A 144,179-nucleotide genomic window follows, 5' to 3' on the forward strand; every position below is an offset into this window, starting at 1 on the left:
CAGAAGTTTTGCAAGTCTATGTACTCAATAGCATGGCAAGCTATTTACAGTGAACAGTCTTGATCATTTTAGACCACTTTGGTCAACCTACTTTCAGAATAAGACATCGTTTTTAAGAAACAGTGTTGTCAAAATTGTTGATGTGTCAGCAAGATCAGATTGCACATGGAGAGCTTGTCACATTAACCCAGCTTCATCTCAATATGTTATCACCCCAAAATTGCATATTTCCATTTTAGCTTACAAATCTCATCAAGAGAACAATTCATGCAAATGCTAGTATAGCTCATTGGAACAACATGCTTGATTAGTATCAAAGGGGAATCAAAATACAAAAACCACAACCGAGACGTCAAGTACAGAGACTTACAAGAACAATAGGCCAGGCCAGGCCAGCCAGTCACAGCAGGCTTGCAGCTACTGATCTCCGAGCAGAAGTGTTTTCACAATAGAATCGCCCATACCAACAGCAAATGCGAACATGTGGCCAGAATCTGGAAGCTCATGGTAGCGAACCCAAGGAAGCTTTTGGCTGATGCAACGTGCCAGTGTAACTGGCACGATCATATCCTTGGCACCCTGCCACAAGTGGACCGAACCCTCATTTGGAAATGGGTTCTCGAGGTCTAAAGGATCAAATTCCCAGTTCCCAAAACCAATTATCATGTCACGATGGACTGACTCAAATTCTCCTTGTTGTCTTACTTGTGCCTGATACCGCCAAGCAATTAACAAATCAATCATCAGAAATTTCGGCTGCTGCTTAACGTTTGTTGCATTGTCAATTACCATAATGCAAGAAGTAAACTTTCATAAGTAGGTAATTCATAAAACAAGCATTTCAAACAAGAGCAACTATAGTTCACGAGGGGAAATAAAAGAAACCATGTGACTAGGTACTAATTATGGTACAAATAGAACCTATCTTCATGGATCGCTTTATAGTGTTCAAAATGCAACGCATGATATGTAATCACTTGGTTAGACATTTGTTGGCCCTGTCCAGAAGTTCTTTTCAAACAAATACGATTTCAGACTGTGAAGCAGATGATAAAACTGCAACCAACATGACTTATTATTCAACCAAAGAGCTAATATCTTTCTGTCCATCTTTTTTGTTGCAATATTTGAATGGAACCTCATTATGAGGCAAGGAGTCGATATTCCCATACATTCAAGCACACGTGTGTGTGCAAAACACACCAATAAAATAGAGATGAGATAGTGGGATGACATGTGCAAATACACACATATACATGAATAAAATAGATGGATAGGCCCTAGAGAGTAGAGGATATCCAGCCTTCTCATTTTTTAAGCATTGGATTTGAATCATGACAGCTCATACATCTAAAATTTCTCTCAGCACTGATGAGTATAAAGTGGCAGCAGAAATCTGAACCATCTAGATTTAGATCTAGCAGCTAGCAAAGTGAGGTGAATGGATACCCTCCCCTTCTCAGAAACACATATACATGCGTACACAAGTGTGCCGCACTTACATGATCAATCTGAAATGAGGGCAATTAGGCATCCCCAGTCTTTAAGTTCCCAATGAATCCACTGAGATGGCATAATAGTACTCTCGTGAAATAATTAACTGCTAGGGACCTTAAGAAATAAAATTTTAAGAAGAGGATGCCCAAATCATTTGGCTGGTAAGGTTAACAAGCCATGATTCTGTCCAATATGCAAAGAAGCAATGCAAACAAGAAACTTTTCCTTCAAGAACTGCCAGAATTTAAGTTATAAATCAACCTCCCTACATGTGTCTTGTCTTTATATTTTACATCTCTTTTTTGTGCGTAAGCAAACTTTGGGCTTTTTGCAGATAAATATCATACCTTCCATATAAGTAAATTTTCTCATTTGGTCATATTTAATATTTTGATTATGCATCCCAAACATGAGCACAGATCCTCTCTAGTGCATAGGATGTACATGCCTGTAACACACATGCAGGGGGGCACAGTGCATCAACCAGGGCCTATTCACTGCATCACCATGGTCCCACTGAAGCACTGATTGCAGTAGGCCAATGCACAGGTGAATGACGTGTTTGTAATAGGTGTGGTAACATGGCCTGTGCAACAGAGGATTCATGTTCCCTAAATACGCATCCTAAATTGGCAACCTCTTTGTTTCTATAAGATGCAAATAATATGTTCCTATTACAAAAACAAGATTGGTGATACTCTTTTTGTCAAGTCATTATGAGTCTCACTTTCTTGTTGTGCTTCCAGACATTATCTCCAGCCCACAGACAAAAAATGGATACATTAATTTTGGGTTAAATTTCATACATCTAAACTAATTTCTAGTTAGAAATTTTATGAAATGTTTTCTCCAGAAATGAGGAATATCAGCTAGGAGCTACAGCACTACAGCACTAGAATAGAAACTAGTAATAGCATCATATTAGTATATACCTTAATCCCTTCATTAACCATATTCATTACATGCTAATTTATTGTTTTACTATTATGTACTAATTTGTACCTGGTAAAAAAATTAATATGCAAATCCATGGGAAAAGATTATATACCAGATAGCGATCTCTAGATTCTAATTTGGGTAAGAGCTCCTTGTCTTGTGTAGAGACAACATCAGATCGTTGACCTACAACACTTGAAGCAGGAAACCATTTTTGGGTGTTCCACCAGTATACTAACCAAGGGGCATAATGAGCAACTCGGACTGCCCACTTGTCTTGTAAAAGTTGTTGATCATAAGCCTCTTTTGATGTGTTGACAGGAAGACCAGGCCACCAGTAGTTAGAAAATGGAGCGACTATAGCTGCTCCCATAAGCCTGCCATTATTCCAGATCCAATATGAGATGAAGAAAGAAAAGAAAAGAAAAATATAGAAATGAAACTTAACCTAGATAGTACATAAAAGACTCCTATATGAAATTTGTATCTTTTCTTTAGAATAAAGATTACTCTTATGCAGAAATATTCTGACACTTTAGACATTTGTTATTGATTTTACAACTCATATACCTGCAAAGAGAACTGTTATCTGACAATGAATATAATTCTTTCATGCTGCACACGTCCTCTGATTGAATAGCACTTTTAAGCAAAGTTATACTAAAAACAAATCAACAAGAAGCTCCTTTCTTTCTCATTCAAATTACAACTTAAGAAACTTAATAATGGCTCTGGGTTGATTAATCGAAGAAGACTCTTTTTTGATTGCTAAGGTTTAGAGTTTAAAACAATATGAGCTGGTAGTTAAGAAAATCCATTAACAATGAAGAAAGTTAAATGAAATGAAATGATAATGAATGATCCTCTAAAATTACCCTTTTTGGCAAGAGAAGGACCAATGGAATCTAAGGGAGCATCTATGAATAAATCTTCACCTTATCGAGATGCAAAATTTGTATTCCATTGATGGTTGAGTTTTCCAAGAAACATACTCTAATCTATAGTTAAAACATTCAGTCACCTTCCACCATGAAACAACATTCTTGCAGTTCTAGTTATCAGCAACATAAGGCTATTTACTCCAAGAGGACCAGAAAGGACACAGAAGAGGATAACTTTTTCAATTATGGAAATCCCAGGGATTTTAGCTTCCACTACGAGAATGATAGAGGTTACTAAAATGTTAGAATTAGAGCAAGGCTACCTTAAATTGTGCAAAAGTTTTTATCCATTTCTTCGATGTTGATAAGGAGAAACAATATATAAGAAAAAAATATATGTTCAACGCTGAAATATTTCAAACCCTTAGCCTATATGAATAGACAATCCACCAGTTCATACATTAATCTTCTTGGATGAAGAAACTGAAATTTATATCCTCTTATCTGTTGATTAAACCACTAATTTCATGAGAAATACCACAGGACTTGGGATCAGGATAATCTCTGGCTCAAGATGCCTTTAAATTCTACAGTGGCTAACAGCCAACTGATTCCAAGATGTTTTCTGAAGCAATTTCTCCTTTAAATATCATGTTTTGTACATAAGTATCTGCTTTGGAATCTTGTACAATTTACCCAATCCCAAAAGAAACCTTGGTTATCTCATAAGTTCCTGCTGATATTTTTTATTTGGTTCCCATCTCTGCAATCTGCATATAGTTCAAATATATCCTGATCAGAGACATAATGATAATATATAATTCGAGGTTGCTGGTTAAGGATATGTCAGTTTGTGTGAGTCTGTTCGCTTGACCATGTCCAGGGCTCCTAGAGATATCTATGTTTAATCATGTAAGCGGGGAAAAAGCCATGATCTACATATATTATAAACTCAAACAGTAAGTCAATTTTTAAAGGAAACAAGTGAAGTAAGAAAGGGTCAAGTTTCATGAGAAGGGAATCTTCTAGACCTTGACTTTAAGAGAGCAGGAGCAAATGTCATTATATACAGATATCTTGATACTACCAACTTTGAAGGAGAGGTCAAGTCAGAGAGGACCATGGTGATCTCTATGTAAGAGGTTAAACATGTTTCTCTCATACTTCTATAAAAAGAATGATTAAGTTCTGGACGTGTATGGGTTACCGTGATGCAAAAGAGCAGCAAGTTGTCACTACCTGTGAGGTATGTATTTCAGACATGCCCAGATAATCTCTCCTCCAATCGAATATCCAATCACATAGAACTTGGATCCTACCGCCAACTGGTCAGCAAGTTCTTCAATATCCAGAGCTGTGCTTTTCTCTGACTGCTTTGGATTTGGATCACTCTCCCCATAGCCAGCTCTATCAAATGATAGCACATAGACTCCTAATTCTTGAATCACTTCCTGTAAAACCCAGTGTAAGCTAATTTTACTACTGAGACTGGAAGGAAGATGCCCAGAATAAAAGGACTAAGAGAACGGATATATGTAAAATAATTAATACCTGAGATAATGGGAACATATCATATTTGCATGAATCAAAACCATGAATAAATATTATCTTATGTTTGGCCCTCTCCTTTAGGATCCCGCTTTCTGCATAGGCCAGATGCCTTCCGTCCTTAAGCTTAATTCTGGACGATGTAACCGGAGGACCATTTGGAGACCCACAAATCTCAGATGGTGGAGGTTTAATTGCCTGGCACGCCAATGCTATTACAGCCACCAACAGAACTGCTGAAATCTTTTTAAAAATCCCTGAAATTGTTGCAACACATCAATCATCACATCTTTTTAATGGAGGCAAAAGATTTGTGTTTCGATATGATGAAATGCAGATATGTCTGAAGAACTTTTTTTATTGTATTTTTGGAGTAAATTAGTAGACAAGAAAAAAGAAAAAGAATCTTGTAGGCCTTTTAAGCAGTATATGTATGAGTAAAAATATATATTTCTGACATGGAAATAATGGAAATAATTATTATTATTTGACATTCACCTCAAAACTTGTCATCACATGTACAAGAGAATAGAAGCATCTGCAGCAAGAAACATATGACAGCAGTGAAGTATGAAAGTTGAGAATTTAACTTCAAGGCAGTAATAGAGAAAAACAAGAACTTAATTCATTAATAAGATCAGATTTTTTTTGAGAAAAATGTGGGCAAGATTGTCAATTCATTTCATATGGTGAATGAAATGAATACAAAGTCAAGTATCAAAACATAAGGCTTTAAAACAACAGATGACCTTCACTATTTTTCTACCACAAGCACTATTACCCTTTTGCTTCGCTGCAAATATCCTCAAATAAGTGGCTTTAAAATTCTTCAAGTTTCTTGCCTTTCAAATACACCACCAAATAAGCATTGTCAAAAGATCCCATTCAGCTTGAATATATTCTCAAACTCTCTTTGATCTCCAAGAGTCCAAGCATGAGATCAGAGACTCCGGCGAGCCACAAATGTTTAATTTTGATTTGGAAAAATTCCAGAAGACCTGGCAAAGGAGCATCTCATCAAAAGGTGGTAGGCAGACTCAAGCATACAAGACAAAAGGAACACGAAAAGGGACAAGGCCACATTCTCTTTGAAATATTATCAGTAGTTAAAAGCGTTCCTTCAGTTGATGACCAGGTGAAATCTTCATCTTTCAGGGGCTTGAGATTTCCAAATAACTGACAGCATAGCTTGAGAATTCTGTAATAGGACTTCACTGAAAATACACCTCAAGCAATCCATCTCCATTAAGAGTATCCATCCAGATTTGATGGTGGAGGAGATTCAAAAATCTCCATTAAACTGAAAAAAATCACTTGCAAACTCATCAACTCTTCTTAATGAGGCATTCCCTCGAAATCATTACCATCAATAGAGCATGGGTCCGAAGGAAAAAAGAACTACTTGAAAAATGGTTTAGAGATGTGAAAATGAAATTCAAGCACAACTAGCCTAGAAATTTAAGATTTGTATTTTTGCTTCTAAAACATTTTCATAACCTATGCTATAATTTGTTCCCATAAATTTTAATAGAAGGGATTAGAAACATGAATACAAGCCGAGCCACATAAGCAATATGAGCCATATATATCATTTTTGGCATGCCTCAGTATACTGTATGTGATGGCCTGATTCAGGCCTGGTCCACTTGACCGGCCCGACCCGAACATGGCCCAGCCCAAGCTCTCGGGAAGGAAAAAGAAAAAAAACAAGGGAAGAAGCATTCGACTCCCGGTGGGAATTGATTTCCACGAACTGCTGGAGGCTCGCCTCCTCTATAAATAAGATGCCCTTTCTTCCCACAACACTCCACCATCGAGCAACACCTTTCACACTCTTTCTTTCTTCCTCTTTTCTCTCATTGAGTCCATGGCTTTCTGTCACTATGCATGCCAGAAATCGGGGTTGCCGACACCTCTGGAGCCAAGATAACACTCTGGCTCCCCCCCCCCCTCTTTCCCCTTTTCTTCTTCCCACGACTTGGAATCACCACCTCCGGCCGAGAAATCAGCCAAAAATCAACCAGCAAAGGAAACCCCTGTTTTTCCTTATTTTTGGCCGAAGTTCTTTTTTCCGGCCATTGGCGCCACCATTTCTTGACACAAAGGCCTTGGTTGAGTTACCCAGCCTCCCTACTTTCCTCCACGCAGAGCCATTGCCGCTGGTGAGCCACCAACAGCTAAAAATCAAGGGAAGGCTCTAGTTTCCCTATTTTCCAAGCCTTTTCCTCGGATTTTAGCTGGTCGGCCGCCGCCGCCGGCGGCAGCTCTCCGCTTCCCGCCATTGCCGCTGCCCGCTCTCTGCCGCCCGCCATCGCCGCTGGCTACCACGTCGCCGAACCACCACAACAATAGCCACCGACCCACCCTCTTTCTTCCCCATTTTACCAAGAAAAAAGAAGAAAGAAAGAAAAGAAGAAGAAGAGAGAGAGAGAACCCATCCATCTCTTTCTCTCTTGTTTTCTCTCTCTTCTCCTTGTTTTTCTCTCTAAATAGACCTATGGATCCTAGTATGGTATCCCATCTATATTTTCTTTGGATCCGAGATAACACCCACAATGAGGCCTTGAACCGCCCCAGTGTCGCGCAGCTTGCCGGACCAATCACCCCGACCTTGTAGAGTAATCCTGAAACCCACTGATAATGAATCCTATAGAACGATTTTGGCCCTTATCAAGTCTGTTGCCCAGATAGACAACCCAAGAGGGGAGGGTGAATTGGGTTTTAAAATAATTTAGATAATTAAAACGATGTGGTTGATTAATTAAAAACTATTGCAAGTTATTTAATTAATGCTAAGTGCTGTGAGTGATGTGAGGGGAAGAAGAAGAGAGACAATCCAATGCAAACACAGAGTTTTATAGTGGTTCGGAGCTACCCCTTGCTCCTACGTCCACTCCCCAAGTCTCTCTTGGGAATTCACTATAACCCCCTTGGATTACAGCCGGTTGTTTTGCAAGCTCACAACCAAACTTGTTGTTTTACGAGCTCACAACGAACTCGGTCGGTTTTTCCAGGCTCACCGACTAGAACCAACCCCGATTGTTTTCCCGGGCTCACAATCAAACCCTTACACACGTTGGTTTTTAACTTGGCTCACCAACCAACCTTAGTTCCCTTGATTCAATCCCCCGATTGAACCAAGTAAATACAAGTTATAGAAAGAAAGGAAAATAAGCTTCTCAAAAGCAGATGTAAAACAATATAATCAAAAGAGGAGTTTAGAAGCCCTCAAACGCTTTTAAGCTGAAGTAGAGGAATGGCTTCTTGAACTCCGGTCTCCTCTCGAATGTGTAGTCGACTTGAATGCTGGAGGAGAAGGCTTTAATTGCTGGGAAGATGTAGGTGGAGCTGTAAATGCAGATCTTCCCTTTTTCGTTGAAGAGCACGTTGCAGAGCTTGAATCCTTGATTAGTTGGAGTAGAATGACTGTTCTCTGCCTTGCTACAGTCTTCTGTGGCTATTTAAGCCAACCCCCACGGAAACTAGCCGTTACACTGCTTTTTCTGCCCGTTCTGCACACTCTGCGCAGCCTGACAATATGACCGTTGGTGGGTTGGAGTCGACTCGCGCGATCAGGAGTCGACTCGGCTGTAGCGGGAGTCGACTCAAGCTTTTCCGGAGTCGACTCGGCAACTGTTCCAAATTTGAATTAAAGTTGCCGTCACGACTGGGAGTCGACTCGTCTTGACCCGGAGTCGACTCGCCAACTTCTGGAGCTGACCTGGCAATTTTGGAGTCGGCTCATCCACTGAAGTCCGTGGATCCAATTTTGAATTTTGTCCACTCGAGTCGACTCGACTGTCCTTGGAGTCGACTCGAATCTCAGAGCCCGAACTCCCGATTCTCTGTCTTTTGGCTCATCCAGTCTTGGAGTCGACTCGAACTTCCTTGGAGTCGACTCGGCTCTCAGTTTCCGAAAGTTGGTCTTCTGCCTTTTGACGTGAAGCTTGTCTTGGAGTCGACTCGAGCTGTCTGGGAGTCGACTCGAATCTCAGACTCGAAAACTGCTCTCTGACTTTTCTTTGTGTACCTCTTGGAGTCGACTCTTACTACCCTGGAGTCGACTCGTTGAACATTGGAGTCGACTCGCGCACTTCAGGAGTCGACTCGTTGACAGGTTCTGAGATGAGGCTTTCTGTTCTTTCTGTTCTCAGTCGGAGTCGACTCGTACTAGTCTGGAGTCGACTCGAGCTCGTGCCAGTGAACTTGATACGCTTGGAGTCGACTCGTGATACTCGGGAGTCGACTCGAGTCTCAGACTTTGGTTCAGCAGACTTCTTAACTTATCCAAAATACTATGAACCAAATCTAGAGACACTTGGACAGGATTTTCACTGAAACACTCAATTGAATTCATTAGTAATCACAAGATATACTCAAATGCTTTGAGCTCATCAAAATCAAAATGGGGTTTTAATCAATCACTCCACAATCTCCCCCTTTTTGATGATGACAAAACTTTGAGTATATGTAAAATGACTTGCTCAATAAATAATGAAATAAAATCCATAAATGAATTCAAATGTCTGATAATTTAATTTATCCAAGTTTGAAAGGAGGGAAACAGCAAATTTCGGAGTTAAAGCTCCCCCTTTCATTTGGAATTATATAAGCCTTCATATTATGCAATCAATTGTTTGGCTTATATGTCATTAATGATTTAGCTTGATTAAAATTCAGATTCTCCCCCTCAACATATGCATTCAACTATGTTTTGATTCTCTGAATTTCCTTTTAATGCTATGAAGTTTTTGAACTGAATTTTTTGTTTTTAGAGGGAAAATCTGTCAATTTGTTCTTGAGTAGGATTCAGCTAATCTTCGAATATCCCTTGAATAGATTCTGGAGATTACTCCATTAGGAGCCCCAAAAGAGAGATAATGAGCCTCGAGGTACCGAATCCACTTAGAACAAATTTGTGTGTCTTTTTATTGATTTCCATTGATTTCTTTTACATATTTCATCCATATTTCTCCCCTTATACATATTGTATACATATTTCTCCCCCTTTTTGTCATCATACCAAAAAGGAGGTAATCACACACAATCAATGGCACAACCAATCATCAAATGGCACAGAAATGAAGATAAGATGTCTACTCATTGTATTGATATGAATGTGAATACATTTGAGCATACAATACGTAAAGCAAAGCAATACAAAACAAAGCAAAAAGAACATCTATGGTCTCCTCGAGGATGAAGATCCCCCCTCGAGGATGTATCTCCCCCTCTCGATGATGCATCTCCTCCTCTGGAGGATGTGGCTCCTCCTCTCGAGGATGTGGCTCCTCCTCTCGAGGATGGTGCTCCTCCTCTCAATCGGCTCTGCTCCATGAGGAGGGTGACTGCATCTGTGACATGGCCAAGCTGTGTGATGATAGACGTGGTGGCTCTGCTATGTGTAGTGGAGAGCTCTGTCACCGACGCCTGAAGCCCAGTCACCGATGTCTGAAGTGCGTCCAGCTTGTCGATGAGTACATTCGCCAAGCGCTCGGCCCCCTCGGTGGTGGTGTGCATGTCACGACCTATCTCCTCTCGCATCTATCGAGTGGAGCTCGTGACCTCACTCATGCTGTGGAACTGGGCCTGGACCAAACTCCGGACATTGTAGATCTCTTCCCGTACATGAGCCGTCATGTCAGTCACGGCTGTCAAGGAAGGGACCAACTGAGAAGAGACGGGTGCAGGAGTGGGAGCAGGCACCGCACCTCGGAGCTCCCGAAGCAGCTCATCCCTCACCTCTCTGACTATCTCCTGTCGCAGCTCCCGGAGCTGCTCAGGATCAATCCGGACCGCCATAGAGGGTGGTGCCGAGGAGGAAGGTCCGGCGGAGGTGGTAGGAGCAGGAGGAGTGGATGGAAGGTCTGGATGGTCTGGAAGGTCTGGGTAGTCTGAATCGGGCTCAGGACTGGGTGAAGGTCTGGTGGTCTGAGCGGTGAGGGTAGACTTCCTAACCCATACCCCCTCTCTCTTCCGAAACCTCATCCTGTGCATGGTCCCCGTACACAAGCGATCTGTCCATCGCAATGCACGAGAGGGTTCCCTCTCAGGAATGGGAATCTCGTACTCCCTAAAGAGAAGAGTAAAAATCATGCCGTATGGGAGGGTGAGCCTAGGTCTATCTAGGGGCTCACACATATACCTATATATGAGTTTGGGAAAGTTGACCGGGGTGTCCTGAAGAATGTAAGACATAATAGCTAGGTCCCTCTCATTTACAAAATCAAATCTTCCTGTCTTAGGGAAGACAGACCTGGACAGAATACTCAAAAGGATTCTCACTTCAACAGGAAGTGAGCTAGCAGATACCCCGTCTAGGGGGGACTGAGGTGGATGCCCTAAGACGACCGTAAGGGCCTCAACCCTATCCTCAGGGTGTGCGGGAGCCACCCCTACTAGTGGAAGGTGGAGGATGTGGCCAATAAGATCCTCCGTGACAAACACAGGGACACCGGCTACTGTGCCCTCGATACCCCCATCTCCCCGATGGACGGTACCGTAAAACTCTCTAACGAGCCCTGTATATGTGGGGATGTCCAATGTAAGGAAGAACTCTAAGCCCTGGGCTCTAAGCCTATCACCTATGGTGAACCCTTCCCGGGAGAGGAAGTCGAAATCGACATACCTCCCGGTGGAGACGACCTTCCCGGCCAATGGCCTCGCGGGAACCGCCCTAGGCGGAGAACGAGCCGGAGGTGGTTGCCTCGCGGGACCGTGCCGTGCCTTGGAGCGCCGCTCGGGACCGGCCTCGGGACGGGACCTCTTTCTAACCACGGTCTTACGAGGCATCTTGACCTAAACGGGAAGAAACACCTAAAGGACGGAGAAAGGTCGACGGAGGAGACTCGGGACGGACCGGAGACGACCTAGGAACGGACGAAAACCCTAAGAACCGGTGAAAAATCGACCGAACAGAGGTTGGAGACGATCGGGGAAGACCTAGGAGTCGGCTCTAGGGCTTTTTGAACAGTGGCGGCTTGAAAGAGAAGTGTTTGCGAAACGACAAACCTAGGGTTAAAAAGTCGGATCCCGACTGCGAGTCGACTCCCCTGAGTCGCGAGTCGACTCGACCTCGAGTCGACTCCAGAATATGCGCGAGTCGACTCTTCTTCAGCTGCCATCTTTGCGAGTCGACTCCCGCAAATGCGCGAGTCGACTCCCCCTTAGGAGCCGGCTCTGAAACTTACTCGAGTCGTCTCTAACCTTGGCACGCACCTAAAAGTCATGCTATAACCGTGCCAAATGAGGGAAAATCACCTAATTGGGATCTGATTTGATGATCATTGAATGTAAACTCTATTTTAACCGTATTCTAATCATCAAAATCAATTAATCTAGTGGAAACTCCCACTAGGATGGATCAATCACTCCTAATCCCCTCCTAAGCACGCTAAACCTCTCTTCACTTAGGGGTTTTGTAAAAATATCTGCTAATTGATTATCAGTACAAACAAATTGGAGTGACACATCACCATTCAATACATGATCTCTTATGAAGTGATGTCTTATCTCAATGTGTTTAGTTCTTGAATGTTGAATTGGATTTTTAGTTAGATTTATGGCACTTGTATTATCACAATTAATGGGGATTTTATCTTGTTTAATGCCATAATCTTCTAATTGTTGTTTAATCCACAAGATTTGAGCACAACAACTCCCGGCTGCCACATATTCAGCTTCTGCAGTGGATAATGCAACCGAGTTTTGTTTTTTGCTAAACCATGATATTAGGTTTTCTCCTAGAAACTGACACGACCCGCTAGTACTTTTTCTATCAAGCTTACATCCAGCGAAGTCTGAATCTGTGTACCCTATTAAGTTTAGGCTAGATTCTTTAGAGTACCATAGCCCTATGTTCTTAGTTCCTATTAAGTATTTAAAAATTCTCTTAACTGCAGCTAGGTGTGATTCTTTAGGATTAGCCTGATATCTAGCACACATGCAAACACTAAACATAATATCAGGTCTACTTGCAGTAAGATATAGTAAAGATTCTATCATACCTCTATAAAGTTTTTGATCTACAGATTTACCTGATTCATCTTGATCTAATTTGCATGATGAGCTCATGGAGGTGCTGATTGATTTGTTTCCTTCCATATCAAACTTCTTGAGCATCTCCTTGACATATTTTGCTTGATTGATGAAGATGCCTCCTTCAGATTGTTTGATTTGAAGCCCGAGGAAGTAGTTCAGCTCTCCCATCATGCTCATCTCAAACTCACTCTGCATCAAATCAGCAAACTCTTCGCAGAGGCGATTGTTAGTAGCACCGAAAATGATATCATCAACATAAATCTGTACTAATAGCATCTCCTTATTTTGCTTTTTCAGAAATAATGTTGTGTCTACATTTCCCCTAGAGAATTCATGTTCTAATAGGAATTTACTAAGTCTCTCATACCATGCTCTAGGTGCTTGTTTTAATCCATAAAGTGCTTTGTTCAGTTTATACACATGATTAGGGTATTGATGATTTTCAAAACCAGGAGGTTGTTCTACATACACTTCCTCATTAATATACCCATTTAAAAATGCACTTTTTACATCCATTTGAAATAGTTTGAAATCCTTAGAGCATGCATATGCTAATAATAGTCTAATAGCCTCAAGTCTAGCTACGGGAGCAAAGGTTTCATCAAAATCTATGCCTTCTTCTTGATTATAACCCTTTGCCACTAGTCTAGCCTTATTCCTTATAACAATTCCATTTTCATCTAGCTTATTTTTATATATCCATTTTGTACCTATAATTGGATATTTAGAAGGTCTCTCTACTAGATCCCACACTTTGTTTCTAGTAAATTGGTTTAGTTCTTCTTGCATTGCATTTATCCAATTTACATCATTTTCGACTTCTTCTATATGTTTGGGCTCAAAGTGTGAAACAAAAGCTAGATGGTTATTTAGATTTCTAAGTGAAGCTCTAGTCCTAACCGGTTGAGATGGATCATCTAGAATGAGTTCCTTAGGATGCCCGTGAGCATACCTCCAAGCTTTTGTTAGCCCATGATCCACAATAGCCTCTTGGCTTGATGAGTCTCCTTCAATCAACTTTTGATTATCATCTTGTAATCCCATCTCATCTATCTTTTCCTCAAGTATTTCAACATCATCATCAAAATTAACTTTCTTACTAGAGGAGATGTCACTAGAGTCATCAAATACTACATGTATAGATTCTTCTATGACTAAGGTTCTTTTATTAAATACTCTATAGGCTTTACTAGTTGTAGAATAACCTAAGAATATTCCTTCATCAGATTTAGGGTCAAATTTCCCTAGATTATCTTTCCCATTATTATGCACAAAACACCTACATCCAAAAACATGAAAATAATTAACCTTTGGTTTTCTGTTTTTCCACAGTTCATAAGGTGTTTTCTTTATAATGGGTCTCAATAGAACTCTATTTAATATGTGACAAGAGGTATTAATGGCTTCTCCCCAAAAGTACTTAGGGAGGTTACTTTCACATAACATAGTTCTAGCCATTTCCTCTAGTGTTCTATTCTTCCTTTCCACAACTCCATTTTGTTGTGGTGTCCTAGGTGCTGAGAAATTATGGGTTATCCCCTTTTTACTACAAAATTCATCAAATGATTGATTTTCGAATTCGGTACCATGGTCACTTCTAATGGCTATGACTGAAGACTCTCTAGCATTTGTTACTTCCTTATGGAACTTCTTAAAAACAGAAAATGCTTGATCCTTATGTGCTAGAAATATGACCCATGTGTACCTAGAGTAATCATCTACTATAACTAGACCATATTTATTTCCACCTAGGCTTGTTGTTCTAGTTGGACCAAATAGGTCCATGTGTAGTAATTCTAGAGGCCTAGAAGTAGAGACACATTTTATGGATTTAAAAGAGTTCCTAGATTGTTTGCCAAATTGACATGCTTCACATATTTTGTTCTTTTCAAATTTTAATTTTGGCAAACCTATCACGGAGTCTCTTTTAACTAGTTTAGTTATTGTGTCCATGCTTGCATGACCTAACTTACGGTGCCATAACCAACTAGCATCATTATCTTTAGTTTCATTTACAACTAGACATTGGTTATGTTTTGCAAGATCTTCTAGGTCTACAACATATACATTTCCACGTCTAATTCCTTTAAAAACTAAACTATTATCATTAGGATTTGTTATAATGCATAGTGATGGTTTAAACATAACATCATATCCTATATCACATAATTGACTAATGCTTAACAAGTTATGCTTAAGACCATCAACATATCTAACATTATCTATAAAAGTAGAAGGGGTGATTTGAACTTTACCAATACCAATGATATGACCTTGGTTGTTGTCTCCAAAAGTCACAGCACCTCCCTTCTTAGCTTCAAGGGTGAAAAATTGATCTTTATCACCCGTCATGTGCCTTGAGCAGCCACTATCCAAATACCAGCGGTTTTTGTTGACCTTGGCTGCAAGACACTCCTACACAAGCAAATCATGTCATCTTAGGTACCCAAGTTTTCTTGGGTCCTTCATGGTTAGTCAAGTTGGTTCCTTTTGGAACCCATACCCTTTTAATTTTCCTTTTTGTTTTACTTTTCCTATAGTCACATGCATTTGCCTTATGTCCTATAGTTCCACAACAAAAGCAGGTTATTTTCTTAGTTTTAGTTTCTCCAGCTTTAACAAAGAAGTTACTAAGAAGTTTTTGTTTATTTCTTGGTTTATACCCTAAACCCGCTTTATTAAATACTGCTCGTTGACTATTTAGTATCATGTTTAATTTTTCAGAACTATATGTAAATTTTTCAACTAAGGGTTTGTATTTGTTAAGTTCTTTAGTTAGTGTTTGATTTTCTGCTTTTAGATCATTAACTTCTTTTGTAAGATCCTTATCTAAGATTTGTTTATATTTTTTAAGTTCTGAAAATTCCTTAATTAGTTTTTCATTATCTTTAGTTAAGGTGTTAGTCTTTTGAGTTAAAAGTTGGTTGTTTGTTTTAAGTTCAATATTTTCTTTGGTGATTAAGTCCTTATCCTTAACTAATTTATCGTATTTATGTAGGTATGATTGATTAGCTATTTTCAGTTCTTTATTCTTAATATTTATAGTCTTATATTCTACCATTAACTCATTAAATGCATCATAAAGTTCATCAAAAGAAAAATCAAGATGCGTATCGGAAGTTACCTCGTTTTCGTTGGCCATGAAGCAGAAATTGGCCTTCTCTTCTTGTTCATCATCTGATGAGGAGGATGATGAGTCGGAGTCGGATAGTGTAGTGACAAGAGCCTTCTTCTTCTTGTACTTACTCCCCTTCTTCAGTAAGGGGCACTCTGCTCTTATGTGACCCGGCTTCTTGCACTCGTAACACCCAATCCCCTCGTTTTCCCTTTCCTTACCTTTGTCCTTGCGGTAGAAATTTGAGGGGCCTCTCCTTTGATGATAGGACTTCTTGTGGTTGATGAATCTCTTGAACTTGCGCACAAGAAGAGCCTCACCATCATCTTCCTCATGTTCTTCTTCTTCACTGCTGCTACTGCAGGACAAGTCCTTGTTAGATGAAGTAGATTTAAGTGCTATTACCTTTTTCTTATGGGAGGACTCTTCTTCGCTGTGTTGCTTCATGGTTAGCTCGTGAGTCATTAGGGATCCAAGGAGCTCTTCGAGTGGAAGCTTGTTCAAGTCTTTAGCTTCTTGGATTGCCGTCACCTTGGCTTCCCATGAACTTGGTAGACAGCGAAGTATTTTCCTGACAAGATCACTGTTAGTATAGCTCTTGCCAAGGCTTTTTAGGCCATTGACAATGTCAGTAAACCTAGTGAACATGCTAGTGATTGTCTCATTAGAATCCATTTTAAATAGTTCATACTTATGAACCAATATATTAATTTTGGATTCTTTAACTTGATTCGTGCCCTCATGGGTCACTTCAAGTCTATCCCAGATCTCTTTTGCAGAGTTGCAAGTAGAGACCCTATTGAATTCATTTCTATCTAAGGCACAATAAAACACATTCATAGCTTTAGAGTTTAATTGTGCCTTCCTCATGTCATGTTCATCCCAATCCTTTTCTAATTTGGGTACCTTAACACCCTCTACATATGTGGATGGGATGTATGGGCCATTCACTACAATGGTCCACATCTCATAGTCTTGGACTTGGACGAATATTCTCATCCTAGCCTTCCAGTATGAGTAGTCGGATCCATTGAAGAAAGGGAGTCTTTGGGTGGACTGACCCTCAATGTGAGAAGATCCAAATGGGGTTGTCATTTTGATCTTTTAACTCTTGAGTGGAAGAGTTTTTGGCTCTGATACCACTTGTTGCCCAGATAGACAACCCAAGAGGGGGGGTGAATTGGGTTTTAAAATAATTTAGATAATTAAAACGATGTGGTTGATCAATTAAAAACTATTGCAAGTTATTTAATTAATGCTAAGTGCTGTGAGTGATGTGAGGGGAAGAAGAAGAGAGACAATCCAATGCAAACACAGAGTTTTATAGTGGTTCGGAGCTACCCCTTGCTCCTACGTCCACTCCCCAAGTCTCTTTTGAGAATTCACTATAACCCCCTTGGATTACAGCCGGTTGTTTTGCAAGCTCACAACCAAACTTGTTGTTTTACGAGCTCACAACGAACTCGGTCGGTTTTTCCAGGCTCACCGACTAGAACCAACCCCGATTGTTTTCCCGGGCTCACAATCAAACCCTTACACACGTTGGTTTTTAACTTGGCTCACCAACCAACCTTAGTTCCCTTGATTCAATCCCCCGATTGAACCAAGTAAATACAAGTTATAGAAAGAAAGGAAAATAAGCTTCTCAAAAGCAGATGTAAAACAATATAATCAAAAGAGGAGTTTAGAAGCCCTCAAACGCTTTTAAGCTGAAGTAGAGGAATGGCTTCTTGAACTCCGGTCTCCTCTCGAATGTGTAGTCGACTTGAATGCTGGAGGAGAAGGCTTTAATTGCTGGGAAGATGTAGGTGGAGCTGTAAATGCAGATCTTCCCTTTTTCGTTGAAGAGCACGTTGCAGAGCTTGAATCCTCGATTAGTTGGAGTGGAATGACTGTTCTCTGCCTTGCTACAGTCTTCTGTGGCTATTTAAGCCAACCCCCACGGAAACTAGCCGTTACACTGCTTTTTCTGCCCGTTCTGCACACTCTGCGCAGCCTGACAATATGACCGTTGGTGGGTTGGAGTCGACTCGCGCGATCAGGAGTCGACTCGGCTGTAGCGGGAGTCGACTCAAGCTTTTCCGGAGTCGACTCGGCAACTGTTCCAAATTTGAATTAAAGTTGCCGTCACGACTGGGAGTCGACTCGTCTTGACCCGGAGTCGACTCGCCAACTTCTGGAGCTGACCTGGCAATTTTGGAGTCGGCTCATCCACTGAAGTCCGTGGATCCAATTTTGAATTTTGTCCACTCGAGTCGACTCGACTGTCCTTGGAGTCGACTCGAATCTCAGAGCCCGAACTCCCGATTCTCTGTCTTTTGGCTCATCCAGTCTTGGAGTCGACTCGAACTTCCTTGGAGTCGACTCGGCTCTCAGTTTCCGAAAATTGGTCTTCTGCCTTTTGACGTGAAGCTTGTCTTGGAGTCGACTCGAGCTGTCTGGGAGTCGACTCGAATCTCAGACTCGAAAACTGCTCTCTGACTTTTCTTTGTGTACCTCTTGGAGTCGACTCTTACTACCCTGGAGTCGACTCGTTGAACATTGGAGTCGACTCGCGCACTTCAGGAGTCGACTCGTTGACAGGTTCTGAGATGAGGCTTTCTGTTCTTCTTTCTGTTCTCAGTCGGAGTCGACTCGTACTAGTCTGGAGTCGACTCGAGCTCGTGCCAGTGAACTTGATACGCTTGGAGTCGACTCGTGATACTCGGGAGTCGACTCGAGTCTCAGACTTTGGTTCAGCAGACTTCTTAACTTATCCAAAATACTATGAACCAAATCTAGAGACACTTGGACAGGATTTTCACTGAAACACTCAATTGAATTCATTAGTAATCACAAGATATACTCAAATGCTTTGAGCTCATCAAAATCAAAATGGGGTTTTAATCAATCACTCCACAAAGTCCATGCTCTATGATTTGTTGAGTGAATCCCTTAGACCTGACCCACCTAGAACCACTGCACATTCGGTCAAACATCCTTTTTCTGATTATTTAAATACTACTAAAGTTATTGAATAGGAATTAATTTTGCTTTCAATATTTTTAAATAGATTTAGTAGATTTGCCTACCTAGTTTGACGGTTTAAGACGAAAGAGATATGTAAATCTTATACTCCTTACTAGGTTTCCAACTTGTAAATAAATCTTATACTTCTTACTAGTATTTGAATTTGTAAGCCTTATTTTTCTTACTAATTTTCGAGCTTGTAAGTATATCTTATACTCTTTACTAGTTTTCGAACTTGTAAGTAGATTTTTTATTACTTATTAGTTTTCAAATTGTCATGTTTTCCATGCATATGATATTACCAATAAAGATGTCACATTTTTCTTAAAATTATAGATCAGCACATGTATTATGAAAAGCATGCTTTATTATAAAAAATAGTTCCATAATATTTTTAATGAAAATAGCTTTGTTATGAAATATTAGTCTGATCATGCCATTTAGTATTTTTCATCTATTTATATGTATATTTTTAAAAGAAATATGAATATTTCAAAGGCTTCTAGATAGCTATGAATGACCTCTATAATTGAAAAACATTGACACCCGGAGCTAGCATCCATACGAACACAGACCCTGGTAGTAGGTATAAAGTTGGCATACGAAATACGAATCTATGTCGATTACGAACACGAGCCCTATCACGAGTATTATGTGACCGTAACAGAAATATATGTGAGCAATTGCAATATGAGCTTGAAACCATATTTATGAAAAATGGACTATTTGTTCATGCATAATTGGCTTTATGACTTGTTTTAATATATTGTACTATGAAATACTTTATTTTTGCAATAATTGTTATTTTTTTTAAATGATGCATTGACATGAAAAAACTTATGCTTAATCCAGTAAGGTAATGTAAGTTTTACTTATTGAGTTGCATAGCTCATATCTCTTTTTTATTTTTTTTTCTTTTCAGATGAGTAAAGTCAGTAAGGACAAAGGATGGTCTAGGTTTAGAGTTCATGCTAGCAAGCTAGGCGACTTTGTAGCTGAATTTTAGTTCCTTAGTTGGTTATGAATTTGTAGCTTGGTAATTTTCTAAATATTGCAGATTATAAGTTTGATATTTATGTTTGAATTTAGATGCTCTGGACTGGTGTTTATTTGGTTATTTAATGGATCATGATATTGGACTTTTATTTGTTATATTTTGTATTGAGATGGATTTGAAAGCTAAATGTAATTGGTTGGCTTCATGTTATCATAGGTTATACCCCTCGGTAGCATGGCCGTGTTATGTCCCGAATTTGGAGTGTGATATTGTAACTATATATCTTAGGAAAGAAAAAATAAATTAAGTTATGTTTAGAGTTATGAGACACAATAGCTAATATTACTAGAGCAATGAAACAATTTAAAGCACCAGAAAAAAGACTAGTGTTTTAGACTATTTCTATCACACTAATAGGATTAGCAAGGTTCTAAAACTTAGTTTGGCTTTGGTTTTCACTCCCCCAATGGAGTTTTAGTTTTAACAAATTCAACATTTTCAGCAGTTTTGCTCCAAATTTCAAGGTCTAGTCAAAAAAAGTTAGAATAAGGCTCAAAAAAAAAAAAGTAAAAGCAAGGTTCGCCATACCGGTAGCGGTAGGCGTACCGGTCGCCTACCGGACCGGTTTAAACCGGTACCAAACCGGCCAGCTCTTCTCCTCCGGAGCCGGGGAAGAAGAAAACAAGGAGAGAGCGAGAGGGTGAGGAAGGGAGGTAGGAGAGGAGAGGCCGCTCGTGGAGGGCCAGGGGGGGAGGGGGGCGGAGGAGCTCGCGGGGGCGCGGCGGAGGCCGAGGTATAAAAATTTGGAAATTTATACCTCGGCCTCCGCCGCCCCCCCGTGGCCCTCCGCAGGCGGCAGATGCCTCTCCTCCCTCTCTCTCTCTTCCCCGCTCTCTCTCTTCTTTTCTTCTTCTTCCCCGGCTTCGGATGGGTTCAGCCCTATACCGATTTTCCTGGCTCTGGCTGGGTTCGGCCCTGTACCAATTTCCACAGCTGCGCCGTGCCGGTTACAGGCCGGACTAGTCCGATACGGCCCGAACCGGCCGGTACGGGCCAGTTCGACAAACCTTGAGTGACAATAAAGAAAATTAAGGCAAGTTATGTCACATCATTTTATTGTACCTTGAGTTATCTAGGATCATAATTTGTATAGTTTAGTGAAGAAAGAAGAGCCAGCGTTCTATCCATTATATGTATTCAGTGGTTCCATATTCAAACACACATGCCTAAAAATATTAAGTTATAAATAGGGCCGAAGAAACATTTGTAGGACTTTCTCTGTTTTTCGAATACTTCAAAAAGGAGATAATGAAAAGAATAGCCAAAGGCTACCTGGACAAGAATGTGGAGTTTCTCTCATTCTTGAGCATAGCATTGATGGAATCATGCCACTTGAAGCGTGATTGATGAGTAACAAGAATCAAAGTGATTAAGGTATCTCCTTGAGGTATAAATTATGGAACAAATTCTTTTACGAATAGACTCCATTACAATGTTAAATTATGACCATGTTTCTACTGGGTACTACAAGCACATAATCATAAAAGCCATATCTACCTTTTATTCAGATATAAGTACTAGATTGACACGACACATTAGAAGTTGTCACACACTTAATATATGGAGACATTTTTTGAACATATATTGTTTAAAGTCTATTGATAATCAAATTAGCAGGATGTTTAGAGATTAGAGAGGCTTTACAACAGCAATCCTACTACCGAGAGAGAGAGAGAGAGAGAGAGAGAGAGAGAGAGAGAGAGAGAGAGGGCGGAGAGAACAGCTACAGTCGGTTCTGGCCAAAACCACCAAAACCAGCCAAACTAACTAAACATGGCCAAAACATGCCGAAACTGCCAATACTGACCGAAACCGGTCAGCTTCGGATCAATCTTGGCCAAAACAGATCAGTTTTAGGCTTTTAGCCAAAACTCGAAACCACAAGGCATGCATTTAAAATATTAACTTCCAGTTTTTCTTGTTTAATGAAAATATAAGGAACATATAAATAATACAAATATTAGAAGTTAAGTTTATTCAACATAGAAAGAATTTTACCAGGCCTTCCATAGCTATTGAGCTGTCAGACTATCAGAAGGCTAATAATTTGACAAATGTGCAGTTTGACAAATGTGCATTCTTCCTCTACCAATTATTACATAATTTCTCAAAAATAAAGTGGTTCACCTACCTTTAGTACTTGGATAAATAAGAACTATATTCAGTGGCCTATCTGTTGCACTAAGAGAGAATAGTTTTCTGAGACTTGTTCGTGCATAAGAACTAAAAGTAATTGCAATCCCTAAGAGAAACCAAAGAACTCAATGGTACACACACTCCAAGACTTATAGTGAACAAGAGATGGAGGAAGCATAAAGCAAACGTATCAAGAGAACATATGCTGGTCTATAGCAGTCTTTATCATCGATGGAATACTTTTTACCATAAGGAAGCATCTCAAGAATATAGTCATCATTAGAAAAAATTCCCACAACCCTTCTGTAATTAAATGTCTAGAGGAGACTTTGGAATATATCCAAAAAAGAGGAGATATAACACTTGACAGTTGCATGATTCAGAAATAATGACTTTCTTATTACAGAGTTTCTGGAAGTGCTGACACTTTTGTACACTGGGACATTGTGGGACATAACATGACATAGCTCGACATTCCACTTCAAAGTGTCCTATTGGAATTAGCAAAAAGTGTGGACATTTTGGTCCCTTTTCTGAGTGTCAAGCAAAGGACTCCTATTTCCAAGTGCAAGAGCAAAAAGTAATTATGTTTTTACTATAAAAATAAATCATAGTTGTTCTTAACTTAAGTATCTTAACACATCTAAGATAACCTTAAATATACCTCAAGAGTAACTTAAACAACTTGCAAGCTCATGGCTAATCCATTATTTTGTTTGTTAGCATATATTTTTCTCTCTTTCCATCTTTGCATTTTCTCTTCTATAAACAAGCATCACGAACACATACGTCATGTCTCCATATCTTGATTTTTGAAGGCTGTCATGATCAAGGCTTAAGAACACTTAAATTGTAGTGCCAAGTATCCAAGTAACACCAGTGATCTTCAATGACCAGTTCAGAAAATCTTGGGCATATGAAGCGAACCAAAGTTATGGAAGAAATAACAAGGTTGGGCAATTAAAGATCCATTCAGTTACTTTGATTATGGTAGCAGTTAGGTCAGATACAGGTTGGACTGGGGCAGGTTATGTTAAATATCACAAAACTTGAACTTGACCTGCTTATTAAACGAGACAAAAATCCAAATCTAACCCAACATTTTTATTTAACAAGTAACTTGACCCGACGTGGATAATCGGTTTAATAAGGTTAAATGGGTTAAATATTTTTTGAGTAGAATAAATAGGTTAAATAGATTGGGTGACAATGCAACCCAACCAACCCAACTATTAAACGAGTTAAAACTAGTTTAAAAAGTCAGGATTCTAAACCTAAACTTGACCTGTTTAATAAACGAGTTAGGTCAAGTTGACCTTTTACATCCCGACCGGTTTATGCAAAACCTGAACCACCTTAAAGTGGGTTAGTTATGGGTCGGGTCATAAGTTTCCACCCCTAGCTTTGACATATCACTAAAGTGATAATGAAAAGGAAAAACAAAATAGAATATTTGATGAAGATATGCGAGAGACGAGATTAGAAGTTTATAAGATGAACAATTCATGCAGATTATCTCTCTTCATTTATGTGGCCATGAAAAATAGGGGAATGAAGAGGCATTAGCAACATGGTGAGAAACAAGAGGGCCTAAGGTAACATTACACCTTAATATCAAAGGAGGAAAAGCAGATAAGAAGACCCACCCACATGATGAAGAGCATATGTGCATGAAAATTTAGGGAAACACACTTCATTTCTTTGAAAAAGAAAACTTATTTTTGAGTAACTAACTCCATTAAAATCTCTTGGATGAGCCGAATGACATTGGATACCAATGGATACATCTTTGTCATTGAGAAATACTAATTTCCATTATCACTTCTTTGAACATGGTCGAGGTACCATGTGCATCCCATCAAAATTAACTATGTTAAGATCTTATTTTGAAAACCTTAGCTTGAACACTTAAAATAAGATAATTATAGAATAAAACTCTAATCCATGTCAGTAAATTCCTTTCGAAAACATTACTAAATCAATTAGAATATTTTCAACAGAACTCATTCATATATCATATCCTGGTGGGATTCCAAAAAATGAAATGTAATGGTCTGAGTAAAAAATGTTGGCTATGTGGTCAAGATGGATATGAAGGAAATGGATACATATATGACCTAGAGAATTAAAAATTAATTAAAGGCATGATTATAATTAACTACAAGATTAGTTGGAGGCTAGTTTTATAAGACAGCAATGGATTGACATCTATCCAAACGCAAACACCTCAAGTCGATGTGTACACTAGTATAGGTGTCTTTTAGCTTGTGGCCAGTTAAAAGTAGCATGTCTACACAAGGCAGTTGAGTGTGAGAATATGTCCATGGGTAAATACCCCAAGTCTAGTGGTGCAGCTTTGCTCTTGCATAATAAATATGTAACAGCATTAGTTGAGTACAAGAGCTTGAGCTTGCTTTCGTAAAAACTTGAGTCAAGCAAATTAAGATGTGGCCACTGTAATAGACTTAAATTTTGATGTCTATAGCTTGAAGGACAACGAGTCACCGGCAGCTGATGCATTCAGAACCAAAGAACCACCCTCAGAACTGAAGTGTGCTGTTGGAAAACTAAACATTAAGCTAGTTTGGCAGAGTTATTTGAGTGGATCACACATCTAACATTAAGCTCAAAGTCATCTCTCTACAGTAATGTTGGCAGGGTGCTTCATTCGACTTTACATCGAACCAAATTTTCTTTCCCTTCTATTAATAGCATAAAAATCACTCAAAAAGAAGAATGATAAAAACATAAGAGATGCATCCATTAAAGAAGAAGAATAGTCAAAATTTAGATAAGAATTAATTCCAGCATAAAGTTAGAAGTAAAAAAAGCCTCTCTATTACTGATTCCCTGTAAACCATTCACGAACACACAAAGAGAGGAGGGGACACGAGAGCAGAGTCCCACCTGGCGGAAGGGGGAACGATGTGGAATGCTTCCGTTTTCGGGTGTGAGCCCTAGCGGATGCAGCTGAGATCTTTCTGGTCGGAGCCGCCATGTCTGCACACGGATCCTCCGATTAGATTTGCAGGGAAAGATTTGCTTCCGAATTTAGTAAAAATATCAGCTCAAGTTGGGAAAATTTTGGGTCTGGGTTGCAGAGAAAAAGAGGGGTGTTTGCTTCCGAGGAGCTGAGGCCGATGCTGTTCGAATTGTCGGAATAAATTAGGGAGTATTAGGAAAGGGTCACGACAACGTTACTCAGTAGAGCGACCAACTCGGAACGAGCTGGATTCTATTCCGTGCCGGACAACATCGCGCCCTGCAAAGACACGTTGAGGGTGGCTACGTTGGGGTATTGCTTTGGCACCTTTAGAATTATTAAATTTGGATGATGGAGGAAAAAGAAGAGGCGTGCTTGATCTTATGCCAGGGGTGGCAATATGTGATCCAACACGCCAATTCGATTCATGTTCGATCTGTCATAAATAGGTTTGGATTTGGCCTAAACAGGTTCGAATCATAAACAGGTTGATCCGTTTAACCTGTTTATGATTTGGGTTGGATACATATTTTAGATGTCTGATCCGTTTAACCCATTTAACCTATAAATATTTTTATATCCCTTACGAGTCACGACCACAGTTTTCTCTTTTCCTCTGTTCATTATCACCTGCAAACCCTTGAAGGCTCTCCCCCGCCCAAGAATCCTAGCCCCCCGATCCTTCCAAAGAGGCAATCGAATCGTTTTTTTATAATCGAATCTTCGATCGGAACCCATCGCGGCGCCCGATCGGCGCTCTCGTCGTCGTCGCTCGAGTCTCTCCAGATTTCTTCTCTTCCTCGTCGGCGAGATAGGGTTTCGAGAATCCAGGAGATATAAGGTTTTTCCGGCATGAGGTTGAATGGATGAAGGATGTCGGAGCTTCGTAGAGGAGTGCGGAAGGGGCGAGCGCAGGCTAACCCGATAGTCCAAGCCGAGAGACCAACCGCCGCCAGGAGGAGGAGGGCGCCGAGGAACAAGGTGCCTTCGATGAATGAGAACCCGGTGAACACGTCCGCCAAGTCGAGAGAGGAGATTAGGTTTCTGGAGGGCGAGGGCGAGGTCAAAGGGTTGGTTGGGGACGAGATCAAGGAAGAAGTCGGTGAAAGAAAGATGAATGACAGCGATAGCGGGGCGAGGAGTACCGATAAGCTCCCCGGTGGGGAGGACGAGGGAAGAACGGTGCCCCTTCGGGAAAAGGTCGGTCTCTTCTATTTTTTTCTGGTTATTTACAGTAATATTTGGTCTTTGTGTTAGGAGTAGCAGATATGGTCCGCGAGGAAGAAATCGTGGAATTTTTGTGAAGTTCTGTGTGTTTGTTCTTAGTTTGTTCTCTGAATACAGGTTAAATAGGTCGGGTTAGGATGGATTGGGCTAAACAGGTTAAATAGGTCAGGTCGGATTGGGCAAACAGGTTACCTGTTTATTAAATAGGTTAAATGGGTCAGGTCGGGTTACCTGTTTATTAAACATGACAGGTTCAGGTTGGAATTCCTGACCTGTTTAATAAATAGGTCGGGTTCAAATTTATGATTTTCTGACCTGACCTGCATTTGACCTAACCCATTTATGTCCGATCTGATCCGATTGCCACCCCTACTTGTGTGGCGTGGTGGGTAAATAACAAGAGAATCAAATGCTGGTTTTTTTTTTCTCATGAAATATAGAATCTTATTCAAAGTTATTTTTCATTTTTTTTAAAAAAACTCCAAACAAATATGAGGCATTTCTCTATTTTTCTATTGACTATATTTTTCTCTCTCCTCTTCTCGCAAACCAAACAAGCAGGATTTTGATGGTAAAAGGTAAAAAAATTGCAATACACCAACTATTGCGACTGTAAACTATTGCGACTCACACCAATGGCATTCAGTTATTGACATATCAAGACATCCTTTCGACTTTTATGCTCTTTAAGATTTTCGGCAAATCAAATAAGTGTGCACAAGCCTCTAACACCTATCCAAAAAGTCCAAAACCCTAGACTAGGTTAACCATGCATCAAATCTAGGTTAAGAACCTCACTCTAAATCATTCTAAACACCATCATTATATATCGCTTGGTATCATTTTCATTTTTATATTTTTGAAAAAAATAAAAATAAAAATTATGTTATGCTTTTCCTTATTTTTTGAAATATAAATATATTTAGCATAGCCAATTATTTTTAAAAATAAAATATGATGATTTTGATAGTGGTGGATGTGTTGATGATGATGGTGATAGTGTGATAGAAGCTACGACGACCGGTGGTGATGGAGGGTGCGAGCTATATGGTGAAGGTAGCAATGATAGCAGCAAAGGTGTGGTAGCCATAAATATGGTGGTAAGGATGTGTTTGCACCATATCTTGATTGAAGATTGAAACCTGGACATGTGTTGTAGAAGTAACACACGACAAAACATAAACTGTTCTCAAAATCGTTGTTGCTTGACATCATTCAAAGTAGCTTGACTACTTCCAACAAGAAAAAAAAGGGTCAAATACTAGAATACCCTGGTCAAGAATAAGCTATCCACAAGATGGGCCAAAAAACCTCAGTGAAGGTGTAACGCCCATCAAGGGATGTCAACTAGGAGTATAGGCCGATTAGAAAAGATTTAAAAGCTAAGCATAAGCTATAAGAAACTGACCGAGCAAGTTAAGAATGCATAGAAAACTAAGCATGCATTTAATCCGCATACCATTGTACTATGGGATGAATATGAATACCAAGCAGTGTTAACAAAAAATTGGTTCCAAGATAGTTGCTGGATAATATAATGTGAGAATTATTGGGAGAATTTAAAATTTGACGTCAAAGCTAGTAATTGATAAAGAAGAAAATGAGAGTGGCGGTGAACCCCAGGACATGTGGAGAAAGGGAGAAAAGACATGCAAATGGTTAGCAGAGAAATGCGACGACTGCAAATGTACAAATATGAAATTGTAGAATGAAAAAAAGGTCTCTTGGCAAAATAAATCCATGAAATTATCAATTTGGTTTAATCTTTCATCTTTGATTTTTCCTTTAGTTAGCTTTTAATTTTCAGTAGCTTAGGTAGAATTCCATTAGTTAAAATCCTTGAAGTTTAAGGCAACCAAACTCATTTATTTCTCTCCTTCATTCTTATGATGTTAGTGGTACACTTGCACACTTATCTAACCAGATCATTTTGGCCTATTTCCTTTCATCTCACCACGAGAATAAAGAAAAGGAGAAACAGGCTTCACTGATAAGATGGAGGAGGTGATGACGACAACGATGGTGTGGTGAAGGCGGTGACAGTGTAGGAGATAGTAGTGATGATGGTAGAGGCTATGGAGGCGATAATTGCAAGGATGGCGAAGGCAATAATGTGGCAGTAGAGGTGGAGTTGGTAGCCGCAATAAAATGCATGACTTTCTTATTTTTGATAATATCGAAAGTAAGAATTTCTTACCTTTAATATTTTTTAGAAATAATAAAAGTAATTTTTGAAAATAGAAAATAAAAATAATAGCACCAACATTTGTTTGTCTCTTTTGTGATTTTATTTTTAAAATAAAAAATAAGAAACAGAATGGTACCAAATAGGCTCTTAACTTTTGTCATCTCTTATAAACCAAATCTAACTAATTTGGTATCAATTGTACAAGTCCAAGTGTCAAACTCAATAATTGAAATCAAATCCAGCCTTATTGACTAACGAGTTTGACTCATTTGACTTGTTGTGGTTCAAATTCGGCCCAAAGGTGACCATGCCGGAGGAGTCGGGGGAGCCGCTGGTAGTTGGAAGAAGAAGACGTTAGTCACCTCCTGCACGACAGCGGCAGCAGACCTGCACAAAGCATCACCGGTGTTTCCGGCGAGAGCCCTCCGACAATCAAGTTAGAGTGGAGTAAATTTGGTCCAACCAAAAAGTCCCTTAGAAGTTACCTGACCGGGCTATTTATAGTTTTGGTGGAAAGGCCCAGGTGGCAGAGGCACTATCCGCCCTCATCATGAGAGGGTGTGGCTCTGAACCGAATGACGCGTAGTTAAGGCTGGTTAGTGGCGTGTGGTGTTGTCCGTTCTCGAGAACGGTAAGGTGTTGACAGTTACAGCAGGGTATGGCTAGAGTAGTCATGGTGCCATCCTTTGACTGTCAAGGGCCAGCTATCGAAGCGTGGCATGGTGGTGCTATAATGTATGACCACGTAGGAGGGCATAGGCGCGCACATGGATGCGGTTGTTGGCGAGGCCGAGCTCGTTGAGAGGTCGCATCATGCATTTGGCGAGGTCAGCCAGACAAGTGCCGAAGGCAGCTCTGCTCCTCGTGTTCCGAAGTGTGCCTGGTGGAGCGCCCCGAGCTCGAGAGTTGGGGCGTACTACTGTAGTGGGCGCCCCGAGCTTGATCGGAACGGGTCGGCGAATATCGGAGGCACCCCGAACTTGGTCGGGGGAGTCGGCGAATATCTGAGGTCGATGGAGCTTTTGGCGGAGTCCGAAACCGAGCTGGTTCTGTGCCGGACTGAGGATTCAACCAGATGGTGTTGGCGTTTATTGGGCCAAAACTGGGCGGCCTTTTACCCGTAGGCTAGACGATCCATTTCGCCCCCCATCATGACTTATAATCAAACAATTGCAAATCTAGCCCAAATTTTGACCACATGCTCTCCTATTTACCAAATTTTAGCTTGTAAAAATAAGCTTAATCCAAGAAATAGTAACCCTACTACTCGTAGATCTAAAGTAGGGTAGTTGGCAAGGTCCCAGTACTTCTGCACCTATTTTTGGAACAACCAAAAATGATCCACTTAACCCCTAAGCCACATTACCTTTTAGCTAAGATTAGTGCTTGAATTGATCTAAGTTATCTAGGAGCTAATCTTAGCCATTATGAACTCTTAATCTTAGCACTCTTGACTTGATTGTCATGTAATTATTGATATATGTTCTTAGATCTCAAACTCTTTAGATTGGGAGCATGTTTTGCTTTTCGTTGCTTCTTGATTGCATGATTAGCATAACCCTTTGATTGCACATATGCTTAGATATAGCTTTCTTCCTATGGACCTGGGAAGAGGAGTTACCTAGGGCATTCTGTAATATTTTGTTTTCTAATTTTATTGGGTGTGTCTGCACTCGTATAATCTGACTCGCCCAGTGTAGCAAAAACAAAAAAAAAAAAAACATATAGCTTTCTTTCCCTCCTTTTAATTTAATCTTTACTGTAGCATTCTTGTTTATATTTTTGTATCATTTATTTGTACTTCTCATTTTCATTTGCTCATTTATTTGTAAGCCACAAAATAAAATTCAGAAGATAAAAGGCAATCCACCCGCACTAATAGAAGTTCCGACCCAAGGATACTTGCATTTGTCTATCTATATTCATGTTACCAGCCTATTGGCTGTGATTAGGAGTGTTTTTTATACCTCTGGCTAGAGCAAAAGCTCCTAAATCTTCCTACCTTAAAATCTTCCCCCACAACCTCATATAACATTACCTCACATCAATAGGAAGCATTATCTGAGTATTAACTGCACTAAAAACTTAATTCTTTCACCATTTGGACCATTTGCTTTTGCACTTCATGATAGTACACTCTTAGTAGAAAGTTTCAAGAGTTCATTGAGTTTTAGAGCCCGAAAGGCTCGAGGTTTCAAGAACAGTCGTTGAACACCTATTCAATTGGCATTCACTGTGCATTAGTGGACGACAATTTACTAAGCCTCATTAGAAGCATTCCCCCTCCCTCTCTAGTATTTTTAAGTCCACTACCATTTTTCATGGTGCATATGATGGATCTTTTGGTTTAGTTTTAGATTAGTTTCAACATGGGCCTTGCACTTGATCCCACTACATTACATGTTGATTCCCTAGCTATCCCATGTGTCACATCGATTTTAGGGGTGCTTAATTTCTATAACACTCGAGTGCTTCTTTTTAGGGCATTTTAGCAACTTTTATCTCCTTAGGTCGTAAGGGTTTAGTGGGATATTCATGAACACTATATAGAAGATTAGAATGCAAAAACTATATAAAAATAATCAAAAAAAGATTGAAGTATATGGGTTCTGTGGCAGACAGTTATATATAGAAGTGGAGTGGAGAAATAACCCAAATAATATAATATCAATAGTTCGCCCATTATAGAGCCCATAAACCAACCCAAGGCTACACCAACACTTACTACACCACATAACTAAAATAATAGGGCCGAAATTAACAATATGATCATAAATTAATTTTGGGCTCCTTAAATATTTATTTGGATAACAACTTTGCTCATATAATGCAATAAAATAATAAAACCAATCTTTGATCAATGGAAGTCCACCTTTATGAGAAACTTCAACATTCTTCCACTTGGGTGACTTTGATTGAGACTTTGGTTTTAAAAAAATAAATATTTATTACATATGTATATATATAGTTTGAAAATGACTCTCGGGCTAAGTTTACCTCATGCGGCTATATATGTAAATATATTGAATGAATAACATCTTAAGTCGGAATCCAGTCTAACAAAATCACTAACATCGAATCATAACAGTCTTTACATCTTCTATTGATATAAGACCATTATATGGTTATAAATGTTAGTAATCTCATTGATATGGATCTTAGTAATGTAGTGCTTATAGATTAAAGTTTGTATCTTTATGTGATCAACAAAAAAAACCATGCAAAGTTTATCATCAGTCTATCTCTTATGATATCAAATAAAACCTCTTTATGCTTTCAAATAAAAGTTGCTACACTTACAACAGTTTTAAACTTATATCACAACTTAAACTTTATATCTCAAGACTAACTATGATGTCAATTATAATATAAACAATACTTTTATACTTAAGTTTTTCATTTAAACAATATTTACATGCAACCATATGTGCACAAATATGATATTCTAATAAGAAAATAATGAAAAAAATACTTTATTGCATCCAAAACATATTTTACAAAACAATGCTCCACTAACTAAGCACATCAAAAGACCCATGTTTTCAGCATGCTTAACAAATACATTGGATCTAAGCCCTTTATGTTGGAATCTCTCATAAAGATAGACTTCCATCAAGTATAGAATAGTTTTATTATTTTATTACATTATACTAGCTAAATTATTGTCTCAATGAATATTTAAGGAACCTAAAATTAATTTGCGATCATATTGTTAATTTGGGCCATATTGTCTAAGTTATATGATGTAATGAGCATTGGTATAGGCTTGGATTGGTTAATGGGATCTATAATGGGTGGAGCATTAAATTATTTAGGCTAGATCCCCACTACACTCCTACATAAATCCATCGATATGAAACCCTAAGATATATATCTTGGATCTTATGTTCCTAGGAGGCACCTATCCCATTGAGAAGACAAACATCAAGGACGAGAAAGAGAAAAAGATCTACATATTCTTGCATTTTTTTCTTTCCAAAAGAATCCCTTTGAGGGCTGCTAGCGACTCACCACTCGTTGCTACGGCAGCATGAGATCTTCTGGCGACTGAAATCTCGTGTACAGTGGGTACGTAAGGGTGATCGCAACACTAGGTTCTTTCACTGGACGACGGTTATTCGGAGACAGCGGAGTATGATCCATTCTCTGCGAGATGGGTCAGGTGAGCCTGCCGTCCGACAGGTCTTACTGGACTTTTTCCGTGCCAGATGGACAGAGGAGAAGGATGCTGGTGAGGGAGACCACCCTTTGAGGGTGGATAGAGTTATTGATGTTGATGAGAATGCATTTTTGATCCGGCCGGTGTCGGCACAGGAGGTGCAGGAGGCAGTCTGAGCTTTAGCAGCGGACAAGGCACCGGGACTTGATGGTTTCCCCCCTTTTTTTCTTTCGGCAGTATTGGGGCATCATTCGGTGAGCTGTAGTGGAGGCTATTCAGTGTTTCTTCATCCAAGCAGCGATGCTTGAGAACTAGAAGGCCACCTTCATCACGCTCATACCGAAGCATCAGGATGCAACTGAGCCTTGTCACTTCAGGCTCATTAGTTTGTGCACAACCTTATTTAAGGTTGTGGCAAAAATAATGGTGGACAGGATGAAGCTCCTATTGCCTGGCATTATTAGCCGTGAGCAGGGGGCCTTTGTAGCCGGAAGGAACATTTCCCACAATGTCATGCTAGCCCAGGAGATGATGTGGGATCTTCAGCGAGCATCACAGTGGAAAAGCTTGATGGCAGTCAAGCTGGATATGGAGAGGGCTTATGACAGGATCAGGTAGAGTTCTCTTTAGCAGGTATTGGAGGCGTATGGCTTCCACAGGCGGTGGATTGGATGGGTTATGGGGTGTGTTCGGGGCCAAGGTTTTCTATCTTGGTCAACGACTCTCCATCATCTTTCTTCGAGTCCACCATGGGTTTGTGTGGAGTGATCGATTAAAATCCCGTTTGATTTTGATGAGCTCAAAGCATTTGAGTATATCTTGTGATTACTAATGAATTCAATTGAGTGTTTCAGTGAAAATCCTGTCCAAGTGTCTCTAGACTTGGTTCATAGCATTTTGGATAAGTTAAGAAGTCTGCATGAACCAATGTCTGAGATACGAGTCGACTCCCGAGTTTCACGAGTCGACTCCAAGCGTATCAAGGTCACTGGCACGAGCTCGAGTCAACTCCTGATCAGTACGAGTCGACTCCGACTGAAAACAGACAGAAGGACAGAAGAGCAGTTTTTCAGGTCTGAGATTCGAGTCGACTCCAGTGGAATGCGAGTCGACTCCCAGCGGTACACACAGAAAAAGTCAGAGAGCATTTTATGGACTCTGAGATTCGAGTCGACTCCAGTGGAACGCGAGTCGACTCCCAGCGGTACACAAAGAAAAAGTCAGAGAGCGTTTTATGGACTCTGAGATTCGAGTCGACTCCCGCAGTACGCGAGTCGACTCCGAGACTGTGCGACCATCGACAGACAGAAGACCATGTTACTGCCTCTGAGATTCGAGTCGACTCCCAGACAGCTCGAGTCGACTCCAAGACAAGCTTCACGTCAAAAGGCAGAAGACCAACTTTCGGAAACTGAGAGCCGAGTCGACTCCAAGGAAGTTCGAGTCGACTCCAAGACTGGATGAGCCAAAAGACAGAGAATCGGGAGTTCGGGCTCTGAGATTCGAGTCGACTTCCAGGACAGTCGAGTCGACTCGAGTGGACAAAATTCAAATTTGGATCCACGGACTACAGAGGATGAGCCGACTCCAAAATTGCCAGGTCAGCGCCAGAAGTTGGCGAGTCGACTCCGGGTCAAGACGAGTCGACTCCCAGTCAAGACGGCAACTTTAATTCAAACTGGGAACAGTTGCCGAGTCGACTCCGGAAAAGCTCGAGTCGACTCCTGCTACAGCCGAGTCGACTCCTGATCGCGCGAGTCGACTCCAACCCACCAACGGTCACATTGTCAGGCTGCGCAGAGTGTGCAGAACGGCCAGAAAAAGCAGAGTAACGGCTAGTTTCCATGGGGGTTGGCTTAAATAGCCACAGAAGACTGTAGCAAGGTAGAGAACACACATTCCACTCCTAGCATTCAAGTCTTCAAGCTCTCTAAGTGCTCTTCAACGAGAAAAAGGGAAGATCTGCATTTACTGCTCCACCAACATCTTCCCAGCATTCAAAGCTTCCTCCTCCTGCTTTCAAGTCGATCACTCTTTCAAGAGGAGACCGGAGTTCCAGAAGCCACACCTCTTCACCATCTTAAAAGCGTTTGAGGGCTTCTAACTCCTTTACGATTATATTGTTTTAAATCTGCTTTTTGAGAAGCTATTTTCTGTTTTCTTCTATCTCGTGTATTTACTTGATTCAATCGGGGGATTGAATCAAGGGGATTAAGGTTGGTTGGTGAGCCGGTTTAAAACCAACGAGTGTAAGGGTTTGATTGTGAGCCCGGGAAAACAATCGGGGTTGGTTCTAGTCGGTGAGCCTGGAAAAACCGACCGAGTTCGTTGTGAGCTCGTAAAACAACAAGTTCGGTTGTGAGCTTGCAAAACAACCGGCTGTAATCCAAGGGGGTTATAGTGAAATTCCCAAGTGAGACTTGGGGAGTGGACGTAGGAGCAAGGGTTAGCTCCGAACCACTATAAAACTTTGTGTTTGTAGTGCATTGTCTCTCATCTTCTTCCCCACACATTACTCACAGCACTTAGCTTTAATTAAATAACTGGCTATAGTATTTAGTTAATCATCCACAAAGTTTTAATTAGCTAAGTTAATTTAAAAACCCAATTCACCCCCCCCCCTCTTGGGTTGTCTATCTGGGCAACAAGTGGTATCAGAGCCAAAAACTCTTCCACTCAAGAGTTAAAAGATCAAAATGACAACCCCATTTGGATCTTCTCACATTGAGGATCAGTCCACCCAAAGACCTCCTTTCTTCAATGGATCCGACTACTCATACTGGAAGGCTAGGATGAGAATATTCATCCAAGCCCAAGACTATGAGATGTGGACCATTGTAGTGAATGGCCCATACATCCCATCCACATATGTAGAGGGTGTTAAGGTACCCAAACTAGAAACGGATTGGGATGAACATGACATGAGGAAGGCACAACTAAACTCTAAAGCAATGAATGTGTTTTATTGTGCCTTAGACCGTAATGAATTCAATAGAGTTTCAACTTGTAATTCTGCAAAAGAAATTTGGGACAGACTTGAAGTGACCCATGAGGGCACGAATCAAGTCAAGGAATCCAAAATAAACATCTTGGTTCATAAATATGAACTATTTAAAATGGATTCAAATGAAACAATCACAAGCATGTTCACTAGGTTTACTGATATTGTCAATGGCCTAAAAAGCCTTGGCAAGAACTATACTAACAGTGAACTTGTCAGAAAAATCCTTCGGTGTCTACCAAGGTCGTGGGAAGCCAAGGTGACGGCGATCCAAGAAGCTAAAGACTTGAACAAGCTTCAACTTGAAGAGCTCCTTGGATCCCTGATGACGCATGAGCTTACCATGAAACAACACAACGAGGAAGAGTCCTCCCATAAGAAAAAGGTAATAGCTTTAAAATCTACTTCTTCTAACAAGGACCTGTCTTGCAGCAGCAGCAGTGAAGAGGAAGAAGATGAGGAAGATGGTGGTGAGGCACTTCTTGTGCGCAAGTTCAAGAAATTTATCAACCACAAGAAGACGTATCATCAAAGGAGAGGTCCCTCAAATTCCTACCGCAGAGACAAAGGTAAGGAAAGGGAAAATGAGGGGATTGGGTGTTACGAGTGCAAGAAGCCGGGACACATAAGAGCAGAGTGCCCCTTACTGAAGAAGGGGAGTAAGTACAAGAAGAAGAAGGCACTTGTCACCACCCTATCGGACTCCGACGCATTATCTTCATCATCGGATGAAGAACAAGAAGAGAAGGCCAATTTCTGTTTCATGGCCAACGAAAATGAGGTAATTTCCGATACGCATTTTGATTTTACATTTGATGAACTTTATGATGCGTTCAATGAATTAATGATTGAGTATAAGAATATAAATGTTAAAAACAGAGAACTAAAAGTAACTAACCAAAGTTATATTCATAAGCATGATTCATTAATTAAGGATAAAGATAATCTCACCAAAGAAAATCTAGAACTTAAGACAAGCAACCAACTCCTAATTAAGAAGACTAACACCTTAACGAAAGATATTGAGAAACTAACAAAGGAATTTTCAGATCTCAAAAACCATAAACAAGTCTTAAACAAGGATCTAACTAAAGAGCTAAATGATCTAAAAACCGAAAATCAGACATTAACTAAAGAACTAAACAAATACAAACCCTTAGTTGAAAAATTCACATATAGTTCTGAAAAGTTAAACATGATACTTAATAATCAACGAGCCGTATTTAATAAAGCGGGTTTAGGGTATAAACCAAGGAATAAGCAAAAACTTCTTAGTAACTTCTTTGTTAAAGCTGGGAAAACTAAAATTAAGAAAATAACTTGCTTTTGTTGTGGAATAGTAGGACATAAAGCAAATGCATGTAATTTTAGGAAAAGTAAAACTAAAAGAAAAAATAAAAGGGTATGGGTTCCAAAAGGAACCAACTTGACTAACCATGAAGGACCCAAGAAAACTTGGGTACCTAAGATGACATGATTTGCTTGTGTAGGAGTGTCTTGCAGCCAAGGTCAACAAAAACTGCTGGTATTTGGATAGTGGCTGTTCAAGGCACATGACGGGTGATAAAGATCAATTTTTCACCCTTGAAGCTAAGAAGGGAGGTGCTGTGACTTTTGGAGACAACAACCAAGGTCACATCATTGGTATTGGTAAAGTTCAAATCACCCCTTCTACCTTTATAGATAATGTTAGATATGTTGATGGTCTTAAGCATAACTTGTTAAGCATTAGTCAATTATGTGATAAAGGATATGATGTTATGTTTAAACCATCACTATGTATTATAACAAATCCTAATGATAATAGTTTAGTTTTTAAAGGGATGAGACGTGGAAATGTATATGTGGTAGATCTAGAAGACCTTACAAAACATAACCAATGTTTAGTTGTTAATGAAACTAAAGAAAATGATGCTAGTTGGTTATGGCACCGTAAGTTAGGTCATGCAAGCATGGACACAATAACTAAACTAGTTAAAAGAGACTCCGTGATAGGTTTGCCAAAATTAAAATTTGAAAAGAACAAAATATGTGAAGCATGTCAATTTGGCAAACAATCTAGAAACTCTTTTAAATCCATAAAATGTGTCTCTACTTCTAGGCCTCTAGAATTACTACACATGGACCTATTTGGTCCAACTAGAACAACAAGCCTAGGTGGAAATAAATATTGTTATGGGGGAATTGAGCCGCCATGCCCCACGTGATCGGCACGCGTATCCAGGAAAGCTGCAGCTGCCCTATGATCCAGCACTCCGACCCCGAGTCGGACCTCCTCGGCTCCGCAGCCCGACCCCGGGTCGGCTGCCCTATGATCCAGCACTCCGACCCCGAGTCGGACCTCCTCGGCTTCGCAGCCCGACCCCGGGTCGGCTGCCCTATGATCCAGCATTCCGACCCCGAGTCGGAGATCTTTTGATAACGACAGGCTATTCTCCAGAGGCACGCCGCGGCCTCCTGCTCCACTACTCCCTGCAACGGCTGTACCCGATGCTGCCCACGATCTCCTGTATCAACCGTACAAAGCGGAGCTCCACTACGCCCTGCCATGACCGTACCCAGCGCTGCTCCACGACGCCCCGTAACGGCCATGTCAGTGGCCATTCTATCGTGCCCCACGACGACAAACCCCCCTGAGAGACCTCCCAGCCAGGTATATATGCGGCTGGGGGGAGAAGGGGGGGGTAAGCAATACCTCCCAGAGCACTCTCTCCCACTTGTGATTATCATCTCTCCTCCTCCAATCTCCTCTGACTTGACCGTCGGAGGGCCATCACCACCCTGGTGGTGGTGCAAGGCTTGTTTGCAGGTTCCTTGGCGGAAGGTGGAGCGCAACCAGCACTAACCAAGACAACTCAGGCGGAACCCCGTTCACACCGTCGTGTCAATCGTTCTCGGTTTGGACCACCAGCAACAGTTGGCGCTAGAAGGAGGGCCGAATCTCAGAATGATCGTAATGGCACGGCGAGGTGGTCGCGGAGCTTCCAATGCTTCCGGTCGCGGAGCCTCTCGCACCTCTGGCCGGGAGGCTGCTGCGTCCCCAACACACTCTCAGCAGCATTCCACCGCTTCTCCTCCCATTCAGACGGTCGAACCTGCTCAGTTCGACCAACTAGCCCAGCAGGTTCGCACCCTCGCGGAGGCAGCGCAGAATCTGCAGGGTGTGATCTCTCGGGTGCCGCAGCGGGCTCAGGAGCCGCTGCTCCCCGAGCACTCGCCTCTTCCTCACAACCCGCGCTCCTTCCTCTCCCATGGAGAGGAGCGCCGGCGCGGGGAGGATTCTCGAGTGCGGTCCATTCTGCCAGGACCTTCTCATCGGAGCTGCGCGGGGTACGAGAGGCGGACCCGGGCGCGTTCTCAGACACCCCAGTCCTCGAGGGGCCCGCACTCCAGTTGGTCCCCCTCGCGCCGCTCCTTGTCTCCCACCCACCGGTCGCGCTCCCTGGACCGGCGGGTGGACGATCTCCACAGACAGCTCCAGGTCCTGAAGGGCCACTCCAAAGATCCCTTCGCCGACTTGGAAATCTCCTCCCAGCCGGCGCTTGCCTCAAGGATCCTGCGAACCCTAAACCCGCCGGGGTTCAAAATGCCGGCGATCGAACCCTACGACGGGGCGGCGGACCCACGGGACCACGTGGAGAGTTTCAGGACTCTTATGCTCCTCCATGGAGCATCGGATCCTCTCCTCTGCAAGGCCTTCCCGGCGACCCTCCGCGGCCCGGCAAGGGCGTGGTTCGCCGGCCTGGAGGCTAATTCCATCCAGTCCTTCCACCAGTTCACCCGTCTCTTCATCAGCCATTTCGCCGTCAGTAGCCGGCGAAGACTGGTCTCCGACTCCCTCTTCGATGTCCGGCAGAACGAGGGAGAGAGCCTGCGGGATTATCTCACCCGCTTCAACAAGGCAACACTGGAGGTCCGGAATTTGAGCCAGGAGGTGGCTCTCTCAGCCCTGAAGCGAGGCTTCCGGAAGGGCAGACTCACCTTCTCCCTGGACAAACGTCTGCCGCGGAGCTTCCCGGAGCTGTTGTCTCGGGCAAACCAGTATGCAGACGCCGAGGAGGCAGCCTCCCACCGGAACAAGGAGGCCGCCGAAGCCCCTCTAAAGCCCGGGAAGAAAAGGCGAAAAGAGGCACCCCAGAGGAGGAGCCCGACGCCTCAACGCCGGCGCAGAAGCCCGTCACCAGCAAGGAACCACGGCGCCACACGCCCTCGTTCTCCGCACCGACGCTTCAACCGGTACACCCCACTCCTGGCCCCCCGGGCCCAGATCCTCATGGAGGTCAAGGGGCGGGAGGACCTCCCGGTCCCGAGGCAGATGAAGAAGATCCCTGGGAGGAAGCCTTCTCGGGCGTACTGTGAGTACCACCGAGACCACGGCCACGATACCGAAGACTGCTTCCAGCTTCGGGACGAGATCGAGGCTCTCATTCGCCGAGGGCGTCTCGGTCGATATGTAAACGACCGACGTCCCCCCGCAGACCCGCGTCCAGCCGACCCGGCCCCTCAGGAGCCTCGGGAGCAGAATCGACCCGTTGCGGGAGTGATCCACACCATCACTGGGGGCTGCTCTCGGCCCGTGAGGAACGCAGGGGGCTCGGCGGAAGTATCAGGAGTGGCCGTCGCGAAGAGGCAGCGGGTCGGAAATGTAATCACTTTTTGTGATGAAGATGTAAAGGGGGTTCAGACTCCCCACGATGACGCCATGGTGATCTCTCTCACTATGGCGGACTATGATGTAAGGCGTGTTCTTGTGGATAGTGGAAGCTCAGCTGATATTTTGTATTACGAGGCCTTCCAAAAGATGGGCTTTTCCCGACAATTGTTGCACAAAACATCCACCCCCCTCATAGGATTCACTGGAGACGCTATCTCGGCCGAAGGTGTCATCGAGCTGCCTGTGACTGCGGGCATTGCACCCGCAGAAGCCACGGTGCGGCTCGGGTTCTTGGTCGTCCGTGTCCCCTCGGCCTACAACGCTATCCTCGGACGACCCGGACTGAACGCCCTTCGCGCGGTGGTTTCTACCTACCATTTGCTCATGCGGTTCCCCACAGCGGCCGGGATTGGAGAGGTCCGAGGTGACCAGCCGACCGCACGGCAGTGTTTCCTAGCAACTCTCAAAGGGAAGAAGCCCATGGAGGCCCTAAGCGTCGAGTCACTTGACGCCAGAGACGAAGTGGCCTTGCGGCACGGGGAGCCGGCCGAGGGCGTAATCGAAGTTCCCCTCGAAGAAGGCCGCCCGGACCGCACGGTCCGGGTCGGTGCCAACCTCGACTTGGAAGCTCGGCTCCGGTTAGTGGAATTCCTCCGAGCCAATGCAGATGTGTTTGCCTGGTCGGCGGCCGATGTACCTGGGATCGACCCGGAGGTCGTTTCTCACGCCCTCAACGTCGACCCGACCCACCGACCAGTAAAGCAAAAGAAGAGACACTGTGCCCCGGATCGGATCCGGGTGGTCGACCAGGAGGTAGACAAACTCTTGGAGGCAGGTGTCATAAGAGAGGTGAGCTACCCCGAGTGGCTGGCAAACGTCGTACTTGTCCGGAAGGCGAGCGGGAAGTGGAGGATGTGCGTCGACTACACCGACCTGAACAAGGCGTGCCCCAAGGATAGCTTTCCGCTTCCACGGATAGACCAACTGGTCGACGCGACTTCCGGATATCAGCTACTGTCTTTTATGGACGCCTTCTCCGGCTACAACCAAATAATGATGGCTCCACAGGACGAGGAGAAAACTGCCTTCATAACAGACCGGGGGCTGTACTGTTACAAGGTAATGCCCTTCGGTCTGAAGAACGCTGGCGCCACTTACCAGCGCCTCGTCAATAAAATCTTCAAGGAGCAGATCGGCCGGAATATGGAGGTATACGTGGACGATATGCTGGTAAAAAGCCGCCATGCAGACCAGCACATTGCAGATCTGGAGGAGACTTTCACCACCTTGCGAAAGTTTCGCATGAAGCTAAACCCAGCGAAGTGCGCTTTTGGTGCTTCGGCCGGGAGGTTCCTCGGTTTCATTGTCAACCAGCGCGGGATCGAGGCCAACCCGGACAAGATCAAAGCCATCCAAGATATGTCCCCTCCGACCAAAGTGAAGGAGGTTCAGGAGCTCGCTGGAAGGGTCGCCGCGCTCGGACGATTTGTGGCAAAGTCGGCCGAACGCTGCCAACCATTCTTCAAGGTGTTGAAGCGCCCAAAAGACTTCCTCTGGACGGCCGAATGCCATGCGGCGTTCGACCAGCTCAAGGAGTACATGGCGTCTCCTCCCCTGCTGTCCAAGCCGCAAGAGGGGGAGATGCTCTACCTTTACCTGGCGGTCTCCCCAACCGCAGTCAGCGCAGTACTGGTTCGGGAAGAGGCAAGACTTCAGAAGCCTGTATACTACATCAGCCGAGTCCTCCGGGATGCCGAGACGCGGTACACGAAGGCTGAGAAGATCGCCTTCGCGCTGCTGACTGCGACCAGGAGGCTTCGCCCCTATTTCCAGGCTCATTCTGTCACCCTTTTGACCGATCAACCACTGCGGCAGATTCTCAGCAATCCAGAGAATGCGGGGCGGCTGGTGAAGTGGGCAGTAGAACTTGGTGAGTTCGACATCCGCTACCAGCCCCGACCAGCCATCAAGGCCCAGGTACTCGCGGACTTTCTCGCTGAGTGCACTGTGCAGGAGGCGGAACCTAAGCCGCCGGAGACACCCAGCCTCGATCTCCCGATCTGGACGCTCCACATTGACGGGTCGTCGAACCCTGAAGGTGGAGGGGCTGGGCTGGTCCTCACCAATCCCGATGGAGTGATAGCCGAGTATGCCTTGAGGTTCGGATTTCCAGTGACCAACAATGAGGCGGAGTACGAGGCCCTAGTCGCGGGACTCAAACTCGCCAAGGAGCTCGGCATCCGGCGTCTGAAAGTCTTCACCGACTCCCAGCTGGTGGTCGGGCAGGTTCGAGGGGAGTTCGAGGCGCGGAGCCCGACCATGCAGAGCTACGTCCGGAAGGTGCAAACACTCATTCCCGACCTCGGCAGTGTTGACATTCAGCAGGTCCCGAGGAGCGAAAATGCCAGGGCCGACAGGTTGTCCCGCCTAGTGGACGCAGACGCGCACAACTTGTCGAGGGCAATCTACCTGGAGACCCTGGATGCCCCGAGCATTGACGGGGCTGGAGCGGTGATGGCAATTGATCCGGAGCCGTCTTGGATGGACCCGCTCGTCGCCTACCTCGCCGAAGGAATCCTCCCTGAAGACGAAGATCAGGCCCGGCGGCTTGTAAAGAAGTCCGCCCACTACGTACTTTATGAAGGGAGGCTGTATCGGACCTCGTTTACCGCCCCCCTCTTAAGGTGCCTCCGCCCCGCGGAAGCGGCCTACGCCCTCGGCGAAGTCCACGAAGGCATCTGCGGATCGCACTTGGGGGCTAGGTCCTTGGCGCATAAGATCATGAGGCAAGGCTACTATTGGCCGACCTTGATGGAGGACTCGAAGGACCACGTGCGGAAATGCGACGCCTGCCAGCGCCACGCCAACGTCCAGAGAGTCCCCTCTGTCCCCTTGGCGCCAATCACCGCGCCCTGGCCCTTCGCACAATGGGGAATGGATATCCTCGGACCATTCTCCGTCGCTTCGGCCCAGCGGAAATTTTTGATTGTCGCCATCGACTACTTCACCAAGTGGGTGGAGGCAGAGCCACTGGCCACCATCACGGAGGCACAAGTCCGGAAGTTCGTGAAGAAGAACATCATTGTCCGATTTGGAGTACCTCGGGTCCTCATCTCGGATAACGGTCGACAGTTTGATAACAAGCACTTCCGGGACTTCTGCGAGGAATTCGGGATCGAGCATCGGTTCACATCCGTGTCGCATCCCCAAACCAACGGCGAGGCCGAGGTCACAAATCGGACAATCCTCCAAGGTATCAAAGCGCGGATCGGCCGGACGGGGCAAGCTTGGGTCGAGGAACTCGAGAATGTCCTTTGGGCGTATCGGACCACACAACGGACTCCTACTGGAGAGACGCCTTTCAGCCTAACCTATGGCACGGAAGCCGTTGCCCCCATGGAGCTCGGACTCCCCTCGCCTCGGGTGGCCGCGCACCGACCCGAGGCCAATTCAGAGCAACTCCGAGGGAACTTGGATCTCTTGGAAGAGGCAAGGGAAATGGCTCAGGTACGGATGGCAATGTATCAGCAGAGGGTGGCCCGATATTACAACTCCAAAGTCCGACCGAAGCTTTTCAGAATTGGAGATCTGGTGCTGAGGCGAGCTAAGGCATCTCAACCTACGGAAGGTGGGAAGCTAGCGCCAAATTGGGAAGGCCCGTATAAAGTTCGTTGGGTAAACCGACCTGGCTCCTACCAGTTGGAAGCCCTAGATGGCCGAGAAATTCCAAGGGGCTGGAATTCCGCTAACCTGCGGATGTATTACCAGTAGAACAACAAGGCCAGAAAGACAATTTAAAAAGGTGCAATACTTTTCATTTCAATAATTTCTGGTTACAGTGGCGTGCTCGTGTGATTACAAGGAATTCCCAGAGGGGAATTAGGGAGTAAAGAAAGTAAAGAAGAGGTGGGGACCCAAACCCTCAACCCAGGGCGGCTGCAGTCCCACCAGAAGTGGGTGCTTCTAACCGGAGGCGCCATCCAGCACCTCACCAAAAAGAGGAGGAGCCGCCGCAGAAGAAGCTCCCGCTGCCCCCAGGGGAACGCCGCCTCCAAAGGATATTCCCATCTTCCCCAGTGGTAGGGAAGAGAAGGGATTCGAGGGGGAAGAGTATATGGAGGCGCGGTCCCGGATTGAGCGTCCGGCGCAGAGCTCAACCGGGAGGCTGAACTTCAAGGAGGGGAGATGTGATCCCGGATGAAACGCCTAGAGCGGAGTTCCGCCGGGGAGACCCTCCTTGTTGATCCCAGATGAAACGGCTAGTTGGCTGAAGTTGTAAGGGGAGCGCCTCCCCTTTCCTTCGACAGGAGTCTCTCAGTCATATGCCAAGGAGGAGGTCCGCGATCCATGGCAACCTGCAGCTCCGGCTTGGCAAATTCCATCGTACCTGCACCTGTATTTATAGCCAAGCTGCGGCCCCCTGGTAGTTCCGATACGGGTGGCTCCAATAAATGCAGGCGCACTGAATCCGGAGCCGTTCCGGCTCCCGAGGCGTATCTCCCCGCGATTTCCTAAGCGTCATTCTCCTTAAATCGCATTCTTTGTGCAGGACGATCCGGGTGACGTATACCCCTAGGTCCACGTGTCTCCGCTCGCGCCCAGGCCGCATCCTCCTCGAAGAACCCGCGTATCGCGGCCGCTCAACTAACACTCCTCACCAGCAGCAACTGGCGATCCGATTTCCCAGGTAACGCATTAATTAGCGTTTAATACCCTTCTCGTGTTCCCCCCAGGCAACGCTTGGAGGAGAGGAGAAACACGGTCGCGGCTGGGCACAGAGAAACCCCGATGGGCGGCGAGCGACAAGTGGCCGACCAACGAGTGGAATGTCCCGAGGCTCGGCCCTCGGATGCCTGGCTAACCCGATGATCATCCCGGGAGCAGACTAGCCGGAAGCCCCGACCGGTCGCCTCGGCTTGCGCCAGCCTAGGCCGACCAACGAGTGGAATCTCCCGAGGCTCGGCCCTCGGATGCCTGGCTAACCCGATGATCATTCCGGGAGCAGACTAGCCGGAAGCCCCGACCGGTCGCCTCGGCTTGCGCCAGCCTTGGCCGACCAACGAGCGGAATTTCCCTGAGGCTTGACAACCCTCAGATGCCTGGCTAACCCGATGATCATCCCGGGAGCAGACTAGCCGGAAGCCCCGACCGGTCGCCTCGGCTTGCGCCAGCCTAGGCCGACCAACGAGTGGAATCTCCCGAGGCTCGGCCCTCGGATGCCTGGCTAACCCGATGATCATCCCGGGAGCAGACTAGCCGGAAGCCCCGACCGGTCGCCTCGGCTTGCGCCAGCCTTGGCCGACCAACGAGCGGAATTTCCCTGAGGCTTGACAACCCTCAGATGCCTGGCTAACCCGATGATCATCCCGGGAGCAGACTAGCCGGAAGCCCCGACCGGTCGCCTCGGCTTGCGCCAGCCTTGGCCGACCAACGAGCGGAATTTCCCTGAGGCTTGACAACCCTCAGATGCCTGGCTAACCCGATGATCATCCCGGGAGCAGACTAGCCGGAAGCCCCGACCGGTCGCCTCGGCTTGCGCCAGCCTAGGCCGACCAACGAGTGGAATCTCCCGAGGCTCGGCCCTCGGATGCCTGGCTAACCCGATGATCATCCCGGGAGCAGACTAGCCGGAAGCCCCGACCGGTCGCCTCGGCTTGCGCCAGCCTTGGCCGACCAACGAGCGGAATTTCCCTGAGGCTTGACAACCCTCAGATGCCTGGCTAACCCGATGATCATCCCGGGAGCAGACTAGCCGGAAGCCCCGACCGGTCGCCTCGGCTTGCGCCAGCCTTGGCCGACCAACGAGCGGAATTTCCCTGAGGCTTGACAACCCTCAGATGCCTGGCTAACCCGATGATCATCCCGGGAGCAGACTAGCCGGAAGCCCCGGCCGGTCGCCTCGGCTTGCGCCAGCCTTGGCCGACCAACGAGCGGAATTTCCCTGAGGCTTGACAACCCTCAGATGCCTGGCTAACCCGATGATCATCCCGGGAGCAGACTAGCCGGAAGCCCCGACCGGTCGCCTCGGCTTGCGCCAGCCTAGGCCGACCAACGAGTGGAATCTCCCGAGGCTCGGCCCTCAGATGCCTGGCTAACCCGATGATCATCCCGGGAGCAGACTAGCCGGAAGCCCCGACCGGTCGCCTCGGCTTGCGCCAGCCTTGGCCGACCAACGAGCGAAATTTCCCTGAGGCTTGACAACCCTCAGATGCCTGGCTAACCCGATGATCATCCCGGGAACAGACTAGCCGGAAGCCCCGACCGGTCGCCTCGGCTTGCGCCAGCCTAGGCCGACCAACGAGTGGAATCTCCCGAGGCTCGGCCCTCAGATGCCTGGCTAACCCGATGATCATCCCGGGAGCAGACTAGCCGGAAGCCCCGACCGGTCGCTTCGGCTTGCGCCAGCCTTGGCCGACCAGCGAGCGGAAGAATTTCCTGAGGCCTAACCCTCGGATGCCTGGCTTAGCGCTGGAAGAGTTGCCTGAGGCCTAACCCTCGGATGCCTGGCTCAGCGCCGGAAGAGTTTCCTGAGGCCTAACCCTCGGATGCCTGGCTTAGCGCCGGAAGAATTTCCTGAGGCCTAACCCTCGGATGCCTGGCTTAGCGCCGGAAGAATTTCCTGAGGCCTAACCCTCGGATGCCTGGCCTAGCGCCGGAAGAGTTTCCTGAGGCCTAACCCTCGGATGCCTGGCTCAGCGCCGGAAGAGTTTCCTGAGGCCTAACCCTCGGATGCCTGGCTTAGCGCCGGAAGAATTTCCTGAGGCCTAACCCTCGGATGCCTGGCTTAGCGCCGGAAGAATTTCCTGAGGCCTAACCCTCGGATGCCTGGCTTAGCGCCGGAAGAATTTCCTGAGGCCTAACCCTCGGATGCCTGGCTTAGCGCCGGAAGGGTTTCCTGAGGTTTAACCCTCGGATGCCTGGCCTAGCGCCGGAAGAACTTCGGGAATCAAAAGTCAGCAAGAAGCAACCAAGAGCTAAAAAAAAAAAAAAAAAAGAGGACGAGGGCGAGATGAAGAAATATTCAACGTGCATTAATTTTCAGGGCCGAGGCCCATACAATTGGGCAAAACGCCGACATACAAAAATAAAAAAGACAATGAAAGGTACAAGAGGTCAGCTTGGAGGAACTCCCGGGTCGGGAACGCCGGGCTCGTCCGCGGGAGGTAGGGAAGCAGCAGGAGAACCAGCAGGCGATGGCGCCGGAGAGGAGTCCAGGAGGGAGATCTCGCTCAGGTCAACTTCGGGATACTTAGCCGACACCCTTGCCAGGCCCTCCTCGAAGCCCAAGGTGAAGGCTTCGGCCCCCGCGTCCGACGCGTCATGGACAAACTCGTCAGACTGGCGATAGGTCCGCACTGCCTCCGACATATCATGGGCGAACTCGGCGGACTGGCGATAAGCCTCTACCGCCTGACGCCCGATTTCCGCCCTCTTCTCGGCCAGCTCCGCCTCAGCTCGCTCCATAATCTGAGCCTTGGCCTCCAAGACCTTCGCCACAATCCGGCCTTCGGCCTCAGAGGAGACCCTCAGCAGATCAGCCTGAGCCTCTTTATGCTTCGCCTCGGTAGCAACCCGAGCGGCCTCGGCTTCCTTCAGGCGCGAACGGAGCTCTTGGACGTCCGTGCATGACTTCTCCAGGGCCGACTCCAGTTCGCCTAGTTTGGCTTCAAAAGAGCGGATTCGGTCGCAGGCGTTGTCGGCAGACCGCTGGGCCTTCTCCCACCGCTCTCGATAGTCCGCGATCTTCCGGGACTGCTTTTCAGCCCGTTCCTCCGCCTTCTTGACCCTGCTTTCGAGGCCCGAGGCGGCTTTGAGTTGCTCCCGAGCCTCTGACAGTTGCTCCTCCAGGGCGGCGAAGCCGAGTGCCCGCTCTTCGGCCTCCCGGAGCCTCGCCTCGAGGTCCCCGGTCGTCCTGCCTGCCGCAGCCCGGCCTCCCTCTTCCATTGCTTTCAGCCGGTCCTCGGCCTTCGCCAAAAGCCCCGCCTGTTCCTTGTAGCACTCCTCCAGACGGATCATGTACTGGGCGAGCTAAGAAATAGGAAAAATAAGGGAGTCAGGCGGAGAACAACAGAGCCAATAAATGGTGAAAGACGGCCAGAAGAACACTCACCGACATGAGACAGACGCAGCTGGCGGCCCCAACGTCAGAGACATCCAACTCCCGGACCCGCCGACGGTCCTTCTCCAGCAACACTGTTTCGATGAGATTTCGGGCGCCATCGGTAGTGAAGGCAGACCCCGATTTCTCCCCGGAGCCGGATGGTGGTTCTGCAGCCTTACCCTTATCCATCGCCTGGGGAAGAGTCCGGCTGATCGCGCTCGGGGCGGGGGTCGCCCCAGGAATTGATAGGGTCCCGCTCGGCCGGGGCCTCGGCGCGTCCCTCCTCGAGTCATCAGGAGCCGACCGAGTCGAAGGCCGGGTCGGGGACCGATCACGTCCGACCCGTCCGTCTTGAGCAGGCTCAGGTGGCACCTCCGGAGTAGCGGCAACCTTACCACCGGAGGGCTGATACAGCGTCAGCTGCCGGTCGGTGCCCACGACATCTCCCTGACCGGTGGGCCCGGACTCGTCGGTCGGCATCGGAGGTATCTCCTTACGGGACTTCTTCGCCGGTGGGGCCCCGCTCGGAAGAGCTCGTTTCCTCCTCCGGACTGCTTCCAGCAGGGACGCCCTACCAACAGCCTTCGACTTCACCGACCGCATGACGTCGTCGACCTCTGCAAGAAGGACGGGATGGTCAGGGACTGAGAAACCGAAAGGAAGAAGGAACGAAAGAGAAGAAAAGAGCTAAAGAAACGATGGCGGACTCACGGTCGGTGGGGACCGAGCTCAAACCGACGTTCACCAAGGTATCCTCAGAAATAAGGCGGCCCACCGGGGGAAGCTGGCCCTCGGCGACCAACCCCTTCAAGGCGGCGACGCCCTCGGATTCCTCCCTCGACAACTTCGACAGGCCAATTGGGGACTTCACCGGCGTCCCCCAGATTGCCCTGATTTCCCAGGAGGGGTCTGCATCAACGAAAAAGAAGCGCTCCTTCCAGTGGTGAATGGAGGTAGGACCCTCCTTGACAAGGCCGCACCCTCGCCGCGCTGCGAAGCACCACCACCCTTTGTCCTGGGGTGGCCGCTCAGGCCGTAGAGCTCCCAGAAAACGTTCAAGGTGGCGGGAATCGCATGCAAGCGACAGAGAACCTGGAAGACCGTCAGAGCACGCCACGAGTTCGGCACCAGTTGCGTCGGTGCCATTCCTAAACCCCGGAGCACCTGTAAGACTAGGTCTGAAGGGGGAAAGCGGAACCCGGCCTGGAGGATGCCCTCATTGATGGCGATCTTCCCTCGAGGAGGATGAGACATCCTCTCCTCAGGCCCTGGGAGCGTGACATTGCAGGCCTCGGGAAGGTGGTACCGAGCCACAAATCCGTCTAAGTCCTCGGCGACCAGTTTTGACTTGATGCTATCTGCTCCCACTTCGCCCATCCCTAATGGCCAATCTACGGTCAGGACGGGGTCAAGAAGGAGGGAAAGGCCGGAACGACTGGGGTGCACTAGTACAAAAAGAAAAAGTATGAAGAGCTCAAAGTAGAAGAGTGGGAAACTCACTTGAAGAGGAGGAAGAACGGCTCCGAGAGCGTCAAAGGAAAAGCAAGCGAACGTTTCGGCGGCAACAATGGTAGCGCAAAGGAGAAACTCGAAAATGTCCGTAAAGAAGAAGACGGACGGGGGAGGGCCCCCGATTAAATAGGCGAAAGGGCAAGTGACACCTCGATGACGCCAGAAGACGCCTGGCCGCCGAAGGGTCGCTCGCACCCCAAAGGCGAATCGACACCATTAAGGAAGGATGTCCGCCGAAATCCTCAGGTTGCCAGGTCAGCAGCAACCGCCATACGCCATAAAGAAGGCGGGAAGCTTGAAGCGCGCGCGCCTCTCCGAAGGATGGCGGCAATCTCGAAACATCACTCCCTTCACCTGTTCCCCTTCTGGTTCCAGGCTCGGAAGTGGGGGGCTACTGTTATGGGGGAATTGAGCCGCCATGCCCCACGTGATCGGCACGCGTATCCAGGAAAGCTGCAGCTGCCCTATGATCCAGCACTCCGACCCCGAGTCGGACCTCCTCGGCTCCGCAGCCCGACCCCGGGTCGGCTGCCCTATGATCCAGCACTCCGACCCCGAGTCGGACCTCCTCGGCTTCGCAGCCCGACCCCGGGTCGGCTGCCCTATGATCCAGCATTCCGACCCCGAGTCGGAGATCTTTTGATAACGACAGGCTATTCTCCAGAGGCACGCCGCGGCCTCCTGCTCCACTACTCCCTGCAACGGCTGTACCCGATGCTGCCCACGATCTCCTGTATCAACCGTACAAAGCGGAGCTCCACTACGCCCTGCCATGACCGTACCCAGCGCTGCTCCACGACGCCCCGTAACGGCCATGTCAGTGGCCATTCTATCGTGCCCCACGACGACAAACCCCCCTGAGAGACCTCCCAGCCAGGTATATATGCGGCTGGGGGGAGAAGGGGGGGGGTAAGCAATACCTCCCAGAGCACTCTCTCCCACTTGTGATTATCATCTCTCCTCCTCCAATCTCCTCTGACTTGACCGTCGGAGGGCCATCACCACCCTGGTGGTGGTGCAAGGCTTGTTTGCAGGTTCCTTGGCGGAAGGTGGAGCGCAACCAGCACTAACCAAGACAACTCAGGCGGAACCCCGTTCACACCGTCGTGTCAATCGTTCTCGGTTTGGACCACCAGCAACAAATATGGTCTAGTTATAGTAGATGATTACTCTAGGTACACATGGGTCATGTTTCTAGCGCATAAGGATCAAGCATTTTCTATGTTTAAGAAGTTCCATAAGGAAGTAACAAATGCAAGAGAGTCCTCAGTTATAGCTATTAGAAGTGACCATGGTACCGAATTCGAAAATCAATTATTTGATGAATTTTGTAGTAAAAAGGGGATAACCCATAATTTCTCAGCACCTAGGACACCACAACAAAATGGAGTTGTGGAAAGGAAAAATAGAACCCTAGAGGAAATGGCTAGAACGATGTTATGTGAAAGTAACCTCCCTAAGTACTTTTGGGGAGAAGCCATTAATACTTCTTGCCATGTATTAAATAGAGTTCTATTAAGACCCATCATAAAGAAAACACCATATGAACTGTGGAAAAACAGAAAACCAAAGGTTAACTATTTTCATGTTTTCGGATGTAGGTGTTTTGTACATAATAATGGGAAAGATAATCTAGGGAAATTTGATCCAAAATCTGATGAAGGAATATTCCTAGGTTATTCTACAACTAGTAAAGCCTATAGAATCTTTAATAAAAGAACCCTAGTTATAGAAGAATCTATACATGTTGTTTTTGATGACTCTAGTGACATCTCATCTAGTAAGAAGGTTAATTTTGATGATGATATTGAAATACTTGAAGAAAAGATAGATGAGATGGGATTACAAGATGATAATCAAAAGTTGATTGAAGGAGAATCATCAAACCAAGAGCCTATAGTGGATCATGGGCTAACTAAAGCTTGGAGGTATGCTCATGGGCATCCTAAGGAACTAATTCTAGATGATCCATCCCAACCCGTTAGGACTAGAGCATCCCTTAGAAATTTGAATAACCATCTAGCTTTTGTTTCACACTTTGAGCCCAAACATATAGAAGAAGCCGAAAATGATGTAAATTGGATAAATGCAATGCAAGAAGAACTAAACCAATTTACTAGAAACAAAGTGTGGGATCTAGTAGAGAGACCTTCTGAATATCCAATTATAGGTACAAAATGGATATATAAAAATAAGCTAGATGAAAATGGAATTGTTATAAGGAATAAGGCTAGACTAGTAGCAAAGGGTTATAATCAAGAAGAAGGTATAGACTTTGATGAAACCTTTGCTCCCGTAGCTAGACTTGAGGCTATTAGACTATTATTAGCATATGCATGCTCTAAGGACTTCAAGCTATATCAAATGGATGTAAAAAGTGCTTTTCTAAATGGGTTTATTAATGAGGAGGTATATGTGGAACAACCTCCTGGTTTTGAAAATCATCAATACCCCAATCATGTGTATAAACTGAACAAAGCACTTTATGGTCTAAAACAAGCACCTAGAGCATGGTATGAGAGACTTAGTAAATTTCTATTAGAACATGAATTCTCTAGGGAAAATATAGATACAATATTATTTCTGAAAAAGAAAAATAAGGATATGTTATTAGTACAGATTTATGTTGATGATATCATTTTCGGTGCTACTAACAATCGCCTCTGCGAGGAATTTGCTGATTTGATGCAGAGTGAGTTTGAGATGAGCATGATGGGAGAGCTGAACTACTTCCTCGGGATTCAAATCAAACAATCTGAAGGAGGCATCTTCATCAATCAAGCCAAATATATCAAGGAGATGCTCAAGAAGTTCGATATGGAGGGAAACAAGTCAATCAGCACCCCCATGAGCTCATCATGTAAGTTAGACCAAGATGAATCAGGTAAATCTGTAGATCAAAAACTTTATAGAGGTATGATAGGTTCTTTACTGTATCTTACTGCAAGTAGGCCTGATATTATGTTTAGTGTGTGCATGTGTGCTAGATATCATGCTAATCCTAAAGAATCACACCTAGCTGCAGTTAAGAGAATCTTTAAATACTTAATAGGAACTAAGAACATAGGGCTGTGGTACTCTAAAGAATCTAGCCTAAACTTAATAGGGTACACAGATTCAGACTTCGCTGGATGTAAGCTTGATAGAAAAAGTACCAGCGGGTCTTGTCAATTTCTAGGAGAAAACCTAATCTCATGGTTTAGCAAGAAACAAAACTCGGTTGCATTATCCACTGCAGAAGCTGAATATGTTGCAGCCGGGAGTTGTTGTGCTCAAATCTTGTGGATTAAACAACAATTAGAAGATTATGGCATTAAACAAGATAAAATCCCCATTAATTGTGATAATACAAGTGCCATAAACCTAACTAAAAATCCAATTCAACACTCAAGAACTAAACACATTGAGATAAGACATCACTTCATAAGAGATCATGTATTGAATGGTGATGTGACTCTCCAATTTGTTTGTACTGATAATCAATTAGCAGATATTTTCACAAAACCCCTAAGTGAAGAGAGGTTCAGTGTACTTAGGAGGGGATTAGGAGTGATTGACCCATCCTAGTGGGAGTTTCCACTAGATTAATTGATTTTGATGGTTAAAATGAGGTTAAAATAGAGTTTCTATTCAATGATCATCAAATCAGATCCCAACTAGGTGATTTTCCCTCATTTGGCACGGTTATAGCATGATTTTTAAGTGCGTGCCAAGGTTAGAGACGACTCGAGTAAGTTTCAGAGCCGGCTCCTAAGGGGGAGTCGACTCGCGCATTTGGGGGAGTCGACTCGCAAAGTTGGCAGCTGAGGGGGAGTCGACTCGCACATTGTCGGGAGTCGACTCGAAGTCTACAGGCGCATAAGGAGAGTCGACTCGCGCATTTTCTGGAGTCGACTCGAGGTCGAGTCGACTCGCGACTCAGGGAAGTCGACTCGCAGTCGGGATCCGACTTTTTAACCCTAGGTTTGTCGTTTCGCAAACACTTTTTCTCAAGCCGCCACTGTTCACAAAGCCCTAGAGCCGACTCCTAGGTCATCCTCGATCGTCTCCAAGCCCTTTTCCCATCGATTCTTCGCCGGACATTGAGTTTCCGTCCGTTCCTAGGTCTTTTCAGGTCAGTCCCGAGCTTCCTCTATCGATCCTTCTTCGTTCTCTAGGTTTTCATCTCGTTTAGGTCAAGATGCCTCGCAAGGGAGTTGTTAGAAAGAGGTCCCGTCCCGTGGCCGGTCCCGAGCGGCGCTCCAAGGCGCGGCACGATCCCGCGAGGCAACCTCCTCCGGATCGTTCCCCGCCTAGGGTGGTTCATGTTAGGCCGTTGGCCGGGAAGGCCGTCACCTCCGGGAGGTATGTCACTTTCGACTATCTCTCCCGGAAAGGATTCACCATAGGCGATAGGCTTAGAGCCCAGGGTCTAGAGTACTTCCTCACCTTGGACCTTCCCACCTATCCTGGCCTAGTTCAAGAGTTCTACAGTACCGTCCATCGGGGAGATGGAGGTATTGAGGGCACGGTATTAGGTGTCCCATTGCGTGTCACAGAGGACCTCATTGCCCATATCCTCCACCTTCCATTAGTAGGGGTGGCTCCTGCACATCCTGAGGATAGATTTGAGGCCCTTACGATCGTCTTAGGGCATCCACCTCAGTCTCCCCTAGATGAGGTATCTGCTAGCTCACTTCCTATTGAAGTGAGAATCCTTTTGAGCATTTTGTCCAGGTCCATCTTCCCTAAGACAGGGAGATTTGATTTTGTGAATGAGAGGGACCTAGCTATTATGTCTTACATTCTTCAGGACACCCCGGTCAACTTCCCCAAGCTCATTTATAGGTATATGTGTGAGCCCCTGGATAGACCTAGGCTCTCCCTCCCATACGGAATGATATTCACTCTTCTCTTTAGGCAGTACGAAATTTCCATTCCTGAGAAGGAACCCTCTCGTGCCTTGCGATGGACTGATCGCTTGGGTACGGGGACCATGCACAGGATGGGATTTCGGAAGAGAGAAGGGATCTGGGTTAGGAAGTCCACTCTCACCGCTCAGACCACCAGACCATCACCCAGTCCTGAGCCAGATTCTGACTACCCAGAGTTCCCAGACCATCCAGACCTTCCATCCACTCCTCCTGCTCCTACCACCTCTGCCGGACCTTCCTCCTCAGCTCCACCATCTATGGAGGTCCGTATTGATCCAGAGCAGCTCCGGGAGCTGCGGCAGGAGATCGTCCGAGATTTGAGGGACGAGCTGCTCCGGGAGCTCCGAGGTTCCGTGCCAGCTCCCACTCCTGCACCCACTCCATCCTCAGCATTGGTCCCATCCTTGACAGCCGTGACAGACATGACGGCTGAGGTGCGGCAGGAGATCTACAACATTAGGACCCTGGTGCAGGCCCAGTTCCACAGCATGAGCGAGGTCACGAGCACCACGAGGAGGATGCGGGATGACATCCGCCGTGACATGCACACCACCACCGAGGGGGCCGAGCGCTTGTCGAATGTGCTCATCGACAAGCTGGACGCACTTCAGACCTCGGTGACTGGGCTTCAGACGTCGGTGACTGAGCTCTCCACTACACATAGCAGAGCCACCACGTCTATTATCACGCAGCTGGGCCATGTTAAAGAGGCAGTCGCCCTCCTCATGGAGCAGAGCCGATTGAGAGGAGGAGTCACATCCTCGAGAGGAGGAGCTACATCCTCCAGAGGAGGAGATGTATCCTCGAGAGGGGGAGCCACATCCTCCAGAGGAGGAGATGTATCCTCGAGAGGGGGAGGCACATCCTCGAGGAGGTCATAGATGATTTTGAGTTGTGTTTTGTCTTCTTTTGTATTGTTCTTGCTTTACCTATTGTATGCTCAAATGTATTCACCTTCATATCAATACAATGAGTAGACATCTTATCTTCATTTCTGTGCCATTTGATGATTGACTGTGCCATTTGTGCCATTGATTGTGTGTGATTACCTCCTTTTTGGTATGATGACAAAAAGGGGGAGAAATGTGTAAGTATAAAATATGTAAAAGGGGAGAAATATTAAAAAATATGTAAAAGAAATCAATGGAAATAAATAAAACGATAAACTCTTAAAAACACACATAAATTTGTTCTAAGTGGATTCCGTACCTCGAGGCTCATTATCTCTCTTTTGGGGCTCCTAATGGAGTAATCTCCAGAATCTATTCAAGGGATATTCGGAGATTAGATGAATCCTACTCAAGAACAAATTGACAGATTTTCCCTCTAAAAACAAAAATTTTAGTTCAAAAATTTCAAAGCATTAAAAGGAAATTCAGAAAATCAAAACATAGTTGAATGCATATGTTGAGGGGGAGAATCTGAATTTTAATCAAGCTAAATCATTAATGTCATATAAGCCAAACAATTGATTGCAGAATATGAAGGCTTATATAATTCCAAATGAAAGGGAGAACTTTAACTCCGAAATTTAATGTTTCACTCCTTTCAAACTTGGATAAATTAAATTATCAGACATTTGAATTCATTTATGGAGTTTATTTCATTATTTACTGAGCAACTCATTTTACATATACTCAAAGTTTTGTCATCATCAAAAAGGGGGAGATTGTGGAGTGATCGATTAAAACCCCGTTTGATTTTGATGAGCTCAAAGCATTTGAGTATATCTTGTGATTACTAATGAATTCAATTGAGTGTTTCAGTGAAAATCCTGTCCAAGTATCTCTAGACTTGGTTCATAGCATTTTGGATAAGTTAAGAAGTCTGCATGAACCAATGTCTGAGATACGAGTCGACTCCCGAGTTTCACGAGTCGACTCCAAGCGTATCAAGGTCACTGGCACGAGCTCGAGTCGACTCCTGATCAGTACGAGTCGACTCCGACTGAAAACAGACAGAAGGACAGAAGAGCAGTTTTTCAGGTCTGAGATTCGAGTCGACTCCAGTGGAATGCGAGTCGACTCCCAGCGGTACACACAGAAAAAGTCAGAGAGCGTTTTATGGACTCTGAGATTCGAGTCGACTCCAGTGGAACGCGAGTCGACTCCCAGCGGTACACAAAGAAAAAGTCAGAGAGCGTTTTATGGACTCTGAGATTCGAGTCGACTCCCGCAGTACGCGAGTCGACTCCGAGACTGTGCGACCATCGACAGACAGAAGACCATGTTACTGCCTCTGAGATTCGAGTCGACTCCCAGACAGCTCGAGTCGACTCCAAGACAAGCTTCACGTCAAAAGGCAGAAGACCAACTTTCGGAAACTGAGAGCCGAGTCGACTCCAAGGAAGTTCGAGTCGACTCCAAGACTGGATGAGCCAAAAGACAGAGAATCGGGAGTTCGGGCTCTGAGATTCGAGTCGACTCCCAGGACAGTCGAGTCGACTCGAGTGGACAAAATTCAAATTTGGATCCACGGACTACAGAGGATGAGCCGACTCCAAAATTGCCAGGTCAGCGCCAGAAGTTGGCGAGTCGACTCCGGGTCAAGACGAGTCGACTCCCAGTCAAGACGGCAACTTTAATTCAAACTGGGAACAGTTGCCGAGTCGACTCCGGAAAAGCTCGAGTCGACTCCTGCTACAGCCGAGTCGACTCCTGATCGCGCGAGTCGACTCCAACCCACCAACGGTCACATTGTCAGGCTGCGCAGAGTGTGCAGAACGGCCAGAAAAAGCAGAGTAACGGCTAGTTTCCGTGGGGGTTGGCTTAAATAGCCACAGAAGACTGTAGCAAGGTAGAGAACACACATTCCACTCCTAGCATTCAAGTCTTCAAGCTCTCTAAGTGCTCTTCAACGAGAAAAAGGGAAGATCTGCATTTACTGCTCCACCAACATCTTTCCAGCATTCAAAGCTTCCTCCTCCTGCTTTCAAGTCGATCACTCTTTCAAGAGGAGACCGGAGTTCCAGAAGCCACACCTCTTCACCATCTTAAAAGCGTTTGAGGGCTTCTAACTCCTTTACGATTATATTGTTTTAAATCTGCTTTTTGAGAAGCTATTTTCTGTTTTCTTCTATCTCGTGTATTTACTTGATTCAATCGGGGGATTGAATCAAGGGGATTAAGGTTGGTTGGTGAGCCGGTTTAAAACCAACGAGTGTAAGGGTTTGATTGTGAGCCCGGAAAAACAATCGGGGTTGGTTCTAGTCGGTGAGCCTGGGAAAACCGACCGAGTTCGTTGTGAGCTCGTAAAACAACAAGTTCGGTTGTGAGCTTGCAAAACAACCGGCTGTAATCCAAGGGGGTTATAGTGAAATTCCCAAGTGAGACTTGGGGAGTGGACGTAGGAGCAAGGGTTAGCTCCGAACCACTATAAAACTTTGTGTTTGTAGTGCATTGTCTCTCATCTTCTTCCCCACACATTACTCACAGCACTTAGCTTTAATTAAATAACTGGCTATAGTATTTAGTTAATCATCCACAAAGTTTTAATTAGCTAAGTTAATTTAAAAACCCAATTCACCCCCCCCCCCCTCTTGGGTTGTCTATCTGGGCAACAGTTTGCGTTAGGGATGTCCATTATCCCCATATTTGTTTCTTATTTGTGCTGACACTTTGTCTCGTACCTTGTAGAGAGTGTGCGCCAGCCGAGAGATGGAGGCCTATGCTCCGACACTAGGGGTTGGGCCTATTTCTCACTTACTCTTTGCTGATGACTGTCTTCTTCTGACCAGGGCGCGGGCTACTGAGGCCCGAATCCTTCGCAGGGTGTTGGCGGGCTACTGCGCGGCGTCCGGCCAGAGAGTGAACTTCTTGAAGTCAGCAATTTCCTTCAGCCCCAGCATGGAGACCAGAGTCAGACAGGAGATCCGAGGGATATTGCAGATACCGGAGCAGGAGGGGATGCTGACCTACCTAGGAATCCCTATCACTAGGGGGAGGCTACGGGTGGCAGAATGCTCAGGCCTGGTGCAGTAGGTCCAGAGCAGGCTGGAGGGATGGAGAGCGTCCTTCCTATTCATGATGGGGAGATTGACGCTGGTCAGATCGATTTTGGGGTCCATGCTGGTGTATCTCATGGCCAATACTAGGGTACCAAAGACGGTTCTGTTGAGGATTGAGCGTCTTCCTTGGAACTTCTTATGGGGCTCACATAGTGGAGGTCATGGGGTGCATCTGGTGGCCTGGGAGCAGGTCTATCTGTCCACCAGCGAGGGCGGCCTAGGGGTGCAGTCCCTCTTGGAGAGGCGTGAGGCGTTCATTGCTTGGCACGTGGTTCGGTTCATGTTAGAGCCACACGGATTCTGGAGTCGGGTGATGGCAGCCAAATATGGACGAGGGGGTTCAAAGGTGCCACGGAGGAGTCGTCGAGTCTCCTTCATATGGCGCGAGATCAGGAGGTACCTACCGATAGCGTCGGTGAATACCAGGTGGCTGATAGGCGATGGGCAGAGTGTTGATGTGACCAGTGATTCATGGGTGGACGCCCTTCCTTTGAGGTACTGGCCAACCATGGTTGATACAGAGGCAGTGGAGGGGCTGCGGGTGTGCGACCTCCTAGAACCAGGAGGGGCAGGATGGGACGGGGCCAGACTTCGACAGCTGTTCGGGACACACCTAGCTGAGAGGATCTATTCTATTTCGGTACCAGGTTGTGCGGGGCCAGATGTCAGAGTGTGGGGTACCTCGTGTCGGGCCAGTGTTAGATTGGGTGATCTCTCCCGTGTTATCCAGCAGGAGCATGAGCTGGGGCCGGATTGCACTTAGATCTGGAGGTCCAGGTTTCACCCGAGGGCAGCCCTATTCTTATGGAAGGTGATCTGGGATCGCCTTCCGACAAGAGCGGTGCTGACCAGGCGTGGCTTTGGGCTCCCCGTAGAGTGTGGGACATGTGAAGCTGAGGAGTCAGTGGACCATGTGCTCTTCTAGTATACATGAGTGAGGTCGACATGGCAGTGGTCAGGGATCCTGCAGGAGAACCGGAGTGCGAGGACACAGTTTCTACGGGTGATGAGATAGTGGCTGGCCAGTTCGCGGACTTGTCAGGAGGCTATTAGAGCGACTTGCACGGCATATCAGATTTGGCTGGCAAGAAACGCACGTATATTTGGCGAGCATAGGGTGTCACCGAGGTTTGTTGTGGAGTTTGCTCGGGCACAGGCCACGGAGATCAGGCCCACCACCCTTCAAATAGACCTTTGATAGCTCGGGACACCTGGGGCTCCCCCTCTGCTTCGGCAGCTTCCCAAACGGTGTTTTTCACCTGGGAGCCCCCACCCCCGAGCTTCCTCAAGGTCAACTATGATGGGTCGGTGCTGGATGGCAGTATACGGGGTGGTGCAGGTTTTGTGATTCGGGACCTGCACTCCAAGGTGGTGGCGGCAGGTGGCTTCCAGCTATTTGACACATCGGTTCCAGGGGCAGAGTTGCGAGCAGCCTGGGCGGGCCTTCGACATGCGCGGGTGGTGCTGCAGGCCCGTTCGATCATCTTGGAGGATGACTCGGCCACAGTCATCGGATGGATTCAGAGGAGGTCGAGGGATGAGAGCACAAACCATCCCCTGATCCGAGACATAGGGATGATGATGAGAGATGGGGGGGTCTTCCAGGCCAAGCATGTATTTAGAGAAGCCAACGGGGCGGCTGACTGGGTGGCTGCCTACGTGGCCTACCACTTAGAGTATACCCTTTGGTCTAGGGAGGGGGAGTTGCCATTGGCACTCCGTGAGCTTTTGTATTTTTACTTTATTGGGTGTATTCGTACACGTACTGTATGAAGCACCCGTTTTAAGCCAAAAAAAAAAAGAATCCATAGCAGCAATCATCAATGGCTTCTCAAGAATCTCAAGGTATGCTAGAATCTTTTCTAGATTATTTTTATATTTTTTTGTGTTCTAATCTCCTGCATAGTGTTTATGAAAATCCAACATCTAGTGTCAATGTTGGATTTTGTAGGAGATTAGAATCAATATGAAAAAAAGGGCATAAGAAGGGGAAGAAGAATAGAAATGGTGATGCTCATGGTTATCCATCGTTGTGCCCTCCTTCTCCTTCCATTAGGGTGGCGGGATGGATCTCTGCTAGCCACCTGGGATGAGCCAAGGGTGATCCCCACTAAGCCGCCATGCCGAGCACTAGGTCTCTGTTTTCTTGTCTGGATTCAAGAAAAAGAAAAGAAAAAATCCAACACCTCTGAATCCAATGTTGGCAACTAGCAGCACCAGAATCGAGGTTTAAGGGCCGATCGTAGTTGGGGTGAAGTCTCTAGTGACCCCCCTTCGTGATTAAAAGGAGAGGAACCACCGGGATCCTGGTTCCCCGATGGTTCTCTTCTCAATTGCTAGAAAACTGGAGGTCGGGACCTTCTGGAGAAGCTAGTGGTCTGCTCATTAAAGGTTTATGGCAGTCACCGACAAAGATTGGGTGAAAAGGGGCCATCAGATTTGGCATCCTCTTTCACCCGATCGAGAGGAAGAAGATAAGGATTTCAAGTTTCAAGTTTTGGGATTTGACCCGAAATCCAAACCCAATTAGCCCAAAAAAAATATAAAAGGAAAAGGGAAAATTATTATTTAGTTCCTATAGTGGAATTTTATTCCATAAAAGTCCTTAGATAATCACCTTTTGATTCTAATAATATAGCTTTATTACATAAAGGTTCCTCGATCATTATTTTCATCCCTGCAATAAAGTTTTATTACATAAGGTCGGAAAATAATTATTTTGGTCATTGTAATACAATTTTGTTACATAAAAAATCCTTAAATATGCTATTGCAAATTTTTGGATTCTTGTATTTGGTCTAAATACTGATATATTTTCAGTGATGTTATTTTGATAATATAAATGCTATTGGTACATTAAGGTTAATGAATATATTTACGAGTATGGTCGGTTGATCCTTGATTTGGAGGGTTGTGGATTTCAATGGATGGTGATTACCAAAGTGGCTCATTCATTGAGATTTGTAGGATCTTTTTTGTTTGGTGTTCGAAGGGATTGAGAAATGTTTTTAAATTACTGCACACAATGATCTCCACTAATAGGATTTATTGTGTGTTATAATTCTAAAGTGAAATATTGTTGACTAGTGAGGGTGCATGGTCTAGGAATTTATTCTATGAAAGTAGATAGACCTCCAAAAACTGATGATGCCTTACTAGTTGGTTCCGTCAAATACTATATCTAGAATGGAATTAGATATGGACGTCTTCATAATCATCAAGCTAAGATGATTTGCTCTCTCCCACTTTTCATAGGCAGCCTTCTATTATATAGTACTTTCATTTGTTGGTTAAGATAGAGGATCATCATGCAGAGTAATGTTCAAATTCATTAAAACCAGGACTAGATCAATATCATGTTTCCATCTTTTGTCGTTTGTTGCAACCAGAATCTCCGTGGGAGCAGTAGTTTTATTCATTGGAAACATACTAACTGCAAAACAACCTCAATGCAGTTAATTAGTGGACAAACATGGACAACCAAAATGCTTGAAAATACTTATAAACATTATTCCAACGAGAACTCTTGGTGCAATGTCACAAACTTCTTTTGGAAAGAAAGTGACCCATATAAGGTCCTCTCTCTAGAATATAGTGGAATCAACTAGTAAGGTATTATCAATTTCAAAGATCCATCTAGTTTGATAGAATGAATTTTTAGACCATGCACACAGACTAGTCAAAAAATATTCAACTTCAGAATTATAATGCACAATAAAGGCTCTTTAGGGAGATGATTGTGTGCAATAATTCAACAATGCTTCTCAATCCCTTCAAATATCAAAAAAAGGATCTTGCAAATCTTAGTGAATGGGCCATTTTAGTAGTCAGCATCTATCAAAATTCACAACCCTCAGGGATCAACTAGCCATCCCTATAAATCTATTCATTAACCTTAATGCACCAGTAGTATGTAAATTATTAAAATAATATTACTCAAAACATACCATTATTCAGACCAAATATGAGAGTACAAAAATTTGCAATAGTATATTTAAAGATTTTTGTGCAATAAAACTGTATTATAGGGTCCAAAATAACTATCTATTGACCTTTATGGGATAAAGCTTTATTACAAGGATGAAAAGGAAAAAAAATATATCCTGGGACCTTTATGTAATACAGCTCTATTACAGGGGACAAAGGTAATTATCCAAGGCCTTTATGGAATAAAACTCTGTGATAGGAAGGGAATAATAATTTTCCATTTTTTCATTTATTTTATTTATTTACTTTTTATTATTTTGAGATAACCAGGTTCGAATTTCGGGTCAAAACACAAAACCCAAAACCCAAAAACTCTTTCTTCCTCCTTTCAGTCGAGTAAGGGAGAGAGCTGAATCCAGCAGCCCATCCACGCCAGAATTTGGTCTGCAGCCACTAGAGGCCCTTAGTCGGTGGACCACTAGTTTTGGCTTTGCATCCAACTGTCAGTTTCTGAGTGATTGAGAAAAAAATTGTTAGTGAACAAGATCCAGCAATTTTCTCTCCTCTTTAATCGAGAAGGGCGGGTGGCCGGAACCTTAATTGGCTGGATACCATCTATGGCGGTGAGGATCCTAGTGTGATTTTGATGTTTACAAAGCCATTGAGGTCAAATGGAAGTACTAATGCTTTCAATTCAATTGATCTAATACATAAGTAAGTAAGCAAGAAAGATTTGATACATTCTTGATACGCTTTGCTTGATATATTTAAAAGAACTTTCAAGAACACATCTAAAATAAATTATATTGGAAGAACTTGAGGAAAGAACTAATTTAGAGTTTAATATACCTTAGAGTCAAGTTCTTTTAATTGAAGCTTAACTCTGTCATTTACATGCTTAATGAGCTTAAACTTTAATGTGCCAAGCATCCTAAGGAGAAAGAAATGATTTGCAATGTTGTTACTTCTTTTATATGTTTAATGTGCAAATCTAACCTAAAGATGCAGAAAAACAGAGTTAGAGTCGACCCCATAAGAGATGGAGTCGACCCTGGCACAATTTGGCACACTTTGGCACATTCTGGCACAAATGGCACAGATCTCGGGTCGACCCCAGAAAAGCTCGGGCCGACCCCAGCTCGGGTCGACCCCAGAAAAAGCTCGGGCCGACCCCAGCTTCAGCCATCTGAAAATACAGCCTTTTGGAATTTACTGAGAGGGCCGACCCCAAGTTTTCTTGAGCCGACCCTAGGTGGAGCCGACCCCAAGAAACCTTGAGCCGACCCCAAGTTGAGCCGACCCTAGAAAAAGTTGAGTCGACCCCAGATTGAAATGTCAAGAAAGCAAGTCTCTGGATTTTCTAAGAGGGCCGACCCCAGAAAAGCTTGAGCCGACCCAAGTCTGATGAACAGTGGTTTGAGTCGATCCGAGAAAAGTTTGGGTCGACCCAAGCACGGGCAGAAGCATAACGGTTAGTTGTGCAGAAGTATTTTTTGGACTCCCAACGGCTATAAACGGCTAGTTTCTTCAATCCAATGGTCAGGAAGGACTATTTGGAGGTTGGAGAAGTATTTAAGAGGGAGTATTCATCAGAGGAAGCAAGCTTTTGAAAATACATCAAGTGCATTCAAGAGAAAACCCTAGCAAGGCAAGCTTCATTCAATTGCTTCATTCAAAGAGCCAAAAGAAAGTGGTTGAGCAGATTCCAAGAGACATTAAGAGCTCCACCAACCCTTGAAGAGTGAAGCAATCTTGACAAAGAAGAGAAGAGCTTTATTAAAGGGATAACTATATTCTAAACTCTTCTTTGTAGCTCATAATTATTTTATTTGCTCATTTAGGAGCTTTAGTTCCTTGTTCTTTATTCTTCTCGTAAAACCAACATTGTAGGTTGTTGGTAAGCCCGTAAAACCAACTTAGGTTGTTGGTAAGCCCGTAAAACCAACGTAGGTTGTTGGTGAGCCCGTAAAACCAACGGTATAGGTTTGTTGGTGTGCCCGTAAAACCAACGGTGTAGGTTTGTTGTGTGAGCTCGTAAAACCAATTGTGAAGGTTCGTTGGTGAGCCCGTAAAACCAACATAGGTTCTTGGTGATTCTGGAAAACCAAAGTGTAAAGATTTTTGGATTGTGAGCCCGAAAAATAATCCAACTGTAATCCGAGAGATTATAGTGAATTTCCAAGAAAAGGCTTGGGGAGTGGACGTAGGTGCTTGAGGTGTACCGAACCACTATACATTATCTTGTTTGTGTTGTGCTTGTTCTTGTATTTATTCTTGCTTTATATTTGATTCTTGCTCTAGGGTAAGTTCACACAAGTAACTTAAGAAAGCTTCCACCGCTCTTAACAAGAAAACTTTTAAAGCACCAAAAATTTAGAAAAACCCAATTCACCCCCCCCTCTTGGGTTGTCACCTTGGGCAACAAGTGGTATCAGAGCAGGTGCTCTATAATTTCTTGCCTTGTGACTTTGACCTAACCGTCAAAGAGCCAAAGATCATAACAACTCAAATAGATAGTTTTCCAGGAGAGGAACAATTAATTGATAGACCTCCACTATTTAATGGTATAAACTACACACATTGGAAAGCACGTATGCGCATTTTTATTCAAGCATATGACTACGATTTATGGAGTATCATAGTCAATGGGCTACACACAAATACTAATCATGATAAGAAAATGGCTCAGCAAAATGCAAAAGCCATGAATATTGCATTGGATGATAGTGAACTTAATAACATATCTTTTTGCATAACTGCTAAGGAAATATGGAGTATGCTTGAAGTTAAATATGAATGCACTATCATTTCTAGTGAATTTGAAACTAGCTCCGAAGAAGAAGAGTAGCAAACTGAAATTGAAAATCTATGCTTTGTGGCACATGAAGATGAGGTATGTACTCGAATACAAAGTGATTTCTCATTCAAAAATCAAGTACATACTGAAGCTCAATCTGATTTTACATTTGATGAACTTCATGATGCTTTTTTTTATCTATACTTAGAATATAAGAAGCTTAGTTTAAAGAATAAAAAGCTAAATCAGAAAAATCTATCTCTTGCTGAAAGCTATGATATAATTCAGAAAAATAATAAATTGCTTTCAGAAGACAATGAAAGGTTAACTAAAGAAGTTAACAAATTTAAGCCTATAGTTGAAAAATTTACTATCAGCTCTGAAAAGCTGAACTTAATGATAAATAATCAAAGAGCTGAATTTGAAAAGGCTGGATTAGGATATCAATCTTGGTACACACAAAAATCCCTTAATGACATATGTGTTAAATCCTCAACTATCTATCCTAAAATAGATTCTAATTTTTCTGATGAACCTAATAGACAAAAACAGAAAATTGTAAGTTTATCTACTACTCATGTTAAATCTATGTTTGTTAAATTTAACAAGAGGATGCAGAAATACACTCCCTGTAATCCTAAAATCTGCAAGCTTATGGACAAAATAGCTATTAAGAAAATATGGGTTCCAAAAGGAACAATAATAGCTAACCTACAAGGACCCAAAAGAGTTTGGGTTCCTAAGTTGAAAATCTGAATATTTTCTGTAGGTGTGTCTAGCACTCAAGGCTCCAACAAAAGATGTTAATTTAGACATTGGGTGCTGTAGACATATATTAAAGAATAAAACTTAAAATATACTTAAGAAAAGTAATTGAAATGAAAAGAATAATGAAATTAGTAATCCTTGCATCTCATCATTCTCTTTGCCTTAGTATCTAATTAAAACATAAATTGCAGGTATTAATCAATTTTGTGATATAGGTAATACTTTTAAAAATATAATCTAATCACTTCATTTTATAGTATGCTTTACTTACTGTTGGATAAGTTGCTAAATGATTAATCAATTTATTAAGAATAACTCTATAAATTCTCTATATGCTTGATTGAGAGTTTTTATCAATGGTATTATCTTTTATTGATCATAGACATGAGAATGTGATCGGTTATTTCAATTTCAAAAATAAACCATACAATAGCACGTATCCCGTAGGATAGTGATTACGGGTGTCGGTCCACAGGGATTGGAGACAAGTTATTTTTTTCTAATTGAATAGTTACTTCAAAGGGTATAAACTAGAGTAAATGATAAAAACTAAGAATTAATATGGATGTAATAGTATGAATTATCTATGGAGGGAGGTGTTTAGGGCTAGAATCCACCGATAGATTTATATTCGTGATGCTTTCAATGATTGAGTTGTATTTAAGACTTGATTGCTTCCGACTACAAGCCAAAGCAATCATAAAAGAAAATTATAACTAATTCCCAGCATGAATCATCTAAGTCTAGCACAAACCATCTACTCTAACGATAAGCATGACCTGTCTAACCTAGCATGATGCATCTGATCATTAAATCATTAAACATGAAATCGATGTCACATGAATATCTCCTCGAAACCACAGGTGTTGGATTCAATGAAATAGATCAATCTATGTAAAATATTTTATGCAAGATAAATGATTCACATAAATTGGATAAATCATAAAGATCAATTGATAAATTCTTCATCATGCAACACTCTTACAATACAAACTCAAATCAATAAAAATGAAACGAATACTCCTCTATGGCTTCATCAAACCCCTAAACCGAGGTTTAGCTGCTCATGATGCTCGGCGACTTTGATCGGCTTGCTGAGATGCTCCACGCCATCCGTCTCAAGTCCTTCCTTCTTTTTTTTTCTTTTCTTTTCTTTCTCTAACTCATCCGCTCACAGCATCCCTCTTTTTTTTTATTCTTCTCGGCACCATAACAGAGCATGCTCTGTTCCTTGGTTCTTCTCACCGTCCTCCCCCCTTCTTCTCTTTGCCGATGGCTTCTTCATATAGACCCTCTCACCGATGGATCCCCTGGGAGTACGCTGGTGAGGATGCGAATCTCGGATGCTCATCCGATGGAAGCTGGCTGCAGGATTAATGTGGAGTGAAAGAAGAAGGATTCGCCAATTCCATGGGATCGCGGACGGTTGGAATGGCTCAAATCCGGCAGAGGGAGACGGCTAGATGCTTGATTTCATGGGATGTTGGAAGCGTTGATCATGGAGGAGTGATTTCTGGCTGCTGGGAGGTGGAACGGGCGGCTTGATGGCGGAGCTGGATCTCGGCTGTGGGCTGCGTCACAGGCGGAAGACGAGGCAGAGATGCTGGTTGCGGGATCGTCGGGAGGACGCCGCGGGGAGGATTTCTTAGGCGACACCATCTCGTGGCTAGAACGGGAGAATCGACGGAAATCTCGGCCGTGATGCACTGCGGGGGAGGGGGGAAGAAGATAAACAGTGAACTCATTTGTTATTATTATTATTATTTTTTTTTGTAACACTGTTCATATGAACAGTGTTTTCACGGGACACTGTTCATATGAACAGTGTTTTCAGTGATTCTTCCCGAAATTATTTTTATTTTATTATATTCATTATTTTCTTTTTTTTTGTTTTAAATTTATCAATTTTATATGAAGGCAGGTAATGAATTGGTTGGGAATTGACTTTGGGTTTGAGGTGGGTCATGATCGTTGATTTGCTTGAACTTACTCTCGAGCCCAATGTCGTTTAAATTTAATTTTTGCTAAACTGCTTCAGACTGGACTCAACAGGGCTAAAAGCAGGATCGTGACTTAATAAGAGGGTTAATCAAATATTTTTCTATACAATTATAACTTTTAATCTAATCAAGACCAAAGCCCATTTAATTATAATCTTAGCCGGGTCAACACAATCTCCTTATATGTTTTTCTATAGTTTTCATGAAAGATTGTAATCAAGAGAGAGACAAGTTCAGAGTCCGTTTTAAGAAAAGAATTATTTACTTCTTACCATATTTTAAATTTTTTTCAATGATTCAATTTCATGGTAAAATATGTATTTATCAGTTTAAGAACATTGATAAGTGCTACGAAAAGATAACTAAATTATGATTATTAAGCACTTATCAGAATGCATACTTGGTATGTCTTTAAATATATGCACTATGAATACCAAGATTAAAGAAACCACTTTTGGCATATAAAATCAACTCATACTAGTATGTACTTAATCTCAAAAGACCTTGTCATTGGCTTACTTAAATTAATTTCTACAAGGTCAAAGTTTGCTATGCATGTCATCTAGAAAAACAAACTAGAATCATTTCGAAATTTGAAAACATTGTTTCTACCTCTTAGTCTTTGAAAATTCTCCATAAGAACTTATTTGGATCTCTAGGATAGTGAGTCTAGGAGATAAGCTTCTTGACTTTGTAATTATGGATGATTTCTCAAAGCTAACGTTGGTTTTATTCTTGGCACTTAAATTGAAATATTTTCTGCTTTGGCACAAACTTACAAAAGGTTTCAAATGAAAAAAGTTTGCAAACTGTGAAAATTCATGGCACAGCTTTGAAAATCAATTTGTTGATAGTTTTGTACAGAAAATGATATTGAATACAATTGTGCTTGCACCAAGAACACCATTGCATATAGGGTTATAAAAACATAAAAATAGAACCCTTGGAAAATTTGTATAATAACAATGCTTTGTGATAGTAACTTTTAATTAATGCTATCATCACAGCTTGTCATATTATAAGGTTTCTATTAGATCTATGTTTGAAGAAAACCCCTTGTGAACTCAAAAAAAAGGAAAATCAAATGTTGCACACTTTCATGTTTTTTCAATTGTACATGTTATGCTCTCAACAATGAAAGATATGCCAAATCTGATAAAACAGTGTTTCTTTGGATATTACTCTTCAAGCAATGCATATAGAATATTCAATGAAAAGATACTAGTTATAGAAATATCAATTCATACTATTCTTATTAAAACTAGATCCTTTATTGAGAATATAGTTTATCATTTTGATTCTATGTAACAATCTGAATTTTGATAGAAATAATTGTTTAAGATAATTTGATTAAAACTTAGCTAGCACGTCTTATTGATAATTATCTTAAGCAAATAGAATCTAAGCTAAATTGATTCTGAAAACAAGAAATTGATTTGACCTTGATGAATCTTCCTATTGCCTTACATGCTTGTTCTTGAATCATCTTGGTTAATGAAACTATCTTTTTAGTTCAAGTGATATGTGCTTGCTTATATTTAGGCAATCTCTTGAGTAAAGTGACTTAATATTCAATTATTGTCATATCTTATGTTGAGTCATCTAGTTAAGAAATATGTTGTATGAATGTTTTGTATCTTGAAAAAACTAATGACTTTCCTTCAAAAAAAAAAAAATTTGCTAATGATACAGGATTTATGAGCAAGAAATTTCAACTTGAAGGCACCTCGATGAAAGATACAATAAACATTCCCATGCAAAAAAAAAAAAAAGAGAGAGACTTTCTTCAGCCAAGGGTGTAAAGAATCTAAAAAGTATTTGCCTTGAAGAATGCTAAATGCACTGGTAATCTAAACCCTTCTCCTGTGAGTTAGTTGAGCAAAATCAATAGTCTGAAATTATATGGTAGCATGATTAAACCTTTAATTGTTGATCATCTTGATATCATGCTTCATTCTCATGCTAATGATAATTGTTTCATGGTGTGATTAAATTGAAGTTTACTTTTACCTGTATAATGCATAACCATGAAATACACAAGTTTATGCCTCAAATCTCTAATTCAAAATAACTTGTGATAAGCTATGAATCATTGGGCATAATGAAAATGCTGTTTGCATGATATATATTTATATGCAGCATATTAGATTAATTTTTTTTTATTATTCTGCTCTTTCATGTAATTACTTGAAAATAACAAAAAGAGAGAGATATAAAGAAAAAGAAAATGAACATTGTTCGGGAGAAGTAAAAGCTAAGTAAATACTCCAATCTTAAGAAAAAGCAGAGCAAGCATAATATATTCAGCATATTTGTGAGACTTGTGTGAGCATTCTTTTGGAAGGGATAAAATTCGTAATTAATTATATATAAATAGGGAGAGTTTATTTGAAAAGAATTAATTTTGATCATTGACATGCTTGCTCTTAATGTTTTAATACATGATGTTATGACTTAATGCATATTATGTTTTGCATATGACATGATGCTTTGAATTATATGTTTTCAATATTCAAATAACAAAGATCTTTCCTAAATATAATTTGTAATGCTCTATGCCTAGATAATTTAATTGAAACATGTTTCTACCAACAACAACATCATTTTGTTTTAGTAAATATCTTCTGAAAAATAATAAAAAAAACAATCTGAATTTGCAAATTAGGCTGAATGAATTAATTCTGATTTATCTTTCATCTTGCCTAATATTGGCACATAATGTTCTGATACATGTTAAATGTCCTCCAATTTGTACCAAAACTCAATATTAAAAATAAAGATTCTGAATGTGCTCTCATGTGCTTGAAATATGTATTTTCAATCTTAATGACTTAAGATGAGCCACAATATAAAAGATACATATCTTAAATTATAAATTTTGAAAGCATCCTTAAAAATTCTTATGAAATTCAAAATATGACCTAGTATAAAAGTTTAAACTTCATATAAAATGCTTATATCTTTGCATTTTTGTAATTTTCATTATATACTTCAAAGATTGCATCATGCTGGAGAATAATTTACTATGATTCTTAGATAAAAACTACAGCTTAAGAAAAATAGAATTAATTTTGATACCTTAATTGTTTGCTCCGATACGTATCTGAAACATATCATTTTTTATCTTATAAGTGTACTGAAATTGGTCTAAATGATGTGTTTTTCAATGATCTTGATTGCAACCAAATGTTTCTAAACATATGATGTTATTTTGATATTAAAAGGATTTATCGTACTTCATATATACATTGCTGAAAACTATGACTAAGAAATTAATATTTTGAATATACACTCCTACATAATTAAATGCTTTTATCACTAAAAAGAAAACCTATTCTTAAGAAGAGTTAATGATCCTAAAGCTTAAAATATTTCAACTCACTCCAATAATTCTTATAGGAAAGAAAATGTAATTGATTCTTAAAAAAAAAAATTTGAGCTTCAAAAGAATTATTTTCTAATTAATATTTCAATGCATACTCTCAAAAAATTAAGAGGAAGCATAACTTGTTCTTGAAAGATTAAAAAGGCTGATTGCTGTAAATTTTGAAAAACTCTAGATCATTCTACATTTTTTTTATATCATAAAATTTTAGCTTATTGTTAAAATCTAAAATTCAATAAAAAAAAAAGAATGATTAAAAAAATGCATCTTTTGAGGAGGAGCTTTAGATATTCAATCTAAATATAGTCTGTATCTTATTCAAAAGTCACTTATATTTGATGCATACCTTGAATGTTTTATGTTTTATTCATTATCATTCTTGTAAATTTCTGAACTTAACTGCTTTACCTTCAAAGTATGAATAGATCTCAAGAGGCTAATTTAAATGAAAGAGAAATGAATTTTCTTAAAAGCTAAATCATTAAAGATTACGCTATGTAAATTAGGCAAAGGACTTTTAGTATGCTTTTAATGTCTAATTGATTTCAAATTGATATCAATATAAGCATATTTTGGTATTAGACTTTGTTGTTTATTGAATATCTTTTGAAAGTTGGATTTTTATTTGCACTTAATTGGTAAATCATTTGTTTTAAAAACTAATTAAAAAAGGATTTCATTTGTCTTATTATCAAAAATTTATTTTGGAATCTACTAATGAGTCTTATTGGCATGCACCTTAGTGTTTCAATCCTGAGCCAATTCATTCTAATTGATTTTGATGCTATAATCTTTAAAGGAGTAAAAGAAAGTCTTTAAAAAGAGCTCTAAAAGAACTCTCAAAGCTTTGGATTTTATGTATCATATATTGCATAAATTCATGTTTTGGTATCTGTGCCCAAATATTTTTATATCATAAAAGAACTTTGAAGTCATTAAGAATTAATGATTCAATATGATCTTATGTTTTTCGAGTATATAAGTTTCGATCTTTATCTTATACTGGAAAAAGATGTTAAATGAATAGATTCCATCTACACTTGATTTGAAAACTATCTTTGGAATCTATATTTAGAGATCTCTTCTGGCTCGTATGTCTCATTTTTAAAGCCAAATGTTTCATGCTTGATTTTAATGATATTGATGTGAAGTAAAAGAACTTTAAAAGAATGGTATCAAATTTGATGTGATCTTATCATAATTTTGAAACTACCTTAATTGGCTCTATTTTATACTCATTATCTTGCCCTGACATTATTGCTTTGAGTCACATGATTCATATTCTTGCAATAATCTGACATGCATTGAATAAAATATTGTCTTGTGCTTAATGTTTCATTATTTTGCAACCTTTTTGATGTTGTCAAAAAGGAAGAGAAATATTTGAGTATATGTTCATAATGCTTTATGCCTTGAATTGAATATAAATCAGTTTAGATTGAAATATGTTGATTATGTTAAAGCTGATTAACTCTAAAGCATTATCATGAAGTGTGTTCTTAAAGTGTCTCCTAGATTATGTATTTGTTTTGACATGTATTTGCTCTTTGTGGTAGTTTGTGCTTTTGGCATAGATAAAATACAATGCTTCTCTTGAGCTATGATCTTTGTGATTGTTATTACAATGCTATCCATTTCATTATTATTCATTCTTTTTGATGATGACAAAAAGGGGGAGAACATATAAGAGAGAAACTAGAAGCAAATTCTATAAGAAAAACTGTATAGGAGAGAAAATATAATAGGGGAGAAAATATAAAAGAGACATGTATTATATACTTAAGGGGGAGACATGTGACAAAAAAAAAAGAGAAGAGAAAATCTAAATTCTGGCACATAATAATAGAGATTTTTCTTACCTCGATACATGACTTGAAACTCTTGCTTTGACACAAACTTTTGAAAATTTTGTTTGAATGAAATACGAGAGTAAGGGGGAGCAAAGCTAAAATTCATTTGGCATCTATTTGGATAAGATAGGGGGAGCTTTTGGTTCATTGATACATTCTCTAAATTGGACCATCTTGACACTTTTACACCAAAAGCATTTCCTATATATTAAACCTTACTTCTCACATGAATATCAATTTGCTTATACTCAACGTTTTGTAATCATCAAAAAGGGGGAGATTGAGGATCCTAGTGTGATTTTGATGTTGATGACCCAAAGATTGATTCATAGATTGATTTTGATGATCACAAAACCTTGAAGTATAGATACTAATGTTTATGTTGCAAGGAGAAAGATATTTATTTTGCAAGGAACATAGCAAGTTGGGAGAACACAAGAAGGCCTCCAAAGCTCTCAAGTTGGAAGAAAGCTACAATTTATTGGCCCAAGCTTAAAGTTCAAAGGATTCAAATTGGAGGAGTAAAATCAAAAGAAAAATTCAAAAGAACAGTCTTCGAGTCGACTCCAGTGGAATTCGAGTCGACTCCGGAGAAGTATGAGTCGACTCCGGAGAAGTATGAGTCGACTCCTAGGAGTCACAGGCAGAAAAGTCAGAGAGCAGTTTTCGGGTCTGAGATTCGAGTCGACTCCAGTGGAACGCGAGTCGACTCCGATGGTTGGTAGGTCGACTCTAAAGAAAGCAAGAGTCGACTCTCAGCGGAACACAAGGAAAAAGTCAGAGAGCATTTTTGGGACTCTGAGATTCGAGTCGACTCCCGCATTGCACGAGTCGACTCCGAGACTCCGCGACCATCAACAGACAGAAAACCAAGTTACTGCCTCTGAGATTCGAGTCGACTCCCAGACAGCTCGAGTCGACTCCAAGACAGCTTCACATCAAAAAGGCAGAAGACCAAGTTTCGCAAACTGAGAGCCGAGTCGACTCCAAGGAAGTTCGAGTCGACTCCAAGACTGGACGAGCCAAAAGACAGAGGATCGGGAGTTCGGGCTCTGAGATTCGAGTCGACTCCCAGGACAGTCGAGTCGACTCGAGAGGACAAAATTCAAAATTGGATCCACGGACTTCAGTGGATGAGCCGACTCCGAAATTGCCAAGTCAGCTCCAGAAGTTGGCGAGTCGACTCCGGGTTAAGACGAGTCGACTCCCAGTCGAGGATGCACCATAATTCAAATTTGGAACAGTGGCCGAGTCGTCTCCAGTAAAGCACGAGTCGACTCCTGCAACAGGCGAGTCGACTCCTGATCGCGCGAGTCGACTCCGATCCCAACGGTAATATTGTCAGGAAGTGCAGACTGTGTCCAACGGCTCTATTTTTGTCTCTAACGGCTAGATTCTTGTTTCCACGCCATCTAAAGCTATAAAAACAAGAGGAGAGCTAGGGGAGAAGGCATGGAAGTGGGAGAGATCATTTAGGAAAGAGATTCCAAAGAGATTCTAAGGGAAATCTCCCATAAGCACAAAAGGGCCATTCAAAGTGAAATAGAGAGAAGAAGAGCATCCAAGAGAATCCCAAAGCTTCCTCTCCATCCGTGTGCTGCCTCAGTGATCCTCTACCTCGTGCCAAATCAGAAGAGGGTCAAGTAAAGAAGAAGCCGAGCTCCTCCATCTTCAAAACTCGTTTGAGGGCTTCTCTTTACTCTATTTGTTTATATTGTCATATCTGCTTGTTTAAGAAGCTTTGATTTGTTTTTATTCTTTGTTTTAATATCTTGTAACTTGATTCAATCAAGGGATTGAATCAAGGGGTTAAAGGTTTGTTGGTGAGCCAAAGGAAAAACCAACGGTGTAAGGTTTGTTGGTGAGCCAAAGGGAAAACCAACGGGATTAAGGTTTGTTGGTGAGCCAAAGGGAAAACCAACGGGGTTTAGGTTTGTTGGTGAGCCGAGGGTAAAACCAACGTGTAAGGGTTTGATTGTGAGCCCGGAAAAACAATCGGGGTTGGTTCTAGTCGGTGAGCCTGGGAAAACCGACCGAGTTCGTTGTGCGCTCGTAAAAACAACAAGTTGGGTTGTGAGCTTGTAAAACAACCGGCTGTAATCGGCAGGATTATAGTGAAATTCCCAAGAGGTCTTGGGGAGTGGATGTAGGTGCTGGGGTGCACCGAACCACTATATGTCCTGTGTGTTTGTAATGCCTCTAGTTATTGTTTAACTAACACACTTACTTACTTAGATAAATTGCTTGCTTAATTCTTATCCGCACATCCTTTAGTTGCAAGCATATTTAATCAAGTCGAAGTCTATACATCAAACCCTTGCTAAGTTTAACTTTCACTGTGCATCTATACAACTTAGCATAGTTAATCAAAAAGTTTTAGAAGTAGCATAAAAGTTTTGAAAGACCCAATTCACCCCCCCTCTTGGCTTGTATCTACTGGGCAACAGATGTTTACAAAGCCATTGAGGTCAAATGAAAGTACTAATGCTTTCAATTCAATTGATCTAATACATAAGTAAGTAAGGAAGAAAGATTTGATACATCCTTGATACGCTTTGCTTGATATATTTAAAAGAACTTTCAAGAACACATCTAAAACAAATTATATTGGAAGAACTTGAGGAAAGAACTAATTTAGAGTTTAATATACCTTAGAGTCAAGTTCTTTTAATTGAAGCTTAACTCTGTCATTTACATGCTTAATGAGCTTAAACTTTAATGTGCCAAGCATCCTAAGGAGAAAGAAATGATTTGCAATGTTGTTACTTTTTTTATATGTTTAATGTGCAAATCTAACATAAAGATGCAGAAAAACAGAGTTAGAGTCGACCCCATAAGACATGGAGTCGACCCTGGCACAATTTGGCACACTTTGGCACATTCTGGCACAAATGGCACAGATCTCGGGTCGACCCCAGAAAAGCTCGGGCCGACCCCAGCTCGGGTCGACCCCAGCTTCAGCCATCTGAAAATACAGTCTTTTGGAATTTACTGAGAGGGTCGACCCCAAGTTTTCTTGAGCCGACCCCAAGAAATCTTGAGCCGACCCCAAGTTGAGCCGACCCCAGAAAAAGTTGAGTCGACCCCAGATTGAAATGTCAAGAAAGCAAGTCTCTGAATTTTCTGAGAGGGCCGACCCCAGAAAAGCTTGAGCCGACCCAAGTCTGATGAACAGTGGTTTGAGTCGACCCTAAGAAAGTTTTGGTCGACCCAAGCACGGGCAGAAGCATAACGGCTAGTTGTGCAGAAGTGCGTTTTGGACTCCCAACGGCTATAAATGGCTAGTTTCTTCAATCCAACGGCCAGGAAGGACTATTTGGAGGTTAGAGAAGTATTTAAGAAGGAGTATTCATCAGAGAAAGCAAGCTTTTGAAAATACATCAAGTGCATTCAAGAGAAAACCCTAGCAAGGCAAGCTTCATTCAATTGCTTCATTCAAAGAGCCAAAAGGAAGTGGTTGAGCAGATTCCAAGAGACATTAAGAGCTCTACCAACCCTTGAAGAGTGAAGCAATCTTGACAAAGAAGAGAAGAGCTTTATTAAAGGGATAACTATATTCTAAACTCTTCTTTGTAGCTCATAATTGTTTTATTTGCTCATTTAGGAGCTTTAGTTCCTTGTTCTTTATTCTTCTCGTAAAACCAACATTGTAGGTTGTTGGTAAGCCCGTAAAACCAACGTAGGTTGTTGGTAAGCCCGTAAAACCAACGTAGGTTGTTGGTGAGCCCGTAAAACCAACGGTATAGGTTTGTTGGTGCGCCCGTAAAACCAACGGTGTAGGTTTGTTGGTGAGCCCGTAAAACCAATTGTGAAGGTTCGTTGGTGAGCCCGTAAAACCAACTTAGGTTCTTGGTGATCCTGAAAAACCAAAGTGTAAAGGTTTTTGGATTGTGAGCCCGAAAAACAATCCAACTGTAATCCGAGGGATTATAGTGAATTCCCAAGAAAAGGCTTGAGAAGTGGACGTAGGTGCTTGAGGTGTACCGAACCACTATACATTGTCTTGTTTGTGTTGTGCTTGTTCTTGTATTTATTCTTGCTTTATATTTGATTCTTGCTCTAGGGTAAGTTCACACAAGTAACTTAAGAAAGCTTCCACCGCTCTTAACAAGAAAACTTTTAAAGCACCAAAAATTTAGAAAAACCCAATTCACCCCCCCTCTTGGGTTGTCACCTTGGGCAACAGGCGGGCTCTTGAATCTTAATGCCAATGCTATTGGCTACCATCGTTGGGTTTGGGAGGTGTCGAGAATTTTTTTTTTATTTCTCGAATCCAAATGGGAAAATGGAAAGAATGGTTGTCCGATGTGGTGGCTTGATAGGGCTCAATATCAGCTCGTCCTGAGTGGCTGCTGAAGGTCAGTCCTGCCACCTCGATGGGGGCAGGAGGGAATGATACTAGGAAAACCATGGCCACCATCACCCTTCTTCTTCCCTTTCTTATGCCTTTTTTTTTCCTGATTCTAATCTCCTACAAGATCCGACTCTAATATTAGATGTGGATTTTTTATGAAAATCATGCAGGAGATTAGAACACAAAAAATACATAAAAATAATTAGGAAAAGATTGGAGCATACCTTAAAATTCTTGAAAAGCTATTGATGATCGCTGCAGTGGGATCCTTTGGGAAGAAGAAGATGCAACAAGAGGTAGATCTTTCTCTCCTTCTCCTTTTTAATGTTTGTCTCCTTAATGGTATAGGTGCCTTCTAAGTACGTAAAATCTAAGATACCCTAGGGTTTCATATCGGACAGCTATATATAAGAGTAGAGTAGGGATCTAGCCCAAATAATATAATATCAATGGTCTGCCCAATACAAACCCTATTAACCAATCCAGGCCCAAATGATTACTCATTACGCCAAATAACTAAAACAACAAAGCCCAAATTAACAATATGATAATAAATTAATTTTGCAATCTTTAAATATTTATTTAAACAACAACTTAGCCTGTCTAATGTAATAAAATAGTAAAACTGGTCTTTAATCAATGAAAGCCCACTTTGATGAAAAATATCAAGAGGTTTGCAAGGATATCTAGCATCCTTGAGGCATGTTTGCAACTAAGCAATGACATGATCATCTTGAGTACCGCTCCGGAATAATTGAATCACTTTGTCTCTTGATATACTTGTGGTGATGGTAAACATGTAAGAGCACTCAAGTTATCTAGTTTAAGATTCCTCATTGACCCAAGCTATCTCGACATGTTAATTAGGATTCCCTAGTTGGCACCCACAGTCGCTCTAGTATATTAGTTAGGAGTGGCAAATTATGACCTGACCCATCAACCCTACATGCGAACGACCCACTTTAAGCAGGTCTGGATTTGACATAGACGGATTTGGATCGTAAATGGGTCAAACCATCTAAACTTGTCTATTAAATGGATTGTGTTTAGGTTTAAACCTTGGACCCATTTAACCTATTTTGATTTGTATAATAATTGGATCAGGTTATGACCCAATCCATTTAACCTGTTTGAAACCTATTTAACTTGTTTGAAACCTGCTTAACCTATTTCTGACCTATTTAACCCGACCCACTTAACCTGTTTAAATCCATTTAACCTGTTAAAAATCTATCTAACCTGTTAAAAATCTATCTAACCTGTTTCATCCAACTTGACATGTTTAATAAATGGGTTATGTAGGTCAAGTCAAGTTACCTATTTAATAACCATGTCAGATTCAAATCAGAAATTTTGACCTATTTAATAAACTTATCGGATTTAGATATGAATTTTTGATCCAACCTGCTTCCAACCTAACCTGTATCTAATCCGACCTGACCTTATTTCCACCTCTAATATTAATTATGTCTTGTCCACCTTATTAATTTGGCCCATAAAACTTTGTTGGGCCTACATTTGTTGCTTGGCCCATGAAGCTTTGTTGGAGCCTATCCTAATTAATTTGGCAGCCATAGCTGACCCCGGAATAATAGTCATGCCTTGTACCATGGAGCGTACCCTTTTTACTTTGGCCTTTGAAGCTTTGCTGCATTAGCTGACTTGTTGTTCTTTACCCGTGATACGAGAAGCAATTAATGCACAAGTACGAAAGGCGTTCAGAAACATTTTGGTTGCCCCCTTTCAATGCCCAGCATGCTTGGGCAAACCTCTCTAACTACTCGCACTTTAAGGATACCCCCTGGTGGTCATGCCCCACCACCTTTGGTCCCCTAGAACACCAATCCATTCTGATCCACCTATCATCCTCTAATGCCAAATCATTCACATCAAAGTTTCTTGAGCTTGACCCATCCATCCACCATTCAGTTATACAACATGTTGGAAGTGGGATATGCCCTAAAGCTCTTTGCATATTTAACATCAAAAATAGTTTAGAAATTCTTGGCCATCTCCTATTCTCATAATCATATATAATATAGGGTATGTGTTATATATTGGCCATAGCACTAGAAAACTAAGAAAAGAATTCATGAGCACTTCAAATTTAGTGAAGTGGACGGAATTTACAAAGAGGATTCCACATTCCTAAGTACTCAAAACTTGCTCATAGCTATGTGTGAGGTTCGGCATTACATTTTTAAAACCATTGGGGTGGATGGTTATGAAGTGCATTTTCTTCTTCACCGAGGTTAAATCTTGTAATGATACCTGGGTGTGCCATCACACAGAGCAATCACTACTGTCAATCCGACTTATAAGCACTATCAGGGGTATAAATATGAACTAAGTGCATGAGCTTGTAAGTGATCCATTAACCTGAAGAGCAGGATACTTTGCTACAATTTGAAGATCAGTAAATTTGTGGCCAAGCATACGTACTGACCATAACTCTAGAGTTTGTCCTTGATAGGGAGCATAATGGCTTACTTGATCCGGATATGAGAGAGGGTCAGTCTATTAAACAAAAAAGGAACTCTTTTTGTTCCTCCTTGGTCTTTTGTCGGGGTCTCGTTGGTCCTCCCTAGCCTGCTTATTCTTTTTCTTCTTACCTGGTCTATTCTCGGTTGAGCCTCACCAAACTGCCATAGCCTCCTCTGCATTGACGTACTTGCCAGCTCAGGCTAGAAGCTTGGCGTAATCCCTCGAGAACTTCTTCTCTAGGGAAAAGAGGAACCAAAACGACTTTAATCCACTTCTCATGGATATGGCGATCGAATGGTTCAAGTCACAGATCTCCAAAGTAGCCGCATTGAAATGATTGACGTAGTGCCGGAAGAACTCGTCCTCTAGATACTTGATGAAAAAGAGGCTCTCTAATCCCCTCCACTTCTAGATACTCATGAAGTGGATACCACAAACATTTCACCAAATTGCTCGAAAGAGAATGGAATTTGATTGGAGCCCAATGTACTAAAACCAAGCTGTCTTTCGAAGCTCTACATTGTATAGAGTCAGTGGCTCGTTGGAGCATCATAAGAGCTTTGAAACTCTCTAGGTGGGTCAAAGGGTCCAAAGTCTCATCACACGTTTCAAGCTACAACATCTTGAACCAAGAGAAGATAGGGTCTTCTATGTTCCTTGGCGAGTATGGGGGTTCAGTGGTGAATTGATATCATTCCCGAGCTCGGCATGATAGTGCTTCAAAGCTTTGAGACGACGATCCATCTCCTTGATCCTGGATCGAGGTCGGCCTCCCTCCTAGAGACTCTGATCGGCAGGAGGAGTGACTCGCCTAGCATCGATCCCTTCCGAGATTGTGAGTTTAGTGACTAATACCTCCATCTTATCTTGGGCCCCACAAATGAGAGTGGTGGCTATGCAAGGTCTGCTTCGGACTCCGAGGCAAGTGCAATGGCTCTGCGAAGCTAGCCCTAGGCTTCGAGGTGGGGAGTGATGGCTTGGCTACGCTGGAGTTTCGTGGTTGCTAAGTTTGCGAGCCTGCTATTGCTACTGCTAATTATTGGCGCCTATTTACTGCAGATTTTGGAAAGTTGCAGTTAGAGTTTGAACTTATTGTATGAGTAGTTGAAATTGCTCAATAGTAACCACTAGTGTTGCCTGCGGTTCTAATGGAGACGAAGCCTTCCAAAGCTCGAGATAGAGCCATCAAACTTTATGGATGCATCTGGCTAGGATATTGGAGTGCTTGGACGGTCAGCTATTCAGAACGTGAAGGTCGGCCGAAGATCATGATCTGTCTCTGAGTTGATGCTTCGGCAATGATGGCTTCAATGACGGTCGCTCCTGAGATGATGTCCTAAGATTGTGCTTGAATCTTCACTCCAATGTTGGATCCGACCTGAAACAGCAAAGACAGAAAAGCCCTCTTATTGGAGAGTGTCCAACAAAGGACCCTTCAATGCTTAAGTCAAGTAGACACTGAAAGAACAACGGAAGTATTTGAGAGCAGCATAGTTATAGAGTAAGAGAATAAAAGAACTTAGGAGTACTTACCTAAAGGATCCCTCGAGAGTGGTTTATATAAGAGAAGGTTGGCGCCCATCGCTGAGAAAATTGGGCACACGGATCGGCCATTTTTTGTAACTGATTGCATGCCTCGAAGTGTATGCCTAGACATTCTGCCTGGACATCTCGTTCCACACATCTCGTTCGTTCATCACACGGTTATGAAAGCCATTTGCAATCGCGGCCGAACTATCGCTGGTTGGAGAAAGTTTAAATTTTGAGGAACTCTCTGTGTGCCTCTAGGTCAGCCATGTGGCGGACTTTGATTGGTTGGTCGGAGGCTTCATGACGAGCTTTAATTGGCAAGTTTACCACATCGGTTGTGATCAGTTACGAAACGTATTAGATGCTATAAACACTAGTATTCAAGATTTGGAGGCTGATCAAGATAGTACTATATTCCTCCGATGATTCTATTTACCTGTTGAAATTTGTCCCACAAAATCATCAAAATATGTGAACTCAGCAAGGAATATACATTGAGTATCAAAACAACCAATCTGCGTATATAGAGAGAGAACAGCACTGAGTCCCACCCTTTCTTAATGTTACTTGAGATGGCATCTTAAATATAACACCACTTGAGGACTTGAACTCCAAACCCTGTTTGTGAGCGGTGTATGACCACCGTGGTAACATTCAAGTTATAAACATTCATGTACGTAGATCAGAGCACCATGTGGTTTCTTTCATGTGCCCTTATGGAATAGCCAAAAGAGTAAAGAAATGGCCAATGGAGAATTGAGTCTCCTCCATGCTAAAGACTGCAGTGTCTATCAATTGGGCACCAAAATCGAAATAGATAGTTTTGCAAAGCATCCATTCACTTATGGTAACAAATCTGTTGATGTTGATTCGAGGTCTATGTCCCATCCTGATAAGATCCAAAATATGAATTCCCCTATCTGAGATTTGCACATATCAAGCAAATTAGGATTTTGCTACAATTTTGATATATTTTATTTGAATGAAAAGAGATATCTCAGCCATTTGTGATCAAGGATAAAAATGTAATTAACAACCGGCTGGCAATCAGTTGCCCTTGCCATTTTTTGATGCTTGAAAAAAAAATTCTTTGATAAGAGCAGTAGCAGTGGTAATGGTGAAGATGAGGAGGGCAAAGGGAAGGTGAAAGGATGGCTAAAAGATCCAAGGATCACAGAATTAGAAAGCTTTGATCCGATTTCTTCTTTTATTTCTTAGATACGCGGTGTATCAATACCCACCATACTATAGAAACTAAATCAGAAAAAGGATGACTGATTTTTTACTTCCAAATTAAAAATACCTTTACAGTTTTCCCTAGTTACTGCACATGCCATTCACACAAGGATTTGGCAGTCAGAATTAGATCCATCTTAACCATCCATTCTACAATAAATGGTCAGTATTTTTTTTGAAAAGAATAAGATACAGAATCTTTGAGAACACACTAACAAAACCTAGCAAATTACCTAATTTTATAAACCGATATAAAATTGCCACTCAATTTGAATTAACATAATATGGATACCAAACATTCATAATCTATAAATGAGTTGAATTACTTATACTTCGATATCATAGAGAACTATCTTTGCGAGGATTGTGAATAATGTTCTGCTACAAAATATTCTTATCATCAATTCAACTTATATTTCCTAAAAAGTGGATTTCACTTTAATAGTTCCTAATAAATTAACTATACGTGCATTAAGATACGAAGACTTCTTATTCCATAACTAAGAAAGTACTTTCTAGTCTTTCATATAGTAAGAGATTTCACTTGGAATTCCATTCTAACGTATTCAGATCCACAGGTTCATAACCATAGATTCCAATGCATAAAAGCTTATAGCACTAATCATTAAGGCCTATGTTGATTGTTGGCATCAAAGTTAGCCTTGCATGATATGTACTATCTTCTACAATAATGGAGGATTGCAAAGATATTTGTCATTCTATCTTCCAACATTCCCAGGCATGTCTCAGCATGACTAACCACTTAAACAAGCTCCCATATATAATACAAACCTCAGATCATCCAGACAATTTGTGTCAAGTTTCAAAACTGTTAGGATATACTAAAAGGGCTAATGGCAAATCAGATTAGGATGGCCATCATGATCAAGAAACCTCCAGAAGGAAAACCATTACAGTCACCGGATTTAATGTGCACCCAAAGTAATCTGCATGCGGAATCTCATGGATGAAAAGATTCCCATTCATGCAAGATGAGGAAGAAGGATGCAATTTATATAAAAGCAAAATATGGAGAAGCAAATCAATCTTAATGGTTGGCTACAACTGGTATTCAGCAACAGATGAGATTGCAGCTAAAGCTATTGAGGTTGGTATTAGCATTTAATTTCACTCAATAAAATAAATTTAGTATCCTACTGTTACACCTGATCAAAATTCCAAAATTTTAATAGGCATGGTAGAGAATCTGTACTGGATTTGAAATCTAAGAGACAAAACTTCACCTCTGTAAAATACAATTCAGGTTTCAGTATTTCAGCTGAAGATCCAACAGAGTTAACACTCCTCCTTTGCTCAGTAAATCTTGTGTTATAGTTTTTCCCGCACAATCTTTTGCATGCAATACAAGTGGCCTCATATAAGCTGAGCCCATTTTAGGAGGACAAAGGTACTAAACAGAATGCAGATTTAAATACTACAAATGCTGTCATTTTTTATGTATAGTTGCAATCCTCTTAATAAATTTACATTTAGCAAAACCTAAAATTTCATCATTAATAGAATGAAGAATCATTCCTTACCTAGAGTAAATACTAAAAAAATGACAAGATGAGAAACTCCAATGAAAGAAAGATGAAAATGCTAATTACATGGTAAAGTATGAAAAGTTGATGGCTAAAAGATGAGGCCCATTTTATGGTCATCTTCATTAAATAACAAAGACAAGTTCTAAATGATGCCCAAGAATTTCATGATTCATGTTACTTGTACTATTGTGAGGCTAGGACCAAGTATCATAGATTAAACTTTGTGATTTTGATTATTATCCTCAAGCAATAACATTTTATAACACTGCACTATTCATCAATCTGAGGAATAATCTGAAGCATGTTTATGGGCAACAGCAGACTTGCAAATTGCAATCTCATTCCTTTATTATCAGATTGTTGTTGAAGAGTAAAAATGTGACAAGCAGTAAAAGAATTCTGTGCTATTTTGCAGCCATTGATCACAACCTGTTTCTCAGTTTCTCACTCTTATCTGGTTCATTCTCTGAGCTCCAGATAAGCATATGAAGAAGAGGTCATGGGTCATGTAGATGCTAACAGTGAATAAAGCATCAAGGTATAAAAGGCTAAGCAGGATGGTTTGTTTTGGGAGCGGAAGGAATTACTAAGAAAGGTTCCTCCAACTGAAGGTAGCTACTATTCATGTAAGAATTATATTAACAGCAAGAAAATTCAAAATGTGCAGGAAAAGAACAATAATGGCAAAAGAAAAGGCTAGTGAAAGTTAATTAAAAACATTAGACCAAGAGAATGCACTATGTAAAACATGAAAGCACTGCAGTGTCCATCCACTTTTCCCTCTTCATCCAGAGTAGTCCATGACAGATACAAAATAAATTACTTGTAGTTGCCATTTATAAATGAGATCAAATGAGATAAATGAAAGTAATATGCGTATTTTTCTATCCATTACAAGGAAGACATGCTTTCAATAGAACATTAAATAATAAAATGATATAAAATAAAATAAAATAAAGAAAAAAAAACTAAAGGGCATGCCCTCTTAAGTACATGGTGCAGATAAATGAGAATAATCATGTGATGTTCCACGATACAACAAAATGCATATCGATCAGGGCTACTAAATAAAAAAGTGAACTCATTAATGAAGCATTGAAGTTTAAAATTTTGACTTTTCTCTCCTCAAACAAAATTCCATTGAGTGAAGCAAGCACATATAATATGTACAAAAATATCTTAACATATCAAGGAATGCTTTTAAATGTACAGATGTAATGAAACACTATAACTAGATGTGCAAAATTGCTACCAAATCAAAACACATGTTTGGAGTACAAGTTAATTGCTTGCTCCAGCATCTGATGACCTGTCAAATAAGTAAAAAAGAAAAAAGGGAATACTTCTGCTCATATATAGAATGCAACTAATCACAAAAAAGTACTAAATCTTCTATAAAATCAATGTAACTACTAAAACCTTGTTATATGATAATATTGTTGCTGAGAAAATTAAGACATCGAAACCAAAATCATCAGAAGTTATTCTACCTATGCAAGATCAGTCACTTGAGACCAGAACAATAAGATACTCACCAAGAGTCAATGGTACATGCAGGAAAAGAGACTGCTGCAGTTATTATCCTGTACTTACTGCCCCACTCTATGGCTTACTGGTACTAAGGGAGGGTGGGGATGATGCAGAAAGAGCCAGCTGAAAAGCAGAGTCAGAATACAGATGACTAGTATATAGAAAATTTGCAATTTACATATCTCACCTAGTATCAGAGAATTTCTTGTGATGCATCTTCATTTTTTTTGCAGAAATAATTGATATGATTAGATCACAAATAATGGAGCATGATTCAAGAAGTAACCTGCATATGCAATGACAGCTTGCAATGGGTCCATTACAATGGATGCTCACCACCAATTTAGGTCATTGCAGTAACCAGAACACTCAATGTCATGTGGAAGATAATTTTCCCCTTTATTCATGTTGCCTAGTTGGAAAACCAGACTCAAAAATACAAATGCCACATCTGAACTCTGAAAAAGAAAAGGAAAAGAAAAGAATTCACACGGCTGCTGTGTAGCAATGCCTTTAGAATAGAAGAGGAGAAGAAGATTGGGGAAAAGACCCGCCGATGCTCTAAATGAGGAATAGCGCATTCAAAAGAACACCAATTGAATCTTATGTCCAATTCAATGAAGTATGTTGTAGGTCTCAGGGCACCTACCATCTCACAATAAATAAAGAATCTATGATTCACTGTATGATTTCTCATTACACAAAGAAAGTGAACAAAATCCTCAAAATTCCACCTTCAGAAATTAATTCTACTCCTAAAAAAAATTCTTTTTTCTAATTTTACATCAGCAGGTATCCACACTGCTAAGACTTGTGAAGAATCTACCAAACAATTTTCTTGTTCCTTTTACAGTTTATCATCTTCTCCATTCTACAATTTCTTTGCGCAAAATTACAATTACATCTTGGCTATGGGGACCCAACAAATCTAATCAAACAAACAGCTCACTCATAAAATACAATCGGAGGAACTTTAAATCCAGAATCCTTGAGGAATGGTATTACCTGTGGCCTCTCGATCAGGTCATGGTAGAAGGCGTACTCTGCCTCATAATCATGCAAATCCAGCTCGGCCTTCTGGTTGGTGTGGTAATGGTGCTTTGCCTCCGCTGACTTCCCGAATCCAAAAACACTAACTTGATCGCAAATTCCCAAAGCGAGCATTATGGCCTGCATCCCCGACGAGTAATGGAACATTTTCTCATCATGGGCCTTGCTCCACTCCTCTGGCAGCTTGCCAGTCTCCTCGACGAACCGCTTCAGAGAGTAGTACTTCACTATCCTAGCACAGAGAACATCGAACCGGGCGTCGGTGATGAGGAGGGGAGCCTTGTGGGAGGAATTACAGATGGTGTAATCGATAAAGTGGACGGCTTGGCAAATGTACATGATCATGGGGACGTCTTCGCCGTAGGGGTGGCAGAAGCAGCCCTCCCTCCGGGCGCAGAAGTGGAGAATGTTGCTGTTCACGAAGGAAAGGTCGGTTTTCGATCCAACATTCCGCTGGTAGCCGTTGGTGCGGGCGTTGTTGAGGCGGATGACGAGGTCGTGACCGTCGATCAGCTCGCCGTGCTCGCTCTTGAGGAGAATCCCGCTGTTACCGACGACGGCGCAGGTACCGTAGCGGCGGCCGGCGTCGGGGCGGCCGAGGTGGCCGTCGATGGGGTCCTTGACGAGGGCGACGAGCTCCGCCATGACCTCCGGCTGGAAGCGGCGGTTCCGGAACCAGTTGCGGAGGGCGCGGCGGAACTCCGGGAAGATCCGGAAGTCCTTGGGTGATCGGAGTCGGATTGGGAGTCGCGAGCCGGATCGCGTCCGCGCTTCCAGGTGGTTCTCCCGCCGCCAGGCGGAGAACGCGCGGAGTCTGCCCCCACGGCGGCCGGAGATGCCGGCGGGGAAGGTCCCGTCGAGGAGGTCTTCCACGTCCTTCCGCAGGTCCTCCTCCCCGGCGTACACCGCCGCCAGCCTCAGGAGCGTCGCGTTGAGTGGCGGCGGCGCCGTCACGGCGGCGACTACCGGCAAGTATCCATCGCCGATGCCGCGGCGGAGCGCCGCCCCGAAGCTGAGGGCGGTGAAGACGGCGACCACCAGAAGGAGGCTAATGGGCAAGCGGAGCGATCGCTTCATCGCAGCAGCTAAATCTCTGAACCACCATGAGAAATCGGCATTCTCTTGGAAACAAAAGCATCAACCACAACGAATCCCAGGAACTCGCTCGGTTCCCAGCTCAGAGCATCATAAAGCCCCAGTCTTTGCTCGTTTCTTGGATCTAGAGCGCCAAAGATCCCACTTTGAGAGGAAACAAGAGAGCTCCTTCTCCTCTCGGAGCTACGAGGGAGGGCTCTCGACCGCCATTGAAGGAGCTCGGAGAGCTCAGAGATCGAGAGGGAGATGGAAATGGAGAGCACCGGAGAGGGGGGGGGGGGGGGGGCGGCGGGACGGCCGGCTGGGAGGCGGCGGGGCCTGGTGGCAAAAGGCCTTTTTAACGAGGGTTGGGTTCGGTTGGTCTGGTGGGAGCTTAGACAATGAGATATGGCGGGTTAAATAAAGCTCGGTAATTTAGGCTTAGGCTTTATCATGGGATTTTGGAGGTATGGTCTCAAGGAAGGAGTCAACCAGGGAACACACCCAACTACTGATCTTGCCTTCCCCAGGTGGGTGTATTTTTTTCTTCACAATTACACTGTTCCAGTCTTAGTTTCATTTTCTTGGAGAGATGGTGGTTTGTTTTTAGCATACTCTTATTTTTATATTTTTTTAATGATGTTTATGTTGATAGCTAGGTCTTGAGGATATGATTTAATGTGTTTGCCCAGGGAAGGTTAGATTAGGCCATTTGAGGTTGTTTGATGTCAGTTTTAATACCAGAAATATCAAGAAAAATTATTTCCTATATTTAGTACACCATGCGGCTGTGGATGCAGCCAACAATGGTCCCTAGTTTCTATAGGCCCTATTCATCAAGCATGCATCTCTCCGCACCAGTATAAAAATCAGCAGCATGCAAAACCATGCTAGTGCATGCAATATAGTAATAATTTTTTAAATATTGATATGGTAGTAAACTAGCAAAGTCTTTAGATGATCATATTGTTCTACATACATAAATCTTGCATCTTCTTTCATATGCTGATTTTATTGATTAGACATATCTATGGTTAGTTATAAGCATCTTAGACTACGTGTTTGATAAGTTATCTCCTTTGCCCCGAAGCAATTTCATGGTATGTTGAAGGGCATCATAATTAGACACCGGCTATTAAAAAAATTAGAGAAATATTTGGTTGCAAGGAGAACTATATGGAAATTTATAGAACTAAAAAATTTCTGCTTATTTATTTCATTAAAAGTAATAAATCTAAAAAAATTATAATTAACTTTTAAATTTTTCTTTTTATGAAAAAGTACTATTATTTTTTTGTGAGTTTTGTTCAATCAAATATAATCTAAAAATTAAAAATACAAATATTGCGTCTTTGTGTTTGTTTTGCTTGTCTTGTGAGTGCAAATGTGCATGTGCATTCATTAATTTTAATCATATTTGGAAGGAAGGCAAATGAATCATCTAAAGAAAGAGTTGATTCATAGTCTTAACTACTTTTATTCTTTAAGAAAAGGTTTGTAGATAACGAGCTCCATTGACCGGGAAGCTATGCGCCAAATATTTCTGAACTCCAAAGTCTCGGTGAAGGCCAGTTTCCAACCTAAGTATTTGATATAATTGCAAAAAGAAACCCTCTCCTCTCTTCCTCTCTTCACTAAAAAATTTAGTTGCCTTCAAATAAATTTCGTCATATCAATGCGGATATATATATTTATATTTATAGAGTCCGTCTAAAGAATTGAGGAGAAAGATGGGATCATGAAAGTGCTTGGCTGCTCAGCATGGCACAACACAAATATTTTCTTTATTTATATTTATGCGGTAGTGTGTATATGTATAGATTAAATTCAGTTGTTTCAATATATAAATTCTTAGGCCCACCCACCATGAGCTCGTTAGTCATCAAAATCCTTCATCACAAGATTCTCGTTGGAGGTTTTATTAAGTTTGGTATCCAATATTACATAATCTTTTAATAAAATAGAGTTGGCAGGTAATGCTCTTTCCCTCTCCTCCTTCTAACACGGCCCACCTATTTGTTTTATTCAAGAAATGGACTTGATGGCTGACCATCTGACCAAAGAAGTTAGCGTATGTAATGAATTAGGGGTTGCATCCACTGAATCAAAAAAAAATAGGAATGATGGAGACTTTATTTCGTTTCCTTTTGGCTTTCCACTGAAGAGATGGATGGCATGCTGATCCACCCATAGCTAAGAAAACGAAATGGAGACGTGACTTATCTTTGGTCTGAGTTGGCCAGCGCTTGAGGCGTTCTTGTGGGGAAGGCTAGTTGTGGTGAAGGCTTCGGGCGGCCAATTAATTGTCATCCCACCTCTAAGGTTGTAGCTATCCATTGAGTCTATTCCTTTGTTTTGTGCATGATAAGGAGTGGCTTTTTATCTTCGTGGAGAAAGACCTAACTTTCTCTGAGGAGACCGAAGGAGGATGAGGGAAAAGAACCGTGTGTTTACCTAATTTTTAAGGTTGCTCATTGCTGTTATTTTTTTTATTCTTTAGAGATAACTAATTACTATCATATTTTAGTTTAAAGTTTTTCAAACTCACACCATGCTCATGCAAAGCTACACTACCGGCTGAAGTTAATGCTCTTGCGACAAGTTCTTATGCATGCTTTCTACTTAAATTTTTAACAGAAATATTAGGTGGATTAGGTCCGCTAGCTTAGCGGTGGATCAGTCCAACCATAAATCAACATACCTATGAAGAAAAAAGAAAAAAAGAGAGAAAATAGACGCAACAATGTGATATAGCGATAGATAGTGGGGGGGATTCGAACAATTCGTAGGACCCACAATTTATAAACCCAAAGAAATGAATAATGGCCTTATTGCGTTGAGACTAAGTTAGATGGAGTGGTAGAAGGGGAGGGGGGAGAGAATGGATGCGACCATGTGATAGCGAGGGATAGTGGGGGAGATTTGAACAATTCATAGGACCAACCATTTATAAACCAAAAGGAATCCAATTCATTTAAATTTTGAGCGATCCGAATGAATTAATGGATTACCTGAAGTTCAAACAATTTTAAGTAATAAGCTATCTTTTAGTATTAGTGATTTGGAGGATTTGTCTATATCGCAGTCCTAGCAGGTTAATGGTATAACAAATCAGTCCGATATAATTTTCAAAAATTATGATATTAATAATTGTAAAATATTAGGTCATGATTAATTGGGAATTTGCATTATCAAGGAGGATAACAAGTTTTTCCTGAATTTCTTACCCTAGTTCCAAATGAAGACTAAATAATTTGAAACAAATAGGTTTAGAGAAAAAAGAACGAGGAAGAAAGAGTCAATTCACAACATATATATATTTCTCCGATAACTACTTTAAAAGAGAGTGGGAACAATTATTTTTGAAATAATTCTTCTTTAGTTCATGCCTTCTTTTTATCTTACTCTCATCCTGTACTTATGTCAAGAAATTAGCTAAACAAGAATAAGAATTTCTGAAATAACTATTCTATAATTAAGAATAACTGCTATAGTTTCGCTTTTTACTAAGCAGTTATTTTTATTAATTTAGAATTTGAGGCATTCATTCTACATAGGATGACATAGCTACATGCCATGGTGGATGGTGGTGGATCCCACTTGTTTATCAAACTGCTGATTTTTGAGTAGATGACGTTGAGATGAGAGAATGAATCCTTCCTCGTTTAAATTCATCATCACTCGTTCCCTTCAGAGCTGGTATTCGAGTCGACATACCAAGTTCCAATGTTGCAAACGTGGCCAGTGTCCACAGGTCCAAGATTCCCGCCCGTGGGATATATAAATTTCCCTTCTGGAAGCAAACTTTTTGACTGCCTTGTCTTTAAATACCATTCCGGTCCACCCATAGGTGACTGCCTTGTCTTTAATGAGACGGATAGCTTTTGAACCGCCCACCTCATGAAAGGGTCTATTTACATAAAAAAAAGAAGACATGGTAAAAACAAGCAAAGAGAACTATTTTCGGTGGCCATTTCTTTTTTGTTGAATCGACTGCTCTATAAATCTAGAATAAATACACCCACTAGAAAATGTCATCAAAATGTCCTGAATGCCTAGAACAGACGGTTGTCCCATAGGTCCAGAATGGTCCGCTATATAGAAAAATCATGCCTTGTTCAGATGTCCGCGGGCACTTCAGGTATGAGATCTGATTTCTTTCTACCGATGGATTTTCGCCTCCACAAATGCATTCCTGAGCCAGTTGAGAGATTTAGGTCGGAGACCTGGCGGAGCAGAGAGAGGGACAGTATGGGCTTCTATGGTATACCACATCTGGCTAGACATGAATGCGAGGGTTTTTGAGGACAGAAGATTTTATCCGAAATCAATAGTGGATAAAACTTTTGCACATGCAGCTGAGCTGGCGAGCGCTGAGATAGAATTTCTACCTGGAGAGGACAGGGACATCTGTTGCCCAAGTGACAACCCAAGAGGAGGGGTGAATTGGGTTTTTCTAAATTTTTAGTACTTTAAAAACATCCTTAGTTGAGTGCGGTGAATGCTTTCTTAAATTACTTCAATGAATTAAACTATAGCAAAGATGAAAGATAATGCAAGAATAATCACAAGTGAATCCACAACACAAACACCACGATGTATAGTGGTTCGGTGCAACCCAAGGCACCTACGTCCACTCCCCAAGCGTCCCCTTGGGAATTTTACTATAATCCCTCAGATTACAGTAGGATTGTTTTTCGGGCTCACAATCCAAAACTTTTACAATTGGTTTTCCAGGATCACCAACAAACCTAACTATTGGTTTTACGGGCTCACCAACAACCTACGTTGGTTTTACGGGCTTACCAATAACCTACGTTGGTTTTACGGGCTTACCAACAACCTACGTTGGTTTTACGGGCTTACCAACAACCTACAATGTTGGTTTTACGGGCTTACCAACAAACCTTACAACAAGAATAAATAACAAGAAACTAAAGCTCCTAAATGAGTAAATAAAACAATTATGAGCTACAAAGAAGAGTTTAGAATATAGTTATCCCTTTAATAAGGCTCTTCTCTTCTTTGTCAAGATTGCTTCACTCTTCAAGGGTTGGTGGAGCTCTTAATGTCTCTTGGAATCTGCTCAACCACTTTCTTTTGGCTCTTTGAATGAAGCAATTGAATGAAGCTTGCCTTGCTAGGGTTTTCTCTTGAATGCACTTGATGTATTTTCCAAAGCTTGCTTCCTCTGATGAATACTCCCTCTTAAATACTTCTCCAACCTCCAAATAGTCCTTCCTGACCGTTGGATTGAAGAAACTAGCCGTTTATAGCCGTTGGGAGTCCAAAAAGCACTTCTGCACAACTAGCCGTTATGCTTCTGCCCGTGCTTGGGTCGACCCAAACTTTTCTTGGGTCGACCCAAACCACTGTTCATCAGGCTTGGGTCAGCTCAAGCTTTTCTTGGGTTGGCCCTCTCAGAAAATTCAGAACCTTGAATTTCAGCCGTTCTTCACTTGGGTCGACTCAACCTTTCTTTGGGTCGACTCAAGGTTCAGTTGGGTCGACTCAACTTCTTCTTGGGTCGACCCTAACAGAGTTTCCAGAGAACCTTTTCTGTCTTCTGTTCTGTCTTGCCTTTGGGTCGACCCACTCAGGGTTTGGGTCGACTCAAGCTTGGGTCGACTCAACTTCATCTTGGGTCGACCCTCTCAGTATTTCCAGAGAACCATTTTCTGAGTTGTTGAGGATCTTGATGTTTGGGTTGACTCATGCTTTCCTTGGGTCGACCCAACTCACTGTTCATCTGTGCCATTTTTGCAGAAGTGTGTCAAATGCTTTCTTGATGTGCCGGGGTCGACCCAATCATCCTTTGGGTCGACTCAATCCACACTTTGCTGCATCTCAAGGTTAGATTCATTCAAATAAACAATGAAATGTATCTATATCAATTTATACAAATATACTGAGAGTAACAGACTTATAAATGAAGTATCGATTTAACTTATAACATACTCTTGATTATTGTTTGTTAATCATTAAAATAACACTATCATCCTCAACATCTGAGGCCCCCCTTTAGCTCTTGTAGTACCCAGACATGCTATGGTACCCATGGTATCCTAGGAGTCCCCACCCCTGGTTTTCTCAAGGTGAAATTTGACGGCAGTATTTCAAAGGGCGGCAGTAGATGTAGTATGGGCTTCGTGATCAGAGACCAGAAGCTCAGGTTGATTGCGGCAGGGGGATGACGTATTTTCGATGAGTCCATCCTAATGGCTGAGCTGCGCTCGGTGTGGGAGGGTCTCGTATATGCTAGTATACGCTTGGGGGCCCAGCGGATATTCTTGGAGGATGACTTTGCCACAGTGATTGAGTGGATCAGGTGTGGGCGTGCCAGGCCAGATTTACACTCACTAGTCAGGGATGTCTGCCATCTTCTAGACAGTCTTGATTCTTTTTGGGTTGTACATGTTTTTCAGGAGCCGAACAGTGCAGCGGACTGGGTCGCCTCCTCCGCAGCTCATCATTTCGGGGCCCTTATATGGGAGGGTAATGGCCCCATCCCACAGGGTCTCGATCGTATTTTGTCTTTTGATTCCTCGAGGCATACTCACATCTACTATAAGTGGGACGCCGGTTCACCAAACAAATAAAAATATAGAAAATTATTCGGTTTTCTATATCATTAGCCTCTCTAAAAGTATGCCTGATAACACAAATGGTGATGCTTGATTTAAATCTCCAAATATCAATCATTAGAGAATGAATAGACCTCTGATCATATACTTCAAAGTTAATTCAGGAGATAACATTTCTTGAGTCACCTCCCAATATAATATTATCTGGATGTAAGGCTATGATGGCATAAATCAAATCTTCCCACGCAGCCCTCATTTTAGCCAATAGGACTATTATATCATAGAGAGAAGAGTCACCTACCGCGACAAAGCTGATCTAGAGTCTCGAATAACAAACCCAACTCCACGAGTTACACCTCGTTCTTCATACAACCATCAAAGTTGATATATATTGTGAAGTTAGAAAGTGAGAGTTCCCAAACGTAATAAGTCACATGAGATGCAGAGCCTACTTGTATGGAACCTCAAATTTCCGTAAACCCCAACAATGCTTTGAGGATCTAATCCACTTCAAGTTAGAGGCATAGTGCAACGCTCTCAATGCAATAACTAAAGGGCTTTCCCATTACTTTTGATGAGTCTCCTATTTATGGCCAATTACATATGATGAGCAATGCAGAAAAATAAAGCTGACTTCTGATCATCTAGATGGACAGTGAATTTTGAAGTGAAGATGACTTGAGATCACTGCCCACGTAGGATTAGGTGCGGCTAAAAATAGTAATTCATCGCCACGAGTATTTTTTTTATATTCTTTATTTTTATATAATATGATTTTTAATATTTTTTCTCTAAATTAAACCTGATGTGCCCATAAGCTAGAAGTTTATCGTAAAAATGTCAAACTAAGCAATAGTTGGCGTTGCATGTTCGTTTATGCAGGGAGCACTATTATTATTCAATCTCTTTCCTCATTCCGAGCTTATGTCCAACCTATCAATGTCGTGTCGGTTTCTTTACAATTTCAGGTGCGACAAAGCAATTGGAACCTGCCTTGGTTTATGAACTCCCTCGGTTTATGAACTCCCTCAAGTCTTTGCTTCCTCGTTTAAAATCCAGCGATTAATTATTAGATTTCCTTGGGGGAAGGTAAACCTGGAGACTCGGACTCGCACGCTTTATTATTCCATTGCCACATGAGGTGTGTTGGAATCTTGGAGATGGGCTTACGGATGTCTGCATCTGGGGGAACGTTTTATATTAAAAGCCGGCGATTGCTAGTGTAAGCCTTAGCTACTACATTGCATCCATCGACTAGAAAACAAACAGTTGAATAAAGTACTACTAATTTTCAGAACGTGCAAGACATTTGAGAGAAAATTTAGATTGATTCATCATCAATCTAATTAAAATATTTTATTATAAAATATTTGTAATTAATTATGTAATTTTATAAATATGCTCAAACTATTACAGGATGCGTCTCTTGCACTTTAACACGGTGAGAATTGAACTAATAGAGATGTGCTTGTTAAAGATAGGAGTGAAAATAGAAATAAGAGCTGATGGGAGTGAAATTTGAGGGAATGGATGGATGTGCGGAAAGAAGCTCAACCTCTAGATTTACTTGCAACCTTTCTTAAGAAATATTTACTATCAAATTAGGCACATGTAATGCATGTTAAGAAATAATTTAGGTTGCATTTGGCATCACTATTACTTTTTCTATTTTAAAAAAACTATTTATATTTTTCTTACTTTAAAAATCATAAACATATTTGATCTAGTCAATTATTTTTACAAACATAGAATAAATTCTATTGATCACTAATGATGGTGGTGATGATAGCAGTGGTTAGGATGATGGTGGTCGTGTTGGCGGTGATAAAGACAATACCAGCAGTGATGGTCGCTATGACGATGATGGTGATAGGAGGCAACGACAATAGAGTTAACAATGGATCGATTAGGTTAAGATATGGGTATTCGAAAAATTTATCAACCTGAGTACAACCAATTTATTAAAACATGGGTCGGAAATCTAAAACCAAATCCAACTTGTTTTTAAAATGGTTAACCTAACTTGACAAACATAATCCATTTCATATATATGTTGGATGTCTTGAGCAGGTTAAATGAGTCTTAGACAAGTCAAGTCATAACCTTATTGACCCTATTCAATTGTTAAAAGGATCAAAATGAATTTAGATGTGTTAGGACAATAAAATGAATGTAAACTATATTAATAAATGGAATAAGTTAGGTTGACATTTTTGCAACTCAAATTCATTTTTGCTAAACTCAAACCCATTTATGTCGTATTGATTGTAGTCCTATCATAAGTTTCCATCCTTTGGTGCTGATGGTGGTGGCAATGGCAATAGTAACAAATTGAGTCTCTTTTTCATAAAAAGTGAAAGAGAGAAAATCTAGCTTTTATTTTTTCTTGAAATTACAAAAAATAATTTAAAAATAAAATATACACAAAGCATATTTTGTCTCGATCTTGTGTTTTCATTTTTAAAAATTGAAAATAAGAAAAAAGAATGCCAAACATGACCTTAGATCATGTTTTACATCCCATAATTTTCTTTTTTAAAAACTGAAAATAGAAAATCTGTTATTATTATTATTTGTCTACTGATTGACAATTGGAACTATCTGGAGGTTATTGTTTTTTTTTTTTTAATAAAATATCTTGTTTGGCAAGCAGAAATGAAAGCTCATATATAAATGTCTTCCCTCCAGCATTTTCGAACTTATTCATATACTAACAACCAAACTTTCCCCCTACATATTAAACCCCACTTATGACTATGGGCAACTGAACTCAGATAAACTTATCTATTATTCCTGATAACTATTGGAAGTAGGATACACTCTAGACACTATTTGCATATTTAGAACTAAGGATAGTTAAGAAATCACGGCTATCTCCTATCCAGACAATCATATATAGTGCAGGATATGTGCCGCACATATTTCATAGAGCCCCAAAAGAGACAAATACTGCAAAAAATTATCCAAGTGTATAGGATGTTTTCTATAGAGAGGATTGGATAGATATAGGTACTCAAAATTTGCTCGTCACTACAAGGGAGGTTGGGCATTGCACTTACAAGCCACTAAGGTGGACAATGATGGCATGGAGTTCTTCCTTTCATAGTTGCTTTTAATTTTCTAGTTTCCTTTGAATTCTAATTATTTTATTTGCCACTTGCATTATGAGTGCATTAAGATCCCCAATTCCTATACATGGTGATTCGACGGTTTGTTTAGGTCCTGTCAAGTTTATCATAGTAGTATGACACCCTAGCTTGTTGATGACTTATAAGCATCCCGCTTTATGCACGTACAACTTAAATTAGGCGTGACTTGTTAACATGCCAAAGGCCTGATTGTTAGCAATTGACACCATGCTTCCATAGGCCATTAGTTGACTACATCAGGTTGACATGGAGCATGATTCTGAGGCAACCTTGAGCTGGCAATGACCAAATTACCATTAGAAGCCGATCTGATGGTGAACAACCAACCACTAGGAGTGGTTCATTTGGGTTGTAGACAGATTAGTCAACCACTAGCTCTTTCTTCCATTCCTCCAACAAGTGGCCTTGCTTAGTTTGTGGAGCCACAAAATTTTATTCTACATTTGGCTTAGGACTTAAGAGGCTTGCTTCGCTTCCCTTGCTTCATGGACTTAGCATACAAGGCCACTTTATGTAATGAGGCAGCCGGTATAACCTTACCATCCTAATTTTCCTTCCAAACTATTGTTGTTCCTTTTCCACCTAGGGAACCAAGCATGTGGGTCTTGCCATGGCTTTTCTCGGTGATTGCCCGATTACTTTGCTACCTTTGTTTATGGGACTGAGTCACCCCCTCACACTGGTTAGCAAATTGGTTGTACTTCAGGATGATCAATATGATCTTGCAATACTCAGAAGGCACCTTATAGACTGGGGAGGGAGATATGCTGGAAGCACTTTGGGGCCTTTTGTTTTTCGATTCTATAGATGTATGAAATGCCCGTTTTAGTAAATAAAAAAATTTTATGATCTAGCAATCTCCGGGTCGTATCTATAGCACTACCATCACCATATGAGACTTTATTGCTTTAATATTGTTATTTATATGATTGCATATGGCTTCACCCATCTAAATACCATGCATTTCATATATGATATGTACTTGCTCCATGCACACATATGATATGTTTGTTGCTATTACATGCATTGGTGGTATCTTGGTGATTAGATTACTAAAGCTCGCCAGATTCCTCAAGTGAGATTTAAACATGAAGTGTACATGAGGACAAGTACATATACCAGCTACCATGGCCCTCAACTATCCACTCTATGAGGTGCTTGCATCTGGTATTCTGATGGATAACCACATGCCTATCTAGGCCAACTTGGTATTTGTTATACACTTGTACTAGTATGTGAATTGAGAAAGAGCATATCGAATGCGAGTACATGCACATGCAAAGCTTGTCATAACATTTTGGCTTCTAACTAAGATGGTGGGCCATGCTTAATTGATGGATGAAATGGCAACCCCATGGCACTCAGTATTGTATTCCATAAAGGCTAGAACAAGAAGTGAAGATCTCTAAATCTAAGGACCATCATGATTAATTGTGGGACTGGGGTGCTTATGGTCCCTTAGAATGGATGGAATATTTGCTATTTATCTTAACAAAGTCATCCCCTTTTCCACACACTAGATTGGGTTAGCGGGAATTGAGGTTCTCCACAGCTCCATCATGATTAACCACTTTGGAGGAAAAGGTGCAATAAATCAGACATGTACAACATTATGGTCAAAACCCAAAATTATGCAGCACTTTTTTTTATAAGTATGTTTATATTCATATACATTTGTGTTATTATTACTATTCTTGGTAGAGAAATAAATATATGCTGTTTTAATCCTTTGTCGAAACCCTAAGAGAAGATATGTTGGTAGGACCAAACTACCTGGAGACATAGATTAGATTTGATTTTGTCTGTTGACAATAACAAATGGGTGTTAACTAAGGATAAACCAACATATCTTAATGGTTGCGAGCGAGCTTACGGATCAACAAAAGGAAACTTTGGATAATTAGGAACATTTCAATAAAAGGCAAGGGTTATTATTCCGGCTAACATATCAAATGTTCTCATGCCTCAAAATGTGAAGTTGCTTTTGATATAATTCACAATGTTCGGGAGATATTTGGTGGACAGTCAAGGATATCTCTTCTAAAAACCCTCAGGGTTTGATCACCATCAAGCTCCCAAAAGAAAGATCTTCACTGATCTTATAGTTAAGATGATTGGTTTTATTTAGAAGTTAGAGCTCCTAGGTTTAGATATAGATGTTGGAACTCAGAATGAGAACCATACCATAAATTCTTCCTCAATCTTACAATAACTTTATTCTTAATTATACTTTGAATAATTTAACTTTGACCCTCGTTGAGTTGCTCCAACAACTCCAGATGGCTGAGTAACTTCTAAAACAAGTTAAAGCTCCATAAGTGCATTAGGCATAGGCACCACATCCTAAAAGCAAATTTAGTTTGAAGGATGGTAAAAATAAAAGGAGAGTTACTCAAGGATCTAAGCAGCACCAACTATTGCAATATTTATTTTAGCATCCATAAAGTAGGAACAACCATAAGAAGAATACGAAACAGGTAAGAAAATGGTTGAAGATCGTTTTCATTGTATAAGATGTGCCACTGAAAGAGGTATTGCCACTAATTTCTTGTTGTCAAAGCCCAAGAAAAAGCAAACAATATTTTTAGTTCATATTATTATTTGAGGTGGGATCTCATTATCTTGGGCTATGGATTAGTATGATTAGTCCATATTTTCTCTTTTTGCAGGAAATGCTTCAAAGCCAAGCACCAATTGATGGGAAGATGTAATCTTCCAGTTGGAGTAGTTGTAGCTTAAATTAGTGATAGTTGGTTGTACCATATTGGATGTATCTTGCTCTATTGGGTCCTTGCAGACATCATTCACTTTTTCTAATTTCTCTAGTTTTGGACAACTTATCCTTGGATTTAGATTTTCATAATAGTTTAATCAGTTAATTTTAATTTCTATGATTATATTGTTGTGGATGTGTCATATTTTCAACCAGTATTATGACTCTATATGGGTCCATTTCTAAATGTATTACTTTTTATATTTTCTTTAATTTGTTTAGCGGGGCTTCCTATATTACTTATTCATTTGAAAGTTGGGAGATGTCTGACAAGTTTTATCTCATTACAAGATGATTTATTAAGCACGAAAATGCAAGCAAGCACACATACTATGCTCATGAAGTATGAAAATTTGATTATCTCAAGAGGTTCCTTTTACAAGAGTTTTGATTTGAGCAAGAGAGATACAATCATTGCCTAGTTATTCTCCTATAATCTAGCAGAAGATGTCATATGATGGTAGACACCCAGGCTACTACTCCAAGTTCATAGATAATGATATTTTATAGCTATCAACTAACATTTCTAGCTGAATAAAAATTATATTAATCTTTTTGAGACCTAATGAGTGTTGTTAGTACATAAAAAAATCTAAAACGAGAGTTACACTTTTCTATGTGATAGGATAGTCCACACATTAAGTGGAAATTATTATTCTTAGCAATTTTGTGCATATAAGTCTGATACTATATTCTTCATAGAGCGCATGTATGCATAGAGTAAGGGAGAACTTGAGATAACTATTTGCTCACTCCACTTAGGTCATTGGTTCTCAATATTTGAATAAGAGGCTTTTCAGTTCATTAAATGTATCATGACATGACCATTAGGTCTTCCCACTACTTCTACATCCCAAAAGTATTGCTTGCATTTGACAATAGAATTTGCTAGGGTAGTCTTATGCTATAGGAATACTTTCGTGATCTAGGTGGTCATAAAAAAATTAGCATACACTATATATTTGCCACAAAGACTATATGCCAAATTGATTTAAGTGCAAGTGGAAGATTGTTGAAACTTGGGGATACTTTAGAATCATTTGGCCAAACATATTATTTTGAGATATATCATTGGTAGCTCTTCTACACATGATCATAAATAGGAAGGGTTGTGAGCCTTTTGACCTACAAAAGAGTCAGTAAGTGTCGCTATTAGTCAGGATGATCAAGTGGAGGGTTGTGTATTCCATAGGGAGAACTAAATCATATTGGATACTTAAAGGTTATTTATAGCCATGGTGAGGTTGGGCATCACACTCAGATAGCTAGCATTGTATACAACGTCCAATAGCAAATCAAAGTGGATAATCATTAGAGTAATCGACTTTGCATTGCAGAATGGATATGTTGTATACTGAATGGTCACCGACACAAGACCATCTCTTGAAAACCACTATTGGTGCATAATATTGAAGAGCATTCATTACAAGAGAACAACCTTTTTCTTGAGCATTCAATTATGATTCCAAGTGGGAAAAGCTTCATGGACATATTTTTCATTTCCCACCATATTCAAACTAAGACAAAAAAATGTACATCTTGCTCTGAACATGGGGCATTCTTGTTGCAACTGATTTTCTTTCTAAATTGTTTGTTTTTGTGATTTTCAAGTATTGTATTAAAACTTAAGGTAAAGGTCTCAGCATGCCTTGAAATAGATTGTTTTACAAGCTTAGGGATAAGCTTGGGTTGTTGTAGGTCTGTAGAAAACCGACGAGCCTTATGATCATTGGATACGATCCGTGGATTGCAATTCTTAAGGGGGTTTCCTTGGGGAGAGGATGAAGGAGCTGAGTTTGGCTCCAAACCTCTATAAAATCCTCATGTTTGCTTTGTGTGGGTGTTTGTCCTCTTATTTATTCTTCTTGTTATCATTAGCTTACATTTATGTTAATTTTAATGTTGCATTAGCATATTTGTGGTTATAATCAACTGTACTAAACTTGAGCTATACTCAGTTCACCGCTCCTCCACTCCTGGGTTGCATATCTAGGCAATATCATTTTTGTTCCTCCTCCCACATGATGGCCTCATAATTAACTACTTGAGTGGTTAGTTGGAAATAATTTGCAAACTCCTGCCAGTGAACTTCTTCCTTGATTCCAAGTTTATTCCATTCTATGCAATCTCCACTTATCTGGCCTCTCTCAAGAACGTATAACAATGGTTTTTGGCCCTCTTTAATATGGCCATAAATCGCTCCGTAGACTCGCTAGGCTGCTAAACCATCCTAGCCAAATCAGCTACCAATAACTTGAACTTGGTTTAGTAGAATTGTGAATGGAACTAAGACTCCAAATCTTACCAGGTGAGGATAGAGTTCGGAGGGTAGGTTCACATTCTAAGTGAAGGTCAATTGTATTAATGAATTAGCAAATAGACGAAGCTTAATGAAGTTGTTAGTCCCAACTTTAACACAATAGACTAAAAATCAGCTAATATGCTCAACAATGAACAGATTAACATCCCATGAAAATATTTAAAATCTTGGGCTTTTGTAACCTCTCTGGAACATATAAGCTTTATCATACCAATTTCGGTATGGTTTCGGATATACCAGCCTTAAGACAAGCCTATAGCTGATCTTAGACTAACTCCGCTAGCTAAGCCACATTTGGGAAGTTCCCCCCTCTCTACTCTATAATTAGTAGGTTGAGCTAAAAAATCTAGTCTTGTCATCAACTGATAGAGTGGGCTACGATTCATTTGGAAGAAATCTTGATTAACTTAATGTTGCCCCCCAACATAGAAGTTTGATGCATGAGTTGTGGAAGTAGAGGTGGCGGCTTCTACTAAGGAAGTAGCACCCTAGCATAGAAATTGGGTGATATAAGCTGTTGTGGTGTTAGTGACGGCATCCACTAAAAAGGTTGCCCCCCATCCCATAATAGAGCTATGGGCTCCGCTGTAGGCTAAACACCTAGCGATCCTTCATTCACTCCAATAGTATGACCAACTCCTGTAGTGAGAATTAGCATCGGCAAACCTACACAAACATTCCTCCACACAGAATTATTAAGATTAGGGTGGCTAACATCACCCTAGGCTCAAATGATAGATGTGTAGAAACCATAATATCACTATGTGCTCAATTTGGCCATCTAGATCACTCATCCTCGAAATAATTTCTTCATCACCTCAGTCTTGGGGACCGAGGGTTTCACTATGATAGAATTTGGCCTTGGCTTTTTTCTTGGCCAAAAGCTTCTAAAAGTCAAGTCTTTCCAACATTCTGTCGTACTAAAAATATTGAGGGGCCGACAAATGATCAGTTAGGTTTGCCCATTGTACACCAAAGCAAACTGCAATACTGAATACTAACCAGTAATAATTGAAACAAGTTGTTCGACTAGTTTCACCACTAATGCAAAAGAAGCTTTATCCTGCTCCATAAATGACCTTAACCCCATGGCCATTTAACTAGTAACAACTTCCAAAAGATTGCACTACAGAAGTATGTCTTTCATGGCCAAGCTTCTTAGGATGGGTCGAGTTAATTTGATCTCCGAAGTCATCGACTCTTTGCGGGGCTAGAGGAGGTAATCTAGATGGTCTACCCTAAGAGTACAACAACCCCTCGGTGTGGTACAACAAACTGCCTAGTATTCCAATTACTAGAATATCAACCTTCTTTCATGGTGGCATGATGGTAGCTACATGACCGTTCCAGTGAGTGTGGCAAAACTTGTTTCCTCTCTTGCACTTTTCTATTTGGAGAATAGAATGTCAGAGAAACTTGTTCATTAGAAGAGAGTGGTAACAAGCCTCGTGGCTAGGTTTGGAGTACATGCATGAGCATGCCACTAGCATTGGATTAGCCGGAAATAGGATAATCAAGAGATGAACATGTGTCTAGATACCTTGACCTTTAAAGATTTTTGCTACAATCTCATCATCATTTCAAAAGTCGGGATACGATCAAAGTACTCTATTGCTTCTTCTACTGGCAAATTAGAGTCCTACTAGAAAACTAAAAACAAAAAATAAAGTAATTTTAACTTAAATTGGTTTCATTGATCGGCGGAAGGATCCTCATTCAAATTATATTCAATTATTTATACATATAACTAAAAATGTTGAATAACTGCTGAGTTTCTCTAATTGCTCACATTGGTTTGTCATGATCTTCAGAGGTTCTAGAAGTTTATACTATGAATCCATGTACTTCATGCACGACATAACTCATAACTATGAACCACATTCCATTCCAAGGACAATTAACATCCTTCTCAACATGTCATGGTCAGTCATGCCCGAGTCCTATTCCTTCGGCCTATATTTCCTATATTATTGTGATTACTTTGTCATAGCCAAGTCTTGTTATGTCTAATGAGGATCACGTGAACTCCATCCCAATCATTAGCTTCATCCACATGACACTTATTCACAGCTGCCAGGTATAAGTAATATAAATATATGTATGTACACATATGTACATATAGCCAACACACTCTATATTGACATCTTGAAAAGGATTAAACCATCTTATGATCAATAATAGAATATCCAAATTGAAGATCCAAATTATTAATTGATTATAATCTATATTATAAGAGTTATTTAGAAACCAAAATTTATATATTTTGGTGGTCTCTAACCAATGCATCAAGCTAATTAAGAACGAATAATATCAATTACACTAGTATGGTAAAATATTGATAAGGTACATAAAATGAAAATTCAATTTATGGATGATGATTTACATATTTAAAATATTGGTAAACTTAGTATGACTAGGTTTTGATGATCAAAATATGATAAACTATGGTATCATGCTATTAAAAATCGTCATTCTAACAACAACTTGATGGTTAGGTTAGAGACCACCAAAATACATGAATTTTAATTTTGAGGCATCTTTTATGGCATAGATTATCAATAACAATTTGGATGGCCTAATATTGAATTTGAGTTATCTATATATACGTATGTATGTATGTAGGTATGTGGATGTATGTATGTGTATATGTGTATGTATGTATGTGTACAAGTGTGGAAGCATGCATATATATACATATGTGTGTGTGTGTGTATATATATATATATATATATATATATATATATATATATATATATATATATATATATATATATAGTTGAACAACAACTTTATATTGACAACTTGTGAAAGGAAATAAGGATTTTAAAATTCAACACACCATCCAAATTAAAAATCTAAAATGTTGAATATAATCTAAATGACAAAAATTACTTAGAGACTAAAATTCATATATTTTGGTGGTCTTTGATCTATGCATTATGTTCGTACAACAAATATATGGTGTTAATTGCACGAGTATAGTAAAATATATGATAGAGCATATAAATTAAAAATTTGTTTTAGGGAGCATGATTTGCATTTCTCAAAACATGGGTAAACTTAAATTCAGTAGATTTTGTTGATTAAATCATAGTTGTTGTGGTTTCAAATCTGGCCCGAGCGTGACCACGCCGGAGGAGTCAGAGGAACTTCTAAAGTGTGAAGGAAGACGAGGAGAGCCACCACCTGCGACCGACGATGTACCTCCACAAAGCCTCACCGGTGTTTCCGGTGAGGGCCCTCCAATGCTCAAGTTAGAGTGGAGCTTTTCAGGTCCAGTCCAAAAGTTTCCTAGGCGTTACCTGTTGGGGCCCTTATAGTCCTGATAGGAGCGCTTAGGTGGGGAGGTATGGCCCATTCCTATCATGAGTGGGAGTGGCGCGCAGCCTGAGCTAGCTCATGGCGCGCGATGGAGTCCGTCCTTAGGAGCAGTGAGACGTTGACAGCCGTTGCAGGGTATGATCCATTCTCATCATGAGTGGGAGTGGCGCGCAGCTTGAGCTTGCTTGTGGCGCGCGGTGGAGTCCATTCTCAAGAACGGTGAGATGTTGCCCCAAGCCATCGTGGGCCAGTAAGGGCGGAGCATGGTGTGGCGGTGTTGCAATGCATGGCCACGTAGGAGGGTGAGAGCACGCTCATGGGTGTGGTGGTTCGAGAGGCCGAGCTTGTCGAGGTCGCATCAGGCATTCAGTGAGGTCGGCTAAGCGGGTGCTGAGGCCAGCCTAGCATCCTAGGTTCGGAGGTATGCTCGGCGGAGTGCCCCGAACATAAGGGTCGGGGTGCATTACTGGAGAGGATGCCCGAACTTGGTCGGGTGAGTCGGCGAATAAGAAGGGCGCCCCGAGCTTGGCCGAGGCGCGTCAGCGAATATCCAAGGTTGAAGGAGCTTTCAGCGGAGTTCGAGGTCAGACTGGTTCTAGGCCGAACCGAGGATACGTTTGGTCGGCGTTGGTGTCTGTTGGGCCGAAATTGGGTGGCCCTTTTTATGTGGGATGGACGATTCATTTTGCCCTCCGACTTCCGAGGTCAAGTCGCTCTTCAGCTCGAGCGAAGAAAGTAGTCGGATTGTCGGTCGTCTGCGGTGTGGCCCAGCACTTGTGAAGACGTGCATGCCGAGCAGGGGACATTTGATGCATTTTATAGCTGAGGATTTTGAGTTAGTATTTCGGAGTCGGGCTTAGGTGACTTGAGCTGCTACGTCCCCCCGAGCAGAACCTGTTATGGGGATTTCTTTGTGTTCCACGTGTGCATCTTTTTCCAAAGGGGGTTGCTGGGTGGAATGGAAAAGGGGGCGACTATTAATGCCTCATTCCCTGAAGCGCCCCACCTGATTGAACGTGAGAGGTCGGCTATTAATGCTCCATTCTTCGAAGCATCTTTCCCGGTGGAATGCAAGAGGCCAATTGTTAAAGTTTCAATCTCTAGAGCACCCTCCATAATGATCGGTATTTAGTGCCGTGATCCCGAAAGATTTGTTGAAGTTGTTTCAAGGTCTGCCACATGGCGGAATTCAGCTTGTCTGATCGCTTGGGCCATCCGATCAGAGCCGTTGTAGTGGATTATATAAGACCTGGAGAAGGCCCTAGGATCGTTATTTGATCCTTTCCACCTTCACTTCTTTTCTTTCTGGCCGCCATTTCTGTGGTGTTTAATCCTTTCCTTGGACATTCTGGGAACTCCTTATCAGTCTTTGCACTGAGCGCTATTCTCACTCTCCGGCGATCATCCTTCTTCTCCCCGATCATCTTCTTTGGCGAGCTTTTCGGGTAGGCATTTTATCCTTCTCTCGGTCACTCGGAGTGTCTCTTGTCTTCTCCTTTTGTAATTATGTGATTAAGACAATGAGTTCGCCTACGAGGGCCTTGATGTTCGGCACAGGTTCGTCTCGAGTCCAGACTTCTTCCGGTGTGGGAGAGACTGAGCTCGACGCGGGCCTGAGTCCGCATGGGACTGGCTCGCTCTTGAGTGATGAGGACTTGGGCACGGTTCGTACCCAATTCTTCCTTCCTTCGGAGTTTGTTCTTGAGCTCCTGGACCTCGGAGGGCGAGTCACCAACCCTCCTAAAGGTTGGATCAGAGTGTACATAGGGATGCTCCAAGCAGGGCTAAGATTCCCTCAACACGGGTTCGCGGGAGAGCTTCTGACGGCTTACCATCTTGTGCCTGCACAGCTCACCCTGAATTCGTGGAAAATGATAATTGGCTTCCTCGGCCTTTGCCTTGCACACGGTTTGTCCCCCTCAGTGAACGTCTTTAGAAGTTGCTTTATATTAAAGGGCAATCCCGCAGACAAAAGGTAGTGGTACTTCTCCCCCCGAGGAGGCCATAAGCTTTTCGAGGGTATTCCTACTTCCATCCATGGATGGAAGGACAAGTTTTTCCTTGTTTCCTCCGAGCGGTCATGGAGGTTTAATCCAATCTAGAGCTTTCCGCTGACTTCAGCGAATAACAAGCTCCCACAGTTGTCGCAGTCCGAGCAGGGCATTTTAGATAGTTTGCTCGAGCTGGGAGGAAATCCATAGCTCTCCGACCTGCTCCGCAAAGAGGCTTTGGTAAATCTTGGCCTGAGCCCAGCTCGTCTTGAAGGTAAGATTAACTTAGTTACTCCTTTTTCCTTCTCATGCTGGGTCCTAATAAGATTTTTCATTATCAAATATTGCAGGGATGATCTTCAGCGCTAAGACATTGATGGCCAAGTATAGAAAGAGGATAGCCACCTCGGAGGGGGCTCAGCCAGAAAGAAGACCAAAGAAAACTAGAGTTAGCTCCGACTTCGGGATTGAGCGGAGTGAGCTCGGGGCGATTGAGGCTGCTGCCCTTGGTCAAGTCGGATCTGATCAGGCTCTTGCGGTGGCGGTCGAGGTGCCCCTATCGGCGACAAGGGGGAGCCCTTCTGGTTCAGTGGCGATCATGTTCATCGGCCAAGTCCAGGAGGCCGGAGAAGCTATTCGGCTATCTGAATCGGGTTTCGAGTTAGGGAGCGGGTCCGAGCTCTCGACTCCTTTCATGGGCCTGACGCCTGCTGAGGTCGCGGATTTTCCTAAGGCTCCGATCTCAGCTAAGTTTTTGATTACTCCTCGAGTTCCAACGTCCACCGGGGCCGATTGCGGCATCAGTCTCGCATATCTGAGGGCGACTCGATCCTTGAGTCTGATAATGTCGCTCACGAGCTCATGCACAGCATTATGCTCCCGCACGATCGAGCCTTAATGGAGGAGAACTTCGATGACTTTGTCCATCGTGTTTATTCAAACAGTGTCCGGGTGAGTAGCGTAGCTCTTTTGCTCCTCATTTTCTTTGCAAATGTCCGACCTTCACTGACATTTTATCTTTTCTGCCAATCCCTCCATGTGGTTGACATGCTGATGTCTAGCATGCTCACCTACCAGAAGTAGATAAGGGCGCTCAGGCTGAGGATGGAGCGTGCCGAGCTTCGGGGACAGGAGGCTGAGGAACGGGCGGCAATTGTTGAGCAGCAGTTGCGTAGGGTCGAGGTGAGGGTCGCGGTCGCCGTGCAACGGCTTTGGAGGGCCAAAAAGAAAGTACGGGCTGTTGAGGCCCTACTTAAAGATAGACTTGCTTAGATTTGAGAAATGGAGGCCGAGCACTCTCGGGCTCGCTCGTCCGCTGCAGGTCGTATCTCCGAGCTTGAAGCTACTCTGATCCACCTTCAGGGCGAGGCTGAGAAACTAAGGCCAAAGATCGGGCGACTCGAAAGCCTCATGGAGGAGTCTGCTCGTGAGGCCGTTAGAAGATTCCGCTAGTCGGAAGAGTATCTTGACGAGCTGGCAGAAGGGGCTGCTACTGCGATAATTCAAGGCTTCGAGAATTGCCATGATCAAGTCCAGCGACTTTTTTCTGGATCTGACCTCAGTAGCCTTCAGCCAAATCTGGACGAAGCTGCCGAAGTGGTCGGGGTGCTGTAGAAGCCATTGCCGAAGTCAGGCTAGAGGTCGTCTCCGAAATCACCACTGGAACGGAACCAGAGGCCGTTCTTGAGGCTGCTAATAGAATGGAATCTGCTCTTGATGCCGATGTGGAGGTCATCCAGATCAATTAGTTTTTGTTCTTTTTATTAAGTCGGCCATCTGGGCCATTTGTATTCAAGGTCGAGCTCCCTTATATTCTGCCCTTGGCCCCTTTTTGACATCAATAAAATATACATTCTCTTTCAGTACTTTGTACCTTTAGTTGAATGTTTGAGCTTCTTTTGCTTTGCCTCTAGAATCTGGTTAGGCATTTGAGCTTGTCCTGCTTTGTGTCCGGTTGTCAAAGATTCGAACTACGCAGCTTAAGTCTAAGCCTATCTTACATAGTAGGAGCCGCTTTGGGCATTTGCCAAAGTCCTCATGCTCGGCATTTGTTTCCATCTTGGAGATAATCCTTCAATAAAATGAGCTCGTAGCTCTTTGTTTGATATCGCAGGCCACCTTGAGCACGATTCAAAAGGCGACGCTAGTGAAGAAGAAAAACTTACTCGAGACCAACTCGAGAATAGAATTCAGCTCGAGGGTTGACGCCAGCTCGAGAATGGCTCGAGAGTAGAATTCCACTCGAAGGTTGACACTTGCTCGAGAATAGCTCGAGATCAGTTCGAGGATAGAAGTCCGTCCGAGGGTTGACACCAGCTCAGAAATAGCTCAAGACCTGCTCGAGAATATAGATCCGCCCGAGGGTTGACACCTGCTCAGAAATAGCTCGAGACCTACTCGAAAATAGAAATCCGCTCGAGAGTTGCCACCAGCTCGAGAATAGAATTCCGCTCGAGAATTGATTTTAGCTCAGGAATAGGTCGAGACCAGCTCGAGAATAGAATTCCGTCCGAAGGTTGATTCCAGCTCGGGAACAGCTCGAGACCTACTCAAGAATAGAAATCCACTCGAGGGTTGCCACCAGCTCGAGAATAAATTTCGCCCGACCTGCTCGAGAATAGAAATCTGCTCGAGGGTTGCCACCAGCTCAAGAGCAGCTCGAGACCTGCTCGAGAATAGAAATCTGCTCGAGAGTTGCCACCAGCTCAAGAACATTATTTTACCCGATGGTTGATTTTAGCTCGAAAAGTGCTCGAGACCTGCTTGAGAATAGAAATCCACTCGAGGATTGCCACTAGCTCGAGAATAGAATTTCGTCCGATGGTTCATTCTAACTCAGGAACAGCTCGAGACCTGCTCGAGAATAGAAATCCGCTCGAGGGTTGCCACCAGCTCGAGAATAGAATTCTGCCCGAGGATTGATTCCAGCTGGAAAATAGGTCGAGACCTGCTCGAGAATAGAAATCCACCCGAGGGTTGACATCTGCTCGGAAATAGCTCGAGACCTATTCAAAAATAGAAATCTGCTCGAGGGTTGCCACCAGCTCGGAAATACTGCGGACGGGGGTTGCTCTTCAATAGCTCCCTGTTGATGCTGAAGGGTGCCCCCCACTCAGATCGGAGGCGCACTTATAGAATACTACGGACGGGGGTGCTCTTCAATGGCTCCCCGTTGACACCGTAGGGTGCCCCCCACTCAGATCAGGGGCGCACTTATAAAATACTGCGGAGGGGGATGCTCTTCAATGACTTTCCGTTGACGCAGTAGAGCGTCCCCCACTCAGATCAGGGGCGCACTTATAGAATAGATCCTGCGAGGCCCCTTGGCTCTCGATCGATGCTGCATGGCGTCCCAAGCCGAACTCAAGAAATAACTTTGTCGATATATCCTGCAGTCGCGAGGCCCTTTGGCTCTTGATCAACGATGCAGGGCGTTCCGAGCCGAGCTCAAGGGACGACTTTGTAGATAGGTCCTACAGTCGTGAGGCTCTTTGGCTCTCGATCGATGCTGTAGGGCGTTCCGAGCCAAGCTCAAGGGACGACTTTGTCGATAGATCCTGCAGTCGCGAAGCCCTTTGGCTCTCGATCGACGCTGCAGGGCATCCCGAGCCGAGCTCAAGGGACGACTTTGTCGATAGATCCTATAGTCGCGAGTCCCTTTGGCTCTCGATCGATGTTGTAGGGCGTCCTGAGCCAAGCTCGAGGGATAACTTTGTCGACTTGTCGATATATGACTTCGTATTGCGGGGGCAACCGGAGCGTGTCGAGTCCATTAGGGAGTGACGCGCTCGCAAAATTGCTTTCGCGAAACTAATCTCCCAAGTATAGGAGAATCGCACAAGTAGTAAATTCTCGGAAGTTCGAGGTCGAATCCTCAGGGAACGAAATATTTATAAGATTATTTAGTATAATTTTAGATTAATTAATTCAATAAATTCATGGATTAAGATGATGTTTTAATTTTCAGAAATTAAAAGCAGAGAACAATATATCAATAAACAAAGTTCGATAAAATAAAGATGGTAGGGATCTGGAATCCCCCTTGATGATATTGCATACAAGAAATAAACTCCATGGTTCTTGATTAAAGATTAACTGTAGGATAGATCTAATCGTGGTATATGCAAATGTTAACACCTATTATTTATCATTATTTTGCTAGCATTAGGCTAAGTTAATTGGTACTTAGATCGCACTTTTGTGCTCTCATTGAGGATGATAGTGTTATTTTGATGATTAACAAGCAATTATCTAGAGTATGTTATAAGTTAAATCGATACTTCATTTATAAGTTTATTACTCTCAGTATATTTTGTATTAATTGATATAGATACATTTCATTGTTCATTTGAATGAATCTAACCTTGAGATGCAGCAAAGTGTGGATTGAGTCGACCCAAAGGATGATTGGGTCGACCCCGTCACATCAAGAAATTATTTGGCACACTTCTGCAAAAATGGCACAGATGAACAGTGTGTTGGGTCGACCCAAGGAAAGCATGAGTCGACCCAAACATCAAGATCCTCAAAACAACTCAGAAAATGGTTCTCTGTGTTAGATGTATGCCCTAGAAGCCAATTTGGCTGACACATTGTTGATTCTAGGGACATAATTTTGTACTTGACTATTTATTATTGAATAAATAAAAGGCATCTTTTTCATTCATATTGTTTATGTGTCTATGAATCGTCCAAGAAATTAATAAGATGATGATACATATTCTCAAGAGTTGAGAATTTGAGCCATGTATCATTGGTGATTAATTTCTAAATGCTCCTGATCAATGGATCATCACGAGGACGGTGATCGATCCGATCAGTGCACAGATCACTTTCCTTCTGGATGGACGAGACTTGAGTCCACAGTGTAGGGACACTGAAGTGATAGTGCAGGTGCTTGTTAGAGAACAAGGGTACTGAGCGTGACCAAGACAAGAAGTCACTTGGATGTCTATCCACTCGTCAGTGACTTACTTGATGTTGCAGTAGTGTGACTGGTCCTTTGACCTGCGGTGCTTCGGCTACTCACAGTGAGGTTATTGTAGTTTGACTGCACACATACATGGTCTCTAGCCATATGGGTCCATGCAGTGTAGATTGGCTGCAGTAGGTTCACTGTAGGAGTAGGGTATGCACCTACAAGGAATCTATCGACCTTGATAGAAGAGGAGTGATCCTATGTGATTTGTTAGACTGAGTTCTAAGACCTTGGCCAGGGCAGTAAAGTGGAGAAAGAGTTTTCCACTATCGAACTCAAGTCGAATAAATCTTGACATATGACAGACGATGGGGTTTGACGAGTTGTCCATGACCTCCGTCCTGTAGGGATCCACGATAGTAGGACTGTATCACATGTTAACTGCACCTAGAGGTTCATCATTCCATTCTGCTGGGTAGCCACTACATGCTGCTAGGTGTCACTGGTGGATGGTGAGACTCATAGGGATTATCTTGATGATCGATAAACCCTAATGAGTTGAGTTGGAATCGTTCCAACCCATTGAAAGGAGTTTTCAATGATATAGTGATAGAGATCACAATATATCTCACTACCAGTCAGAATAGAACCTATGGGGTCACACACACTAGAAGTATTGACCGATCCGATGGTTGAAATCGTGATTAGGAATCACAAGAAATCAATTTGATTGATAAGAAGTTGAAGAAGGAAAAGGAATTAATTAATTGGACTTGAAACAAGAATCCTACTTCGGGTAGGATACCTAGAGTTCTAATTGGATTAGGACTGGCATTCCTACTTGGAATAGGATTCTTCAATCCTAATGAGATTAGGAGTTTTGAATTAAAATTGGATTTCTACTTGGAGTAGGATTCCTAGAAATCCTAATTGGATTAGGACTTCGGATTCAAATAGAGTCCTAATTGGATTAGGACTAAAATCAAACAAATCCTAATTGGATTAGGATTCCTTAAGTCCTAATTAATTATTAATCTAATGAATCAACATGACTCCTAATTGGATTAGGATTGAAGAGTTCAATTGAGTCATGTTCCATTCAAGTCCTAATTAGATTGGGACTAGCATAGATTGAACCCAAATTGGCTAATCCTAATTAGATTAGGATGAAACCATGAGAGAGGCACCTAATCCTCTTTGGAAGAGGATTAGGTTAACCAACTAAGAGGGGCATCAGCCCCTCTCCAATTGCTTGGGGCGACAAGAAGAGAGGAGCTAGGGCCGGCGCCCCCTTCTTTCTTTGGAAAGTTATCTAGGGCTCCAACTTTGGAGGAGCCCTTGATAGCTATAAGAAGCACCATGAGGCCGGCGCCCTAAGAATTGGAGTCCTCTTCCTCTTGCTGCCGCCACCCTCCCCTCTCCTCTCTTGGTTCAGCCGCAAGCAAAGGGAGAGCAAGGTCCAAGCGTTGGTGTCTTCCTCTTCCTCCAATCCTTCTTCCAACGCAGGGAAAAGAAAGAAGGCTGCAGAAGCTGTGTTCTTCTTCCTTGAGTTCCTTCTTCTTCTTCCTCCTCTCAAGCACTTTCAAGAGTTGAAAGAAAGAGAAGAGATCAGCCATCATAGGAAGTCTTTGCAAGGGAGCTAGCACCCCGGGAAGACAAGAAAGCTTTGATCGGTTCTCTACTTCGTGTGGATACCCGTAGAGGCCGGACGTTTGAACGGCTTCAAGCGAACCCTCTTCCTAAAACCACGAATTCAGATTCGCGGTGATCATCTACCCGCGCAAGGTGAAGATTTGATCTTCCTATTAGTTTTAAAAGTTTTAATTCTTGCCTAATTACGAAAGGTCTCGAAACAACGTTCATGCGATGAACGTCGAACTCGTGCATGCCGATTCCGCTGCCATCTGAAAATTTTTGAAATATCAGCGGCATGGGCGGGTTCCCAACAGTGGTATCAGAGCCTAGGCTTCGTAGATTAAGGTAAGAATTAAATATCTAAAGGCTTATTGGATCTGAAAATTGAATGATCATGCATGCTGAAAAATTCTGCATGCAGATTTTTCAGGGGTGCTGATTTTTGCATGCTGATTTTTATGTGATAAAAAGATGATTCTAATTGCATTGTTAATGGGATTACAAAGTTTAGAATCATGATTAGCATGATCAGCGACCTATGTCATGATATAATCAGTTAGTTTTCAGATCTGAAAATTATAATTGTTGCATACGGTGATGATCATAGGATTCAAACCCTTTTGGTATCAAATGTAATGACCTGCGATGTGATCTGCGATGTCATGTAATTTTTTCAGATGCTTGCATGCATCTTATTTGATGTTTTGAGAGGCCTGCGTGCCTCCTAAAAGGAGATATAATTTATTTTTATTTTTATTTTACATCTGGTTGTATTTCTGTGATGTGATGTACATCAACGGTCAAGTTGAAGCAAAGGCACGAGATGAAAGGTGATCTAAGCGGTTGATGGCGATGGGATCAAGAGTTGATCAAGGATCGAATCAAGGAGGCTTGGAACCAATTCAAGAGTTGAAGACCACTTGATCGATTGATGTGCATGTGCTTGTAATACGACCTAATTAGAATCCATGATCATCACCTAGTTAAAGTTTAGCTTTAATTATTGCCGCGATTATAACTGCCTGCAATGCGCCGTTTGCATGTGATGTGAATGAGAGTCGGGTAGATAGGTCTACATGTGATGTAGCAAACCCAATTGAGACCTAAATCAAAACCTCCTCAATCAAGTCGAGAGTGAACCGACATGAGCAAGTCATATTAGATTAATTGATCTAATTGGTGTCTAGGAAAGCATGAAAGGTGGTTACTTAATTAGGACCTTACTCTCTGAGTAAGGGGAGCCTCCCACCTGCTTACCTGGCCAATTGTTCGATTACCTCTTATGAAGGGCTCAAGTTGCAAACACTAAGACCTGATTAACCAATATTAAGTCAATAGGTCTTCCACTGTAGTAGAGCTGCTAAGGCCTTTCTGATGTTGACTTGTCTCGGCTGGACACAGTGGTCAAGTTGCATTGGGGGGCTGGACCTCTCTATAGACATGAGATGTTGTAGGGTAAAGGTGGGGTTGGGCACCAATAACTGTTAGGTGAGGACCCAATGACGACTTTATTCCTACGGTTATACAGTGGGTCTGACTTAACTAAGAAATGGGACCAATAACTGTTAGGTGAGGTCTTCATGGCTTAGAGACCAAGTTACACTGCACCATGCTTGAGAAGCATTGTACAAGAGTTGTACACTCATCCATCTATGTGTCACCAATGTTGGGATTTGTATCCTAAATGTCAATCGTCAGCATATTGATGATTGAATTTTGTAAATGAATTGACAAATTAATAAAGTGTTATTTGGCATTATTCATCATTTCATCTTCAAATGAACTCTTATATGATGAAGTCCTTAGGACTTATGTTATGATAAAGGAGGATTTATCTTTGAGTCCTTAAACTTGTTCGCGACCAAATGATATGTTGTTACTAGGACGACAGCATTATCGAGATTAGGTCGTTATGTGACATATACGTTGGTTGTCCTCTTAACCAAGGAGTGTGGAGACACTGGTATGCCACACAGGTGAAGTGTAGGAGTACATTTCACTGAACGTGACCAATTCCGGAATGCTCTACTGTCGAGAGATGTTCCGAGTGGATATGGGTATAAGTTTGGCCCTCTGACCTGAGACCGCAACCTGTGACTAGAAGCAACTCACTGTACTTTGGTACCGGACTATCTGAATTTCTAATTCAGTGACGGAAGGTCACTGGGTGCAGTCAAGTACTTGCGTAGTCAGTTGTGAGTCAAGATGGAATTGACCCCTCCTGAAAACAGGAGATAATGTCTTGTGATTAATTTAGCAAAACCTTGGCCAGGGTAATCCCAGTGAGGAGTCACGGGATATCTAAAGTTAATCACATAATGGATGTACTAATTATAGGGTTGACAGTGAGCTCTAAGTCATCCTGGCATTAGGAGTCAAAGGGATTGAATTATACAGTAACCATAGTTCAGGGTTCCAGAATATTTGCTTCGCATATATTCGGCCTATCCGGACGTTGGGTACCATTGCTAGATGGTCACATCAATTAGTGTAGGAAATTGTTCCTATACTACCGGCTTAGGTTCGAACCTATGAGGTCACACGCATAGAAGATTCCTGATTGATCAAGAAAGCTGATGAATGATTAAGAATCATTCAGGGATAATTTGGTCAATTTGATTGGCAAATTATCTTATAAAATAATTAAAGTAATTATTGAAGGATTAATTAGTAATTAAATTACTAATAAACTCAATTTGATTGAGTAATTGTGCTAAGGATGAGCCAAATTGAATTGGATTCAAGTTTGGGCTCAATCAGGATTTTGACCTGATTGGATTAGGTTAGAACCAAAAAGGACTTAAGCTGATCAAATTAATTTTAAATTAATTTGTTCTTAATTGGGGATTGACCTAATTGGATTAGGTCCAACACAAAGTAATTAATTCAATTTGATTGAGTTTGCATGAGCCAAAATTGAATTGGATTCAATTTGAGCTCAATCAGGGTCTGACCTGATTAGATGGGTTCAACCAAATTGCTTTGTTTTAATTTGGGTTTGACCAAATTTGATTAGGTGCAACCCAAGAGGATTAGGCTCAGATGATGTGGCAATTATTGGTGACATGGAATTGGATTTCATGAATTTTAAATAAACCAAAATTATTGCATGGCACATGGACCCATTGCTTGACACATGGCGACATTGTTTGTTATTTGAATTTAAATTCAAACATTAAGCAATGTGTTAAATGATTTTAATCACTCAAACCATCAGCCAAGGTGGCGTATGAGTTTTTGAATGGATTAAATTCGAATTTCAAGAGGTGATTTCGAAATTATGAAGTGTTTTACCTTGCCGCATGGATTTCAAATTCCTTCCCTCTTGCACATGTGTTTAAAATTTGAATTTAAATCAGATTTGGTTGAGATCTGATTTGGGTTGTTCCTATTCCTTTGCATGTGCTAACTAAAAGAGGTTTTCTGAAAATAAATTTCGAATTTTGAATGAAAATTCGGAGGCCATTAAAAGGGGTCAAACATGGGCACCAAAAACACATCCATTGCAGCCTTCTTCCTCACCCGCCTCCTCTTCCTCTTCTTCTCCATTTTAGATAGGGTTTTCAGGGTGAATATCTAGAAGATTCAAGATCAGATCTGAGTCCTCTACTTCTCTTACAAACCTCATCTCCATCTGCTTCAAGACGATTGATCAAGAGTTGATTGAATCCCGACGGGCAGATTTCAGCTTTCAAGAAATTCTGCGCAAGCTAGCACTTCCGCAGGATTGGATCTCTTCAGGAACTTCGCGTGGACTTCTCGTAGAGGCCATTCGTGTGCGTGGCTGCGAAGTCGAGGATCAGATCCACAAGTTTCTTCCATCATAAAAGGTATTAATCCTACATTAATCTTTTATTATGGTGTCAAGATCTAGGTCTGATTCCCCGAGGTTTTACCCTCTTTTGGGGCTCCTCACGGAGATATCTCCAGAATCCATTCAATGGATATTCGGAGATTAATCGGAATAGAGTTCTTAAGTTTCAGATCTGATAGTTAATCATGCATAAAAGTTTTAGCATAATTGTTTAAACGATTCCGGCATAATCCTATGTGTTCTTAAGGTGCTGATTTCTAGATTTGATCTTGTAAGCATGCATGAATTAAATTGTTTGATTCGATTTTTCTGCTGCGTTTTAAAACTTAAAAAGAACTACGTATGGCTTGATCCCCCTTATGAAGGGGTACGTAGGCAACCCGATCAGGTTCAGCCATGGTTTTTTTTAAAAAAAAAAAAATCAGCATGCTTAACACCGAAGAACCTAGGATTCACTTTCAGTGGTATCAGAGCCAGGTTTATGTTTAAACTTTTATGTTTTAATTCTTGCAATTAAATCTGAAATCATTAACATGTTTAGATTAGATCTAAAGTGCTTTTTATGATTGATTTAATTGCTGATTATGCATGATTAAGTAGATCTGAAATTTTGGATGCATATGATGCATGTTTGTGTTAGGATTAGTAACATGAATAAATCTAAAATCATAATATTGTTTAGATTAGATCTAAATAAAGTTTATGATTCATATGATCTCTGATTTTAATGAACAAATCAGATCTGAAAATAAAAGTGAAAAAAAAAATACATAAGATGTATGTTGTTTGTATTAATTCATGTTGTTATGTATATGTGATGCATGAACATAAAACATAATGACTTAAACATGAATTAAATCTGATTACATGTGATTAATTACAAAAACTCAGATCTGAAAATGTGTTTTAAGAACTGAAAGATTGTAATTAATATGTAATTAAAAAGAAATATGCAATGATCAAAACTTTCATAAGTCTAAACTTAATTGAGAATTAAGTGTTATGAAATAGAATTGTAACTCAATTAATTGACATTGCATAATTCTTTGGGCATATGGGTTAGCTTGAATCAAGTTCTTAGAATTGGGTTAGACCTAAGGTTAGAATCAAACATGGTCTAATTAGAGTTAATTGATCAAATCTAATTAAGTAGTAACTAGATTAGGTCAAGGAAACTCTAGGTTAAATACAATAGTTGTAGATTGATCAATTCCATGTCTTTGATTAGACCAAGATGGAACTTGATTTAGGCTCAGAGGTGTAGCCCGAGTCATTTGAGTAATCAAATCGAAATTGATTAACCAGTCGGTGTCTAAGGTAAGTTTGGCAGTTTTGACCGGTGGTTTTTAATTGGGAGCTACTCGCACTGATTCGTCTTTGTCGAGTTAATGGCATATCCCTTCCACCAATCTCACTTACCTGGCCGACATGGTCAATCACATTTTGATTGGATCACTTAATGATTCGAGTTAGCCCATGCCTTAAGAAAAATCAGTATGACTGATTTAGGTGTCTCCTTAATCGGTTTGAGTCTAATCTGATTTGGTGAAGTCAGTGGGAGAAATTAGACTAACCGGATCTTCTCATCTATCCTAATTATGAAATCCTCTAAAATTATTAGGTCCTTAAAATGAAATGGTTATGGAGATAACTAGGTCATAGCCTCCCATTAAGTTGGGTGATAATGGGTCCAATGTTTTGATAATTATTGGAGGCGCCACACGCCTGGTACTTATCAAGCATTGGAATTGTCATTCAATATATGATGAGTTAAGTGTACCTTCAATAGGCGGTCAGGTGAGCCGAGCCACACTCGGGCTTGGTCGTCTATTAGTTGATTAGACTTAACCCTATCATTTAATGGTTGGACCTGACTAGGGTATTCGGTGGAGGCGCCACACGCCTGCCGGAAAACCTAGGGCAAAATCATCACTAGAAGTTGCTTGGTGAAGCAATTGGTTAAGAACCTACCAATAGGTGCATATGGGTTGGCCGAGCCACACTCGGGCCTATATGTGATCTATTGGGTTCTAGTGCCCACTAAAGAATTAGGAGTAATTTTTCGAATTAGAGGTAGAGGCTACCAATTTGTATAAAATAGTGGGAATACCTTTAGACTAAAGTCCAAGTCTATTGAGTTTAGTCAATTCATATACTAATAGCCAAATTTTCTTTTTATGCAGAAATGGCTACTAATTTGTCACTTCGCTCATTGTTGGACAATGACAAGTTGACTGGTCCAAATTTCAATAATTGGCATAGGAAACTGAAAATAGTGCTAGAGCATGAGAGGATCCTTTATGTGATAACGGATCAAGCACCTGAGCAGCCCGCTGCTAATGCATCAAGATCGGCCAGAGACACTTATCAGAAGTGGCTCAGTGACCGGATCACTGTTCGATGCATCATGTTGGCAGCAATGAGTGATGAGTTTAGTAGGCGTTTTGAGAATACGCAGCCGGAAGATATCATTCAAGTGTTGAATGAATCATTCGGCGTTCCTGACGACGTTGAGAGGCACAAAACTAGTTGTGCCATCTTCAGCGCCCGAATGAAAGATGGGACCTCGGTAACTGATCATGTACTGTACATGATTGAGTTGATCGAGCGTCTAAGCTCTCTTGGCTTTCCCCTTCATGATCAATTGGGGAAGGATGCCATACTAAACTCATTGCCTGGATCATATCGTCCTTTTCTCACTCATTTTCGTATGACGAAACCTGTAGTGAATTATCACCAATTGTTGGGGTTACTACAGACGTTTGAGAATGATCACCAACTTCTTAAGAAGACGGTGAATTTAGTGGGAGGTTCATCCAAGGGTCGCTCCTTTAAGAAATGGAAAAAGAAAAATAAAATCCAAAAGAAACAGGTGCACCATGCTCAGCCTAGTCAGAAAAAGAATAAAAAGGCTGATCAGAGCAAGGCGGAGTGCTTCTTCTGCAAGAAGCAAGGACATTGGAAGAGGAACTGTCCTCTTTACATTGCATCCCTCGATCCGAACCGGCCTAAGAAAAGTGGGCAATCAGTTGCCAATCAAGGTACTTATATGATAACACCTTGCAATTTTTCTATTTGTGATAATTCGACCTGGGTATTGGATACCGGTAGTCCTTTTAATATTTGCAATTCGTTGCAGGGGCTACAAGTCAGTAAGAGATTTGAAGAAGGAGAAAGGTTCCTGAATGTTGGAGATGGAAGACCAGTTCCAGTTCTAGCTTTAGGAATTCTTAAACTTAAATTCAGCTCTTATGTAAATGTCCTTAGTGATTGTCACTATTGTCCAAGTTTTCTATTGAATATCATTTCTGTAGGCCTTTTGGCCAAAAATGGTTATGAAATATCAATAAAAAAGGATTATTGCAATGTCATTTGGAATGGTGTTGTTGTAATGAATGGAATTCTGAGTAATGGCATTTACATTTTGTCACAGCCTGTTCATGTAATGTATAAATCCAATAAGCGCCCTAGAATAGATAATGTCACGGATGTCTACCTTTGGCATCATAGGCTAGGTCATATTAACAAGAATAGGATGAACAGGTTAAGTAAAGAGGGAATCCTTGATGTTAATGATTGTGATTCATTGACAACCTGTGAATCATGTCTTCTTGGTAAAATGACCAAATCACCTTTTACGGGAAAAGGTGAACGAGCCAGTGATTTATTGACCCTTGTACATTCTGATGTATGTGGGCCAATGAGCACAGATGCTAGAGGTGGGTATTCATATTTCATTACGTTTACAGACGACCTTTCTAGGTATGGTTATGTCTATTTAATGAGACATAAATCTGAATCATTTGAAATGTTCAAATTATATCGTAATGAAGTAGAAAAACAAACTGGAAAGAGTATTAAAACTCTTCGATCAGATCGAGGAGGTGAATACCTCTCCAGTGAATTTTTGACATATCTAGGAGAAAATGGGATTCTCTCCCAATGGACTCCTCCTGGTACACCACAATATAATGGTGTGTCAGAAAGGAGAAATCGAACTCTGTTAGACATGGTTCGATCCATGATGGGGTTTGCTAATCTGCCCATATCCTTTTGGGGATATGCTCTTGAGTCAGCCTGCTATATTCTAAATAAGGTTCCAAGTAAGTCTGTAAATAAAACACCACATGAGATGTGGACTGGACGTAAGCCGATGCTCTCTCACCTTAGGATTTGGGGGTGTCCGGCGTACGTCAAACGTTTGAAGACAGACAAACTTGAACCCAAGTCTGACAAATGTTTCTTTGTTGGTTACCCTAAAGAAACTAAAGGATATTACTTCTACTTTGCTGAAGAACAAAAGTTGTTCGTAAGCAATAGAGCAATTTTCTTAGAAAAGGAATTCCTTGGTGAAGGAACAAATAGCTCTAATGTTGAGCTTAGAGAAGTTCAACATGTAGAAGATCCGACACCATCTACTGAACCAGTTGAGTCGGATTTGATTAGATCAGATCCAGAACCCATATTAGATGTACCATTAAGGCGATCGGGTAGAGTACCACGTCAGCCGGACAGATACTACGGTTTCTTGGTCCGGGATGGGGATCCTATCGAACTTGATGAAAACGATGAGGATCCGATCACATATATGGATGCAATGCAGAGGTATGACTCTGATAAATGGCTTGGAGCCATGCAATCCGAAATGGAATCCATGAAGGTCAATGATGTTTGGACATTAGTTGACCCACCCGAAGGAATTAAACCCATAGGGTGTAAGTGGATATTCAAAAGGAAACGGGGCGCAGACGGAAAAGTAGAGACCTATAAAGCCCGTCTGGTTGCCAAGGGATATCGTCAACGTTATGGTATTGACTATGACGAGACGTTTTCTCCTGTGGCAATGCTCAAATCCATTCGGATTATGCTTGCGATAGCAGCACACTTAGATTATGAGATCTGGCAGATGGATGTTAAAACTGCTTTTCTAAATGGAGATTTAGAAGAAGAGGTGTATATGATGCAACCTGAAGGTTTTATATCTGCAGATGAGTCTAAGGTGTGCAAGCTTCAAAAATCCATTTATGGATTAAAGCAAGCTTCACGGAGTTGGAACATACGATTTGATAAGGTGATCAAATCATATGGCTTCATTAAGAATGAAGAGGAACCTTGCATTTATAAATGGGCAAATGGTTCAGTTATTATATTTCTTGTTTTGTATGTGGATGACATTCTTTTAATCGGAAATGACATTCCTGCATTACAAGGAATAAAGGTTTGGCTATCATCTCAATTTGCCATGAAGAATTTGGGAGAAGCATCTTACATCCTAGGGATGAAGATCTATAGAGATAGATCTAGAAGATTGCTTGGATTATCCCAATCCACATACATTGATACTATACTGAAAAGGTTCAGTATGATTAATTCCAAGAAAGGCTATCTTCCAATGGGCCATGGAATTAACCTCTCTAAAAGGGATTGTCCGACAACCTCTCAAGAAAGAGAGAGTATGGATAGAATTCCATATGCTTCGGCAGTGGGATCTATAATGTATGCCATGACATGTACTAGACCAGACGTGGCATACTCACTAGGAGTAGTGAGTAGATACCAGTCTGATCCAGGTAGCAACCACTGGAAGGTTGTCAAAACCATCCTTAAGTATTTGAGAAATACTAAAGATCAGTGGCTTGTCTACGGTGATTCTGACTTAAAACTTGAAGGATATACCGATTCAAGTTTTCAGTCAGATCAAGATGATAGCAAGAGCGTGTCGGGATATATCTTCACTCTTAAGGGTGGGGCCATCTGCTGGAAGAGTTCCAAGCAGCATACAGTGGCAGATTCTACATGTGAAGCAGAATATATCGCAGCATCTGATGCCGCCAAGGAAGCTGTATGGTTGCGAAAGTTCATCACCGAGCTTGGAGTGACACTCTCAATTGATGGTCCAGTACCTGTATTTTGTGACAATACTGGAGCCATAGCTCAAGCAAGAGAACCCAAAGCACATCAGCGGACCAAACATATTCTACGTCGCTACCACTTGGTTCGAGAGATCGTCGAACGAGGTGATATTGATCTTCAGAAGATCGACACAAAAGAAAATCTGGCTGACCCATTTACCAAAGTCCTCGGCATCAAAGAGTTCGACGAACACAAGTCGAAGATGGGTATTAGATACTGTGCCGATTGGCATTAGGCTAAGTGGGAGTTGTTGGGATTTGTATCCTAAATGTCAATCGTCAGCATATTGATGATTGAATTTTGTAAATGAATTGACAAATTAATAAAGTGTTATTTGGCATTATTCATCATTTCATCTTCAAATGAACTCTTATATGATGAAGTCCTTAGGACTTATGTTATGATAAAGGAGGATTTATCTTTGAGTCCTTAAACTTGTTCGCGACCAAATGATATGTTGTTACTAGGACGACAGCATTATCGAGATTAGGTCGTTATGTGACATATACGTTGGTTGTCCTCTTAACCAAGGAGTGTGGAGACACTGGTATGCCACACAGGTGAAGTGTAGGAGTACATTTCACTGAACGTGACCAATTCCGGAATGCTCTACTGTCGAGAGATGTTCCGAGTGGATATGGGTATAAGTTTGGCCCTCTGACCTGAGACCGCAACCTGTGACTAGAAGCAACTCACTGTACTTTGGTACCGGACTATCTGAATTTCTAATTCAGTGACGGAAGGTCACTGGGTGCAGTCAAGTACTTGCGTAGTCAGTTGTGAGTCAAGATGGAATTGACCCCTCCTGAAAACAGGAGATAATGTCTTGTGATTAATTTAGCAAAACCTTGGCCAGGGTAATCCCAGTGAGGAGTCACGGGATATCTAAAGTTAATCACATAATGGATGTACTAATTATAGGGTTGACAGTGAGCTCTAAGTCATCCTGGCATTAGGAGTCAAAGGGATTGAATTATACAGTAACCATAGTTCAGGGTTCCAGAATATTTGCTTCGCATATATTCGGCCTATCCGGACGTTGGGTACCATTGCTAGATGGTCACATCAATTAGTGTAGGAAATTGTTCCTATACTACCGGCTTAGGTTCGAACCTATGAGGTCACACGCATAGAAGATTCCTGATTGATCAAGAAAGCTGATGAATGATTAAGAATCATTCAGGGATAATTTGGTCAATTTGATTGGCAAATTATCTTATAAAATAATTAAAGTAATTATTGAAGGATTAATTAGTAATTAAATTACTAATAAACTCAATTTGATTGAGTAATTGTGCTAAGGATGAGCCAAATTGAATTGGATTCAAGTTTGGGCTCAATCAGGATTTTGACCTGATTGGATTAGGTTAGAACCAAAAAGGACTTAAGCTGATCAAATTAATTTTAAATTAATTTGTTCTTAATTGGGGATTGACCTAATTGGATTAGGTCCAACACAAAGTAATTAATTCAATTTGATTGAGTTTGCATGAGCCAAAATTGAATTGGATTCAATTTGAGCTCAATCAGGGTCTGACCTGATTAGATGGGTTCAACCAAATTGCTTTGTTTTAATTTGGGTTTGACCAAATTTGATTAGGTGCAACCCAAGAGGATTAGGCTCAGATGATGTGGCAATTATTGGTGACATGGAATTGGATTTCATGAATTTTAAATAAACCAAAATTATTGCATGGCACATGGACCCATTGCTTGACACATGGCGACATTGTTTGTTATTTGAATTTAAATTCAAACATTAAGCAATGTGTTAAATGATTTTAATCACTCAAACCATCAGCCAAGGTGGCGTATGAGTTTTTGAATGGATTAAATTCGAATTTCAAGAGGTGATTTCGAAATTATGAAGTGTTTTACCTTGCCGCATGGATTTCAAATTCCTTCCCTCTTGCACATGTGTTTAAAATTTGAATTTAAATCAGATTTGGTTGAGATCTGATTTGGGTTGTTCCTATTCCTTTGCATGTGCTAACTAAAAGAGGTTTTCTGAAAATAAATTTCGAATTTTGAATGAAAATTCGGAGGCCATTAAAAGGGGTCAAACATGGGCACCAAAAACACATCCATTGCAGCCTTCTTCCTCACCCGCCTCCTCTTCCTCTTCTTCTCCATTTTAGATAGGGTTTTCAGGGTGAATATCTAGAAGATTCAAGATCAGATCTGAGTCCTCTACTTCTCTTACAAACCTCATCTCCATCTGCTTCAAGACGATTGATCAAGAGTTGATTGAATCCCGACGGGCAGATTTCAGCTTTCAAGAAATTCTGCGCAAGCTAGCACTTCCGCAGGATTGGATCTCTTCAGGAACTTCGCGTGGACTTCTCGTAGAGGCCATTCGTGTGCGTGGCTGCGAAGTCGAGGATCAGATCCACAAGTTTCTTCCATCATAAAAGGTATTAATCCTACATTAATCTTTTATTATGGTGTCAAGATCTAGGTCTGATTCCCCGAGGTTTTACCCTCTTTTGGGGCTCCTCACGGAGATATCTCCAGAATCCATTCAATGGATATTCGGAGATTAATCGGAATAGAGTTCTTAAGTTTCAGATCTGATAGTTAATCATGCATAAAAGTTTTAGCATAATTGTTTAAACGATTCCGGCATAATCCTATGTGTTCTTAAGGTGCTGATTTCTAGATTTGATCTTGTAAGCATGCATGAATTAAATTGTTTGATTCGATTTTTCTGCTGCGTTTTAAAACTTAAAAAGAACTACGTATGGCTTGATCCCCCTTATGAAGGGGTACGTAGGCAACCCGATCAGGTTCAGCCATGGTTTTTTTAAAAAAAAAAAAAATCAGCATGCTTAACACCGAAGAACCTAGGATTCACTTTCAACCAATAACTGTTAGGTGAGGTGGCATGTAAATCGATGGGACCGCAGTACCCACTAGAAACCCTAGTCGTGTGGGATTTCCGTTTTCCTACCAGGGGAGTGTGAGGAATTCGAGAAAATAGTGGGAGTCATATTTGTTCTAAAAGACCTTAGGACAGATTAGGATCAAGTACAAAAGTCTAACTAGAATCTTTACTCTCTGCAGATACAATGTCGGCTTCAAACCCTTTGACCCGTATTCTTGAGACCAACCGACTGACCGGAACCAATTACAAGGACTGGCTTAGAAATCTCAAAATAGTTTTGGACTGTGAGAAGATAGGCTACATACTCGATTCAGATATCCCCACATTACCAGCACGTCCCACTGATGTTCAGCGTGAGATGCATAAAAAGTGGTTGGACGATGACATTAGAGTAAAATGCTATATGATGGCATCTATGTCTAATGAACTCCAATGCCAGCATGAAAATATAAAGACTGCTAGGGACATACTGGCACACCTGCAAGAGTTGTATGGTGAGCAAAGTCGCACAGCTCGTTTTGAAGTGTCCAAGAGGCTTTTCAAATCGAAGATGCGCGAGGGGCAGTCTGTCCATGATCACGGTCTGACCATGATCAAGGACCTAGAGGAGCTTGAGAAGCTCGGTATGGACATGCACAAGGAATTGCAAGTGGATTTGATCCTACAGTCACTTCCTGATTCATTTGGTCAGTTTATAGTAAACTACCACATGGATAAGATTGAATGCACTAAGACTGAACTAATCAACATGTTGGTAACTGCTGAGGGAGCCTTGAAAGGTTCAAGGGGCAATGTCCTCGCTGCTGAGTTGACTTCTGGTTCCAAGAGAAAGTCTACTTGGAAGAAAAAGAAGCCTGCAAAGAAGCAGAAGAAAGACAAGAAGCCAAAGAAGGAAGTTCAAAAGAAAAAGGCTAACGACAAAGGAAAATGTTTCCACTGCAATGTCGAAGGCCACTGGAAGAGAAACTGTCCTTCATACCTCGAGAGCCTGAAGAACAAGAAAGGTGACACACCTTCAGAAGGTATAGACTTGCTCATTATTGAAACTAATCTAACGGTTTCTTCTACTTCTAGTTGGGTTATAGATTCTGGTTCTAGTGCTCATTTGTGCACTACCATGCAGGGTCTAAAGGAAAGTAGAAGGCTGGCGGAAGGTGCGGTAACCCTTCGGGTTGGCAACGGGGCAAAAGTTGCTGCTGTGGCTGTGGGCACCTACCATCTGCGACTACCGTCTGGATTTAGTTTAATACTTAGAGACTGTTATTATGTACCTGTTGCTAGCAGAAATTTGATTTCTGTTTCATGTCTAGCACAGGAAGGTCATGTTTTTACATTTGACAAAGACTGCTGTTCTATTTATTTAAGAAATAAAATAGTCGCACATGGTTTCATGATTGACAGTCTCTATCATTTACATATGGATGTATCTGTGAATGTTACCGAGCAAGATGTGAGTGCCAAAGGATCCAAAAGATCCAGAGATGAGATAAACCAAAGATATTTGTGGCACCTCAGACTTGGCCATATTGGAGAAGATAGGATGAACAAAATAGATAAAGATGGGCTCTTAGGCTCATTGACTTCCGAGTCATATCCAGTTTGCGAGTCCTGTCTTCAAGGAAAGATGGCTAGACTGCCCTTTGTAGGACATGGGGAGAGGACCACCGAAATACTTACCCTAGTACATACAGATGTATGTGGCCCATTCGATGTGCTAGCCAGGGGACGTTATTCATACTTCATTACCTTTACCGATGATTATTCACAGTATGGGTATGTGTATCTTATGAGACACAAGTCTGAATCCTTTGAAAAGTTCAAAGAGTTCAAGAATGAAGTAGAAAAACAAACTGGAAAACCTCTTAAGGCTCTTCGATCAGATCGAGGAGGAGAATACCTTAGTAGAGAATTCCGGGACTATCTCAAAGAAAACGGCATAGTCTCACAATGGACACCTCCGGGTACACCTCAACTCAACGGGGTGTCAGAGAGGAGGAATCGGACCCTATTGGATATGGTCAGGTCCATGATGAGCTTCACTGATTTACCTATGTTTCTTTGGGGAGATGCCTTACTCACAGCGATTTATTTATTGAATAGAGTTCCCTCTAAATCCGTTCCTACCACACCGTATGAGATATGGCATGGTAAGAAACCAAGTCTGGGTCATCTCAAGATTTGGGGGTGTCCGGCCCACGTCAAGCGACTACAGGCGGACAAGTTAGAGGCTAGGACCATAAGTGCTCGTTTTATAGGATATCCTAAAGAGTCATTAGGATACAATTTTTACGTCTCAGAGGATCACAATGTGTTTGTGAGCCGTCATGCCATCTTCTTGGAAAATCAGTTTATCCTTGATAGAGGCAGTGGGAGGAAAATTGAGCTTGAAGAGAAAGTCTCTGAAAAGCAACGAGTCATGGATCCTATAGAACCTATTCATAAGGAGCCAGTACACGATGTCCCTCAACCACCTCGTAGATCTAGTAGGGTCTCCCATCCTCCCGATAGATACTTAGGTATACTAGAAGAGGATACCGAGGAAATGTTCCTAGTGGGAGATAGGGATCACATACAGGATCCCAAAACCTACAACGAGGCGATATCTGTTAGGGTTTCCCAGTGCCCTAGGGCGCAGCGGAAGATACGGGATTATAAAATTTTCTTATAAAACCCATTATATGAAACCCTAATAAGCCAAGATCGCCTTAATAGTATAACCAAATAATGTAGAAAATATAATCTTGGTATAGAAGAATACCTATCACGCTATATCCAATATATCTGAAGATGTCCTAAGGTGCCCAAATGTTCACCCTCCGATGTTGATCCACACAGGAATGGGTTCAAGACTCTAGCTCCACCAAAACTTGATTCTAATTGTTCAATCCTTCCAAAGGATTTAATTGGCTGATTTTCCTTCACTTCTTCCTTTCTACCTCTAAAACATTCGCTAGCCTTTTTGTCCTAAAGAAGACCCTCTTGTCTTGGGTTAGGACAAAAGAGAGAGACTTGTAAGAAAGAAGGGATAAGGGAGAGAGAAGGAAAGGCTTTTTCTTGGATGATCTTTAGAACCCCAAGGCACCTCCTTATTTATAAGAGATGGAGGGATGCATCATAAAGGGATGCATCCCATCCACACACCTCATCATGATGAGGCATGTGCCAAGAGATGCATCCCATCATGATGGGGTGCTAAGGAGAAGGGTGTATCAACTTCTTTCTCACATCTCCCTCTTAAATCCTGATGATCCAAGGGCCCAAATGCAGTGAACCAAAGCCAATGGTCCAGATCTAGGTGCCATCTAATGGTCCAGATCAAGACATCATCATCCAGGATGTCATCCAATGGTCCAGAAGTAAGATGCCATCACCGATGGTCCAGATTCAGGCGCTGAGCAACGGTCCAGATCTTTCATCCAGAGAGCCATCCAGTGGTCCAGATTCAGGCGCTGAGCAACGGTCCAGATCTTTCATCCAGAGAGCCATCCAGTGGTCCAGATTCAGGCGCTAACCAGTGGACCAGATCCTTCATCCAGAAAGCCATCCAATGGTCCAGATGAAGGCGCCAACCAGTGGACCAGATCCTTCATCCAGGAAGCGATCCAATGGTCCAGAAGTGAAGGCCCTATCAAACCCAATCCAATTGGGTTTAACCAACTTAAAGAAAACATTAAACCTAATCAAATCAGGTCTAATTAAAGCCAAATGGGTTTCAACTCTTGGCTAACCCATATTAGGTCATGATCTAATCATATTAGATCAACCAAATCTAAGAATCATATTCGAATTTAATTTGAATCAGGAGCTAGGGTTTGCAACACGTGCTAGCATGTTCATCTTGCAAACATGATCTAATCCAATTAGACCCTTGATCAATTCCCTTGTGTGTGACCCATTGGGTTCCTTATCTTAGCCAGCAGTAGGTGCAGGTGCAAGTTGACCTAACCTGATTAGAATACCTCTAATCCAATTTAGGTTCAATTTAGTGCTAAACCTGACTTAGCAATCAGAACCTTTCTGATGCTTTGATCTAATCAAACTCTTTGATCCGATCAACCCACAAGACATGATTGACGTCTAGCAACGTATCATGTCTACCCGAAAGATGAGGAATGTATTGGACAAATCCAAACATACCCTTCAGTGGAAAGTTACTGTGCAATTCAATCCCTCAGTCATACTACATCCTGAATAAGTGCTCGAGTATGGATCAATATCAAACTCAATCACTTATTCATGTCTCTCTCAATCTTTTATATGATAATTCAAACAATGAAACATTAGAAACTCTTTCTAATATTCATTTTGCTTTGATCAAAGGCTTCGTGAATCATCATAAGATTAGAGTAAGTAGGATGTTACCTTCTCTTACTAGAAGTGACTGATTCCTTGTTGACCTACTCACAACCTTCGTACAAAATCCACCATATCCAGAATATCCCGTACACAACGCAATGTCGTGAATGAGGGTAAACCAAAACATAGCTTCAAGTGCACAAGGTACCATGGTGATCTCAGGTCTAAGGATCACTTGCACAACTCCCACTATGAGAACCATCTTTTGATAATTAAGTAAGAATCCATAAGATGTTCTCATGGCTGGTCATTTCAGTGAACTCATTCCTCTAATGAGCACCCACATCTTTGTATTAGTGTCTCACACAAGTGATTGTGAGATCAATCACCCTCTACATTGAGCATACATAAGATGTGCCAGTCTTTCCGGTAATATTGATCCCCGACTCAATGTACCAATTTGACTGGGAATATTCTAAATTAGGATTTTAGGATTTTAGGTCTCACTGGTATGATCTCATCATAACCCTTAAAACCAATGTCCTAATTTATGGGGTTCATCATCCAATAATAAAATAGATAAGCAGCAAATGATCAAACACAATGCCTTTATTGATATATATCGAGTGTCAAAGTACATGATTTGGAGGATTACAAAGAAAAACCCATCAAATGATTGGCTTATAGGGCATCTACTCTTTCAATCTCCCACTTGCACTAAAGCCAATCGCCCTTATATTTTAACCCCATACAATCGAGGTGACGATTGAATTGCTGCTGTGGTAGAGCTTTAGTAAATGGGTCTGCTATATTGTTCTTTGTGTCTACTCGTTCAATCTTGACGTCTTGTCTTTCGATTATCTCTCGAACAAGGTGGAAGCGTCTCAAAATGTGCTTGGATCTATGATGAGACCTTGGTTCCTTAGCCTGTGCAACTGCTCCAGTGTTATCGCAATAAACTGGGACTGGTCCGGCAATCTCAGGAACTACACCCAGCTCTGTGATGAACTTCTTCATCCAGACTGCTTCCTTAGCAGCTTCACTAACAGCTATGTATTCTGCCTCAGTAGTTGAGTCAGCTACAGTTTGCTGTTTGGAACTTTTCCAACTCACAGCTCCACCATTCAAAGTAAAAATATATCCAGAGATTGACTTGCTATCATCTGGATCAGATTGAAAGCTAGAATCTGAATAGCCTTCTAGTTTCAATTCTGATCCTCCATAAATCAGAAAAACATCTCTAGTCCTTCTCAAGTATTTGAGAATGCTTTTCACAATTTTCCAATGATCCTCCTCGGGATCTGCCCGAAATCTACTTACCATACCTAAGGCATAAGCTACATCAGGCCTGGTACATAACATAGCATACATGATCGACCCTACTGCTGAAGCATAGGGAATAGAACTCATTCTATTCCTCTCTTCAGATGTCTTAGGAGACATCTTCCTAGAGAGTTGTATGCCATGTCCTATGGGTAAGAAACCTTTCTTACTTCCATCCATGCTGAACCTCTTCAGCACATTATCTATGTACCTAGACTGGGACAAACCTAGCATCCTTTTAGATCTATCTCTATAGATCCTTATACCAAGTATATAGGATGCTTCACCCAAGTCTTTCATAGAAAATTTCTTTGATAGGCAAGTCTTGACCGATTGCATCATTGGAACATTATTTCCAATGACCAATATATCGTCCACATATAATATCAAGAAGACAATAGCACTCCCACTAGTCTTCTTGTACACACAAGGTTCATCTATATTTTTAATGAAGCCAAACTCTTTGACTATCATGTCAAAATGGATGTTCCAACTTCTAGATGCCTGCTTTAATCCATAAATGGATTTCTTAAGCCTACATACTTGATTTGCTCTCCCTCTTGAGACAAATCCCTCTGGCTGTGTCATATAGACCTCTTCCTCAAGGTGACCATTAAGGAAGGGGGTTTTGACATCCATCTGCCAGATCTCATAATCATAGTATGCAGCTATAGCAAGCATAATCCGAATAGATTTGAGCATAGCTACTGGCGAAAAAGTTTCATCATAATCAATGCCTTGTTTTTGCCTGAAACCTTTTGCCACTAGCCTGGCCTTGTAGGTTTCTACTTGGCCATCAGCTCCTATCTTCTTCTTGTATACCCATTTGCACCCTATTGGAATCACTCCCTTAGGTGCATCAACCAAAGTCCACACTTGGTTTGTATACATAGAATCTATCTCGGATTTCATGGCGTCCAACCATTTGGCAGAGTCCCTACTCTTGACAGCTTCCGAATAGGTCAGAGGGTCATCGTTATCAACGATGTGGGCTTCATCATTCTCAATAATAAATCCATACCTCTCAGGTGCATTTCGCACTCTTTCTGACCTTCGAAAAGGAGTAGTGTGTAGTGGCTGTACCTCTTCCATGGGTACATCTGGTTGAGGATTATTATGTGTCTCACCTTGTAGGTCTTGAACTTCATCAAGTTCAATTCTTCTATCCTTGCCCTTTTCTAAAAAAAACTCTTTTTCCAAGAAAGTGGCATGCCTAGCAACAAATACCTTTTGTTCGGTAGGATTATAGAAGATATATCCTAAACTATCTTTAGGATAACCTACAAATATACATTTGTCCGATCTAGCACTTAGCTTATGTGCAAAATTTCTTTTGACATAAGCATGACAACCCCATATCTTAATATACTTAAGATTAGGTTCCTTTCCTTTCCATATCTCATATGGAGTGCTAGATACAGACTTAGATGGTACTCTATTTAATACTAATGCAGCAGTTTCTAGGGCATGTCCCCAGAAGGAAATTGGAAGATTTGTGAAGCACATCATGGACCGTACCATATCTAATAAGGTACGATTCCTTCTTTCAGCTACACCATTTAATTATGGCGTATATGGAGGTGTCCATTCAGAGAGTATACCCTTTAATTTAAGATAGTCTAAAAATTCACTAGAAAGGTATTCTCCTCCTCGATCAGATCGAAGGATTTTAATACACTTTCCAGTTTGTTTTTCGACCATACTTTGATACTCTTTAAATTTATCAAAGGCTTCGGATTTATGTTTCATTAGATACACAAAACCGAACTTTGATAAGTCATCAGTAAATGTGATGAAGTAAGAGTATCCATCTCTAGCTTGAGTTGACATAGGACCGCACACATCAGTGTGTACGAGTTCTAACAACTCACTTGCCCTTTCTCCATGTCCCGAGAATGGAGACTTGGTCATTTTACCCATAAGACAAGATTCACAAGTTCCTAATGATTCAAAATCATAAGGGTCAAAGAATTTATCTTTATACAACTTATGTAACCTTGTCTCACTAATATGACCTAATCGGTAATGCCAGAGGAGGGTATTATTAATATTTTCTCTTTTTCTTTTATTATCTTTGCCAATATGAAACATAACATTATTAAGACATAATACTAAAAGACCATTTTCCATAGTGCCATGACAATAATACTCATTAGATAAAGAAATAGAGCAACCATTGCTCTTTCCATTTATTTCGAATCCTTTCTTAAGCAACAAAGGAATTGAAATTACATTTCTAATGATTTTTGGCATAAAATAACAGTCTTCTAGCTTCAAGAACTTTTCGGAGGGTAGCTCCAGTATGTAGGTGCCAACAGCTTCAGCCTGGATGGATTCTCCTCCAGCGCCATATAGCTCGAAGTCACCTTTCTTCAGTTTTCTAATTTTCTGCAGTCCATGCAAAGATTTGCATATGTGAGAACCACAACCGGTATCCAATACCCATGCATTAGAATCAGAAGAACTTAATGTCATATTGGCATGTAATAAAAACATACCTTTTGATGCAACACTTGCATCAGGCTTCACACTTGCAAGAAAGCTCTTGCAGTTCCTTTTCCAATGCCCCGTCTTGCCACAGTGGAAACAGGTACCGGGTCCAGAGATTTTCTTTCCCTTCTTCTTTTTGATGCGACTCTTAGGGTTTAGTTTTTTCTTTGAACCCTTGTTGCCCGACTTCTTCTTTGAGCTCTCACCAACAAGAAGGATCGGACCCTTGTCCTTCTTGATGTGAGACTCTGCTGTTTTTAGCATATTTAGAAGCTCAGGCAGGGAGAAATTCAGTTTGTTCATGTGATAATTCACGACAAACTGCGAGAATGAGTCGGGTAGTGATTGCAGGATCAAATCCTGACTGAGCTCACTGTCCATAGCAAAACCAAGTTGACTTAATCGAGTGATTAAGTCTATAACCTTTAAACAGTGGTCTTGCACAGATGATCCCTCGATCATTCTAGCACGGAACAACTGTTTAGATATCTCATATCTAGCAGTTCTGCTCTGCTCACCATATAACTCCTTTAAGTTAAGGAGTATGGAGTGAGTATCCATGCTATCATGCTGCCTCTGCAATTCATTATTCATAGAAGCAAGCATGATACATTTGACAGTCAAACTATCATTTTTCCACATACGATATGTGGCCAATTCCTCCTCAGTTGCATCTTCCCCTGCTGACCCTAGGTCAGGGGTTTCAAGAATGTAGGAAAGTTTTTCTTGTGTGAGAACAATCTTTAAATTTCTCAACCAATCCACATAGTTGGGACCAGTCAATTTGTTTGTATCTAAGATACCTCTAAGTGAGAGTGAAGATGCCATTTTTGCAGAATTAATCTATAATTACAAAGAACACTAATATAAGTAGACCAATCATGATGACATGTATTCAATCAGACAAGGACTTTTATCTAATTGTTACTCCCACTATTTTTGTCGAATATCATAACCCTCAAGTATGATGAACGAGAAAATACTAATTTTCTTAGTGGGGTTGAGATCCAAATTCCTTATAAAAGACCTTGTGGGAATCACAACAAGCCCTTATAAGTTCAAAGGTAGGAAACTCTTTCCAATTGCATCCCATGCAATTCCCAACTTTATTCTGTCCTCTAGCACACATATAGTCTTGTGTGAATCACAACAAACTATTGTGTCTAGTTAAGTCAAACCCTTCATTTTTATACAGTCATATTTGAATAATGCTGCCCTTGTGGGAATCACAACAAGGCAACATATTAAAATATGCCATATGCATCATATGCACCAAGATATTACAATATCAATCCCTAATACTAGCCTTGTGGGAATCACAACAAGCTAGCATAGATATTGACATAATAATATCTAAGCATGAAGGAAGGACCTTTATAGTGTTATATCAGCAATTAGCTTTTCCCTGAAGGTCAATCAAATAGTTGGCCAGGTAAGCAGATGGGAGGCTCTCCTTACTTAGTAAGGTCCTAATTAAATAACCACCTGTAGCCTCTTTCCTAGACACCAACTTAGTCAATTGATTCAGAATGGCTCAGCTTAAAGCAATTAACACTACGACTTAATTATGAATTTAGTGAGGGCTTTCAAATAGTAGTATCTTACTAACATTAAGCTCAACCATAAAGGACAATCAAATAATTGGCCAGGAAAGCAGGTGGGAGGCACCCCTCACTCAGAGAGTGAGGTCCTAATTAAGTAACCACCTGTGGCTTCCTTCCTAGACACCAACTGAGTCGATTGTTCCAGAATGGGTCAGCCCAAAGTTTTCATACTACTATATTGGTCTCATTGCACATTCTATAATTTAGTACTAGCAATTATACTATGCTACAACATGAAATAACACTATCTCATAGCATAAACTAATCATGCATACAAACAACCTAGCTATCTCATAGCATCAAGATAATAGCATGTATTATCATTTGGTTAAACTGATTAAGGGTGGCTCTGATACCACTGTTAGGGTTTCCCAGTGCCCTAGGGCGCAGCGGAAGATACGGGATTATAAAATTTTCTTATAAAACCCATTATATGAAACCCTAATAAGCCAAGATCGCCTTAATAGTATAACCAAATAATGTAGAAAATATAATCTTGGTATAGAAGAATACCTATCACGCTATATCCAATATATCTGAAGATGTCCTAAGGTGCCCAAATGTTCACCCTCCGATGTTGATCCACACAGGAATGGGTTCAAGACTCTAGCTCCACCAAAACTTGATTCTAATTGTTCAATCCTTCCAAAGGATTTAATTGGCTGATTTTCCTTCACTTCTTCCTTTCTACTTCTAAAACATTCGCTAGCCTTTTTGTCCTAAAGAAGACCCTCTTGTCTTGGGTTAGGACAAAAGAGAGAGACTTGTAAGAAAGAAGGGATAAGGGAGAGAGAAGGAAAGGCTTTTTCTTGGATGATCTTTAGAACCCCAAGGCACCTCCTTATTTATAAGAGATGGAGGGATGCATCATAAAGGGATGCATCCCATCCACACACCTCATCATGATGAGGCATGTGCCAAGAGATGCATCCCATCATGATGGGGTGCTAAGGAGAAGGGTGTATCAACTTCTTTCTCACATCTCCCTCTTAAATCCTGATGATCCAAGGGCCCAAATGCAGTGAACCAAAGCCAATGGTCCAGATCTAGGTGCCATCTAATGGTCCAGATCAAGACATCATCATCCAGGGTGTCATCCAATGGTCCAGAAGTAAGATGCCATCACCGATGGTCCAGATTCAGGCGCTGAGCAACGGTCCAGATCTTTCATCCAGAGAGCCATCCAGTGGTCCAGATTCAGGCGCTGAGCAACGGTCCAGATCTTTCATCCAGAGAGCCATCCAGTGGTCCAGATTCAGGCGCTAACCAGTGGACCAGATCCTTCATCCAGAAAGCCATCCAATGGTCCAGATGAAGGCGCCAACCAGTGGACCAGATCCTTCATCCAGGAAGCGATCCAATGGTCCAGAAGTGAAGGCCCTATCAAACCCAATCCAATTGGGTTTAACCAACTTAAAGAAAACATTAAACCTAATCAAATCAGGTCTAATTAAAGCCAAATGGGTTTCAACTCTTGGCTAACCCATATTAGGTCATGATCTAATCATATTAGATCAACCAAATCTAAGAATCATATTCGAATTTAATTTGAATCAGGAGCTAGGGTTTGCAACACGTGCTAGCATGTTCATCTTGCAAACATGATCTAATCCAATTAGACCCTTGATCAATTCCCTTGTGTGTGACCCATTGGGTTCCTTATCTTAGCCAGCAGTAGGTGCAGGTGCAAGTTGACCTAACCTGATTAGAATACCTCTAATCCAATTTAGGTTCAATTTAATGCTAAACCTGACTTAGCAATCAGAACCTTTCTGATGCTTTGATCTAATCAAACTCTTTGATCCGATCAACCCACAAGACATGATTGACGTCTAGCAACGTATCATGTCTACCCGGAAGATGAGGAATGTATTGGACAAATCCAAACATACCCTTCAGTGGAAAGTTACTGTGCAATTCAATCCCTCAGTCATACTACATCCTGAATAAGTGCTCGAGTATGGATCAATATCAAACTCAATCACTTATTCATGTCTCTCTCAATCTTTTATATGATAATTCAAACAATGAAACATTAGAAACTCTTTCTAATATTCATTTTGCTTTGATCAAAGGCTTCGTGAATCATCATAAGATTAGAGTAAGTAGGATGTTACCTTCTCTTACTAGAAGTGACTGATTCCTTGTTGACCTACTCACAACCTTCGTACAAAATCCACCATATCCAGAATATCCCGTACACAACGCAATGTCGTGAATGAGGGTAAACCAAAACATAGCTTCAAGTGCACAAGGTACCATGGTGATCTCAGGTCTAAGGATCACTTGCACAACTCCCACTATGAGAACCATCTTTTGATAATTAAGTAAGAATCCATAAGATGTTCTCATGGCTGGTCATTTCAGTGAACTCATTCCTCTAATGAGCACCCACATCTTTGTATTAGTGTCTCACACAAGTGATTGTGAGATCAATCACCCTCTACATTGAGCATACATAAGATGTGCCAGTCTTTCCGGTAATATTGATCCCCGACTCAATGTACCAATTTGACTGGGAATATTCTAAATTAGGATTTTAGGATTTTAGGTCTCACTGGTATGATCTCATCATAACCCTTAAAACCAATGTCCTAATTTATGGGGTTCATCATCCAATAATAAAATAGATAAGCAGCAAATGATCAAACACAATGCCTTTATTGATATATATCGAGTGTCAAAGTACATGATTTGGAGGATTACAAAGAAAAACCCATCAAATGATTGGCTTATAGGGCATCTACTCTTTCAATATCTGATATCGATTCCGAGAAATGGCTGAAAGCTATGAAGTCAGAGATAGACTCCATGCATTCCAACCAAGTCTGGACCTTAGTAGATCCACCAGAAGGTATTGTACCTATTGGATGCAAATGGATCTACAAAAGGAAGATAGGTTCGGATGGAGAGGTAGAGACCTATAAGGCAAGGCTTGTGGCGAAAGGGTATAGTCAGCGCGAAGGTATTGACTATCAGGAGACCTTTTCACCTGTAGCCATGCTAAAATCCATCCGGACATTGCTTGCCATTGCAGCATTTCATGACTATGAAATCTGGCAGATGGATGTGAAAACTGCTTTCCTGAATGGATATCTTGATGAAGATATCTATATGGAACAACCTTTGGGTTTCACTTCCAGTGATGGAGATCACAAGGTCTGCAAGCTGCAAAGGTCCATCTATGGACTAAAGCAAGCCTCTCGGAGTTGGAACACTCGTTTCGATGATGCAATCAAAACGTTTGATTTCATCAAAAACGAAGAGGAACCATGTGTTTATAAAAAGGTTAGTGGGAGTACTGTCGTTTTTCTCGTACTGTACGTAGATGACATTCTCCTGATTGGGAATGATATTCCCATGCTAACCTCGGTCAAGGTCTGGTTGTCAAAAGAATTCTCCATGAAAGACCTTGGGGAAGCATCCTATATTTTGGGAATAAAGGTCTATAGAGATAGATCTGAAAGGATGCTTGGCCTTTCACAGAAGATGTACATAGAGGAGGTGCTGAAGAGGTTCAGCATGGAAAACTCCAAGAGGGGTCTCTTACCCCTAAGGCATGGAATTCATCTCTCCAAGAAGATGTGCCCCAACACATCTGAGGAGATTCAACGCATGAGCAAGATTCCTTATGCATCGGCAATAGGAAGCCTCATGTATGCCATGCTATGTACACGACCTGATATAGCTCTTGCTGTGAGTGTCACAAGCAGATATCAGTCGAATCCAGGTGAAGAACACTGGACAGCTGTGAAGAATATTCTTAAGTACTTGAGAAGAACTAAAGATTTATTCTTGATTTTTGGAGGATCATCAGAGTTAAAGGTAGAAGGGTACACAGATTCAGACTTCATGACTGATGTCGATGACAGGAAGTCAACATCTGGATACGTGTTCTTGTGCAATGGTGGTACGGTGAATTGGAAGAGTTCTAAACAACCGATCATTGCTGATTCTACTATGGAAGCCGAATACATCGCCGCCTCTGAAGCTGCTAAGGAAGGCTTCTGGTTCAAGAAATTCATTGCAGAGCTGGATGTGATGACATCAGATGCCATAACACTCTACTGCGATAACAATGGCGCCATAGCCCTTGCTAAGGAGCCAAGGTCTCATCAGAAGTCTAAGCATATAGAGCGGCGCTTTCACCTCATACGCGACTATGTGGAGAAGAAATATGTAGAGGTGCAGAGAGTAGACTCCGCGGATAACGTGGCAGACCCTTTCACTAAGCAGCTGAGTCAGCAAAAGACTGAAGCCCACCTTGAGAAGATGGGCCTAAGATATATGACCAATTGGCTTTAGTGCAAGTGGGAGATTGTTAGATGTATGTCCTAGAAGCCAATTTGGCTGACACATTGTTGATTCTAGGGACATAATTTTGTACTTGACTATTTATTATTGAATAAATAAAAGGCATCTTTTTCATTCATATTGTTTATGTGTCTATGAATCGTCCAAGAAATTAATAAGATGATGATACATATTCTCAAGAGTTGAGAATTTGAGCCATGTATCATTGGTGATTAATTTCTAAATGCTCCTGATCAATGGATCATCACGAGGACGGTGATCGATCCGATCAGTGCACAGATCACTTTCCTTCTGGATGGACGAGACTTGAGTCCACAGTGTAGGGACACTGAAGTGATAGTGCAGGTGCTTGTTAGAGAACAAGGGTACTGAGCGTGACCAAGACAAGCAGTCACTTGGATGTCTATCCACTCGTCAGTGACTTACTTGATGTTGCAGTAGTGTGACTGGTCCTTTGACCTGCGGTGCTTCGGCTACTCACAGTGAGGTTATTGTAGTTTGACTGCACACATACATGGTCTCTAGCCATATGGGTCCATGCAGTGTAGATTGGCTGCAGTAGGTTCACTGTAGGAGTAGGGTATGCACCTACAAGGAATCTATCGACCTTGATAGAAGAGGAGTGATCCTATGTGATTTGTTAGACTGAGTTCTAAGACCTTGGCCAGGGCAGTAAAGTGGAGAAAGAGTTTTCCACTATCGAACTCAAGTCGAATAAATCTTGACATATGACAGACGATGGGGTTTGACGAGTTGTCCATGACCTCCGTCCTGTAGGGATCCACGATAGTAGGACTGTATCACATGTTAACTGCACCTAGAGGTTCATCATTCCATTCTGCTGGGTAGCCACTACATGCTGCTAGGTGTCACTGGTGGATGGTGGGACTCATAGGGATTATCTTGATGATCGATAAACCCTAATGAGTTGAGTTGGAATCGTTCCAACCCATTGAAAGGAGTTTTCAATGATATAGTGATAGAGATCACAATATATCTCACTACCAGTCAGAATAGAACCTATGGGGTCACATACACTAGAAGTATTGACCGATCCGATGGTTGAAATCGTGATTAGGAATCACAAGAAATCAATTTGATTGATAAGAAGTTGAAGAAGGAAAAGGAATTAATTAATTGGACTTGAAACAAGAATCCTACTTCGGGTAGGATACCTAGAGTTCTAATTGGATTAGGACTAGCATTCCTACTTGGAATAGGATTCCTCAATCCTAATGAGATTAGGAGTTTTGAATTAAAATTGGATTCCTACTTGGAGTAGGATTCCTAGAAATCCTAATTGGATTAGGACTTCGGATTCAAATAGAGTCCTAATTGGATTAGGACTAAAATCAAACAAATCCTAATTGGATTAGGATTCCTTAAGTCCTAATTAATTATTAATCTAATGAATCAACATGACTCCTAATTGGATTAGGATTGAAGAGTTCAATTGAGTCATGATCCATTCAAGTCCTAATTAGATTGGGACTAGCATAGATTGAACCCAAATTGGCTAATCCTAATTAGATTAGGATGAAACCATGAGAGAGGCACCTAATCCTCTTAGGATTAGGTTAACCAACTAAGAGGGGCATCAGCCCCTCTCCAATTGCTTGGGGCGACAAGAAGAGAGGAGCTAGGGCCGGCGCCCCCTTCTTTCTTTGGAAAGTTATCTAGGGCTCCAACTTTGGAGGAGCCCTTGATAGCTATAAGAAGCACCATGAGGCCAGCGCCCTAAGAATTGGAGTCCTCTTCCTCTTGCTGCCGCCACCCTCCCCTCTCCTCTCTTGGTTCAGCCGCAAGCAAAGGGAGAGCAAGGTCCAAGCGTTGGTGTCTTCCTCTTCCTCCAATCCTTCTTCCAACGCAGGGAAAAGAAAGAAGGCTGCAGAAGCTGTGTTCTTCTTCCTTGAGTTCCTTCTTCTTCTTCCTCCTCTCAAGCACTTTCAAGAGTTGAAAGAAAGAGAAGAGATCAGCCATCATAGGAAGTCTTTGCAAGGGAGCTAGCACCCCGGGAAGACAAGAAAGATTTGATCGGTTCTCTACTTCGTGTGGATACCCGTAGAGGCCGGACGTTTGAACGGCTTCAAGCGAACCCTCTTCCTAAAACCACGAATTCAGATTCGCGGTGATCATCTACCCGCGCAAGGTGAAGATTTGATCTTCCTATTAGTTTTAAAAGTTTTAATTCTTGCCTAATTACGAAAGGTCTCGAAACAACGTTCATGCGATGAACGTTGAACTCGTGCATGCCGATTCCGCTGCCATCTGAAAATTTTTGAAATATCAGCGGCATGGGCGGGTTCCCAACACTTTGGATTTACTGAGAGGGTCGACCCAAGATGAAGTTGAGTC

At 41.9% G+C, this 144,179-nt stretch overlaps 2 protein-coding genes across 13 annotated transcripts; one reads left to right on the forward strand and one right to left on the reverse strand.

Moving 5' to 3' along the window:
- The first annotated feature begins 32,751 nt into the window (after window positions 1-32,751).
- LOC149751625 (uncharacterized) lies at window positions 32,752-59,726 on the forward strand. Its single transcript, XM_089926231.1, has 4 exons — window positions 32,752-32,934; window positions 33,185-33,390; window positions 58,694-58,933; window positions 59,051-59,726. Exons 1-4 carry the CDS (start codon window positions 32,752-32,754, stop codon window positions 59,724-59,726), a joined length of 1,305 nt encoding a protein of 434 aa, XP_089782357.1.
- An 11,275-nt stretch (window positions 59,727-71,001) lies between these two features.
- Window positions 71,002-88,900, reverse strand: LOC103697746 (sialyltransferase-like protein 1). 12 transcript variants are annotated; one of them, XR_015971139.2, is made up of 4 exons: window positions 87,377-88,814; window positions 86,658-86,829; window positions 86,377-86,494; window positions 71,002-81,906 (listed from the first exon to the last, which is right to left on the reverse strand). XR_015971139.2 is itself a non-coding variant. In XM_017840736.5 (3 exons), the coding sequence occupies exons 1-2, from the start codon at window positions 88,496-88,498 to the stop codon at window positions 86,704-86,706; spliced, it is 1,248 nt and encodes a 415-aa protein (XP_017696225.1). In that variant the 5' UTR covers window positions 88,499-88,878; the 3' UTR covers window positions 71,002-86,494; window positions 86,658-86,703. The 12 variants fall into 12 exon arrangements, 3 of the variants coding, with proteins under 3 accessions (XP_017696225.1, XP_089782213.1, XP_088562903.1); XR_015971137.2 differs by having other exon boundaries at window positions 71,002-82,494; XR_015971136.2 differs by having other exon boundaries at window positions 71,002-86,150.
- Between the last annotated feature and the right edge of the window lie 55,279 nt (window positions 88,901-144,179).

This window comes from Phoenix dactylifera, chromosome 11 (assembly GCF_051530095.1).
Source record: "Phoenix dactylifera cultivar Ajwa chromosome 11, Ajwa_hap1_PhDact_Kaust_v1.1, whole genome shotgun sequence".
Classification (NCBI taxonomy): domain Eukaryota; kingdom Viridiplantae; phylum Streptophyta; class Magnoliopsida; order Arecales; family Arecaceae; genus Phoenix; species Phoenix dactylifera.

Excerpts from the sequence above, each read along its gene's own strand:
- LOC149751625 (XM_089926231.1), top strand. The coding sequence starts at position 32,752 with ATGATCCATTCTCTGCGAGATGGGTCAGGTGAGCCTGCCGTCCGACAG. Across the intron at positions 32,935-33,184 it reads GGCCGGTGTCGGCACAGGAG|GTTGTGGCAAAAATAATGGT; the intron begins GTGCAGGAGGCA and ends ACCTTATTTAAG. Across the intron at positions 33,391-58,693 it reads AGGGCTTATGACAGGATCAG|GGCGCGGGCTACTGAGGCCC; the intron begins GTAGAGTTCTCT and ends TCTTCTGACCAG.
- LOC103697746 (XM_017840736.5), bottom strand. The coding sequence starts at position 88,498 with ATGAAGCGATCGCTCCGCTTGCCCATTAGCCTCCTTCTGGTGGTCGCC. Across the intron at positions 86,830-87,376 it reads ACCTGATCGAGAGGCCACAG|AGTTCAGATGTGGCATTTGT; the intron begins GTAATACCATTC and ends TTTCTTTTTCAG.